This window comes from Astyanax mexicanus, chromosome 4, assembly GCF_023375975.1.
Source record: "Astyanax mexicanus isolate ESR-SI-001 chromosome 4, AstMex3_surface, whole genome shotgun sequence".
NCBI lineage: Eukaryota > Metazoa > Chordata > Actinopteri > Characiformes > Acestrorhamphidae > Astyanax > Astyanax mexicanus.
Window position 1 is genome coordinate 29,360,283 of NC_064411.1, and position 129,475 is coordinate 29,489,757.

Here is a 129,475-nt window from a genome sequence, read left to right on the forward strand (position 1 = left end):
TCTGCTGGTGTTGATCCACTGTGTTTTATTATCAAGTCCAAAGTCAGTGCAGTGTTTTCCCACAAAATCTTACAGCACTTCATGCAGATTTCATTTTCCAGCAGGACTTGGCACACTGCCCACACTCTGCCAAAAGTACCAATTGGTCTTATATAATATTTTAATCATTTTCTGAGACACTGATTTTTTTTTTTTTTTTTTATTGGCTGTTATCCATAACTATCCATAAATATATGAGTACTGAAATGAAGTAACTTTTCAATTGATTTCGATATTTTTGAGATGGACTAGTATATATATATATATATATATATATATATATATATATATATATATATATATATATATATATATATATATTGACACTGATACAGCTTTACACAAGCTCTCACAAGTAGCTTTGTTTCTGAGCCACATGGTCTGCTTTTTCTAACTCTACTAATTATTTCTTTTATATATATATGTCTAAAATAAGAATATATGTTGTGGCCAAAGTTGACAGGTAATGTGCTGTAAGCATATCAGATCTCAGTGCATCCATATGTTTGAGCTCTACTAACTGTTTAATAACAGATTTTACACTTTACAGGCTTGTTAACATGCGCAGTTAAAGGAGAAATCCAGTGTGAAATATGCTTGGGTTTTATTGAAACATGATAATGAATACTAACTTTTGTTGAATAGCCCACCTCCTTTCACCCCCAGCATTCTGAAATACAGCACTTTTAGCCGATGCTCCCAATTAACAGGCTTACAGTGTTAGTGATAGGGGCATAGAGTTTCCATGCAAAAAAAAAATACTTATAATAATTTTACACTATTTACAGACTCAAAGTATGAATAAATATGTAGGGTAGGGGAACAATAGGGGACTGCAAAATTGCACCAACCAATGTAGTTTCGTTTATGCTTTTAAAATGCTGGTGCTTGGAGAACCAGCTGAAGGTACTGTGTGTAAAAACAGTGTTTTTAATAAACTACCTGTAAACTTTTACAGCTCTCAGTGCCTTGTTTTAAATATCAGGGCCCATAAAATTCTACCAATGAAGTGTGAAGCTACTTTAAGCTTGTTAATGGTGTAAAAATAGTGATTGCTCTGATGGGTGACTCTATGCCCCAATCACTAGCACTGTCGGTAGTCTGTTGGGAGAATCTTGTAAAAGTGCTGTAATTGAGAATGCTGGGAGCGAACAGGGGTGGGCTATTCAACAAAGGATTGTACTTGTTATCATGTTTCACTACAACCCAAGTCCATTTCACACTGAATTTCTCCTTTAACGCCACTGACTTACATATAAGTAAGTAATTATTGTGCTGATTTGGGATCAGTCATGGAATAAAAGTACCAAAAGGACTTAAGACTACCTTAAATCAGGCTTCAAGCTGGCTTGCTGGCTTCAGCATTTCCTGATCTAGTGCTCAATGGCTCACATTTTGCTGTGTTCCAGCTTCTAGTAGGGTTCCTGATCCATTGGTTCAAGCGTGTGCCACTGCTGTAAGCTGCTTTAAACGTGTGCAGCACCATCATCCATGTACACTTACCTTTACCAAAAGTCAAATTTATCTGTAATAATGACCATAAATGCACAGTGTATTAAAAAAATAAAAGAAAATACAATGTAAAAGCTGTTCTCTCAAATGTGTCTTATTTATTAAAGGTCTCCTTCCGCTAAAATCTATTTTTTCTTGTTCTTTTTGAAATACTATAGGTCTCTCTGAGTTGTATATGATGCTGCATATGAAACTGTTCTTCAACCCCAACTGACTGTAGTAGCTAGTAAAAGAAAAGTCTCCGAAATACGAGTCGATCAGGAAAGACGCTGGTGTCTACATTAACTCATGGGTTCATGGCCACAGACAGAGCTGAAGCCAGGCTGGAGCCGAGCCGACACTGTCAGCTAACTAAGGAGGAGCTTACAGCTTCTGTTTACACAGCTAGTTAGCATTAGCTATCTTGTGTAAGTAACTATAGGTTTAAATTGGATCTCCGGTTGATTCTGCGTTTTACCAAGACCTTAATTATACACTAGGGAAGCACAGTTTGACAAGGCAGCACAACTCGACAGAACACCGGTCAAAGCGGGCGCCGTTCACGTCGGATTTTAAGATATAAAGCGAACTCTGGGGCTTCAACATGGTGAAACTGCCCAAACACAGAATCACCAGGTCTGAGGTAAGAGTTTAGTAGTGTTAGTTTTTCATTCATACTAGAACTACAAATACACATTTTAAAATGAATGAAAAAACAATGGAATGAGACTCTTAAGGTAGAATATAACTTTTCTTTACCTTTATCACCTTTATTCTTGTTTCAAAAATCAATATTTAATTTTTTGCTCTACTTCACAAATTCTTGTTGTTCCAAGCTGGTAAATGAAATGCACTTTTGGCAGATATGTCAATGATTACAGATGTGGTTTGATTAGACACACTTAACCACAAAAAGACGTGAAAAAATGCTTTCCCTGCTGCCCTATAAAAAAGGCTCTTTTAGGTAAGGTACTTCCTAGTGAGAGATCATTGCCTGCTAACGTGTGGTCCCCTATTTTTGGCCAGATCCACCTATTGCACAGTTTCCGTCCCTTTCTGCTAATTGCGTTGAGGAAATTCAAAACAAATCAGCTCCCACTTTTCATAAACAATTAAACTTTATTCTTACAAACAAAATCCTGTCATAAAACATTTTTTAGTATTGCTAACAATATTGTAAAAAAAATGCGTAAAAAAAAAGTGAGGAGCGTGCACCGCCATTCCGTAGAGGAACAGCTATTTTCCTTGATATTTTTTATGTTGTACACTACTTAGGGAGCCTAATTCTAAGTGAACAAGTGTGTCACCATGTTTTCCTCACATTATCAAAGTACGGTTTCTCACACAGGACAAATGCAAGGTCATTATACACCACTGGGAGCCGCTGGATCCCATAGGCACAGTGCAGAAATGTCAATAGGTCTCCAATACGCAGGCAAAGACGCGCTCCATACAAATAAGCCCAGTGATTCAAAAATATGTATTATTAAACACGTAATTAGCCACCAATATCAGGATAAAAATTGTTATTATTAAAATAAAAGCTTGTGTATATATTTTCCAGTTAATATAGGCTATTTTAAGCTGAATATAAGGTGGCCGAAAATAGGGGACCCTTGCAATTCCGCTGGTCTTGTCGCTAGTGGGCACCAAAGTAACCAAAACTTTAATAAAAAAAAAAAAAAAAAAACAGCGCTGGATATTAATCTACACAGATTTTTCTCCTGAAAATTGTTTAATTGGGTGATTAAAGTGCTTTCGTTTATTTACAATAAGCTTAGATTTCCAATATTGTGACTGAAATGGCCGAAAATAGAGGCCACCACCCTCATGGCAGAGCTCATGGCTTCCAACTGGCATTTTTCAGCAGGATAATGCTCACCCACATCACATCAAAGGTGACAGATTCAGTAGTTATTGGAACAGCTGGGAAATCAGCTTCAACCTAGGAGTGTGCAGGATCTACAGGCACACACAGGTCAATTAATTACTTGCTTTATGAACTTTTCTTGATGCTTTCTTCTGTAAATTTTGGCACCCTCTCATTCCAAACCGTGAACCAACCATGCTGAGCTGGTGAGCAAAACATACTGTCAATGCCAACCAATTTCAATTAGTCTCTAAATATTTTCTCTAACAAAAGACACATCCTCACTTAACATTCATTATTATAATGAGCAAGAAAAAGAGACATTGCTTATATAAAAAACTTAAATAAAGACACCAAAAGCCTTATGCATTTTCTTTGCATAATGAATTTATTTAATTAACACAATTTCTGGAAAAAATAACTTTTTCTTTCTCTCAAAAACTGCTGGATTGTGTTCAAGATAAGGCTGCACAATAGATCATTTCAACAGCATCTCAGCAGTTATCTCAGGGTGTTCAAAATGTCTTGCTTGTTTAAAACCAAAAGAAACATGTACACTGCTTTCATTTCCTGGGACACATTTTACTTCAGTATTGAGTAAAGCTGAGTACATTATTAATATTGAGAAGTGTCGGATCATTGACCTGGTTAAAATCTCGGTATTTTTCAATATCGCAATACAGATCACAGAAAAAAAAATAGTGTAAATGTAATGTACTTTTTTTTCAGTATTATGCAGCACTAGTTCAACCAGAGTGAACACATTCACACTTTGTCAAAATGACTTTTTACTACAACACTCTGTGTTCAGGTAAATAAAATGCTTCTTAAACTAGATACTTTGTTCAGCTTGGATTTGCCTCTCTGGACATCACAAATGCCTCTGCAGGAACTGCTGTAGTTGGTGAGGGTAGCGTCAAGCGTCAGTATCCCAACTTTGGCGGCACACTTTTTGGACCCCACACACTTCTGCCATTCTGGATTTGATGAGATTGTTGTTTGTCCCAGACACATTGAAATCAACTTGTCTGTTCACACTATGAAATATCTAAACATGGCAAAAATAGGATTTTTAGGATTGTAGTCTGATGAACATAGCCAAAAAATCTGATCTGAAGAAACATTTAATCATTTAAACTGCTTCCAAGACTAAGATCAAGAAGGTAGCTTAGGTAGCTTTATCAGTGTCAGTGTTTTGGTGAACACCCTTTAAACCTTATCCATTACAGATTATGTGCTGTTGTGCGTTTAAAGTTACCTGACAATAAAAAAAACTTATAAATACTATATAAGTTTAGCTTTGACTGCTATATAACACTGAATTTGAGAGGTATTTATTTTGAACTTCATACTAGAAAAAAAAAAAAACATGCAGGGTTAAGTTTTCAGAAAATGGATGAAGGAATGTTTTCTGTAACTCAAAACAACATATAAAAACCTTCTGAATCTGAACTACATCTGAAGTATATCAGTCAATCACCGCCAGCCGTTACTGCAGTGCATCATGTGTGAAACTGATGTAAACTTAATGGCCTGTAAAACTGAAATGCCACTGGATCACTTATGGAATAATATATTGTGACAAAGATTCTTCATGGAGTTACAGGACTTCCAACAACAATGAGATCCAGGGTTTTAAAGTCCATTTCTTCTATTCACATGAACCACTTTGTGCGTGTTGCCAAAAAAAAAAAAGTAACGGAAAAAGTAAACAAGAGAAAACGGACTGATAAAGAATGTTTTAAATCTATTTGATAAGAATTCAGGAGTCATTTGATGATCCGGTAAGAAAACTATTCTCTATTTAACAACCCAAGATGGATCTTTCTTTATATTTTCATTTTTGGGACCCAGAACTGCCACTCCTCGCGTCCTCTGTCCAATACCAAGATACCTGCAGACGAAAAACAGGAAAAAAGTAAAAAAAGATTCATTTAAAGGACCATTAAAGATTATATTTTCTATAGTATATTTTCTATAGCAGAGCTTCAGCCAGTATTTTCTTATTTGAACTGTGTTTCTCGTCATGGAGATCCGTGTGGGTCACCATTCTCCCAGTCATATTTCCCTACTCAGGGTTGGCAGGTATAGAAAACAACATGAAAACAGAGTGCTGCAGCCATGAAAACAAGCAAGCTGTATATATTTCTGCTGAACAGGTAATCAGTGAGCTTCAGGAAGGTTGCTGGACAGATATTTTGAAATGTTTATATTCACTGATCAGTAAGAGTAGTCACTGCTTGCCATTGTGTGTAAATCTGGCAACCCGTGATGGATTAGTGTCTATGACAGAAAACTCATTCTCACTCACTCATTCTCATTTATTACTTACACTTTCAGATCCACAAATCAAATCAACAGTGCACTTCATCACCCTACAAGCTTAGAACTATAGCAAAAACCAAAATAAAAATTAAATATATAAATTAAGCCATATAAATACTGCATATTTATTGAAATAACTTATTTTTAATACACAAAATGCAAATACTTGTCAGCTTTTAAGCTTCATAAAGAAAATCACATAAAAAATAATAAAACCAAATAAATAACAGGCACATTTTGTATACATTATTATTATTGTGTTTTTTTAATATAAAATGTACTTACCGGCCAGCCACGTCTATAAGGTTTTTGTGCGTTACAGCAAATAGTCTCTCTCTGTGAGCCTGTTTGATCTCATCACTGACCCCGTTTAAAAACAGCCCCAAACCTGCAGCATGAGAAAGACGTGGAGATCTTAGCAAACAAAAACAATAATAGCACTTACTTTACAGATTTGACACAAAAAATAATCAAAATGTGTCACATTTAAAGAATATCATAGATTATATATATTGTATTTTTGCACTATAAGGCACATTTAAAAATCTTTAATTTTCCCAAAAATCAGCCTTATAATCCGGTGAAGTACAGCGTTATATAGGAGTTTAAGTTTAGTTCTCCAGCAGTATTAGCATTACCTGCTAACCTCGCTAAGCGCTAGCTCTTTGGCCGTTCTTTGGTGAGTATTATCAGCCTGAACCCTGCTGCTAATCCCTGCTAGCACTGCTGGAGAAGCATTGGCATTAGTCACTAACCGCACTAAGAGCTAGCTCTTTCGCTATTCAAAGGTGAGTATATCGGACTGTAGTCTGCTTGTTTACCATGTTAAAATAAGCTATGTGGGACTAACCGCTAGCTAATATCACCCTGGCTTACAGGAACACTCAGGGTTCTCTGTCAGGCGGCATCTATATCCTGCTAGCACTGCTGTTAGCAGCTAATGCTAATGCTGCTGCACCCAGCCTTAGTGGAAATCTGGAAAACTAAGCTTACTGTAAATAAACTGAAGCGCTTTACTCACCCAAATAAACAGTTTTCAGAAGTAAAATCTGTGTAGATTAACATTCAATGCTTGTTTGAACAATTACAGTTTTGTTTACTTAGATGCCCCCAGTGACAAGACCTGCTGAATTAGAAGGAAAACATGGCGACACCCGTTCCTTACTAGTGTCTCATAACGCGCCTTATAATCCAATGCACCTTATGTATTAAAATAGACCAGAAAATAGATGTTTATTGATAGTGCTCAAAAAATACGTTAATATTTACATTTTAAGCAAAACAGGCAAAAAAATCTATAAAGATACTAATATATATATATATATATATATATATATATATATATATATATATATATATATATACACACACAAGACCTTTGTCTGAGGGGGCAATGGGAGCATCCACAGCGGAGAAGATAGACAGCTTAGCCTCGTCCACGTCCTGCTGCATAAACTTTCCGTCTCTGGCCCAGTCCACACCACTTCTGAATGCCCCCAGAGTCTGAGAGCAGTTAGGATCTCTGTGGAATTGTGGTAAAAAAAATTATTCAATTACAGTGCTCACCAATTTATCATCAACACATCACAACATTGTTTATTGCAATCATTTCTAGGAATATATTGTCTACAAAAAATCTTACCTACAATAAATTTACCTACAGTAAATACAAAGAAACGAAGGAGTGAAGTTTCTGACTGAGTGTGCTCTCTCTCTGACTGAACATAACCTGGAATCAGATTCATTCACTCTGAAAGGAGACCGCTTCACACCCGCCCAGTTTACAATTAATCTTCTGCATGCGCGGTGCAATTACCCATTCTCACCAGAGAGGGCACTATAAATCCCCTAAATCTCAAAACTTATTCACTTCAGCTTTAATATTGATCTACAAATATGAATTAAATTATGAAATAAATAAAAACCCAAACTTTTGAATGGTACTGTAATATATTAATAATATACAGTGTTTGTGCAAAACTCATTTTTTCATTATATGAAAGTTTTTTTCTATTATACAACTTTTTTCATTATGTGATCTTAGGAATTTGAGAATTAAAGAATTAATTTGTACATACTTTTGATCTTTTTAAATATTTACTCAGCGGTGAAAAAATGTGGGAAAAATGTTTAAAATTTAGTTTCATTTTCCTTGGTTTCGGCCCAAATATTTTTTTTTGCTTATTTACACTATTATTTTACTCAAAATCCTGCTTTTGGTAAACTACTGTTGTAAAACACTTAAAAATAGATTTAAAAAAAAGATAAAAATAAGCTTAAATACTGCGATATCGATTTAGTGCCGTATCACCCACCCCTACACACCTGTACGAGTAAAATGAGAACAGGCCGCCTCCGCCCATTCTTGCTCCACCACCATAAGCTCCACCCTTTTCTCTGATTTCTCCATGCAGGAACTTCGCACTCATCAGCCTTCCTAAAACACACAGACTAAAACAGAAAAAAACAAGTTTAAAACAGTTGAATGTTTTAAGCTGGTAATGTACAGGTAATTGTGATATTGTGAGACAGTGTGCAGTTGTGTTTACCTGGCATAATCCTCGTGTGTGAAGGGGACAGTGCGCACGCACTCACTAACGAAGTTAACGGGATACGGCAGCTCAAAATACGTCTTCATCTGACAGGGCTTAAAATTAACCTCCTAAAAAGCACAAAGTACAAAAAAATATAAATTAAAACAGAAACGCTGAGTAAAGCTTTGTAGGGGAATAAGGTGAAAGTTTGGGCACTCTCGGCTAAATGACACATTTTGGGTTGTTTTTATTAATAAGATTTAAAACGTAAAAATATTTTCAGGAAATCTATAATATTAAGTTATATTTTTCACACTATAAGGACTATACCGTATTATAAGGCATACTATCAATTAACGTCTATTGTCTGGTAAGGTAAGGCTTTTAAAAAAAAAAAAAAAAAGAATGTACTTCAAAGTGAAACGAGCGCCTGATGTTAATCTACACAGATTTCTCTCCTTTTGATTTGGAAATCATTAAAATAACAATGTGCCAAAATCAGAGCACACCTGGCTCTTAAAGGAAATGGCAAGTGACACACTGATTGGGTTAACTCAACCCAAAACACACCCGTGATCAATTATTAGAACAAAAATTAGTACATGCCTAATAGGTGTATTTATCCTGACGTTACGATAGCAAAGACACACAGACATTCCCTAAAACAAGTTGCACAGTGCACAGTTTAGCTTGTAGTTTCTTTTGTGCGAATGTTACAAATTGGCTGTTCAGGGGAACTGTGGAAGTCAAAATGAAATCTGCAAGATCAAGAAAACTTTCAAAGAAAACTTGCATGTATGTATGCTGGCAAGACAGCTAAATTAAAAGCCTATACGACTGCTAAGCACCAATACAACAGTTTCTCTAAAAGTCAAGAGTATATAAAATAAGAATATTTTAACCACAATAAGGCAATATTCCACTTTTGGAACAGCTCTCACAGGCCCTTTTTCTAAAGATCGTGATAGACCTAAAACAGGTTGTATTTTACAAATGTGTCATTTGGCCTATAGTATTACTTTAGTGAAATAATAAATTAGCACATACAGAGATGAGTTTACGACTGGCAGCTGATCCAGAAGGAGCATGAAGATCCAATGGTCTCTGAATAGAAACAAAAACACAAAAAAACATCTTAAATTCAAATGCTGTAAACCTGTCCTGCTAATATTACCACCCACAGTAGACAGTGCAGTGGGTGCTAATGATCGAGACTGGTGAAGTATGTCTAAAGGATTCCTATCCAATCCTTGTATCATTCTTTTATTTGTTTTTCAATTGAGAATCCAAAATTGTAAAATGAAAAAACAATGATACTTACATTTTTCGTTTTTGAATATAATACCGAAAAACAAATAACGGTTTGTATTTTTTGTTTTTTTATTTGATAATACAAACAAAAATGGGAAATAAAAAAAAACAGACCAGAAGCTGAACTTGATTAAGATTTTTCACTAGTGCCTTTTTTGGATTGCAGTTCCACCTTAAATACTAACTGTAGTTACACACAGACAGTCATCTTTCATCAGTAAAAGGTTTATGTCCTTTATTCATGACTGGATTTGACTGCACGGGGGGGCAAAATTGGGTCACAGTATTATCTAACTGTAACACTAGAGCGCATATATAAGCAGCAAGTTATAAATGTAGATAACTGATGGTAATCACAGCAGCCCTGTAAGAGATCATAAGCGAAAAATGCTCCTTTCCCTCCCTCAGTGCTCCATTCGTAAAACCGAGCCCAAGCAGTTAGAACTACATTTCCCTAAAAATACTATGACTCTCGTAATTTTACAACTTTAATCTCTTAATATTTTGACCTTAATTTATAATATTACAACTTTAATCTTGTAACTAGGGCTGTGACGATAATTTTATTACCGCAATACCGCGGTTATGGGACGTCACCGCGGTGATGAGCTCATTACCGTCATTACCGCATTTTTTTATGGCTGTCAAATCTGATTGACTGCGTTTTGAGCGGTAGTAAAATGCTCCATATAGGCACAACTGTGGTGAATTCAGTATTAATATGTCAAGTGTAAGTCCTACACTATAGGGCTGTGCAATATATCAAATATATTTTGATCGCGATAGATATTGGTGTCAAACGATCTCAAAATTCATAATATCGAATATAAAAAATTTTGTCATTTATCTGTGCTGCCGCTGCACTGGCGCGGCGGCGAATGGGTTAAGCAAAACGCGGTGCGTGGTACTCATTGAGGTCAGAACAGCTCTGGAGTCTCCTGCTCACTTCGTCTCCATTGAGGCTGCTGAAGAGAGTGAAGATTAGCAGCACTAATATTGGCTCGGAAATGGAAGCTACAGGGCAGGCTCAGTAAGTTGAGAAAAAAGGAAGAAAAAGACTCAGAACAGAAGAGAATCATCTGCAAGATTTGCCGGAAAGTGGTGTCTGCACCTCTCGCCAACACATCAAACTAATTCACCCACCTCAAGGTAAACCATAGAGCCATGTAAGGTGTTCCGTGGTCACATTTTGAGAAAGTAAAATATATTAATTCATTGTCTGGCTGCTGGCTGTTCTGCGTGAGCACCGCGGAGAACGCGCGGCATTGCGCCTCAGTCTTGGTAAAAATAGTAAGGTTGGTTGAAGTGTAGTTCAAACAGCAAAGCAATGATATAAAACGATAACCACCATCTTTACTGAAATGTTGTTATCTGACCAAGTCTGAGGTAAAATGCGCTGCGCCTTGTCTCTTTCACAGCACGCGGAACTGAGTTCAGAACCGCTACAAATATAACCATATAAAACTCAGTTCAGATAAATAAACTTCAGATGAGTAAGGACACGTAAAGTGAAACAAAAATTGTCAAACATAAAGGACAGGTTTCTATTATTTTAAAATGGAACTAATGTCTTTTTTTTGGTCGGTTGTCTCTTGCGAGCCGATTTCTTAACGTCACGACATTTTAATCAACATATTATATGACGCGGGTCCCGTCAGGATATCTTGCGGCACAGACAGAACTGAATTGTTATTGGCGGGAACAGGAGTTTAATCAATCCAGAGGATGTGGGAGCACATTAATAAATAGTTAAGAAAATTGTAATAATCACGCAGTGATTCTCATGCAAGCAACAAAAAAACCCTAAGCACAAAAAAGGAGCGGAGAATGGACCGACACGCGCACACACACACCGATTTTTTTTTGTAATGTGGTAAGAAACGTGACCGCACTATTCAGCGCGGTTTTAATAAATATTTTTTTTAATTTTAAGCACTAAATGTAATTTATTAAATTTATTTAGGACCGCGGGGCAGGTGCGGCAAAACTGTGTATGTGGCGGGCTGATGCGGGATTAAAAGAAGGTTTTTTTTTGCGGAACGGTAACGGGACAAAAAAGAAATGATGTCTGAATTAATTTCCTCCAATCAAATATAATTTAACATGGTTTAAGAATATAAAATAATTTATAAACAAACGAAATATTTAATATTGAGCTAATAGCCCAAGTGCAAAAATACAAAATCTGTAATACTCTGCACTGCACAATTCAAACGAAATAGCCGTAACGCAGCTGCGCTCCTGCCCTGCGATGCAGCCGAAGCCTGGTGTGAGGCAGCAGAAATTCTGGGGTGAAAACTACATAACTACACAACATAAGGAGACATAATGCACTCCAAATATTCAGGAGGGAAGTGAAATAAATGATACTGTACAGATATAATCTGTATCTAGTAGATATTTAATGAGAAATAAGAAGAGTGTGAATAAAAAAAAAAACAGACGCCTATCACAGACTTCTTGAGCCTTGAGCCCGAACGGCCCGAGGAAAGGGGTGAGAAATATATTTTTTTCGGGGCCGGGGGTCAGTGGAAAATTTTGCTGTGGATTAATTCGTCTTTTTTTTTAAACGAATAGTAGAATATTCGCTACCAATTACTGCCGAATATCCTGAGCTCAAAACCGCTATTCGGGCCAGCCCTAAAATAGATCTATGGATGGAGAAGGGGGAGGCGGACAAGCTCCTCCTTCAAAAAGTCTGCTCGGAAAAAGACAGGTTAGCTGTACAATGACGAATTATACAGGCAGCATATGTTCACTTGTTATGCTGTATTTATGGTTTATGTAGAGGTTGTGTGTAGGCTGTATGGTTTGAAGAATAAAGATCTGTTACCAATAAATTTGTGGTGTTTTTTTTTTTTTTTTGGGGGGGGGGGGGGTGTTTTGGGGTCTCGCGGTTAACCGCAATATCGCGGTGATGCGTCAGTTTTTTACCGCGGTTATAAAAAATCAATACCGCCCCAGCCCTACTTGTAACCTGTGTTCACATTTTGACATGGTGGCATCGATATCGGTAGCCTAGCCTTCGGCTCTCTCGCCGCAAGGCACCTTCCGAGTGGGGAGAGCTTGGGTTACCTTTGCGGGGGTTTCTGCTGCATTTAATTTTGTTTTTTGGTTACCAAAGGATCATAAATACGGTCAATTCCAGTCATGAATAAAGGGAAATAAACCTTTTACTAATGCAGGATGAATGTCTTTATGTTACTGCAGTTAGTATTTAAGGTGAAACTGCAATCCAAATAAGGCACTAGTGAAAAATCTAAATCAAGTTCGGCTTCTGATCTGTTTTTTAAATTTCCAATTTTTGTTTGGATTATCAAATAAAAAACAGAAAATACAAGCCATTATTTGTTTTTAATGTTATGCTCAAAAACGAAAAACAAAGTAATTAATTTTTTTTTTTCATTTTCTGATTTTGGATTCTCCATTGAAAATCAAAAGAACGAATGATACAGAGATTCTATCCCATGACATCCCTATACATGTCAGTGTATCAACCTGTTAAAAAAACAGACTACTTAATGTGACAATGTGTTGTGTATTACCTTAACAATATTTGGTCTGACAGGTTTTCGCTCTTTTCTGTGAGAGGCTATATTACCCATAAACCTCTCCACTTCTACTGCAGCATCCGCTATTTTCTGAGGAGTAGCATTCACTGCACACCTGAAATGGTACATTTTAGATATTAGATTTATTAAAAAAAAAACTGTATTTTACTCATGGTGTGCATGAATACACATAAGAGAACCATATTGTTTGCAATGAAATAAAAGTAAATTTAAATGTAAGAAATTCTGCTTGTTCTTTAACTTGCATTTGGGTTTGTAATTGTATTTTGTGTAGAAAAATACGCAAAAAGAATTACAGTTTGTTTACTACACAGATTTCTCTTCTGAAAACTGTTTAATTGGGTGAGTAAAGCTCTTCAGTTTATTTACAGTAAGCTTAGATTTCCAATATTTTAGCACAGTTAGCAGCAGCGCTAACCATGGTTAGCAGTGCTTAGCACTAGAAAATGCCCCCTGACAGCTCTACACTGAGGAACCCTGGATTTTATTTGTGCCTTAAGCCCTATCTGGATGGGATTAGTTTCTCAGGGGGAGGTCTGTGAAAAATATTTCACACTACAACTCTTGCATCCAGACTGTAATTGAAAAAAACAGGAGTAAAAGTGAGTTTTTAGTCTTTCTCAGTCACATGACATCACATTCAGTAGCTCCTCCATTTCCACACGCTGTTGTTTTCACGTGGATCTCCACGGAAACATGTGCCCAAAGTGTAATTACAGTCCGCAGCAGTGGACAAATGGCTATTTTATTAAACTCGAGGAGAAGAAACTCAGATGTGGATCCGGACAGGAATAAAATTACCGGAGGATCACAGAGTTCAGCGAAAAACAGGAGATAATTCAGCCTGTAGTTTTCTCAGAGGACGTCTGAGAAAAACACATACATGGTCGTTCCGCACAGGAATAAAATCACAGAGGACCCCCACAAAAGAGAACATTTCCCCAGAACCCCCTGAGAAACTAATCACATACAGATAGGGCTTTAAAGTCCAAAAAAAAAGATACATAAACATTTCAGTTATTAGCATGGGTTCCACTGTAAGTCATTGTGTTTAAGAGTAAAGTCAGATTTAAATAGGGGTTTAGGATGTTAATGTAAAAAATGGAAGAAAAATGAACAGAATATAATGAAATTTACCTCATATTATCTGGATTGAAGAGATGTCTCTTTATTCTTGGCAGCTTTCTTAACACAGACGTCAGATCAGACATCTCAGCCATTCGCTTCATAAACTTCACCTAAAAAAAAATGAATGAATGAATGAAGTTACACTTACCTTAACACCTTTCTAGACACCCAAGGACGCTTTACAATAACATTTTACACACAACCAGTTACACTCAGCACTCAACCACATATATATTCAAGAGGAAGATAAAGGATCACAAGCCATCAAACTAAGCTGATACTAACAAACTAAGCTAAACTGCTTAAGCTAAACACACCACACTCAAACTAAACACTAGTTTATTATCTCAGTACTTCATACAAACTTACATACTACTCAGTATAGCTGTAATGCTTACCGTGTGCAATATCTACCTCACTACATGTCACCTTATCTACCTTCACCATCTGTGCAATATGTTTAACGTGCAATATTTCTCTCACCTTTTTATCTACTATTTATTTGATATTTATTTACTGCTACTCTTTGTGCAATAATACTGGTCACACCCTACCATAATTATATCTCTATGCACTAGATGTATATATATATACCGGTATATATATTTCCTTTACTATATATAATTTTTTTAAAGTAGCTTTTATATATTTCCTGTAATTGTTTTTGTATATATAGATTTATCATTATTTGTTTTTATATATCTTTTTTTCCTGGCCTGTTTCTCTGTCCTTTCCTCTGTACTGCTGTAACATTGTAAATTTCCCCATTGCGGGATTAATAAAGGATTATCTTATCTTATCTTATCTTATCTTATCTTATCTTAAACTTTTGCACCAGGACTAAAGACATAACGTTATCCAAAAGCAGTGCGTAAGACTGGTGGAGGAGAACATGATGCCAAGATGCATAAAAACTGTGATTAAAAACCAGGGTTATTTCACCAAATACTGATTTCTGAACTCTTAAAACTTTATAAATATGAACTTGTTTTCTTTGCATTATTTGTTGTCTGAAAGCTCTGCATCTTTTTTTGTTATTTCTGCCATTTCTTATTTTCTGTAAATAAAAACTCTACAACACAGGACAATATTTTTATTTGGAATTTGGGAGAAATGTTGTCTGTAGTTTATAGAATAAAATAACAATGTTCATTTTACTCAAACATATACCTATCAATAGCAAAATCAGAGAAACTGATTCAGAAACTGAAGTGGTCTTCCAGAGCTATATGTATATAATAATTTACTAATTTACCTAGGTGATATCTTGTGAAAATGAATAATATAGAAATGGCATTGTCATTAAAAGCAAGATAAAAATATATTTAGGCTATTTAATTTATTCAGTGGAAGAAAAAGGGGGAAACATTTATGAAAACATGACAAAATGTGTTCGGTATTCGTACTTCAGCCAAATATTTCAATTTGGTTGGTTTTAACCAAAGATTTCGGTGCATCACTATATTTGGTGCATCCCTAACGAAGTGAAAACTAATTCACTCATTTAACAGACAAACATATCTTAGGAGTTCTGACACACAGGGAAAGCACATTAAGTATTAATAATCATGTGATCTTGTGCCTGATAGGACTGATGAGGTAACAACTAACTAACCTGGTCCATTCCACTGAAGGTCTCCTGCAGATCAGCAGAGGGCGTGAGAGTCCTGGCTGCCCGGGTCATCGCGTACAAGTGACCCGAATACGAGATTCCATTAGACAGTTCCTGAGCTGCCATCATCACCAGCACTCTCAGCCTCTCCTCATCATCAAAATGAGGACTGAAATAACAACAAACGAGTGATAACGCTACAATAAAATAAAAATAAAAATCTATTTAAAAATTACATTATTTTTCTGACTATAAGGCGCACTTAAAATCCTTACATTTTCCCACAAAAAAAATCGACAGTGTGCCTCAGAAGCGCTTTACTCACCCACATACACAGTTTTCAGAAAATAAATCTGTGTAGATTAATAATCAGTGCTCATTTGAATTAGAATTTTTTTTTTTTTTTTAAGAACTACAGTTTTGTTTACTTGGCGCATCCCCCAGCTTCCCTACTACAAGGAAAACATGGCGACACCCTTGTTTCTTATTATTGCTACTTAATATGTACCATAAAAGCCAGTAAAATATAATTAATAATAAAAGCTTTTAAACTCCAGTTATAAAACTTTAAATTCTGATAGTAACTTCAGCAACAGCTCCTTAAACAGTCAATCTGTTCACACTTAGACTACAACTGCTTATATTTGCTTTTTAAAAAAAATTAATTCAATCTACTTTCTTAATTTAAAGAATATTATGAAACAGCTTCATTCACTGCAATTCATTTTGGACTTGCAGGATTCTGAACTCTCCCAGTAGGAAATCTGACTGGTTGGAGTGTTCCAGTTGAAGTTTCTTACATGAAACTAGAAAATTCCTACATCTAAGCCCACATATACTAATAAACTTAAACCGTTCCTTCTACATTTACCTGTTAAATAGGTCACTCCAGAGATTAAACATGTCAGGCAAGTTCCTCTCCAAACAGGAAGAGTTGAGAAGAATCCCCTACAGAACACAGACACTTTTAATCTTTAAATAAAAGGACAAACTGCACAAACATAAAAAACTGTAGCCGACAACAACAGCTTGTGTATAATGCAACAATTAAAAAGATACTACATTTAATTCATTTACACTCATCATCAAAAATAGTGGCCCCCAGAATAAAGTGTCAGATCGCAGTGCTATGTAGAATGAAGATAACAGTTACCGAAAGTTACCTAACCAAGTACACATGCATTTCTGGACAAGCTGAAGCATTCGGACTAAAGAGTGATTTTGCCCGAAATATGACTCCGTCTACTGAGTACTGAATTTTGGGTTTTTATTGGCTGTAAGCCATAATCAACAACAATAAAAGAAATAAGTGATTAAAATAGATCACTCTGTAATACATCTATATAATATTTCACATTTTAAACTGAATTACTGAAATAAATTTACTTTTCAATGATATTCTAATTTTTTGAGATTTTTTTGCACTAGTATAATGTCGCTATAAAGCCAGCTCACTGTAGAGTTAGTTAGTTAGAAACTAATTAAAGGCATTGTGATGATGCATACACCCTATAGGTTTTGTTTTATTAATTTATTATATCTTTTTATGGTAGAACACTGAAGATAAGTCAAACAAGTGTCTGTTGGTTTATTTCTTCCAGGCGTAACAATAATGAGCGTATATTTAGCATTAGCATGTCTACCAGAACCGTCAAGCACTTACTTACCTGTTCATACAAGTCAAGTTCTGCCGTGTCTGATAATATCTGTGGCGTTACGGACATTCCTCCGGTCTTTAGCTCCATCTGCTGGGCCTGCTGACGATAATCCATCTCTCCACAGCCCAACCTGAGGTTAAATAGTATTAGATCACTTTCAGAAAAACAAACAAGAATCTTAATCTTGGATTAGTTTAGTCTGATTAATAAAAATCTGGAGGAATTAATTTTTTTTAAAGTGTACAAAAAAAAACTTTGGTTGCTCCAGCTCTAATATGGTATTTTTTGCACTATAAGGTGCATCATGATTATAAGGCGCACTATCAATAAACGTCTATTTTCTGATCTATTTTCATAGATAAAGCGCATTGGATCATAAAGCGCATTAGGCGACACTAGTAAGGAACAGGGGTGTTCCACATTTTCCTTCTAATTCAGCAGGTCTCACTACCAAGCTAAGCTAAGTAAACAAAACTATAATTCTTAAAAAAAAAAAAAAACACAATCTACCCAGATTTCTCTCCTAAAAAACAGTTTATTTGGGTGAGTAAAGAGCTTCAGTTTATTTACAGTAAGCTTAGATTTGCAGGTTTTCACTAAGGCTAGCCACAGTTAGTGGCTAATGCCTCCTGACAGCACTACACTGAGGAACCCTGAGTGTTCTATTAAGCCAGGGTGCTATCAGCTAGTGGTTCATCCCACATAGCTTGTTTTAACACCGTAAATACGCAGACTACAGTACGATAATACTCTCCTCAGAACAGCGAAAGAGCTAGCGCTTAGTGTGGTTAGCGGCTAATGCTAATACTGCTCCGGTCTCGAATCTCCTATACATAGAGCACACTGGATTTTAAGGCACACTCAAGATTTTTGGGAAAATTAAAGGATTTTAAGTATGCCTTATAGTGCAAAAGATACGGTACATGACAACAAATTTCCTATTTTATTTCTATGCCATCTACTCCATCTTCAAGGCCTTTTACTGGCTGGTGTTTAGCCTCACTTGGTGATGACACTGCAGAAGAGGGGCACGTAGATCTTCAGGTCTTCTGGCAGGGTGTTGAGGTTACACATGGCTCTGAAATACACCATGCCGTTAGTGGGCTGCTCACAGTACTGGACAGGAACTCCTCCTGCAGGAAAGAGGGGGGAGGGGGTTGATGGTACAGATAGAGACAGTTCATTAGAAATGCAACCTAACAGTTTGTTATTGCTAGTGCTGGAGGCACTATTTATAAATATTTATTTATAAATCACTTTCTGGCCATTTGTCAGCTTATATCTCTTCAATGATCTTAATAAATAACAGTAATTATCAGACTCACTCCAGTGGCTGGATTACCTGTCAGGTAACAAGAGTTTTTAGTGAACTGGGAAAATCTGCTTTTAGCTACAGTGCAGTCGGATCACTGAATTATTTCAAATTTTTAGTTTCAAGGCACCATCAGAAAGCCTGTGATTGTTTTAAATAAGTTTATCTTTTTCTTATTATTTTAATTTTTAATTAGTTTTTTTAATGATTAAAATTACTTTTGTTTTTATTTAGATTAGTTTATTACTATTCATTTTATCATTTCTTATCATTCTTATAATGTTACTTCACTTTTACTATTATTATCTTTTTCTACATTTTAGATTATATAAATTATTTACTTTTTGTGTGTCAATTTTCCTATATATATATTTTTTAAATATATTTAATTAATCTATATTAAATGTTTGTTTGAATGTTTAAATGTTTTATTTTATTATTATCTTTAAAATATTTAGTTTCATATTGTTTCTAATTTCTTATTAATATTTTCAATCCCTTTTAAACTGTAAATGCTGGGCGGCACTGTAAATGAGGGTCTCCCCCAATGCATTCCTGAGTAAAAAAAAAAAAAAGGTTAATTGATTGATGTCCTTTTTTAATAAAGAAAATTGGCCTTTCTTTATCTTGGCCTCCCTCTACATTTGAGGAGTGAAATTTAAGTTTTAAAAGACATGTTTTACACATGCATTTCTGGACAAGCTGGGGCTGAAAGAAGCATTTTAACATACAAGTGATTTTTGCCCAAATATGACTCACAACAGGGACCTGCCTCACCTGCTTAATCAGTTAATCAGGGTATTAGAGTCTCACAACAAGAAACTTACTGGCATTAACTGGATTAACTAGACATCTAGATGTACATTTCAGTCAAAAAGACAAAAGCTTGGACAGACCTTCAATTTAGTGAAAGAAAAACATATGGAATTATTTTCTAAACAAAAAAAAACAGAATATGTTTTATATTTTAGATTCTTTAAAGTAGCAAAGTTGCGTGCTCTTACTTTTCTAGTTTTGCACATCCTGGCTGGATTTTCTCAGTCGGCTTTATGAGGTAGAGTCTCCTGGAATTCAGGCTTTCAGCTGTGCTGATCTTATCAGAATGTGTTTGAGAGCATCAGTTGTATAGAGTTGATATAAAGGTAGAGTTGGTATAAAGTGAATAGCTCTATTTGAATAATGTTCTAATCCAGATTATGAGAAGCAAGAACTACTTAAGTAAGTAAAGAAAAATAAAAAATGCTTTCAAGAACTTTCAAGAAAGTATCCTCAAAGTGCAGTCACAGCCAAGACCATCAAAAACATTAGGATGGAACTGGCACTCATCAGGACCGCGCCAGGAAAAGAAGAGCAAGAGTTCCCTCTGTTACACAAGATAAACTTATCAGAGTTACCAGCCTCAAAAAACGAATGAAAGGAATAAAGTCCTTCAAAGTCTGAATGACTTCAGTTTTCATTTACTATGTAGGGAAACAAATTAAATGAAAAGGTGTGTCCAAACTTTTGACTGGTATTGTATGAGCTGTGTTTACCTGCTGTACTCATCTGCACAGGTGTGTACGGTATGGTGGGCGTGATGTCAGACACCTTCAGGGCAGGTAAACTGGAGGCATCCTGAGTTTTGCTCTGTTCAGAAAGCAACTGCAAACCTGAGAAAACAAAAGAACCAGGTCACTAATTTTACAATCATCTAAAATAATAAATACTAAATAACAATCTATAATACATGAGCAAAAAATACAACAGATAACACTGGACAACCTATCAGATATGTTAATTACTTCAGAATATAAGTATACTGTTGTAACATGTAAAAATATTAATAAATACATAAATAAATAAAAAGATTTAAAATAAAGAAAAAAAATGAAGAATTTAAATGCAACAAAACTTAAAGGCTATTATTTTAATAAACATTAGCAGTGAATAATTTTAAAACAACAACCAATCTAAAAGAGAAAAACAGTAAAAATATGTAATACATACTTTTTAAATGACTAAAATTTATAAGACTAAAAGTAGACTAAAAAGTTAGTTTTTGTCGACTAAAACTAGAATTGAACTAATAATAAACAAAAGACTAAAATGTGACAAACTACTATACATTTTGGTCAAAAGACTAAGACTAAAACTAAATCAAAATCACTTGTCAAAATGTAATGAATCCAATAATGACTATATATAGGACCTGTGTGGATGTATAACGCCTTTTTAAAATTCTTTTAAAAAGGCTGTCTGACCACCTTGTGCCCACCTGTTCACAAGGCTCTGAGCCTGCTACTGTGCTAGGCCATAACTCTCTTAGCTCTTATTCTGTCACTTATGAGTAAAATAAAAACCTTTAAGTGTAACAAAGTGATTTGATTTATATTGTGATACATATTGATATCGCCTGATATGGAAAGCTATATTGTGATAAGATTTTTTTTCATATCAGAACTTGGGTCTTGCAGCAGGACAATGACCCAAAACACACCAGCAAGTCCACCTCTGAATAGCTGAAGAAAAACAAAATGAAGACTTTGGAGTGACCTAGTCAATGTCCTGATGACTTAAATCCGATTGAGATGCTGTGACGTGACCTTAAAAAGGTGATTCATGCTGGAAAACACTCCAATAAGGTGGAATTACAACAATTCTGCAAAGCAGTGTGGACTAAAATATGAAAAAAAAAGAAATGATGAAGGGGCAAACACTATTTTTTTACACCACTGTACGTGTTTATCTCTTTCAGTGTGTGGTTAGTTAAGTTTGATATGATCTTCAGGTTCTTACCCTTCTCGTAAATGTTTTTACGATCAGCTTCAGTAAGAGCCTGTATTTTCTGCTGGAGTTTCTCCAGCTCTGCTTCATTCTGTTTCTCCACGTACTGCTCATCTGGACTCATAGACAAGATCAGCTGGTGGGTGTTCTCCTGGAACACCAACAACACACAGCCTCTCTGTTATTACGACTGTTTTAAAAAGGTCAGTAAAGTTCAGTCAGTCACTCCTAGTAGTAATACAAGGGACACAAACAGCTTAGCCTTGCTTCTAATGGCAGGGTTTAGAACTGGCATTTTTTCAGCAGTGCTCATCCACACACAGCAAGCACTTTTCCTAATTTATTCCCATTTTCTCCCCAATTTACACGGTCAATTACCCAACCCACTCATTAGGACTCCCCCTATCACTAGTAATGCCCCAACAAACCAAGAGGGTGAACACTAACACATGGTTCCTCTGATACATGCACGCTTGGAGGAAAGCGCAGCGTCTCAGTTCTGATACATCAGCTCACAGATGCCCTGTGCTGCAGACATCACCCTAGGTGTGATGTGGGGAGAGAGCAGGGCCAATTGTGCTCCCTCTGAGCCCCGGCAGCTTGATGGCAAAGCTGCATGAGCTGGGGTTCGAACCTGCGACCTCCCGCTCATAGTGGCAGCGCTTTAGACCGCTGGACCACTCTGCGCCCTAGCAAGCGTTTTTTAGGAACATTTAAAAGTTGTAAGAAATTCCCCAGACTTGCTCACCATCCAGATTGCTCCAGAGTGTTGAGTGTTTTTGTCAGTTGTTTCACTGTCTGATTAAATACCTTAAAGTACTGCCGGACTTTGTCCTGTAGGTATCGAGGGTTCTCCTGCAGACACTGTCTGAATCTGGACACATTCTCACTGATTTTCAGCAAGTGGACCGGGTCTCCATCATGATTCCAACAGGATGCAATGTACTGAAAAAGATAATGAAGTGGGAAAGAAAAGTGATAAATTAAGGTTAGGGTGAAGTCAACTAAGTCCAGATTATCTTCATGTAGACGTTCTATGTAATATACAGCTCTGGAAAAAAAAAAAAAAGCAAGCACTTAAAAATTATGAGTTTCTTTGATTTTCCCACATTGAAAACCTCTGGAATATAATCAAACCACAAACCATCAAACCAAACTGAACTGAATTTTTGCACCAGGAGTAAAGCAGCATAAAGTTATCCAAAAGCAGTGTGTAAGACTGGTGGAGGAGAACATGATGCCAGACCTCAAATAATGCAAAGAAAACAAGTTTATATTCATAAAGTTGTAAGATTTCAGAAATCAATATTTGGTGGAATATCCCTGGTTTTTAATCACAGTTTTCATCTGTCTTCGCATGTTCTCCTTCACCAGTCTTACACACTGCTTTTGGATAACTTTATGCCTTTACCCATGGTGCAAATATTCAAGCAGTTCAGTTTGGTTTGATGGCTTGTGATCATCCACCTTCCTCTTGATTATATTCCAGAGGTTTTCAATTTGGTAAAATCGAAAAAAAAAAACTCAATATTTTTATATACTCTCTTATTATTATTTTTTTTTTACAGAGCTGTAGATGTGTTTCACTCACAGATGCGAGAGCCAGGCCAAAGCTGGTGGACTGGTGCTTCATCTGGATCTCAATTTTGTGCAGTAAAGCTTCAATTCTCTCCTCCTCAAACCCAGTCCTGCAAAGACAATCATTTATACATGCATGATTCCATATTATTTCGCTTTAAAGCAGCAGTCCCTAAGATTATAACAATACTATGATTGGTATCTGTGTCCTGGCACAACCCTCCCTGCAACGACTTATATATTGATTATAGCTAAACTAAAACCTGTGTGGTCTGATAGATTTATTAGATGTGATTGCACTCTACAGTTTAACACCATTTCATAAATTAAGAAATGCACAAAATAATGTCCTCAAAACACAGAATTTCACATAGTAATTTATTTACTTTATTGCACATTAAAAGTACTCTTCCACATGCTAAGTGCAATTACAAATTCTCACCAGAGAGGTCTCCAAATCCTACATTTGTTCAGTCAATATCCAATTAAATAAATAATAGCCAACATGTTGCCAACAAATCCCAACATGTTGCAAGCAAGCGAGCACTTACTCAATGATGTCATCGATGGTTTGGTTGATGATGCGTTTGACTGTCTCTATGTCTTCCTCCGCCATGCCCTGCAGACCAACACTGAACGATGCCTGCTTTGTACTGCCATCATACCTAAATAAAAACATTTTAGTTACACATTTAAATACTGTATAACAAATATGATAGTTACAGTATTTGTCACACTATAAGGCGCATCTGATTATATGGCGCATTTAGCGACACTAGCAAGGAACAGGGGTATCTCCATGTTTTCTTTCTAATTCAGCAGATGTCTGGGTGGTGAGACCTGTAAAGCTAAGCTAAGTAAACAAAACTGTAATTCTTAAAAAAGATATATATTTTAAAGTCAAGCGAGTGCTGGATATTAATCTACACAGATTTCTCTCCTGAAAACTGTTTATTTGGGTGAGTAAAGCACTTCCGTTTAATAACTGATTTTGTATTAGCATTAGCATTGAAGCGTTAGCGGTTACTGGCTAATGCCGCCTGATAGAGCTACTCTAAGTATACACTCTGAGTGTTCCGGACAGCCAGGATGATATTAGCTAGCAGTTCTTCCGTCATAGCTTGTTTTAACACGGTAAACACGCAGACTACAGTCCGATATACTCATGTCTGAACGGCTAAAGAGCTAGCGCTTAGCGCAGTCAGCGATTAATGCTAATGCTGCTCCAGCAGTGTTAGCCAGGGTTAGTAGCAGGCTACTGTAATGTAATACTCACCTCTGATCTCTAAAAGAGCTAGTGCTTTGTGTGGAAAACAGATAATGCTAATACCAGTCTTCTCCAGCCTTAGTGCAGGAGAAACTTCACTAAAACTCTTATATACTCTTTATAACTCTGTTCTTTAGCGGAGTGCTTCTTACAGCTACTGCTTCTTACAACCTGACTGGTAAAATTCATACATAAGGCGCACTGGATTAAAAGGCCCACTGTCAATTTTGGGGAAAATGAAATGATTGAGTGCGCCATATAGTGCAAAAAATATGATAATTGCTCTAATAATACCGTATTTTTCGGGCTATAAGGCGCACTTAAAATACTTATTTTTTCCCAAAAATCGTCATTGCGCCTTATAATGCAGTGCGCCTTGTGTATGGATTTTGCTTGTGTTTACTGACCTCGATTTTTATGTGGTGCACGGCGCTCTGTTGTGCAGAATTCCTCACCCACGCCAGAAAAAGATCCCCCTCTTGGGCTAGCGCGCGGTTACCTTTGACTGCCGTACTGCCTCTCGGCTGTGGCTCAGGGTAGCTAGTTTCCACTGTAGCTCCGTGGCCAGAACAAGGTGCCGGTAAACTTTCCTTTCCACCCGTTCTGGGGTAATAGCACAAACTGTTTCTTTTTAGCGCCCACTTCTAAGTAAAGTTAACCTCTTAACACGCGCTGGCCCACCGGCGGGCCAGAAATATTTAATATTTCATAACTGGCTGTGTTTCTGAATAGTTATGAACAGTTACAGGTTCAATATAGACATCCAATATACCATTTTAAAGCTTAGAATCTCTGCTTTTGAGCTATTTAGCCTATTTAGCGGAATATCCTTTCAGAAAATAAACATTTAGGGCGAAATATGCCTTGGTTATGATTTTAATAATTCATAACTCTCATATTTGCGTTTATCGTTCGTCCATATTTCATCGAATGCGGTCATGTCATACACCATTCGAACCGTCTGGCTCTCCGGATTCCAGAACTGTGCTTTTACTGTAGGATGTATGTTTCATGAATTAGAGCTGCGTCAGAGCGCATGTTTCCAGTAATAAAAGGCTCTCCTTTTGTCCTGGGGTAACCTCCGGTCACTGCCGCCACCCCCCGAACACACACCCGCGCTCAGCCACAGGTCCTACCTTCAAAACGCGTCCAGACTAAAGAGAATCCATCAATCCAGTCTCCTGTAATCCACAGTTATATCCAAACAGCGCTGGAAATCACTTCATCCAGAAATGAAACTTATCCAGCCTTTATCTCTGTTTTAAAACCGTTTTATTCACCGAATTCGGCACAACACGCTATTATAGTCAGAAGCCTCGCGGAGTAATGCGGTACTTGCTGTGCTTCAACATAATATTATGGTCTGTCGGAGCGTTGCGGCTACCGTTGTCAGGAGCCTCGCGGAGTAATACGTACTTGCTGTGCTTGTTGATTTATTGCTCAGAGATGTTGTTATTTTTCACAGATATTGTGAAGGATTTATTGCTCAGAGTTATTGTTACTGATATAAATAAAGTTTCATTTAGTGCGCCTTATAATCCAGTGCGCCTTGTGTATGGACTAACACTAAAAATAGACCGTTCACTCATCGTGCGCCTTATAATACGGTGCGCCTTATAGTCCGAAAAATACGGTACATATAAACTGGGTCCGTAGAATGTATGGCTCAGTCTGGATGTGTATAAGTGTAAATTTGTACCCTACTACAGAGGAGAAGTCAGAGCCTATCTTGGGTTCTATCAGCGCTTTGTAGAATGGAGAGTTAGGGCCAGAGATCATCAGAGACGACAGCAGATTCAGAGTGAAGGCCTCAAACGTGTCTGTGATGCTGCAGAAAAAACACCCAAAAAACAATATTGTTACAATATGGTAACAGAACATGAAGGCGTGTACACAGGAGTCTACTCAGAACTATAAATATGCGTGAATTAGAGTAATTTATGTGAATTAGATAAATATAACTTGTATAACAGAGGAAACTCTTGCTCTATTTTCCTGGGGCGGTCCTGATGAGAGCCAGTTTAATCACTGATCAAAGTTTTTGATGGTCTTTGCGACCGAACTTGAGGATACTTTCTTGAAAGTTCCTGAAAAGTTTTTTAATTGACTGACCTTCATTTCTTAAAGAATTTTTTTTCTTTACTTAGTTGAGTTGAGTACATTACTCAAATAGAGCTATTTACTGTTCAGATCAGCTGTTAACTGAACGCCATTCCAGGTGACTATCTTACAAGAGGAGCTACTCTGGTTTATTTACAGCTCTAGAAAAAAAATAAGAGAGCACTTAAAAATGATTGATGAGTTTCTTTAATTTTACCAAATTGAAAACCTCTGGAATATAATCAAGAGGAAGATGGATGATCACAATCCATCAAACCAAACTGAACTGCTTGAATTTTTGCACCAGGAGTAAAGGCATAAAGTTATCCAAAAGCAGTGTGTAAGACTGGTGGGGGAGAACATGCCAAGATGCATAAAAACTGTTTAAGAACCAGGGTTATTGCACCAAATATTGATTATTGATAATGTATTATTGATCTTTTTTATATTTTATAGTTTTTCAATGCAGAACATTTTTAAATCATGGAAAAACATTGAATTTAAAGTTGTCCACCTTTTGACTTGTACTGTATATGCTCATATCATCACTCAGCTTGATAACAAATTCATTAATCTGACCCAAAATAGCTTATGATCATTTCCTTAGCAAAGGTCAATGCATTCTGTTTAAAGCGTTTGAGTGTGTGTGTGTGTATGTGTGTGTACTCACTCTCCCAGCAGATAGCTCACACACAGTGTGTTCTGTTTAGTTGGGTCCGGGGCCATTGAGTCAGGACTGCAGGTCACATGATCTTCCCTCTAAATAAAACACAAATACAGTAAAGAATGTCAACCATTTTTACATCTGTTTAAGTTATGTACACAGTTCACGTATGAATATTATAACCTAATTGTTTATTTGTCCTTCTGTTTCCTGCATACATTATTATTAACCCTCATTCACCCTGTTCTTCAGGGTCCTGTAATCACTGATGAAGATGACTAGACTGAAGGATGAGCAACACTGTAAACTGTGCAGCAACAGATTCAGAGCTTCTGTCTCTGATTTTATTTTATCTACAGGGTGGATCAGCTGTAGGTAGGAGAGTGTAATAGAGTGGAGGACAGTGAGAGATTAAACACAGTGTTTAAAACCTCCAGCAGCACTGCTGTATCTGATTCACTCACTGTACCAGCACAGCACACACTAACACCACATAGACCACCACCATGTTAATCACTGCTAATCACTGCAGTGCTGATAATCAATCACCCACCACCCAAATAATAATAATAGCTGCTCTGTGGTGGTTTTCTGCCCTGTGGAGTTCTGAGTACTGAAGTATAGACATGCCCACTTTAACCTGAGGGCTCACCAAGACCTGAATCGTTTTATCCCAGATTAACAAAATGTTTAACCAAAACTGCACTTTTATTTACTTATTTAGGCAGTTTAGATGCTCTTTTTTCCCTAAATCACACTGTATTTTATCTGTCCCTTGTATTTACAATCTGCTAGAACTACTAGGCTACGTGTAGCTTTGTCTCAGAAGTATCTTTTTGTTTTTACCTTACTGAATGAAAAAATATTAAAGATATATATTATGCATCTTTATACAGCTACAAAATACCAATATATTATTTTTTCTGTCCATATTGCCCAGCCCTAGGTTGACATCTTTTCAAATATCATTTGGTCAGGGGTGCCAAAATCAAGACTCTCATATGTTTTGTCTTACCGGTTTGTGCCAGTGAATCTGAGCTGGTACTGCAGTGTTGGGATAAGTTCTCTGAAACTTGCACAGCGCCTCCTCCTGTATTTGCTTCAAATGCTGCTCCAAAGGTAAGTCTCCATACGTAAAAAACCTAAAAACAACAAAGATCTGTTCATTTCTTTACAGGTTGTTGGGTGAACCTTGCAAGGAACATTACATATCTTGTATGCAGTATTATACAATGTAAAGTAGTCAGTGTATAGCTACAGTATAACAGTATAAATTTAATGTTCCCTCAAAATAACTCAACACACTGCCATTGATGCCTAAACCACTGGCAACAAAATTGAGAGTTTATTCATCAGAACTGCCTTAACTCTCTCGAGCATGAAGTTCACTAGAGCTTTAAAGGTTGCCACTACCACTTCCACTCCTCCATGACGACATGTTCGAGACCTTTCACTTTTCCTCCACCATTGGTTTAAGGATGCCCCAAAGATGCTCAGTAGGGTTTAGGTCTGGAGACATGCTTAGCCAGATCCTCAGAGAGTTCTTTGCCATGAGGGGCCATATTAATCTTCCAGTGACCAGTTTGAGTTTGAGAGTGATACCACCAAATTTACCAAACCTGCTTCCCATAAAACTTTGCAACATTGCAATGAGGAGAGAAAATAGCCAATAGGGCACAATTTAGTCATTTTCACTTTTGTCAGATACTGTATACAATCAAGGAGACTGTATACAGTATCTGACAATAGTGAAATGGCTAAATGACTTTCTTCTTCTTCTTCTTTAAAAGTATTGGAACAGTAAAGCCAATGCAATTATTTCTGCTGTAGACTGAAAACATTTGGGGTTGACATTAAAAGATGAATATGAGACAAAAGATCAACATTTCAGTTCACACTGGTAAAGGTCAATCTTTGTCTCATCAGGCTTTTCTCTGTACCTCTTGGGAAATTCCAGCCTGGTCTTCACTCCTGCTCTCTGGAGGTTGTTGCTGATGTTACTAACAGTTATTTTAGGGTTTTTATGTACAGAACTCAATGTTTCTGTTTCATCAACTGCTGTGTTTTTTCTTTGTCTACCTGTTCATCATCTGTTATTTAGTACACCAGTGATGACTTTCTTCTTTAGGGCATTCCAAACTGTTGTTCTGGCTATGAACAATATTTCTCATCTTCTCTCAGCTTCACAGCTGCTTGTTTGTCACTCATAGACTCTCAGCTCTCTGTTTTTTATGTTGGTTACTCAACTAATTATAAATGCTCAGTCTGCACCCACATCTGAAACTGAGCTTTCAGACATTCAGTGCTGCTTATTGTTTGAATAATTAATGTTAACCGGACACACCTGGACAACAAAACACACCTGAGAGTCACATGTTCCAATACTTTTGCTTATAAGAAAAATGGGTGGGTTCAGACAGAATGTGCTATGTTCTGTATCAGATCCAGATGTAAATACCTGTAAATAAAAGCTGAAATGTTGATATTCTGTCTCATTTTAATCTTTTGATATCAAATTCAAATGTTTTCAGTCTACACTAGAAATAATGGGGTAGACCTCAGTAGTTCCAATGCATACTATCACACTGCATTAGTAGAATGTAAATGCATTTTTGGTATAATCCAAATGTGTGTATTTCATGTTGTTACAGCAGTAAAGCATACCTGGGTGCGTGCATATGTGTGTGTGTGTGTGTGTGACTGTATACCTTGCATTGCTGGGATGATAGTGTGTAGCATGGAAGTGTTTAAGCTGTTCCCAGGTCAGGTCAGTTATGGCCAGCGGTTCTCCTCCAGACACCACTGAGTATGTGTGATCAGGCAACAGCTTATTCTGCAAGTGCTGCGCATACACTCTTTCATTGTCTGACTGTCTCCAAAACACACACACACACACACACTTATATATTATATCATTCTTATATTATAGGTATAAATCAGAGAGCTTAAATTACTTCTCGCAAGAGATAACTCACAAAAACTCCTTTCATCTCATTGAAGACCACCCCTTTAAACACCAGTGAAGATGAGGGGTCTGTAGGGTTTTCATTCTCCAAACGCCAGCCTTCCTGCCTGCAACATAGGAACATTTATTTTTAGCATTTCTCTTGGTAAAGGTTTTATTAAATTAAGTCTATAACACCTTTAGAGGGATCAGCAGTAGGGTCTGGAGGGTGCTTATAGCAGGCTAAGCACTTTTGTTTACCAGGAAAAATACACATACCAGAAGTCCAGTTCACGAAGGCAAGGAAAGAACACAGCATCCAGGTAGACAGAGAGAAGATTCTGGAAATCTTTGGCATTTTGAGTGGAAAATGGATACATGGTGTAGTCACTGGCTGAAAAGAAAGGTAAAAATCAGTCTCATAGACACACACATGCAAACGGAAACAAAAAATTTATCTTTTTAATTTGTAAACTAAAAAAACGAAAGTATCTACTGTACATAGGGCTGGGTATCGAAATTTTATATGAAAAGGGTACCAACTGAAATGTCTCGGTACTTCAGAGTACCAAAAGGTTTAAAAAAAAAAAAAAAAAACGGGGTTGCCATGTTTCCCTTATACGTAAAACAAAACTGTAATGCTTAAAAAAATCTTCTAAAGTCAAATGAGTGCTGGATGTCTCTCCTGAAAACTGTCTATTTGGGTGAGCAAAGTGCTTCCTTTTATCTACAGTAAGCTTTGATTTCCAGCATTTGAGTGCTAGCCGCAGTTAGCAATAGCACTAGCCATGGTTAGCAGTGCTTAGCAAATGCCTCCTGACAGAGCTACACTGAGGAACCCTGAGTGTTACGGTAAGCCATGGTGCTATCAGCTAGTGGTTTGTCCCACATAGCTTGTTTTACCGTGGTAAACACACAGGCTACAGTCTGATAATCATTGATGGTAGTAACGGCGTTAAAATAAACGGCGTTACTAACGCTGTTACTTTTTTCAGTAACGAGTAATCTAACTAATTACTCTGACTGTAACTATAATGCCGTTACCATTTCCCACACCCCGTTACTGCACGTTACTTTAGCTGCTCAATGAACTTTTTTTTTTAACTTTGCGCATAGAGACAAAGGCGCAAGTGTGCGTGTGATTCACAAGGAACATGCTCTAATCAATTCAGTGATTGGCGTGGTAGTGTTGTGCCGGGCTCAGGGTCTGCTATTTTCTGTATATTGTAATGAAGTCTATTTTTTTTACATTATTATTTCATTACAGTTTATTTACAATTCAGCATAAGCAAAAATTAACATTTGAGTTATAAGTAAAGTTATTACAAAAGTTCACAGTGTTTTCAGTATTATGAGAACATTCTTGTTCCAATAATCCTGTAGTATTAGGAGTCTAATCCCCAGCGTACTGAGAAAAGTACCTGTGAAGGCATTCATGAAGGTAGAGAGAGAGCGATTCAGCATTTTGAAGAAGGGATCTCTGCAGGGGAAGCGCTGAGATCCACACAGAACGGTGTGCTCCAGAATGTGGGGAACGCCTGTGCTGTCCATGGGTGTGGTCCGGAACTGCACACTGCACACACAAATACAGTAAAAACTAATGGGAACTAATGGGATGTGTGTTTACTCAAATAAAACTTGAAAATTAAGTGTAAAGTGGTGCTTGAAAGTTTGTGAATCCTTTGGAATTTAGAATTTTGTCTATTTTTGCATTAATTTGCTCTAAACCTTCATTAGTAATTGATTGGAAGATGGATGGAGCCAAATACAGGACCATTCTGGAAGAAAACCTGTTGGTATCTGCAAAAGACCTGAGACTGGGACGGAGATCAATCTTCCAACAAGACAATGACCCAAAACATGAAGCAAAATCTACAATGGAATGAATCACAAATAAACGTATCCAGGTGTTTGAATGGCCAAGTCAAAGTCCAGACCTGAATCCAATGGAGAATCTGTGGAAAGAGCTAAAAAACCAACAAACCACAAACCAACGCTCTCCATCCAACCTCACTGAGCTCCAGCTGTTTTGTAAGGAAGAATGGGCAAAAATTTCAGTCTCTCGATGTGCAAAACTGATAGAGACAAACCCCAAGCGACTTGCAGGTGGCGCTACAAAGTATTAACACAAGGGGGGTGAACAATATTGCATGCCCCACTTTTCAGTTTTTTATTTCTAAAAAAAAGTTTAAAATATGTATTGTATGTAAACTCCACCACATGATGGGAAATAATCTCAGAAAGAATCTAACAGTTAGTTGCAGTCTTGCTAATAGTGATTCTGCAACATTCCTAGTCTTTGTAAAATCTTAGCCTGTGACTAAAAAGTCTGTCTTGTCTTTAAATATGAGAGGGTGCCAAACTTTAATTTAGTCTGTTTAAAGTCTTTTCAGTGCAAAAACTATGGTAATACTTTTATGGTAGACTAAAAGTCTAGGGAAGTTTTAAGATTAATGCAGTAATAAAGAAAAAATCTTAAGGCATCACAAGCCTTTAAGTACTTCTGAACACAGCACACGCAAACATACCTGAACAGGTTGTTGGAATCATCTCTGGCTGCATGCAGGTACTGAGCTCCTGTAACATCATGATCCAGTTTAACTGCTGTCAGGAACAGATCAGGCACCGGCGTGACCTATAAAACCAAACAGTTCACTGAAAAACAGATGTACAGAAGGAACACCTAAAATCATCACATATCACATCAAATCTTTACTGATATTAATTTTGTGATGTAACAATTGTCAATGTAAACGAAAACGCTGGCTTTGTATCACACCCAATATTAGGGGTGTCCCTCCCCAAAGGGTTCAAGGGTACTGTGATTTAGGCATAATTTAATAGAGCGGATATTAACTATTTTCTGATTGCAGCTCCAAGACCCTGGGCTCCATGTTACACCCTGCACAAGATGGATTGTGATGCTCATTGCTATCTTACACCCCACAAACAGTCTATTTTCACGCCTGCCACCTGTGGAGTTTACAAATATACAGGTATCCCAGAAATATTTAATAATTTAAAAGTTACTTTATTTCAGTAACTCAGATGAAAATGTGAAGCTCATATACTATATAATTGTATTAAACACAGAGCGATCTATTTTAAGCGTTTATTTCTTTTATTGTTGATAATTATGGCTTACAGTCAATAAAACCCAAAAATCTATGTCTCAGAACCAATTATTACTTTTGTCAGTGTGGGCAGTGTGCCAAGTCCTGCTGGAAAATGAAATCTGCATCTCCATAAAAGTTGTCAGCAGCAGAGGGAAGCATGAAGTGCTGTAAGATTTTGTGGGAAAACAAAACTGCACTGACTTTAGACTTGATAATAAAACACAGTGGATCAACACCAGCAGATGACATGTCTCTCTAAACCATCACTGATCATCAGTAAATTTTACATTTCTTTTGTAAATGAAGGGAGCAGAGTCTGGAGGAAGAGTGGAGAGACACAGTCCAAACTGCTTAAGATCTAGTGTGAAGTTTCCACCAATCAGTGATGGTTTGGAGAGACATGTCATCTGCTGGTGTTGATCCACTTTGCCAATCAGAAGTGTGAGTGTGCTACAAAGATTTTCATCCTCAGTGTGTGATGGTGCTGAAGAGAGTACCTCTCGAACAGTGAATCCATGGATCTTCTGACCGACCGCATACTGAAGAGCTCGCTCAGGGGCTGAGATGCTCTTCGGCCTCCGCAAAACACTTAAAAAGTAATAAAACACACATTTATGTAGTTAATATACACCTTGGTTCAATAGACCACCTGCTACATTTTGACAACATAGTGACAATAGGGCTGCAGCTAATGATCATTTTGGAAATCGACTAATTCGATGATTATTTTTTCCAGTTGGTCGATTACTTAGCAAGCAATTACTCATTACTCAAAAATGTCATTTAGAGCATTTATTAGCAGAAAATGAGAAATGGCTAAAATAACAAAAAAGATGCAGAGCTTTCAGACCTCAAATAATGCAAAGAAAAGAAATTCATATTCATATACAAGTTTTTAAGAGCTCAGAAATCAATATTTGGAGGAATAACCCTGTTTTTTAATCATAGTTTTCATGCATCTTGGCATGTTCTCCTCCACCAGTCTTACACACTGCTTTTGCATAACTTTATACCACTCCTGGTGCAAAAAGTTAAGCAGTTCAGTTTGGTTTGATGGCTTGTGATCATACATCTTCCTCTTAATTATTTTCCAGAGGTTTTCAATTTGGTAAAATCAAAGAAACTCATCATTTTTAAGTGGTCTTTTATTTTTTCCCAGAGCTGTATATTCACTGAATCGATTTTTGTCTGCTGGTTAAATAAAAATCCAGTATCAGTATGTACTGCTCTACCCCCCATCCCAATCCTGCCCACAGCACACACACTCTCATCATCCTGACCCCACATCCTCCCACCAACACAGTACTGAAACTCTGCACTAGAACACACACAGTACTGTAACTTTTGTAAAAGGACCTGCACTACACACCCAATACCTGCACTACTGTTACGCTGCACTGTCATACACACTTTAATTCCCCAAGAACTGGGAACTTTAAGAACTTTACCAGCCTTAAGCTAGATACAACATTGCACTACTGTTATACGGGTTCTATTTATATTGTCACTTGATCTTAATCACCATTAATATTGCACTATTATCTTCTGTCTCACAAATGTCTATTGTGTTTTTGTTGTATTGTACATATAGTGTCTCCCACTCATTTAGATTTAGATTTTATATTTATTTCTTTTTATTTCTATTTATATATCTATTTCACCCCCACCACTACTGCACCTTGTTCTGTCTCATGTATGTCTGTGTCCCTGCTGCTGTATTGTACACATAGTGTCTCCCCTTTTTCTTTATTTTTCTTTTTTTTTCCATTATCTGTACTTGCTGTAAAATTGGGAAGGAGAGTAACGTAATTTCAATTCTATGTATGTCCTGTACATATGCAGTATTGACAATAAAACTACTTGACTTGACTTGACTACTGCTTTAGTCGCTGTTAAATTGTACACTATTGCAGTATTACTTTTGATACAAACAAGTTTAATAAATACACATTTCGCAAGAATAGTGTTCTTTATTGCATTAATTCTATCTAAAACAACAGCAAATGTTAAGCAGTGAAACTATATATTTGCTATACAAGGATGTAGCATACAAATGGGGGGAAAAGCGTATAGACAGAGTTGAACACAAAATGTATTTTATTTAAAAAAAAAAAAAAAAACGTTGATAGGGACAAAAGTTGCGAGCCTCTAATAAATCACAGTATTTATATACACATTATTTGTCATTTAATATATAATATGTATTGTATGTAGACTCCACCAGAAGCATGATGGGAAATAATCTAACAGTTAGTTGAAGTCTTGCTAATAGTGACTCTGCAATATTCCTAGTCTTTGTAAAAATCTTAGCCTGTGAGTAAAAAGTCTGTGAGTAAAAAGTCTGTGTCTTGTCTTTAGATGTGAGAGGGTGTCAGACTTTAATTTAGTCTGTTTAAATTCTTGTAGAGTCTTTTCAGAGTGGTGTAGTGTATAAACAGCATTCACCCTGACTGTAACAGTGTAAGAGTGACTCACCTCAGGTGTCTGAGTTTAGACAGCAGCGCTGTACTCTGCCGAAACATTATGACCAGTCTGTAAACCCGCAGCAGATCAGATTAATCCTGAATAATCATTCCGATCAGACGCTGATCAGTGAATCAGTCAGACAGGCTGTTATAATAACAGTCTCCGCTCCAATGACAACACTCCCGACCTCACATGCTCAACACTGTCACGCTGGCGCATGCGCACTCACCGCGCAGCCAGCCCCAGAACAACGCGGCCCAGGATTGGTTGGTTTGGTAAGAAGATCGCTGATGGTTGGTCCCCATAATAAACAGCTCCGAAAAAAAAATAAGAGACCGCTTCAAATGAGTTTTATGAGTTTCTTTAATTTTACTATTTATAGGTATATATTTGAGTAAAATTAACATTATTGTTTTATTTTATAAATTACGAACAACATTTCTCCCAAATTCCAAATAAAAATATTGTCATTTAGAGCATTTATTTACAGAAAATGAGATGAGATGAAATGGTTAAATTAATGAAAAGGATGCAGAGCTTTTAGACCTCAAATAATGCAAAGAAAACACGTTTATATTCATTTAGAAACAACAATGCTAATGTTTTAAGAGTTCAGAAATCCATATTTGGTGGAATTACCCTGATTTTTAGGGTCACTAAATTAAGACAGTGTTATGGCCAGCGCAATTTCCAGACCTGAATCCGATTAAAAATCTCTGGAATGTAACCAAGAGGAAGATGGATGTTCACAAGCCATCACCAGGATTTTTTGCACCAGGAGTGAGTAGCATAGAGTGATCCAAAAGCAGTGTGTAAGACTGGTGGAGGAGAACATGATGCCAAGATGCATGAAAACTGTTATTCCACCAAATATTGATTTCTGAACTCTTAAAACTTTATGAATATGAACTTGTTTTCTTTGCGTTATTTGAGGTTTGAAAGCTCCCCAGATAGCCACCGAGTGCTGGCCCAGTACTGGGCCTTAGCTGGTTTCTGACTGTCCTCAAAGGTGGCCCAGAACCGGCCACCGGACTCGGCCCAGTGTATTTTTGAACGTAGGACCAAGTCTGGGCCTTATTCGGTTTCTGACTCCTCGAAGCTGGCTGAGAGTCGGTCACCGGACTCGGTCCAGTGTCTTTTTGAACGCAGGACCAAGTCTGGGCCTTATTCGGTTTCTGACTCCTCGAAGCTGGCTGAGAGTCGGTCACCGGACTCGGTCCAGTGTCTTTTTGAACGTAGGACCAAGTCTGGGCCTTATTCGGTTTCTGACTCCTCAAAGCTGGCTGAGATTCGGTCACCGGACTCGGCCCAGTGTCTTTTTGAACGTGGGACCAGGACTGGGCCTACACTGGTTTCTGACTGTTCTTGAAGCTGGCTGAGATCCTGCCACAGAACTTGGTCCAGTGCCCAACACAAGTTAAGCAAAACTTTTGTAACTGAAGGTACTTTGTCTTTTACTGTTGGTGAATTTGTTTTCTAAGAACTAGGAGGTTCAGGAACCTACAATGTTATTCCTACTACTACAAGCTACAAGCTATTTGTACATAAAATTTATGTAAATAACCACTTTGTACATCAGTACATCAATATGATTATTATATATTATTATAGGAAACACTAATAAGGAATTTACCATTGGTTTAAATAGAGTATTCTGTTTACTCAATTAGTGTTAATGAGAGAAAAACTTTGTCTGGAAGCTCAAAGAAAGACATAAAACAAAGATTTATATTCAATTTAGGTTTAATTCATAAAGTTTACATATTTAAAAAATAAAGGGAAAAAAAGAAAACAGAAACAGATTACAATTTGCAAATTCTTTTTAACTCATTCAATTGAATACACTACAAAGACAAGAAATTTAATGTTGCAAATATTCACTCATTTTGAATTTGATGCCTGTAACATGTTCCAAAAGTTAAGACAGGGGTAACAACATTATGCATGCATTATGAAGACCAAATACGAGAACGGAGACCCCGGACTGTTTCTTTAACTAGCTGAGCTCCGCGGTACAGTTAAAAAGCTCCCCACGACAGTGCTCTTACTGCCTCTCCCTATTAGGCTACAGAGGGGCATGTAGTGTTGTGTTACAGTGTTTGTTGTTGCGCCGCTAAAGTATGGAGGATGAAGAAAAAGAAATCCAACTGATTTGAAAGAATCAGGAAAAAATTTAATTGTGACCCCAAGAATCAATTTTGAATCGAATTTTGGGATTCCCAAAGATTCACAGCCCTACTTTGTACTATGAAAAACATTGGTTTAATAGGTTCGCCCAAACAAAGGTTTGGCACCTGTGGACTTCTTGTTACTTTTTACCGTATTTATTTTTATTTGTATCTGTTTTAATACGTGGTACCTTTGCCAAGTAAAACTCAATATTAACTGAACTTAATATTGAGATGATTGGTTTTAAGAAATTTGCATCGGCCTAAAACATTTTCACAGTACTGTACATATACACACATTATGTATAGGTTTTTGTGTGTGTGTGTTTGAGCTGTACTATGGAGGACCAAAAATGACATAAGTATAAATAAATAAATGCAAATATAAATGTAGAAATAATAAATATATACATGAATAAATGAATAAATAAATAAATGTTGAAATAAATAAATAAATATATAAATAAATGCACATATAAATGAATGAATGAATGAATATTTGCATAGGTAAATAAATAAATTAATACATTTCTTATTTATTTATATATTTATTTATATATTTACTTATATGTGCATTTATTTATTTATTCATTCATTTATTTATTTCAACATTTATTCATTTATTTATTTCAACACTTATTTATTCATTCATTTATTTATTTCAACATTTCTACATTTATTTATTTATTTATTTCCACATTTCTTCATTTATTTATTTATCTCCACCGTCCTGTACTTCCGGTATCAGTGAGACAGAACAAAAGGGACGGCACAGCAACATCGCGGCTATAACCCCTACTGCAGTAACAACTGCTGAAAATGAATGAGGGTCAACAGCTTAAAAATGTCGCCGCTGCAGGCCAAGGCAGGAGCAGTGTCACTCCCCGATCTGTACCCCCTGCCCGATTTGTTCCGCGCATGCGCACGCATTGAAAACTGAGCAGGGGCACAGATCAGGTAGCCACGGCTGTTACACCAGCCATTGTGCGCATGCGTCAACAGTTTTCGGCTCTGTGAGGTCGCTGCTCAAGCTTAACTTCCGTTTTCTGAATTATAGATAGACTGATAGGTGTTTAAACTAAATATATTTCGAAAATCAAACAAAATAATCTATTAAAATGTATGTATGTGGTGTTTTTTTTTTACATATGCCAAGTCTGTAAACTACTTCACATTTTATTACCGGTAACTTAATTACACCTTTAGCGATAAGATTAACATCTACATGCTCAAGTATCAATTTATAATGCTTACCATGAATTAATGAATGAATAAATTCATAAATAAATAGAGCCAGAACACAATAATTCGCATAGGCTAACTAGCAGTTTATCTTTCTGTAATCTAGATAGACTGGGAGATATAAATAAGTAAAATACAAACATCAACTAGAAAATAATGTTCTTTGTTCTTGAGCAGTTGATATATAAACTGTGCATTTTATGCTTTGTCAAATTTAGTATTACAGGGTGTATGAGGCATTTAAAAAATTTTATTTGTTTACCATTATAACAAACCTGTTTGGGTTATATCCATTATATGGGGTGGTGGTGTGGTCTTTGACCATTTGTAGTATTCCTCAAGCTAACAAAGAGTTTATTAATAAAAAACATTTATTTTTGCTTAAAATACACAGCAGAATGTTTAGAAATGGGAACCAAATACCATGTCTCTAAATGTGGTCCTGTATCAATATGCTACTAACCATTAAAAATAAGGTACAACACATTTATCAAAATACCAGTTTATTTTCTTCTCAGAGAAAGCATGAGAGCAAAAAGCAAAACAAAAGAAAAACATCCCTCTCAACACACAACCACCCAGCCACTCCCACCCTACCTCACCCCACCTCACCCCGCCCCACTCCCACCTCACCCCGCCCCACTCCCACCTCACCTCACCCCAACACACCCCACCCCACCTCAACACACCCCACCTCACCCCAACACACCCAACCCCCCCGACACAAACACCCACCACAACACAAAAACCCACCCTCCCCAACTCAAAGTACCCCGACACAAACACGCAACCACCCACCCAATTAAAATGGTAGTCACAATAAATAAACATTCATACAGATATTTCAAACACAGGTAACTGTTTTTACCTTCTGCTGTAGTTAGGACCTGAAAGAAACAACTCTTCAGCCTCTTGTATAGTTATTCCCTGTAGTGTAGACATGGCTTGGGTGATGCACTAACAAAAGGGTTAAAAAAATTAAATATAAATTATAAAACTGCATTATAAAGATTCAGCACTGCAGTGCAGTGATTTGAAGTGATTAGCAATGGTGGTGGTGTATGAGGTGTTAGTGCATGTTGTGCTGGTACAGTGAGTGGATCAGATATATCAGTGCTGCTGGAGTTTTTAAACACTGTGTCCATTTATTGTCTCTCATTCTATTAGACACTCCTACCTATCTGCACCACAGTGTATATGTAAAGTCAGATAGAAGCTCTGAGTCTGTTGCTGCATAGTTGGTGCTGTCAATACTCTAGTCCTTCATCAATGCTCACTGGATGTCCACCGCCGGTGGACTATTCAGGTCAAGCAAGTGAAACTGAGGTGTTTAAAAACTCCAGCATTAGCGTTAGTGTCACTGCTGAAAATGACCCAATAACTGTCTGAGAAAATGTATTGTGGTTATCATGGTCTCACAGTACTACTCTATTGGATTTTAAAAAAAGATACATTTGATTAAAATTTTTATGTAACTTAAGTCACAACAGGCTATTTAACATTGTTAATAGATATTTACTGCATACCTAGTAACCTTACCTCTGGGAACAAAACATCCAAAATGAACTGCTCTTGATCCTCAATGTGGAATTCTACTGGTGCAGATTTCAGGACATCCTGAAGATAGAAAAATAGGGAGTCCTGTTCTTCCTCCGAGTCCAGGTACACTGGCACCCGTAGAGATGATCCCTTCTGGATTCTGCTGAGCCACTTCGAAGGCTCTTTTCCACAGAGTACACCCTTAGGTCAAAAGGCAAAGTGCCAAAAGCACTTCATCAAAACATGAGCAAACATTTAACATTTCTAGTTGAATGTCAAAAGTAGTTTATGTTAAAAGTTTTGGACTGTAAATCCACATTAAAAAAAAAAAAAAAAGTCCCCCAACACATGGTGACAACAAGCATGAATTATAAGGCCTTTTGCTTATTTGCTTATAACACTGTAATGGTAAAACAATGTGCAAATTGTAAATAACAAACATTGTTAATGTGTGACAAACATACCAACAAATGTTGCCGGACTCCATGGTCTTGTACAGCAAAGTCTACCAGCTTCTTTTCTTGGGCTGTGCGGTTCACCATGGTTTGCACATGAGGTGGAATGTCTGAAGTGATTGACCTAGATACCCTAAAAAGTGGCTGAAGGGTCCCTTGCAATAGCCTGCTAGCCTTGTCAGTCCAGAAAGCAAACCTCTGGCCATGTCTGTTGAATCAAAAAACTTAATCAGCAGGTAATCAAATGAAATAAAATGCAGAAAAGGCATGAATACTTTAGCAGAGTGGCCTTACCCTTCAATCTGAAATCTTTCCATCAGTAGGATGCACCACCACTGGCGGATTAATGGCACATCATTCTAAAACATATATAACAATGATCAGACAATTGGGGTGGGGTTTGAAATATTTTTTCTATATTAATAGATGCAACTTACCTCTGTGAAGATAAATGGGGTATTGGTGCAGATACAGAGGGCATACTGTAAAAAAATAAATCTCTCCATTATACCCAATAACTCAAAATGCTGCTTATCACAACTTAAAAGGATGCTTACAATGAGTATAAGGATGCCACAGTAGTTCCCAGAAGTTTGTTGAGGGAAGTGCTGGAAACAAAATATTAAATATTACTGTTAAGTAAAGGTGTTGAACCAATAGAAACAGATGTAGACAAGTGCTTCACTAAAGTAAGCTTAGGTTCCCCCTTACTGAGTTACTGCCAAAAGCCATTAATACATGAAGTAGATGTGCTGAAGATAGAGATTGTTTCAAATTGTGTAAAATAGACAGAAAGTCCCTAGGTCTGGACAAGAAAGAATGTATGGTGGAAAGAAGACGAATGAATATAGCAAAAAGTATCAACTGGTGGGCTAGTCATGGCTCAGTTTCCCAAAATCACAGTAGAAAATTCTCTTCAAAAGAAAATATCTATAGTCTTACATTACATTTAAGCCAACTGATGTCCAGAGTTTTATATAACCCAGTAAGAAAATAAAGAAAAGGCTTTACATCAAAACTTCTGCCGGTCTTCTCTGTCCAGGGTCTTGGGTCAATCTGGCCTGCAATATGTCTGCACATAAAATGGGAAAAAAAATTAATTATGGACACACACTTACTGAAACCTATAGTCATACAATTGTTCTCCATGGTCTAGTTTCATAAAATGAGACCTAATCCTACAGCCATCGAACAAGGCTTCTGCGTAAACATAAAACAAAAGAACAAAGCTATAAATAAGCAGCCATAGAACAAGGCTTTTTGTAAATCATCAGCCATAGAACAAGGCTTTTTGTTAATTTTCAGCCATAGAACAAGGCTTTTTGTAAATCATCAGCCATAGAACAAGGCTTTTTGTTAATTTTCAGCCATAGAACAAGGCTTTTTATAAATCATCAGCCATAGAACAAGGCTTTTTGTTAATTTTCAGCCACAGAACATGGCTCTTGCGTAAAATATTATTGGTAAAAGCCACTGAACAAGGGCAACTTTTTCCTCTCTCTTAACCTAAATATCGTTTTGTACGAGTCATCTCCAAAACCACCAGGGAGTACAGAATCTAGAAAAATGATCTCTCTCTCCACAACCAGTAAAACCTGCAATGGACATATTTCAAAATGATAAGCTAATCAACAAACTTCATTCTAAAAATCTGAATATCTATTTTTTGAAACTGTAACTCAACACATAGCAAATAGTGATCCAGTTGATTCTGTTGCATACTCCATGCAGGGAACAAAATCGCATCCTTGGAACACAGATTGTTCTGGTGTAGAGAAAGAAAATGCAACCATTCAACTACTGTGCATTGTACAGAAATCATTGCATTAATTTGCAACTGTCTGTCTGTGTGTGTGTTTAACTTCACTTTACCGGTAAACTTGAGAGTGGGTCCACATTCATCGTTTTCCATGTGGGAACCACATACATGTCAGCAATGTAAACATCTTTCCCCTATTTACAACACAACAAGATTAGCAAATGTATACAAGTACCCATGAAGAAGTATACAAAATAACAATGTTTGAGCTTCTGTAATTAATTACATGTTTTTGAGCAGCTTCTCTGATGATCTTAAAACATGCATTCCCAATCTAGACATAATAATACAAAATAAAGGCATAAATTACACACAAAAAAAAAACTATTTCTGTGCCTTTGAGCAAGCATGCTGCAACATGAATATACTTACAGTAGACTCCATGCACTGATTTAACCCAAGACTCCACAAGTCCTCACGTGTAAGACAGATATTGTCATCTTTAACAATCAATTCTGCTGCTGGAAGGCTTTTGTCCAGGACATATTTCAACTGCAATTAAAAGAGTTAGCAAGGGAGGGGGGGTGAGAATGGTGTGAGAGTGTAAGTATGTGAGAGATGGTCTGAATATACGATTGCAAAAAATGATTGGTAGTGTCTAACAGTGTGTGAAGGAGAGTGAAATTTGGAATGGGCTAGGTGGAATCATCCCCTACCAGTTTTTCCTGGAGAGGACCCAAGTCTTTTTCCCATTTCTCTCCAGAAAAAGCATAAGGATGGTCTGTTGCTTCATCAGGTGTACCATACTCATGGTCCTGAAGTGACACACATGGAACTGCCCCATGATCTGAAGAGACAATAAAAAAAATTAAGTCTAATATTAATAAAATAAACTTTACAATATACACCTTACATGTCAACCATTACAAAAAAAACACTACTTAGCTCTTACTTTCCAACCTGTAGAAAGGCCTTAGCCGTGAGACATTGATGCAACATCGAGTCCCATTATCTTTCACCACTGATGCCACACCCTTTTTAGAGATACTATCCACAGTGAAAGGACCTTTGTGGCGGTCAGCAAGGGTGTCTTTTCTCTGTTTTATATTGAAATCTTGAGAAATCAAGACCTCATCGCCAGGACTGATTGTGCTCATTAGCTTTCTCTTACGGTTCCTGTAAGACTTTTGTTGTCTTTTCTGCGCATTTTCAATGTTGCTAAGCACCTGAAGAAAAACAAAATTACACTTTACTACATGCCATTGAATTAAAAAAAACTTCTGTGGTCAGACTACATGAATTTGGACCTAACCTTCTCATTTAAAATTTTCATTTCATTTACTCGGGTGTCAAGATCATCTTCTGGGTCAGCAATTTTAAAGTCTTCTCCCATGGGACAGGCGTTCATAACCTCTGGCAAATGAGGGTGCCGATGGAAGAATAAGAAATACGGGGTGTGCCTGGTTGAAGACTGGTTAAAAACAAATTAAGTTATCAGAAATAAAACATTATATATCGATTACATTATATATCGACCATAATGAATGTATAATGAATACCCACTTGCTTAGCGGTGTTAATACCATACACAACTGCAGGTAAATGGATGTCCCAATCATTATGGCTTTCATTTACATACTTCCGCAATACACGTTTGACATTTTGATTTGTTCGCTCATCCTATATATATATAAAAAACAACAACAATTAAAACATTTCCTAATTTTTTTTAACATTACAGGGAAATGTCAAATAAAATTATGTTGAAAATTACCTGCCCATTTGTCTGAGGGTGGTAGGCACTTGAGACAGCATGTTTGATTTTCAGAGTTGCAAAGATGTTTTCATTCAGCTGTGTGCAAATCATCAAAAAGGAAATACAGTGTGCATAGCAGAATGTCAGAAAAACATGTGTGCTAATTAAGATAAATATCAATGTTAAGAATTCACATTATACTAGACTTTTACCTCATTAACGAACTCTCTCCCTTGGTCAGTAATAATTTTCTTGACCATGCCGAACAAGTAGAGTGTCTTTATGATGGCTGCTGACACTTCAGTTGCAGTCTTATTTTGCAGTGGCTCAGCAACAACCCACTTTGTATATAAATCAGTCATGGTCAACACATACTTGTTTTTTTGACCAGTTTCTCACAGTGGGCCAATTAAATCCAGGCCAATCACCTCCCATGCAGCCTTCACCTAAACACATATTTTCCATTACCTTTCAAAACATTTATTTTCTCTATTAAACAAAACAGAATTTGGAATACCTTAATAGAATGTAACACTGGTGTCCCCGTCTTCATGGGGTCATTTAGTTGGCAGCGGCGACAACACTTCACCTAAAAAAAAACAAAAAAAAGAAGAATTAAGTTGGGACAGTGTCTAAACATGTACAAAAAGTAAAATAAAATGCATATCATAAATACATATTAGAACAAGGGGTGTGCTATATAATTTCGTGCACAATAATATTTGTCGTTACATTACTTTGTTTTTGTTACACTATTTTTATACAAAATCAGAATCTTGGTAACTATCTATGAAAGATTTCTTTTGTTTCTACTGAATAAATAATATGAGGCTGAAGTTGGTTTGATATTCGCAGCTGCCGCTTCACTGAACCACCGTGAACTAAAGGGAGCGTTCACAAACTGTTCCGCATATTATATTTAACACCTCACATATCAACACTGAAGGAGCTATAATGAAGAAAAGCAGTACAGCTGTTTATTAACTATGTAAATATACATTATGTTATAAAATGCAATTTTATATACACGACCTTCCACTTATTTTCTGTTCTAGTGTAATTCATTCATTTCCTAAGTAGAAAACATCTTAAATAGAGAATTAGCCTCCTACCTTAAGGGAAAACCTGGCATTAGCCTGGCCAGAGCTAACTGTTAACTGTAAAATATTTATTTTAATTACTGAATATAAAATTAATAAATTTTATATATAATTTAAAAAATACAATAATATTTTAAAAGCCGTTGCGCTCAAAAAAAAAATCCAGTGTGATTTTAAGAATTTTTTCATCTTGGGCCAGACCAAATACTGATACTGATAAATGATTCTAGTCTCCTATTTTAAGGAAAACCTAGAATTAGCCTGGCCCGAGCTGATTTTATACTGTAAAATGAATTAGCAACATAGCATACACAGCCATAATGCAGCAAAAATTTAATATAAGCTGATGGTCCAGTACGATTTTGAAGGATATTTAATCTTGGGCCATGCCAAATACACATGATATAATGAGTTTTAGTCTTCTACTTTAAGAAGAACCTGAAATACTTTATACTTTAAAACGAACTGGCAACATGGCATACAAGCTATAATGCACAAAAATGAATGAATATAAAGCCAGTGATTCCAGTGCGATTTTGTGAATACTAGAACTCTTCATCTCATGTTTATTTGTTCTGGTCCAAAATGAAAAAGTCCTTCAAAATCATACTGGAACGTCAGCTTAATATTCAATTTTTGGTGTATTATGGCTCGTATGTCATGTTGCTAATTCATTTTACAGTATAAAATCAGCTCGGGCCAGGCTAATTCTAGGTTTTCCTTAACATAGGAGACTTCAATTTCATATCATGTGTATTTGGTCAGGCCCAAGATGAAAAAATTATTTGAAATCACATTGGAACATTAGCTTTTTATTCATTTTTTGTGCAGTATGGCTCACAAAGGTTTTTAAAATATAATTTTATTAAATATTTTTTTCATTATATATTAAATTGTTAATTATATATTCAATAATTAAAATAAATATTATACAGTATACAATTAGCTCTGGCCAGGCTAATGCCCGGTTTTCTCTTAAAGTATGAGGCTAATTCTCTAGTTAAGATATTTTCTACTTAGTAAATGAATGAATTACACTAGAACAGCACGTTAAAGTAAAACTGGAGAAAGTAAGTGATGGAAGGTAGTGTACATACAACCAAACGAATCAGGAGCTGCGAATATCAAACCAACTTCAGCCTTGTATGAATAATACTGTAATATTTATACTAAATAAAACATTTATATGTACTGTGTTGCAGTTTTACGCTCTGGAAATAAATAAGAAATTGTGTTATAACTTCACAACATACCCACTCAGTTACATCTTTCATTAGGGTAGGCCAGAAGTATCCAGCAATCACCCTGTCTCTCGTGCCTCGTACACCGTTGTGGTTGCCGGTGCCGGAGTTGTTATGGCACTCCATCAAAACAGACCTTTTTTCCTCCTCAGTACAAACAACTAGTCTCATATACGTTTTATTTGGTCCAGTGTAAAACAATCGGTTGTCTGCCGAAAAAAAAAACACGTTTCATATTTAATTACTTATTGATATAATAAAATACTCCGAGCTAAATTAGCTAGCATAGTTAACCTAGCTATACTAACTAGTTCACATAACGGGACACTTCGCTTCCTCAGCTAACGCAAACCTTTCTAAAATATGATATGATTTTAACTTACCTTTTGCTATGAAGTTTTCAGACACACGCCGCATTTCCTTGCACATTTTTTTGTTGCATGGTGGAGTAAATGTTCCACTTAAAATGTACTCTTTCAGAGCTCTGTAAAAACGTAAGTCCTTCATTTTGAAACCGCTTTTTACAAGCTGTTTGCGACAGTGTGAGCGGAACCACAACTTGGCATTGGGTAGTGACAAGCAGTAGAACCAAAACTTTTGCAGCTCAAAAACCAATCCTGCTTTAGAGCGAGGATAGGACCGCCTACCTAACTATCATACAAATGCAGAAATACAGAAATAAATAAATTAATAAATGTGGCAATAAATCAATAAATAAATGTAGAAATGTTGAAATAAATGAATGAATAAATAAATGAAAAAATAAATAAATGCACATATAAATGAATAAATAAAAATAAATATAAAAAATTAGAAATGTATTTATTAATTTATTTATTTACCTATACAATTATTCATGCGTGTATTTATTTTTTATATATTTATTTATTTATTCATTTCTATGTGTATTTATATATGTATTTATTTATTTCAACATTTATTTATTTATTCATTTATTTATTTCAACATTTATTTATTTCTACATTTATATGTGCATTTATTTATTTATTTATTTATACGTATGTCATTTTTGGTCCTCCATACTGTAATACTTAAATATATAAATACATCTACATTAATTATAAGGAAAATATGTTGATTATAAAGATTAAAATAATATAAAGACAATTAAAATAAAGATAATTTAATAATTCATTGATGTCTCCTCCTCAGTAAATTTATATCTTACTCCCTGAGAGCATTACACACCCACCAGTATAGTTTTTCTTATTTATATTTTCTGAGTAGGCTCTAAAAGCAAGTTATACCTTCTCTACACATATTTAATTGTACGCTTGTTTCTATAGATACAACTATCAACTAATAGAATCAAAGTACAGTAATAGTTTAATGTTAAATATGTTTATTGCAGTCATATTTGCAAATATAATGCTGTTATATTTTTTCTTTTGTATGACATGACCATTTTAAATTCAGCATCACATTCTTGAAATAAGTACTTGGAAAATTGGGCACCAGCAGAAGCGAAAGTAGGGGCAGCAACATTAAAACATATTAATTTACTGACAATAATAAAATGTATCTATGATTTTCCTATTTCCTTTTTTTGCCAATATAAAACATGAATAATTTAATTGCTCTGAAAAGCTCCACTATTTTACTTAATGTTGTTAAATTCTCCTGTTGTGTCTAACAGGATAACTGTGTGTGTGTAATTTAATTTTAAACTTTTTCAAGTAAAACATTTTTGTCTCTAGTATACTAATATACTGCATACACAAACAACTTCTAGTGTGATTTTACAAATTAGAGAAATGTTGACTAAAGCTTATTTGGTAGTAGTGAGTGTGTTTATATAAAAATGTGCTAGCTAAGTTAATAACATACACTTTTAACGAAGTAGCAGAGTGTGCAGGGACGTATTACTGAACTCTGGAATAAACAATACAAATAAAGATTTTTTTATATTAACTCACAGACACAGCACCATTTTATTTAACTAAAAAGCTAGCTAAAACAAACATTACACAGTGACTTGTAGAGACACACAACCACTAAGTTAACCTAGCTGACTAGCTAGCTAATGTACAACATCTAAACAAAAGTTCTGTGGAAGCATTTAGGTTAGCTAGTAAAGACCAATTCGCTAGCTAACTACCAAATTGGTTAACTAGCAAGCCTAAATGCTTTTACAGTATGTATGTTTGTAAAAGCAATTAAGCTAACGCTATCAAACTGGCTGGTTTCTATCCTAGCTAGCTAACTGTTTATAGCTTAGCTAACGTAAATACCGAAACAGTACTTCTGTTCTGGCCTTGTACACTAGTTAACAATTTGAATTTCAAGTAAAAACATACTTTTTGGTTGTCTGTTAGTAACTGTTATAGCAACATTAACATTTACATTAACATGAAATGTGTTTAATGCTACATTCTGAGATAATTTAGCTTCAGATAATATCACCTTGATATGCTGCTAAGTTAGCTAGCTTAGCTAACTGAAGAGGCAACACAGATAGGGTTATAAATCATATTTGACGGCCAAAATATTTATTAAGTCAAAATAAATTATATTTCAAAAAAGGTACGTAATACTTAGTTAGGTTTGCTACCTACCTACAAACTTCAAAGGTTTCAGGATAGCTGACAGTTGAGGAACGTTGTAATGTTTGAGGAATCCGCGAGAAGGGTCTGTCTGCAGAGCCGCAGAGCCACGGATATACGCCAGCAGATTCACGCCAGCAGATTCAAGCCGGTGGCATTCTGAGCATGCGCAGTAGGACAACGCGATTCTGCTGGGATTGAAATGCATGTTTCAATCCGAAAAGGCAATTCCGTGCCAAAATATGAGCAATGTGGCACATGTTGCCAAAAATATCACTGCCCGTTGTGCTCCATACAGCATTATAAGCCAACATCGGCCACAAAACTTAGGAGTCACCTAAAACTCCATTTTAACCGAGCAGTCCAACATGAAGGTAAGTCAGTGAATACAATAAGTATTTTACACAATCGTTATATTATTATATTAATATCAGACTATAGACTATATAGAGTATATATGTATGTATATATACGTATATAATGTATGTATGTGTGTGTGTGTGTGTGTGTGTGTGTGTGTGTATACTTCACAATATACAAAATATACTTTAAAAAATAGGCTACTTCAAAATCATGATCAGTTTGTCTGATTTTACTATGTATGACCATGTATTTGCAGAAAGTAAATTAAAAAAAATATATATATAAAAAGATTCAATGCTTTCAGACCTCAAATAATGCAAAAAAAAACAAGTTAATATTCATATAGAAACATTAATTCTAATTCTAAAATGAACTTTCTTTGCATTATTTGCAGTATTTGATTTTTTTTTTGTTTATTTTTCATTTACATTTTATTTGTAATTTGGGAGAAACAGTGTCAGTAATTTATAAAATAGAACAACAGCGTTTATTTTACTCAAGTATATACCTATAAATAGTAAAATCAGAGAAACTGATCATTTTGAAGTGGTCTCTTATGTGTATGCCATATGATATTGTATAACTGATGTTGTGGCAAAAGACTGTTGTTGTTGTTGTTACTAAGTCTTTTATATTTTTATGGCCCCACGCTTTATAAAATTTCTTTTCTCATGTTTCAGGATACACTATTCACCGATGTGGCTTAGGGTGCAGGGTACAACTCCATTATCACTGCATGTACTGTCAGTCAACTGTGCTGCGTAAGGAAGACTTTGAAAACCATTTGATTGTGTGCAAGACTAAACAATCAACCACAACACCTCTGTCTAAGCAATGTTCTTCAAGTCCCAAGCTGTGCCCACCAAGTGCTGAGCCATGCACACCTAGTATTGAGCCATGCCCCCACAGTGTAAAGCTGCAAGTACCCAGTTTACAGCTGGAAGCAACACGTGCAAAGCCATGTCCACCCAGTGTAGAGCTAGAAGCAACAAGTGCAAAGCCATGTCCACCCAGTGTACAGGAAGCAACACGTGCAAAGCCATGTCCACCCAGTGTACAGGAAGCAACACGTGCAAAGCCATGTCCACCCAGTGTACAGGAAGCAACATGTGCAAAGCCATGTCCATCTAGTGTACAGCTAGAAGCAACAAGTGCAAAGCCATGTCCACCCAGTGTACAGCTGGAAGCAACAAGTGCAAAGCCATGTCCATCTAGTGTACAGCTGGAAGAACCCAGTGCAAAGGTGCCTGCACCTGGTACCAAGCAGTTCCTACCCAGTGTAGAGCCGTCTCTTTCCAGTGCCAAGCCATGTATGTCCAGTGCAGAGACATGTCCACATAGGGCAGAAGAAGCTGACCTGGAAATTCATGCACTCAAAAGAGTTCGTGTGAGGCCTGTTGTCCGTGAAAAATGTCCTATGTGCAAAGTTCTTATGAACAAACGCAACATCAGAAAGCATATAGACCGTAAGCATACAAACCAGGAGCTTTTTGATGTAACTTCTAAATACCACCTTAGGAGTGAGTGTATTGATGAGGTTAATGGTATCTTTTCTGTCCAAAAGACTTTCCATGGCCACAGTGTCCCTCTTCATGTCCAGAATAAAACATGGGGTGAAAATCATCATGTGTTTTGTGAGTCACAGAACTGTCAAGTTAACATGGATTTAGCATGGAGGAGTGGCCTAAAATCATATAAATGTGTACATCTTAGGTCAATCACTTACTGTACAGGTTCATGTAAGTCTAGCACACTGCTAGAAGGTTCTTTAACAAAGATGGTGCAAACTAAATGGTTCAGTGAAGAGACAAAAAAGAATTGCCTTGCACGACAGAGACTGGCCAGAGAGAATAATGTTCCTCTCTCTGTTTGCCTAAATATAGGATTTCCTCAAGCAAAGAAAGTTGTGTCTGTATTTGAGCCCACTGTCTCATATTACAGTCGCCTTGGACGAGTTATGGTGGTGTACAACAGCAGATTAAACTCGTGGCATTGTCCGTGTTCTAAAACAAGACGGTCCTGTGCACATATTTATGTGGCCAAGTGGCATCTTTTCCAAGAACAGTCTGATTTGTTCAGGACAGTTCGAAGCACAGAAGAGATGGATCCAATTGCTGGCACAATCGAGCATGAACGTCTTGGGGACACAGACGAGAAGGGAGTGACAAGTCCTACATACCCACCAAAAGGTGATGGCCTGAACAGTATGGTGAAATACATACTCAGAAAGAAGAAGGTACCTGCTGTGTTACCAGAACATTTACGCCTACCATCAAAAGAATTGCAGTACCCAAGATATATAATTCCAGAGGAAATGATGTGCCAGATCTGTCCAGGGAATGTGCCTCTCAGTGAACCGATCCTCATCACTGACAAAGCAAGGATCCTTACCAGCTTTGGCATTGTTCAAAGTAAGTTACATTTCTATACACCAGTTTATATTATCAAGCTCTGAGAAAAATATGCCTAAACTATAAAACTGTTGCTCTGTTGTCATTAATGTTGAATCTTCTGTTGAATAATCCAATCACTAGATGTTTCCACCTACTGCAAACGTTGCCCAGACTGTGAGGTCTATTACCGATATCAAGAGTGGAAGGATGGGGTTCATAATTTCAGTGACCACATATTACTTGACCTACCCCTGTGTATCAAACTGAGAAACCTACTACAGGTAATGTATATAGATACCACTAGACTAATATCTAATCTCTTATGTAATTCCTTTTTTCTGGAAAACATTGGCATTGTATTATTTTTCAACCAAGGTCCATACAGCAGTCAGCAGAGCAGTTGATTATATCCAGCTTAACACAGGAGTAAGGTTCCCCTCAAAAGACACAGTGCTCCATGGATATCTGCATTTTGAAGCCCTCACAGACCATGAATACAAGTATTCATGTGTCACCTGTGGTGATCATCCTGCTGTGGTCATAATGGATTTGCATAAGAAGGCTGCTTTTCATTTGTCAAGTAAGACATTTTGCAGAATATAATGATGCAACTGTTCCCTGCCTTTTGTAAATTATTGAAATTATTTAAGAATTTCATAATACTTTACGTTTTCCTTCTTCACCACTTAAGTAACTGACCTGGGAGGACCACCACATAATTATACTGGCGAAGTGGATATAGAGAAGTTTTGGGATGCTCTGACCATGGAGATGATTGGTCGTGGATTTGTAAAAAGTAATTAAACCTTCAGAAAATATGCTTTTTGTCAGAATTTCACAATTCTGGTCTTGGAGTACCCTTGCCTTGGACATTTGTATGGGTGCAGTTCTAACAGACCCACTTTAACTCAGGAAAGGCTTGTGTTTTTGCTGATTAGTTCAATCAGCAAAAAACAATATCTTATATAGTAAAAAGTAAAAAACAGAAAGATATCTAGTCAGGTATATTCCAGGACCAGGATTTGAAAAACACAGTCTTGTGTTACTGATGTTGTATGCATAACAGACCAAGATGCATTAACGTAACTCTTTTTGACATCTTCTTGAGGTTCAAAACACAATCCATTTGCAGTCCCACCGACCTATCACTTTTGGGCTCCATGGATTGGTCCATGTACAAGGAAGGCTGACATTGTGCTCAATACTGAGTTTGCAAAGATGCATGCTCCAAAATCCACTGCTGAAGTAGAAGAGCTAACCGTCACTGAGGAACGTCTGACAGATGAGCTTTCTAAACAAAAGGTAAATATGACTATATTAAAACTAAACTAACTAAACTGTTTTAAACTTGTGGTTTAATGAGGTACACATACACTGACTAAATCTAAACAAATCTTATCATATATTTTCATAGAATTACTTTAACTAGACATTTTTTTTGTACTAGGTGGGAGTCATACGAAATTTATGTAGAGAGTGTGGTTTAGACTCCAGAGGATCACGCAGTGATCTCCTTCTCAGACTTTCCAGTGAGATGAAAACAAGACAGGCTTATGATAAAGTGTTTGAGAAAATTTGGGCAGCCTCAGGTAATCCTATTTTTCACTAAAACACATGTCTTGAATGGTGCATATTATGCTATTATAATTATAATGTATAAAGGATATATATTAATTGAAATGCAAAATGCAAAAATGAATGTTTATTGTGATGTGCAATGGCTATCTTACGTATTCTTCTAACTCTGACATTGTTGTGGTCTCATTTACACATTTTCTCTCAGGAGGATGGGCCGTGGTCATGTGCCCCTGTGGCATTGTGTACAGTATCAAGCACAACATTCGTGCTGAGAGTCCACGTGACTTTGCAGATATTCTTCTCTCATGGAGGCACATGCCGAATGTTGTCATATATGATTTTGCACGTGGGCTAGCCACCCATACTAACTTGAGAGAACCCGAAAGGGTGCCCTTTAAACCCTTTGAAGGTCGATTAAGGGCACCTTCTAAGGAAACAATAGCCCTTGCAAAACAAGGAAAGGTTAAGGTATCCCTACATTGGCTAGACAGTCCCAAAGTAGTCCCAGACAAGGGGGGTCACCCAGTTACTGGCTCAGCACAGCATTATTGCCTATATGACAAGTTTCATGAGGCAAATACAAAAGACGACAGGGACCTACTTCGGAAAATTTCCCTGGTCCCACAGCTGGCTGGCAAAATAAATAGTCAAGTGGCAGAGCAACTATTTGGCAAACTTAGAAAAAACAACTACTTCCTGAACATGAGCCAGCCCTCTACTCATGTATTCTTGATGAGGAACATTGTTCATCACATGAATGTACAAAAAAACAAAGCCAGGTTGGAGACAATCCAAAGGACCTTTGGAGTTGAAGTGTCAATGAACATCCACAGTCAAGCTGTGATTGGTGAGCAACAGGAATATAATATTTATTTCATATTCATATTTTTCTCTAAAAACATTGTCACCAACTACATAAAATACAGCTTATTTATTTGTTTATTGATTGTGTGTCCAATATGTGAGAACCCCCTGGTAAATGTGAATCTAAAGTCTAGATTTGCCGTTTATTCCTTTGCTAATATGATCGCATATCACAATGCACATGTGAAATATCTTGAATAGATTTATACAACACTTCATAGGTTCAGCCAGTATATGGCAGACTGACAGATGGCAAACTGTTTTATGTCTAACAGTGAAATGTCAGGTTCTTATTGCAATTTCTTCAAAAATGTATATGTTCATTACCAACAGACGTACATTAATTGCATTGGTCAGCACTGTAATCATTACAATAGTAGTGTTTTGTATCATGGTGTGTGTTGTTTCAGGATCTGCAGTTTCCTCTGAGATCACTGCTGACACAGTACCTGACACAGTACCTGACACAGTACCTGACACAGTACCTGACACAGTACCTGACACAGTACCTGACACACAAGTGGTGGTTTCAACTGGTGAGTGATGCATTGTGAGTGATGTTTGTCTGGGATGTTCTTGATCATGTGCTTACTCTGCTCTTTTGTATAGTTGAAGCAGTACAGGTATGTGGAGATGAATGTCGACATCTGACATCGCTGGACAACATTCATGCCACAAGAGCTGCCTGGAACTTCACTTTACATCCTGGTCAGATGGCACTGGTATGATTCTTTAAAAATATAGAAAACATGATAATTTACTAAATTAATTAATAATTTAATTGCTTATCTAAATACCTGGATATTGTTCCAAGCTTGATTATGTTCTGGACACAATGAGGACTCCAGATGAGCCAGTAGTTGACGTTGGCACAACCACACTAAAGCGCTCTGACTTCATATCATTGGGTTTATGTGAAGAAGTAGAGGCAACAGTAAGTCTGTTTTACTGCCACATATATATTACTATACATTAATTGGAAAACCCCGCTTAATTCTGTTTCTGTATTCCTGATGCAATATTATAGATTGTCAATTGCTGTTTTAAAGTGATAAGCGACATCGGAATACATCTGGTATGTTTGTACAGTTCATTGCATTCTGTGATTGCTTTTGAAATATTGAAAATAAGCAACTGGCAGTTATAACAACTATATATTTTAATATTTTTTAGGGAAAGGATGTGCATGCCATTGATTCATACGTTATAGCAAGTTGGATGCCCCCTCTAGATGCAGATCCAATTCAGTCTGTTCCTGTAAGTGATCACTTTCTTTCGGATTTTCCTTCATGCTGTTCTAGAAAGGCACAATTGTGTTCTGAACCCATTAATTCTTATGGACTATTCATTGTTTTGTCTACCTATTAACTATCTGTTTGTATTCTATTTTAAATCGGATCTCTAAGGTGGATGCAGCATCTAAGGACATGATTCTTCTTCCTGTGTGGAAACCAGGACACTGGGTTTTGTGTGTACGTATGCATTTTTACTGAACCGTACAATACTTGGAATAATTCCCAACCAACTTATCAGAGAGATATTTTACATTGCGGCAAAGGAAATGTCATGCAGAGGAATGTTGCAAGCCTGTAGACTCTATATTTTACAGGTCTTGAAGCCAAAAGTCAGAGTGATGCACTTTCTTGACTCCCTAAACCCCCATGTCTACGGCGATGTGTCATTATTCAGGTTTTACATACCAATTAAAAATTTGGCCCAAGTTCGATGTTGGCCATGCAGGTTCCCTCTTACACTGTTCAAAGATTTTTTGTTTGTTTGTTGGCTTATTTGATGCTATGCTCCATTTGCTTTTGCTTGCTGTTCAAGTTATTTGCATGTGTTCTTTGCATGTGTTCAGTTGGATTCAAACCAAGTTGGTAAATTGTCTTCACCACAAACTGTTCTGGAGTGCTGTAAGACAAATCAATTGTATTTATATATCCAAATCAGTTTTAAAAAATAATGATAATAGGATTAAAAGATACACATTATCATTTAATATTGTTTATTATCAAACAGATTAAATGTGTGATACAGTTACATAATGACAAAGTTTAATATACATACTTTCATTTTGCAGCAAACTAGCTATGACAATATCACCAGGCCACTGGATCCTGATGAAAAACAAGGTAAGGGTAAATTCTGTGGGACCACAATCATGTGGTACTTTGGATTTCCTTTTTCATGCTTTTCTTTTTTTTGGTTTGTCATTTCAGGATATCCCCCAGCAACATGATGTGACATCCTGTGGAGTCTTCATGATTATGGTAAGTCTTTGGACCTTTTAGTTTTTATTTAATCTGTAGTATTAAAAAATAACGTATTGCAAAATAAATATGTTTCAGTATGCATTGCACATCGTCTTGAATGAGCCATTCAGTTTCACTTCTGTAAGTCTTATTCTGGAACATTACATTTAAATTATTGTCACATTTCTCGTTTTAAGTTTTAGTATTTATTGAAGTATTGCTTGTTTCTCAGCATGACATTCCAGTCATCAGACGGTGGTGGTGCTTACTCCTCATGGAGAATTTTCCCCTTGGAGGGTAGGTGCCAAACTTTCATGCTGCATAACTTCTTATTCTCTCTCTCTCTCTCATATCTATCTATATATATATATGTTTTTTATTCATAGACATGGAAGGCGATTTGCACACTGGGCTGCAGAGGCCATGGAACTTGGGCCTTATCCCACTAAAAGTGAGGTAATTAATTTATTGAGTTATTATTTATTATTATATAATTATAATTTGGCATGGGAATATGTCAAAACTAGGGTATAGATCATGACAATTGTGTTTTGATTTATGTGATGTGGGCCAATACATATACTTGAATTCTGAAGTATGTGATTTAATAAAGTAAATTTACTGTAGATTGTCATATCAGAATATTTGGCCACCTACTTGTATCCATCTTCACTGTCCATGTTATCAGCTCCACATATCATATAGGAGCAGTTTGTAGTTGTACACTTACAGACTGTAGTACCTCTATTTCTTTGTATACTTTATTGCCCTGTTCTTAAATAGTCCAATAGTTCAATAGTCAGGACCCCCACAGGACCACCATTGAGCAGGTATTACATGTAGGTGGATCATTCTCACAACTGCAGTGACACTGATGTGGTGGTGGTGTGTTAGTGTGTGTGTGTCGATCAGATAAAGCAGTGCTGATGGACACCTCAGTGTCACTGCTGGACTGACAATAGTCTACCAGCCAACAGTGTCCGCAGATGAGCTTTCGTCTCCGACATTACACCTACAAGGTGGATCAGCAACACCAGCACACACATTTTAATGCACCACCACCACATCAGTGTCACTGCAGTGCTGAAAATAATAACACCACCCACATAGTACCTGCTCTGTGGGGGTCCTGAACATTGAAGAACAGGGTAATAAAGTATACAGCACATGTACTACACTCTGTAAGTGTAGAACTGCTCCTATATGGTATGTGGAGCTGATCACATGGACAGTGGGTGTAGAAACAAAAAGGTCAGGTGTACATATGATTGTGCTTGTGATTTCTGCTTGATTTTAGTAAGTAGTGCACGTGCAAAGCATGTAACAATGTGTTAATGATTGTGGTTCTGAGAGAAAAAATAATACAGCATATCACATACCTATTCTACAGTCAAAGAATAGAACAGAAGAAATGGAACCTGAGAGTGGAGCACGAGAGGAGGTCACTACACCTCTTGAAGTATGTACAATAAATATTTGCATTACTGTACAGATTTTTAAAGTGTTTAGCAATTCTCTATTTTTTTATTTTTATAATGTTCACTTCAAATTGTAAAAATGTTGACAACTGTTTTTTTTATGTTTCCCACAAAGAACAAAGGTGTAATCAGACATATAAAAGCAGGTGTTGAATGGCTGAAGAATAGTCAGCATCTGCTGAAGGACAAATGCCTGACACCACAAATCCTTTCCATGGAGGAGGAAGATGCGCGGAATGCCCTTGCTCATCTGGAGGCTCACTGTACAGCATCTGTGTATGAGGATGATATGGATGAGGATGAAATAAGGGCCCCATTTTATTTTACCTTTAAAAGCATGAAAGACATGGGCTTGTTCTTGTCAGAGGTTAGGGATAAAAGAAAGATTATGGTATCCTCTTTTTACAACCCTGATATTTAAGGTGTTTCCTACACCTATACCAACATCAGAAACATCAGTAGCCTATTCACAGAAAATTCACTGAAGTATTCCGTTGATTACTTTTTTTCTGCTGCTTATGTTGATTTGTGTTGATTGCCGTTAAGTACAGTTTTTTGTTTGTTTCAGTTGCTTATTATTAACCTACTATTTTATTGTCTTAATACAGTTATTATGCTCATTTTATGTCTCTTTATGTTGTTTTATTATTGCACATGGAATTGTACACATAAAGACCATGTATTATTAAAGCCATTGCTCAACTTTGAGCTTGAATTAAGCAGATGAGTGATATTTTGTCCTTCTAATTATTATAGCTAATTAAGGTATTTAATTCCTAGGCATATTCATGTCCAATTTTAGGGTGCTTACATAAATCATTAGCTAGGTTATACAATCATGTGTGCAATATTTACCATGTAAATGTCTATATGTATTTGTTTTAGCCCAGTGTTTAACATTATGCTCAGTTTAATTCCTGCACATGTGGTAAGATAAATCAATGGTTTGTTCATCACAGATTTGGGACACTTTTAACTCACAGCTCAGAACAAAAGAATGTAAATGTAAGTGTCCAAAAAAAAAGACAATCAGTATAAAAAATGAGAGAACTTCATTTTTATTGGCATGGAAACCATAAATCTAAATATAAAACATTGCACCAAAGTTATATTATGATATACATCACGTATTGTATATTTGATGTGAATAGTTAATTCTGGCATATACATGTTATGAGTAAATGTAAAAGTAAATCCCATGTAAGCCAACTATCAACTATCAATGTTGAGGTTAAATTGAAGGGTAATTGAACAATATGTCTACATAGACCATTAGTCTATCGAGGCACATAAGACTAATATGTGTCAGAATATGATATGAATACCTCCTAAAACTTTTTAACTAACCCTAGCTAAGTCAAACCAGTTATTTAACGCTAAGAAAACCGAAGAAGGTATCAACGCATGCTGACGCATGCGCAGAATGCCACTGGCTTGAAACTGCTGGCGTGAATCTGCTGGCGTATATCCGTGGCTCTGCGGCTCTGCAGACAGATACTATTGGAATCCGCGCGCCAAGTGCTACGAGAAACCGCACGGGTTGAACTGGGCTGATGCGCAGGGGCACCAAGGTAAATATCATCTAGATTCATTTACACTCTAAACGTGATCACACGTTTGGGGTGTGCGCGACGGTTGGTTTTGGGGTCTAGGGATGCTGATCGTGTGTGTGCGTGTGTGTGCGTGTAGCAGTACTATAACAGGCTCTGTGTGTGTGTGTGTGTGTGTGTGTGTGTGTGTGTGTGTACTATAACAGGCTGTGTGTGTGTGTGTGTGTGTTTGTGTGTGTGTACTATAACAGGCTCTGTGTGTGTGTGTGTGTGTGTGTGTACTTTAACAGGCTGTGTGTGTGTGTGTGTGTGTGTGTGTGTGTGTGTGCGTGTAGCAGTACTATAACAGGCTCTGTGTGTGTGTGTGTGTGTGTGTGTGTACTATAACAGGCTCTGTGTGTGTGTGTGTGTGTGTGTTTGTGTGTGTGAGGAGCAGCATAACAGCGGGAGTAAGTATTCTTACTGACAGGAGTCATCTATAACTGTAAATAAAAAGAAAATATACAAGTCAGCTTTGGTAGAAAAGTGCTAACAGTAGGGAACAGTCAGTTTTCTACTTTGTTAGTGCAGTGCTGGTACAGGGTCGTCTGCCGTATTTGAGCCAGTTCACACCTGTGTTCAGAGAATCAACAGGTCAGGTGCGACAGTCGTTCACCAGCACCAAAACGACTGCTCAGTGACACTGATGTAGAACACTCAGAAAGTGACACTGGGCCAGCTGTGGGCCAGAAGTATTTTTCTGCTTGCGACTCTAAACCAGCAGTGCCGACTTAGAAACGACTCCGGGCCAAAGTCGCTGGCTATCTGGGTCTGCATCTTTTTGTTATCTTGGTCATTTCCTATTTTCTTCAAATAAATGCTCAAAATTACAATATTTTTATTTGGAATTTGGGAGGAATTTCGTCAGTAGTTATAGAATCAAACAACGTTTATTGTACTCAAACATATACCTAGAAATAGCAAAATCAGAGAAATTATTTTGAAGTGGTCTCCAGTGGTTTTCCAGAGCTGTATAAAATTTAAATGAGTAATAAATGCTGTAAAGACTGTAAATAAATGTACAGTCTTTTATCCCAGTGGCAGTGAAAAGATTCAGTCTTGGAGGGATTTCTGAGAGCTGACTCAGCGCTGCCACCTAGTGTTCAGATTTATTAACTACACTGCCTTTACCTCTGACTTTGTTATTGGTAATGGAAAAACAACCAATATATATATATATATATATATATATATATATATATATATATATATATATATATATTTATATATTTATATATTTATATATATATGCATTTTTGAGGTTAATTATTTTGCCAATGAAAAATAGTTTTCATTACTGTAAATACTTATCTTTGAATGAGCTTTTGTGTTTTTACAGCACAAATAAAAATATATATATTTATATTATGTTTCACATTTATTCCTATAAAGTATTGAGTAGTAAAAGATTTAAAAAAAAAAAAATTATGAATTGCAATGATATAGTTGTTGTGTGTGTAGCATCCCCTGGTACACCGCCACCACAGCGTTAAAAGTTTGGAAAAAGAATGATCTCAAACAAACCAGCTCATCTGTGAAACACGGTGGAGGTAGTGTCATGATTTAAGCTTGCATGTCTTGTTCTGGGATGGGCTCATTAATCTTCATTGATGTAAAGTGAACTAAGAATTTTACAGAAACATTATTATCTGTAAAATTAAAGAAATATAAAACTAAACTGATCAGGAGATTTTTCATCATGCAGCAAGATAATGATCCCAAACACACTGCAGCCTGAAAAACATCACAGTAGAAGAATGCAGAAGGTTAGTGATGTCAGTGGGTCACAGACATGATGCAGCTACTGCAAACGAAGGAGTTTCAACTAAATATTACTGGTAAGTCTTATTCGCTTTAATTCACTTTAAGTAAAACCTGTTTCAGTATTTTGCTCATAAGAAAAAAGGGTGGGTTCAGACTGAAGGTGCTGAATCTTCTGAACTGTGTATCAGATCATAGAAATAAACATAGAAATAAAAGCTGAGATTTTGATCTTTTGTCTCATATTCATCTTTTAATATCTAACCCAAATGTTGTCATTCTACAGCAGAAATAATGTAGCACACAGTAAAATACAGTAGCATTTTACAATCTACTCCTAATTACACATGTATAGATGACATGTAAATAATGTTACATTATAGATAACAGAGATATGCACTCTTTCCTTTTGCAAACTGCTTAGTGAACATTTAGGACGTTTAAAAAGATTAAGTTTGAGTGGAATTATCAATAACCAGTGGTGTAACTTCACAGCTTTCTGGAAGCTTTACAGCGGTCTCGTTCTTCTCAGCAGTGAAGACTTGTCCGTTACTCTCTCTCCAGCTCAGATTGGAATAATTGTTTCCTTGAGCTCTCAGATTGTCACCAATCTAAAAAAAAAACATGCAATCAGGGTTTAGTCCTTCAGCTTTGTAAAAACACATCAAACAAATCCAAAAAAAATTCTTCAATTTGAACCATAACTTTCAAGCCATCCACATAATATTGTGTAGTAGGTCTTACTTGTGCCTCTAAATAAGCTCTGCCCCATCAAGGCATGGACTCACAAGACCTCTAAAGATATAGGGCCATATTGTTCACCCTGCACAACACTTGTTGTGATGTTCATTGCTATCTTATACCCACCAGCAATCTATTTTCATTCTTTGAGCCTGCGTTGTTTAAAAAGCAACGGTGCTTGTGTGACAATATCTACACTGATGGTTGTGGGGTTCTGGAAGTGAGGTGTGTTCAGGTAAATTTCTGGCGTATTGCTATCTTGGCAACAGAAAACACAGGTGCACCACTGACTAAAAACAATTAGGATACAGTCAACTGTATACTACATACTATTCACTATCGTGATATTATATGCTTTTCTTCATGCGGACAATTAAAAACTTTTAACTTTTAACTGGTACTTAATTAAAAAATATTATTATTAAGAAAATATAGGAGCATACTATTATAACAGAATATACCCAGACGTATATATCACAGGTCTAGACTCATGAAAAAAAAACACATTTATAATTAACTTTAAAATTACTAATTAAAAGTAATTATGTGTAATCAAATGCTTCTATACTCATTTACCATCTTCAGGATGTTTTCCTTCATCATATTCAGATCACCATCTGAGGTGACTTTAAATTCCACCACTTGTCTCTTTGTAGATTCAGCAACTGTAAAGGCGAAGATTGAAAAACACTGTAAACAAAAAAAATGCTATAAATGAAATAAAATCAAATCAAATTTATTTGTTTAGCACTTTATACACCTTATGTTGTCTAATCCACTACAATCACATTACCAGTCTGAAGTGACTTAAATCTGATTTTTTGCTCAATGTGGTTCAGATCTTATTTTTTCATGGCTGTGTGAACGTGCCAAATCCAATTTTGTCAAATCAGATTTGTGTCACTTTCATATGCGGTCCTAAATCGGATACATCAGAATTCATGCGTCTTTTTGTTTTTACACATTAGCATTAGCGCTACGTGCTTCTCTCTCTCGTACCCACACATCTCTTGGTGCAGCTGTGCAGCTATAGCTGCAAAAACAGCAAAAGCAAGACGCCTGTCCTTTTATCACCTCCTTGACCTGAGCAGGTACTTCAGACCAGCTGTTTACTCTCCACTCCAGCAAAAGATGCTCCACATATGAGCTGCTAACTCATCCATTTCCCTTTATAAATCTACAAGTCGTCTCTCAAATATGAGAATTTTTGTTGTTGGTGAAAAAGGTGTTGTTTGCACATGTATTAATGTACGCATGTGAGATAGCGTTTCAGGGACAGATTTGTTAACATTACACACAGATAGAGGTTACTTACATTTGTGAATTTGAACCGTCAAAATAGACAAATCTGATCTGAGCAAAAAATCTCTCTCTCTCTCTCTAGTCATATTCTTAGTAAAAAAAATATGTGTAGTTTAATCAGTTAAAGTAATGCTGTTGTTTTTGTTCTTAATAAAGTGCCACAATCAGGCTCATTGTTTTTGTTCCAACAAGATCTAAAAGATGGTTTCAATAATTTATTAAAAATTCCATCCCAAAAAACTAAACATGATTATAATGAAGATTCATTGTTGTTATGAAGTTAATAAAGGTGAGTCTATACAGAATGCCCAGCCTCTTTTTTATCCACCAACCGTACCAAAAATGTACTGAAAACGTACCGAACCGTGCGTAATCTCGAATTTCCTGTACCGTTACACCCCTAACCGTGTGTGTTAGTTAAAGTTAAAGAATATGTACTGTAACACAAACCCTATATATGTATCAGTCTTTTATTTTATTTCATTTTATTATAAATATGACCTGTGAGCATGTGGTTGGGGGCTAAAAAGCTCTGGTGTGTATGAGGAGTCTTTAAGGGATCTGAGATGTGAGTTTTTGTATTTTATTATTTTTAAATTTGTTAATTAAGTTGTAAGGATGTAACGGATCTATTTAATTCTATGTTTGCTTATTTCTATTTCCACCTATGTATGTTATATACATACAGTCATATAAAAAAGTTTGGGCACCCCTATTAATCTTAACCATTTATAGTTCTAAATATTTGGGTGTTTCCAACAGCCATTTCAGTTTGATATATTTAATAACTGATGGACACAGTAATATTTCAGGATTGAAATGAGGTTTATTGTACTAACAGAAAATGTGCAATATGCATTAAACCAAAATTTGACCGGTGCAAAAGTATGGGCACCCTTATCATTTTATTGATTTGAATACTCCTAACTATTTTTACTGACTTACTGAAGCACAAAATTGGTTTGGTAACCTCATTAAGCTTTGAACTTCATAGCCAGGTGTATCCAATCATGAGAAAAGGTGTTTAAGGCGGCCAATTGCAAGTTGTTCTCCTATTTGAATCTCCTCTGAAGAGTGGCATCATGGGCTCATCAAAACAACTCTCAAATGATCTAAAAACAAAGATTGTTCAACATAGTTGTTCAGGGGAAGGATACAAAAAGTTGTCTCAGAGATTTAACCTGTCAGTTTCCACTGTGAGGAACATAGTAAGGAAATGGAAGACCACAGGGACAGTTCTTGTTAAGCCCAGAAGTGGCAGGCCAAGAAAAATATCAGAAAGGCAGAGAAGAAGAATGGTGAGAACAGTCAAGGACAATCCACAGACCACCTCCAAAGAGCTGCAGCATCATCTTGCTGCAGATGGAGTCACTGTGCATCGGTCAACAATACATATATATATATATATATATATGTATACATATATAATATATATTTTTTTGTCATTCACCCACTGTAGTATGTTTGTGGTGTAAAGTTTATTTTTATTTTATTTTATTTTTTAATATGCTCAGTTCTAAAGAAATCGGACAATTTACTCATTACAACCAAAAGTAGCTTGCAAATAAAAGACCCCCTCTTTTCACTCAAGTTTCAAAATAAGTGAAGAAACTGTAACTGAAACACGAAACACTGACCTTTGTAACACATGAACGGCAGCTTGTTGTTACAGTTATAATTGGTCCACAAACCAAATTCACTCATGTCCATAGCGACACAGTTGGAGTAGTTGAGGTTAAGGTCCAGTGGTCTTCCTGATCCCCAGTAGCGGAAAGTCGTAGAGCTCTGGTCAGACCAGCTCCAGGTGTCGCCAAACAGCCCGATCCACATGTAATCTGTAGTGTCCACGAACTTGAACACTCGACTCTGTTCACTGGGGTTACGGATGCTGGCCAAGTCCGTGCGGAAATTTCTGCAGTACGTCTGAGCTTCACTCCAACTTAGAGTCACAACTGGTTGGTAGAACATGCCATCTGACTCTGTATGCACACACAAACACACACACACACACACACACACACACACACACACACACACACACACACATTTACAGTTGTGTAAAAAGGTTTTTTTTTTCCATTAAAGATTATCAAACTATTATCAAAACTTTAATATCAGACAAATGTAACCTAATTAAAAACAAAAATCACTTTTTAGATCATGATTTCATTTATTAAGGCAAAAATCTTTCTGATTAATTACATATATTTACTTTGATTAATTACACTTTTTAGAAAGCTGAGTTCACTGAGTTTCACTACTAAACACAACGAGGCCTGATTGCTATCAGACCTGTAGAATCAAGAAATCACTTAAATAGAACCTGTCTGACAACATGAAGCAGATAAAAGATCTCAAAAACAACACATATTACCCAGATCTAAAGACATTTAAAAAGTTGTTGATCATCTATCAGTCTGTAAAATGTTACAAAGTCATTTCTAAAGCTTTGTAACTCCAGAGAACCACAGTGAGAGCTGTTATTCACTAATGGAGAAAACATAGAACACTGGTGAACCTTCCCAGGAGTGGCCGGCCGACTGAAATTACTCCAAAAGGGCATGAACAACTCATCCAGGAGATCACAAAATAACCCAGAACAACATTTAAAGAACTGCAGGTCTAACTTACAGCCTCAGTTAAGGTCAGTTAATGTTAATGATTCAGTAATAAGAAAGAGATTGGGTGAAAATGGTCTCCATGGGAGAATTCCCAAGATAAAAAAAACACATTTACCGACAAACATCTTGAAGGTCTCCAGAACTTTGGGTAAATATTCTTTGGACAGACATAATAAGTGCACATAATGTCAGAAAAAGAACATCATACTAAACATAAAACATGGTGGTGGTAATGTGATGGTCTGTGGCTGCATTGCTGCATCAGGGCCCGGACAACTCAGGTTATTTTTGTCTGATATAAAAGTTTGTTTGATAATCGGAAAAATATCAGAATAAAAATTTTGATAAATGCCCCTCATACATGAACTCCTACATGTATAAAAATATTAACATATTTTTTAAACATAAAAATATAAACTATTGATGGTCTGTTGTGATTGACTCTGCCGAAAGTTGGAGGCTAGACCTTCTGACAGGAACAATTCTGTAGTCAAACAACAGGTGGGACAGGTGGAACCAGTGGGTAAAACAGACCAATGGGCTTGGTCCTGGGGTCCTTACATTGAGCATGCACATCAGCTTCCATTCCGGGCCACCGAAAACGCAGCTGTAGGAGCTCAAGCAAAGTACAGTACAGTACAATGACCAAAGGATTGAATAATGGTGCTGACAACCAGAGAATAATTCTAATAATAGTGAAGAATACAGTTTTACTGCTGCTCTAGTCTTTCACACAGTTTAATCAAGCTGTAAACTGACAATTGCAACTTCTGTGCATTATAACATCATTAAAATCATTCAGAGCATCTGAAAAAGATTCCTGTGCACAAGGAAAAAGGCGGACAATTAGTATTGGATGCTGGTGATCTTCAGGGCCTTGTTAAATGTGCTGCCGGAATCAAGCTCTAAATGTGTTACTGTTTTTCATAAAACTGTACAATTTCTCACTTTAAACATCTGATATGTGTTTTATTGTAAATAAAATCCATATAATATGCACAAAAATATTTCTATAAGATTTGTAAGTCAGTGTATATATTTACACCTATTTTCATTATTTCCATAACACAGCTTCTCTTTTTTTGGAACTGGCATTGGAATTGAATAAATTTAATGTACAGAAACATTATAGTTATTTATTATTTAGTTCTAAAACTCATGAATTTTGAACAAACTTTATACTTCACAAAATGTAAGAATGTTGTAAGAATGTAATAACATAAAACTAATTAAATGTGTGTCAGATATTTTTTTTAATGTTGTTGATAGTTAATATTTAGTTAATTAAGGAGTTACATGTATGCTATTCCTTATTTTTAAGGATAAATTACTGTATTTAGCCTGTGAAACTCACCATCATAGCATGCGAAGTTCAAGATTTCTAAGCAGCTGACTGAAGACCAGTATCCGTTTATTTGGGAAATTGCTCCACAGTGTCCTTCCAAAAACGAATTGTCTGGTTGTTCTTTGTTCCAGTTGTTGTAGTCTGAGAGAGTGTTCTCTCCCATAGACCAGCCCCAGTGGATGTAGCCCACCTTAGTCAGACCAATCCACACACTACCAATGTACAGAAAATCCACGTTCCCTTTAGCCCTAGTCTTCTCATTCATGCTGTCTATGGTTGCCAGGTCAGTGTAGGTGGTTCTGCAGTACAGCTGAGCATCTTTCCAGGTCTTGCCGTCACGCACATAGAAGAATTCTCGAGAGAGAGAAGAGATACCCAGAAAACCTGTAGTGATAAAGATAGATGTGAGATGCTTAATTAAGGGTGTTTAATATCGTATCGTATGTAATAATATCGCCAGCATTTTTGAATATGGTGAACAATATCATACCCTGAATTATACCACAGTTAGTTCTGAACCTGTAGTGTGATTGGCTGAGAGGCGTTTTATGAGTGATATTATCAGCTGGTAATGCACTGTAACCGAAGCTTTCCATGTATTACTCCACCACATACAGGTAAATCCCAATTTATACTTCTGCATCAAACCTACGGCGTAGCCTACGCAGAGTGTGCTACGCAGCGGAGCGCATTTATACTTCTGCGCAGGGGCTCTGCGTCACTCTGCAGTTTAAACATCAAGCAACGGCATAGGGACGTGTAGGTTATGGCGTAGATTGGACGCAGAAGTATAAATTGGGCTTAACCTAACAACGATGCAGCTCTTACAAACCAAATACAAACCAAATGTGATGTCATTAAACTCCACTGGGAGCCGCTGGATTCCATAGAGGCACAACGCAGAACGCCATGTCTCCAATAGGCGGCGCATACAAAGACGTCATCCACACAAATAAATAAGCCCAGAGATTCGAATTCACGCCTTAATAAACACATTATGTGTGACTTGTTATTATTAAAATAAAAGCTTAATTGTATATATTTACCAGTTATTACAGGGTATTTTAACCTGAATGTAAGGTGGACTCTTGTAATTCCGCAGGTCTTGCCACTGGTGGGCGCCAAGGTAAACAAAACTTTAATTCTTAAAAAAAAAAAATCATTTTCTTTTCAGTCATCAGAGCTCTGGACTTTAATCTACACAGAGTTCTCTCCTAAAAAAACATTTATTTGGGTTAGTAAAGCTCCTTCGTTTATTTACAGTAAGCTTAAATTGTTAAAATTCTGACTGAAATGGCCGATAATGCAGAGCTTACAGTGCAGCTAAAGCAGAGCAGCTATGGGACTATTTTAACATGCAGAGTTTTTATAACCAAACCGATTGCAATTTCTTGTCTTCTGTACCTCAAAATATTTTAATAAACAGCAGAAATGGAACTGTAGTATAATCACAATAATATACTCGGCTATCAGCCTCTTGCCTACGACCACGTCACAGCAGTGCCAATATGACACGTTATAGCACAAACCTTAAGTATATTATTGCTTATTTATTGTCCCATATCACTATCGCATCACAGTACTACATTTTTGCTAAAAATAAAAAAAGAAAATTCACACTGTTCTCATTTTCCATTATATATCTACTAGATACAGATTATATCTGTCCAGTATCATTTATCTTACTTTAATCCTGGATACATGGAGATATTTGCAGTGCATTAATAGTATCATGACATTCTGGATCATTGATTGTGTTACAAACCTGATTAAAAAAAAATTATATCTCAGGAGTGTGCCATATCATATCATATGCAATAATAAAGTAAAATTTATAATTTGTCGCAGTAGTGTATTTTTGATTTTTTTTAATTATTAATTTTTTTCATCGTGAAAAATATTTTTTTACCAAAATGTGATGATATTATTTTTGGGCCCTACGCTTGAAGTTAGTTTGGATTCTTCTTTACATGCCTTTGAGATGCTTCTCCTTTAATTAAGAGCTGTTTAATCAAGAGCTAAAATACTGTGATGAAATGTAATAAATAACAGTACTTTTAAAACAAGTGACGACGTTCTTTGACAAAAATAATCTATAGATAATTAAATAAAAAAATTAATACATTTTGTGTATTGATGTCAATAATGTTTCCATACGTAAACTTTTATTGTTTAATCCACTGTGTAAATATGTACACCCACTTTGTAATTGGTAATGTAATTGAACTGTAATTTATTGATAATGTCATATTTTACACATCTTTTTAATACTATTTGAACCTTAATGACATGGTTTCTCACCCCTAAATGGAAAATTGACCCAAATGCAATCAAACTGCTGTACATACCTGAGAAAAGCAGCAGTGAAAACACTCTCACCTCCATCTCTTCACTCTTCTGAAGTTCACTAGGTTCTATCTCTTCTTAGATTCAGTGACCAGGGCTAAAATTTAGCCACATGTGGGTCACATGATATATCAGCCTAGTTTTGACTGTGATTCTTTTTCACACTCAATTAGTGCAGATTTGTAAGTGAAAGTGTTGTACTTTTGCTGTAATTGGATTTAAATAGAGCAGCAAATGAAAAAAAGGTCAGTAGCTCTTTATATATATATAAAAATATAAAAGCTGAATAGTTAATTGCATTTCTGATTGTCTGATAAGCAAATAAAACACAAATTAATAAATAGAGCTATTAACTTTAACATAGTCATGAATTAAATACACTGTGCGGTCATTATGTTTAATAATGCTGTATGATAATCGTAGGCAGAGAGTTTGCCTTATTAATAATCAAAATTTGATTTCCAGCATCTATTTTAATGAACCAAACTGTCTTTGTACTAATGTTACAATTGTATAAGGAACACACAACCAACCAATATTAAAAATACTTAGTATACATGAAGAATTAACTTGACTTGACTGTGATTCTCAACCACTTCCACACAACATTAGATTCAGAAAAGAGCTTTAAGGGGTGCCGAGTGGTCCAGCGGTCTAAAGCGCTGCCACTATGAGCGGGAGGTCGCAGGTTCGAACCCCTGCTCATGCAGCTTTACCATCAAGCTGCCGGCGCTCAGAGGGAGCAAAATTGGCTCTCCCTCCGGGTGGGTAGATGGTGCTCTCTCCCCACATCACCCCTACAGTGCTTCTGTGAGCTGATGTATTAGAACCGAGTCACTGCCCTTTCCTCCAAGCGCACTGTGATGCTGCTTGGCATCAGCAGCAGCTCCAAAAGAAGCAGTGGCTGACTTCACATGTATCAGAGGAGGCATGTGTTAGTCTTCACCATCCTGTTGGGGCATTACTAGTGATAGGTTGGGTAATCGGCCGTGTAAATTGGGAAAATAGGAAAAATTAGAAATAAAATAAAAAAAATAAAAACAAAGAAAAGAGCTTTAAAAAGGGTTTAAATTTATGATAAAAAATGTTTGGCTTGATTTATTTTACTCTGAATGAAACTGCTGCCGCATTTAAGGTGGAACGGAAAACTGGCTAAAGATGAGTGAGATATAAATTTATATGGTGTCACATTACTATCAAAAGTCGGAGGAGCAAAAATACCAGGTAAAGAAAATTAACCAGCGTGTTTTAACATTTTGCTTGTGTGTGAATTACCTACTCGCAAGCGCAAATGTAAAACTCGCCAGCCAAAAAAAAGGTTATTGTGTGCACGCTGAACAGAATATTCCTCTCAAGCTTTTTTTTCTCTTCTCGTGTGTTTTTTTCATCTCGAATTCACAGCTCTCCTCGCACGACATGCAAATTACCTGCGGCTGCTGTTTTTGCTCGAGTGAGTTAATTGGGCTGGACTTTTGAAAGGGGTGGTTTTGACAGTTTGGGGGCGGGGTCAGGGTCGCTCCAGCCGCTAAACCCGGGCAAGCAGTGCTGGAGAGGGGCTTGTTTGGTTTTTACAATTCCAATTTTATTAGGAACAGTCCTCCTCCGGCTGTTGTTAGTAGGTGGTCCGTCACAAACCCTGAAGACATCAGCCAATAGCATTCGCTAAGGGGGGCGATCATGACCCCGCCCCAAAACTGTCAAAACCAGTGTGTTACAAATTTACATTATTTTTTTTTAATTAGTAATAGTAATTTAATTTACTTTCTAAAAAGTAAGTGAATTACTGTAACTTTTGTTTTTACACACACTTAGCTAAAAATGTACAAATGTATATTTGTACAAAAGTATTTAAGAAGTATATTGAATTACATTAAACTAAAAGTGTACTTCATAGTAGTCTATTGTTTAAATACACTAAATTGTACTTTTTTAAAAAGTATGATTAAAGTTTACTTTCAAATATTTGATGAAAGCATATAGAATATTATTGTACTTTTATTATTGTACTTGTATATATTTTTAAGTGAGTACATAAATCTGTTAATATATGTACAGCATACTTAGACATTTCTCAATTTGTTTTAAGTACAATTTAGTATATATATATATTTTTTTTCTCCAGGGTGTGATAAATGTACTTTGTAATATTATTTTTATTATATATTTTTAAATGCTGATAATTTGTCTGTGCAATCTTTATATAATAGTATGTGTGAGTCTGTGCTCTAAAGTGTGAGGGTGTATTGCGTTGTTATTTGCTTAGTTGTTTATGTGCCATTGAAGTAGTTTTGAATGCATTTGTTTAATGCATTTGCCTAATTTATGGCAGCAGACACTGGGATGAGTTGTTAAGGCTAGGATTAGTTCTGGGTGCTGCGTTTCTGGTACTTTTACACTCAGCTGAGAGTTCAGTTGCATTTAATCAATACTTTTCTGATTATAGGTTATTCTAATCTGTGACACTCCAATAAAAAAATCCTATATACGATTTTAGTCTTATTATACAATTGTATATGTATCCTATATATCGTATCCTTTTTTTTTCTCTGTTAAAATTCTATTAGATTTTTACAATTGAATAAACATATAGATTTTATAAACCATTTGGAAATGGTTTACGTTTATACTTCTCATCTAAACTCAATCAAAAATCTGGATTATAAAGAGATTTGTGTGGGTAGGGTTTTTTTTTTTTTTTTGATTGATTGATGACGAGCCAGAATGAAAACAAGCTGACATAAAACAGTAACAAGTAATTTTTTTTAAATGTAAGAAGTATAAAGTACTACTCTTTAGTTTCAGAGACATTTTAGATAATTTTCTCCCATATTTTCTCCTCTAGGAAATCAATACAGCTATTTTTCTTACCTAGGCTGATTGTCCCACCCATTCAGCTTCTACTCAGCTGTATATCCCCCATCCATAGTGATGCCACAACACAAGGAGGGAAAGACACATGCCTCCTCCGATACATGTAAAGTCAGCCACAACCTCTTTTTAAACTGTTTTGCCGAGTAGCATCACAGCGCACTCGGAGGAAAGCGCAGCGACTCTGTTCTGATACATCAGCTCACAGACGCCCTGTGCTGATCGACATCACCCTAGAAGTAATGAGGTGAGAGAGTCTGATCTACCCACCCAGAGAGAGCAAGGACAATTGCAAGCTGCATGACCGGGATTCAAAACAGCCATTTCCCGATCATAGACCGATTAGACCGCTGGACCACTCTGCACCAAGAAAAAGGAACTCTTAATCATGCAGAATAGCAAGACCATTCTATGCTTACAAATTTGCATAAAACAGTTGCACATAAACAGTTTTGGCACAGCCGCTTCCTGTTTCAATGTGACTGCAAACCAGTTCACAAAGCAAGCTCCATAAATACATGGATGAGCGAGTTTGGTGTAGAGTCCTGACTTTAACTAAATATTTGTTGATTATAATTAAATATCATTAAACTAATATTAAGTAAACTATGAAATTTAATATTAAGAGACATCACTGTGATAATTAATCAATTTAATGTGATAATAAATCATTTTTTACTTTTAAGCCAATCTTCATACAGCTGCTTTTAAATATTTGTCTAAATATTAATTTAACTAATTCATTTTTTAAACAGTGATACTTGAGAAATAAAAAAAAAGTTTATAGGATTTACAGGAAGTGTGCAATAATTCTTTAAACAAAATTAGGCAAGTTTAAAGAATTATTGCACACTTTATGTAAATACTATAAACTTTATTTCACTTTTCAAATATTACTGTGTTTATCTGCTATATGTTATATATTTAACTGAAATTGCTGATCCCAACAACCAATGATTTATAAAGGAAAATCCTGAACAATTTCAGTTTGAGGTGCTCAAACTTTTTCATACAACTGTAGTGCCTTTAAATGCACTAGAATTGCTAACATGTATGGTTATGTAAAGAATCGTGCACTAGTTGTTTAGGTTCTATAGGGATACAAATAATAATAGCAAATAATCATTTGCACACTGTTTTATTAAATAGTATTAATTTACTAAAACATATCTCCTATTGGATGTTAATTCAGTTACTCTCTATTTTTTTTCTTACCACACTGAGTACAAGATTAATTAAAAAAAGTATTTATCTAAATATTGGTGACCGATGTACAAGTAAAGGTGAGAAAAAAAAACTGTTTTAGTCATCCAACTTACTGTATTTTGCGCACTATAAGGCACATTTAAAATCCTTTAATTTTCCCAAAAATCATCAGTGTGTCTTATAATCCAGTGCGCCTTATATATGAGTTTTACCAGTCAGGTTGTAAGCAGCAGTAAAGCCAATGCACTGAAGTAGCGCAATATACAGGAGTTTCAATATATACATTAGCATTAGCCACTAACCTTTAATTCCCTGTTCAGAGGTGCGTATTATCGGCCTGTAGCCTGCTGCTAACCCTGGCTAACACTGCTGGAGCAGTATTAGCATTACCCGCTTACCTTGCTAGCACTTTCGCAGTTCAGAGGTGAGTATATGGACTGTAACCTGCATGTTTACCGTGTTAAAACAAGCTACGTGGGACGAACCGCTAGCTGATATCACCCTGGCTTACTGTAACACTCAGGGTTAGCATTTAAGTAAAGCTAGAGCATTAAATGCTAATGCTAACTGTAAATAAACAGAAGCACTTTACTCAACCAAATAAACAGTTTTCAGTAGAGAAATCTGTGTAGATTAACATCCAGCACTAGTTTGACTTTAAGAGAAAGTGTTTTTTGTCACAGTTTTATTTACTTATCTTAGCTTTTCCTAACTTAGTTAGCTTAGTTAGTTTTAGTTAAATTTCTGTATTGTATCAAGTTGTGGAACTGCATTTTGGCTCTAGAGTCGTGCTTGTTATGTCTTTTAGTTTTTTTTAATTATATCACATGGATTTAGATTTACATGTATTTATTGTAATAATACATACCCTCTATTCAAACAGGCAGTTAAAAAAAGTTTCAAATCATCAGCTTTGCATTAAAAGTTCTGCTTGTTGATTAATTTAAAATCCACCTGCTGTTGCAGTCCCTCACCTCAATGTGGCATCCTTGTAGTGTTTCAAAAATTGGGATGATTCATATCTAGTTAATAGGCACAGTAGTGCATTTGTGGTAAAAAAAAAAAAAAAAAGATAATGTAGGTTTTAATAAAATAAAATTCATAATGAAGGTTTTAATAACAGGACATTGATTGGAAATTAAAACATGAATTATTTAATTTGTTTCATACAACCTTTCAAAAACCAGTGCGGTTTTCTATGCTTACCCTCTGTTTCTGTTTTGTTTTTTTCTATTTCTGTATTTAAAGGAGAACTCAGAACTAAACTGAAACTGCTGTAAAACTCTGTATTTAGTGGAGTGTCTTTACTGCTACTTAATACCTGACTGGTAGAAGTCATACATAAGGAGAACCAGATTATAATTATAATTATTAGGAAAATTTTTAGTGCACCTTGGTGCAAAAAATATGGTTGTTTGTAATGTAATGTTTAAAATATAGTGGATTTAACCTAAAAACAGATGTATTTTACCATAATAAATGAAAGGTCCACATTGTTAAAATGTTACACTGTTCTACAGAAACGTAGTTGTCTTACTGGTGTATATTTCTTGATTGGACCTGGTTAAATTATGTTTAATATGTTTTGTGAAGTTGTAACACGATTTAGACACAAACTCCCACTTTTACACAGATTCATCTTTTTCATAGCAGAAATGATACTTTTGTATTTCTTATATCTATTAACATGCTTTACATGTTACGCTAGCCATTTTGGTGCTCTAAGCAAAATTGCTTTGTGATGCCCCCAAACCTCCTTTTTCCAATCCTCCTAAATTTGACTTCCCGTTACTCCAAAATGCTACAGTAGTATCACTTGATAGTTATGGCATTAATAGTACAGAAGTGCCACTTCAGGTATTTAATGGTACCATTTATTTATTATTATTCATCATCAGTAAATAGTTTCAAAAAGCAGCTTAAGACATATTTCTTTAAACTTTGTTTTAATAATTAATCCATTTGTTTTATGTTTTAATTGTTTTATTTCACAGTCACAATCTTTTGTAATTCTTATTTTATTATTATTATTGTCCTTTTACAGTTTTATAATTTTTATTTTATATTATTTTGTTTTCTATTACATCTTATTTGAATGTTCCTTTTTATCTTTAATTTTACAGTTTTTTCCTTTTCCATTTTTCCTTTTTTATTAGTGTTTTGATTGCCTTTTTCTATGCACAGCACTTTGAGCTGCATTTTAATGTATGCAAGGTGCTATATAAATAAAGTTTATTATTATTATTATTATTATTTGATAAAAAGTTTGATTTGCTGGTTTTACAGAACTCCAAATTCTGGTTTATAAAAAAAACAAACAGACGTTTTTCCTTGGTTTGAATTCCTATTACTCCAAAAAGCTACAGTAATATGACTTGAAATATATAACTTGAATATGTGAGAATGAGATCATTATGAATGTAGTGGTGTGATATAATAACTCTTTGGTTTTCATGTCTATATACAACCAAATTATCCAATTATCCTACATATGCCATCCCATTACTTCAAATTCCTACAGTAATATCATTTGAAATTTAAAAGTGATTAATACTATGCAAAGTGTTTCTCAAGACATTAGTGGTTTTATTCGATAGCACTTTGATTTTCTTCTTTAATAAGACCTTAAATTGGTCCTATTTTAATATAGTATATTTAACCTAAAAATGGATGCATAGTCTGCATTTCCAAAACTGTACACTGTTCTACAGTTAGGTAATAGTCTGTCTTATGTAGATTTGATTTAGATTTGATTAGATCTAATAAAATGATGTTTATTGAGCTGTAAAACTCTCAACTTTTTTTCCCATTTTCAGTTTCTGCATGAGAAGTGCGAGCTGTGCATGTTTTTTTTTCTCTAGAAAATATGTATTGTTTATATCTATTAACATGCTTTCGGTATTTTTTACCTTATATTTCAAATATGTAGTTTCTATGGTTTTTATTGTTATGATGATTTTTAATGAATCTCCTGGGTACTTGGTGCCCTACGAGCATTGCCGTACGATCCATATGGGTGGACAAACACTGTACAGACTGTTAAGAATGGTGGTGGTAGCATCATGATCTGGAGCTGTTTTGCTGCCGGTGGAACTCGATCCTTGAATAAAATGGATTCTTTAGCATTGTCTTAAACTATTAGCGTGTTGACACATTCCCCACCCAAGATGGCGGCGCGTTAACACGCAGCGGCCGCTCCGGGTCCGTTAAATGGTGCTTTTGTGTTACTATTTGTCGTTTTTTCCGTTTATTTCCTGCAAATATGTGCATCGGAACACCCGTGCACATGTTCTACCACCGCTAGACCCTGCTACAGTGGAGAAATCAGCCAGAAAACACGCTACCGGACGAGGTTCTACAGACGCTACTTGAGCTTAGCCTGCTAAGAGACCCAGGCCGGCAGCCCGCGGTGTTTCCTGACGCCGGAGCCCAGCGGAAGTGCCATCGCAAGCGGTGCGAGCGTAAGCGGAAGCGCGGAAAGAGAGCCGGGATCCGCGCGAGGTTAAAGGCTAGTCCTAGCCGGCCGGCTATACCATCGCTCTTTCTGGCAAAAGTCTGTTCCCTTGACAATAAACTGGACTACATCCGACTCCAGCGAACAACCCAGCGTGAGTTCAGAGACTGCTGTGTTTTGGTTTTTGTGGAATCGTGGCTGAACGACAACATTCCGGACAGCGCCATTCAGCTAGCCGGGCTAACCGCGTTCAGAGCGGATAGGAGCGCGGCTCTATCCGGAAGGACCCGCGGTGGAGGCGTGTGGGTTTACATCAACACAGAATGGTGTAACAATGCTGTGACTGTCGCCAAACACTGCTCTCCGCTGGTGGAGTTCCTGATAGTCAAGTGCAGACCTTTTTATTTAGTACGGGAGTTCTCCGCCGTGCTAATAGCTGCTGTCTACATCCCACCCAGCGCTAGCATTGGTGCTAATGCTAAAGAGGCTCTGTGTGAACTCTATCGGACTATCAGCGATCTGCAGAACAAACACCCAGACGGACTGTTTATTATCGCCGGAGATTTCAATCACGCAAATCTCAAGTCAGTGCTCCCTAAATTCCATCAACATGTGGACTTTGCAACGAGAGGAGCGAGCGCGCTGGATCTTGTTTACACAAACATCCCCAGCGCGTACTGTGCGGAGCCCCGCCCCCACCTCGCGTTCTCGGACCACATGTGTGTTTGGCTGACTCCAACATACACACCACTCATCAGACGCTCCAGACCAGTTCAGAAGCAGGTGAAAACCTGGCCGGCAGGCTCCATCTCTGCCCTTCAGGACTGTTTTGAGTGCACTGCATGGGACATGTTTAGGGAGGCTGCTACTGAAGGCGATTCTGTTGATTTGGAGGAGTATGCAGCATCAGTCACTGGCTACATCAGCAAGTGTATTGATGATGTCACTGTCTCCAAGACCATCACTACACGCCCAAACCGGAAGCCTTGGATGACTGCTGAGGTACGTTCGCTGCTGAGGACCCGTGACTCCGCCTTCAGAGTGGGTGACAAGGTGGCCCTGAGGAAAGCGAGAGCCGACCTGTCAAGAGCCATCAGAGAGGCAAAGCGCGCACACGCCCAGAGAATCCACAGCCACTTCAAGGACACAGGTGACGCGCGGCGTATGTGGCAGGGCATCCAGGCAATCACCAACTACAGGACAATGCCACCGTCCTGTGAACGTGATGCCTCCCTCCCTGATGCCCTGAACAACTTTTATGCACGGTTTGAGGCACAAAACAACACGATGGCGAGAAAGACCATGCCCAATTCGGACGAGCAGGTGTTGTGCCTGACTGCAGTGGATGTGAGGAACACTCTGCGCAGAGTCAACCCACGAAAAGCTGCAGGACCAGACAACATCCCCGGCAGAGTGCTCAGGGAGTGCGCAGACCAGCTGACAGATGTCCGTGAGAACATCTGTCAGCTGGTCTCTGTCCCAACGTGCCTCAAGTCCACCACCATCGTCCCCGTGCCGAAGAAGTCCACAGTGTCCTGCCTCAATGACTACTGTCCCATTGCACCCATCATCATGAAGTGCTTCGAGAGGCTAGTCATGAGGAACATCAAGACACAACTGCCCTCTTCACTGGACCCCCTGCAGTTTGCGTATCGTCCCAATCGCTCCACGGACGATGCCATCACCACCACCCTTCATCTCTCCCTCACCCACCTGGAGAAGAAGGACACTTACGTCAGAATGCTGTTTATAGACTTCAGTTCAGCATTCAACACCATCATCCCACAGAACCTCATCAGGAAGCTAAGCTCGCTCGGCCTCAACACCCCCCTCTGCAACTGGATCCTGGACTTTCTGACGGGGAGACCCCAGTCAGTCCGGTTCGGGGGCAGCACCTCCAGCACCATCACACTGAACACTGGGGCCCCCCAGGGCAGTGTCCTGAGTCCTCTGCTGTTCACCCTGCTGACTCATGACTGTGCTGCAAAACACAGTTCTAACAGCTTTATCAAGTTCGCCGATGATACAACCGTGCTGGGTCTCATCACCAAAGGCGACGAGTCAGCATACAGAGAAGACAAAGGAAATGGTTGTTGACTTCAGGAGAGCACAACACACCCACTCTCCACTCAACATCGATGGGTCCTCTGTGGAGATTGTTAAGAGCACCAAGTTCCTTGGTGTCCACTTAGCAGATAACCTCACCTGGATCCTGAACACCAGCTCTACAGCCAAGAAAGCCCAGCAGCGTCTCTACTTCCACCAGAAGCTGAGAAAGGCCCGTCTCCCTCCACCCATCCTCACACTCTTCTATAGAGGGACCATTGAGAGCATCCTGAGCAGCTGCATCACAACGCAAGACCCTCCAGCGTATTGTGAGGACAGCTGAGAGGATCATTGGCGTCTCTCTCCCCTCCATCACGGACATCTACACCACCCGCAGCATCCGCAAAGCAACCAGCATTGTGAATGACCCCACCCAACCCTCACACGAACTGTTCTCCCTCCTGCCTTCGGGAAGAAGGTACCGCAGCATCCGGTCCAGCACGACCAGATTCTGCAACAGCTTCTACCCCCAAGCCATCAGACTCCTTAACTGCAGAGACTGAACTGATGGTTTTTCTGTACATGCACGCACACTCTTACCCCACTTGCCCCAGAAAATGGAAAGCACTAAAAACCCTAAAATTTCACATTTTTAATATGCAAGCATGAATATGACCGCTTTAAAAAGTAATTGTAGATGATGTAAATGTGAATGTATTTTTCTTCTTGGGTCTGTAACTGTGCAATATATGTTTTTCTATATTTACCAATATATAGACATATATGGCCCGTGCATATATTGCCCTATATTAAACAATATATGTACTTTTTTTCCATATATGAAAATGTATTTTTTAATATATCGCACTATATTTTCCAATATATTGCCACATATTATTGTTTTGTAAGGGATTGGTATCATTGTTACTAATGTAACAACTGAATGGCTTTAATATAAGAAATTCCTAAGAATTGCCACCGCCACCCTGTGAGAGACTTAAGACACAATCCTTCGTTTTACTTGTAAACACATGTACAAATGAGCTATGGTGGCACTGCGTCCTATTCAAAACAGCCGTCTTGTGTCATGAGATGTGTCAACTGAGTGAATACATTATGAACAGTTTAACTAAGCTCAGGAAGAGTGAGGAGTCCCCTGGATTAAGCACAAAATGAATAGGATTATTTCTCAACTGCTTTTGATATCAGGTGTGGTAGTGATCTACTTGTTCACTATTTATCTGCACAATAAATTCATTGTGCTTAATTTCTCTGTATCTGAACGTTTGCATAAAGCTATAACTGTGTCTGTGTTTGCGTCTGCAGGTCTGTTGGGGTATTCCTTCTCTCAGCTTCGGCAGTACCACTATGTGGGTAAGAGTATGAATTGGTTTGATGCTCAGAGCTACTGCAGGAGGTGGTTCACTGACCTGGCTACTTTAAACAGCATAAACGAGGTGAGCAGGGTGTTGAAAGTGATAGATCCTGCATACACTGGCTCTTTCTGGATTGGACTAAAGAGGGGAACATACAGCAAGTGGGGCTGGTCTGCAGGAAATAACACTCTGGCCCAGTACACCAACTGGGATAAATCAGAGCCTACAGAAATTCCCTGTGGGATGCTAAGCTTGTATGCTACTGGATGGACTACTCATGACTGCACACATTACCACTATTTATTATGTTTTAATGGTGAGTAACTGCTGGTAAGTTACACTTCTACAAATAAAATGCCATCCATCTTTCATTAAACAATTATTTAAGGAAGTTTAGCATCACTATATAAATTTTTACTTCTCCTGAGCCAATGCCAAAAAGGCCTTTAGTTGCTTTAGTTAGAAGATACCTTAGGTTCACTTGTGATTTCGCAGACTATTACATGGCATGCATTTGGCGGAGTGATCTTTGTTGGTAGATTTCTTGAATTTCCTCCTTTTTTTACATCTGTCTGGTGGATTCCATACTTTCTTGTCCAGAGATAAGGTAGGTTCCTCGCACCTTTTTTTCTAAATTATACCATATAATTATTTGCAATTTATAAAGGTTGACACACTTTTACCACTCACAGAAATGTAATATTGGATCACGAGCTTTTCTGTCACATTTGTTTGAGTTGGTTCTCCTTATCTATTTTTAGGGATAACGATTCAAATTTGTGCAGAAATATAGATAATTTTAAAAGATTCATAAACTTTTAAGCACCACTGTAAAGGTTAAAGTGTTAAATTGACTCTTAAGCTCTTAATCAGGATGGGATGAGTTTCTTAGGGGGACGTCTGTGCAAAATATTTCACACTTCTACTCAGTGATAAAACTCCTGCATCCGGACTGCAACTGAAAAAACAGGAGGACCAGTAAATTGTTTGGCTTTTTTTCGGTCACATGACATCACGTTCAGTAGCTCCTCTATTTCCACTCTCCGGTGTGTTTTTATGTGGATCTCCGAGGAAACGTGCACCCAAAGTGTAATGGACAATGGGCAGTGGACAAATTGCTATTTTATTAAACGTGAGGAGACGAAACTCAGAGATGTGCGTCCGGACGGGACTAAAATTACCGGAGGACCACGGAGTTCAGAGAAAACAGTAGATAATTCAGCCAGTAATTTTCTCAGAGGACGTCTGAAGAAAATATGTACATGGTGGTTCCGGACGAGAATAAAATCAAGGACCCCCCATAAAAGAGAAAATTACCCCAGGACTCCCTGAGAAACTAATCCCATCCAGATAGGGCTTTAATTAAATTTAAGTGAATTGAATTTAAGGGAATGACAATTCAATTTAAAATTTAACACTGTATTGGATGACATTTGGTCCCACTCACTACAGTATGAAAAATCTCTAAAACAGGAGTTTTCATTTTAGAGTTCTTCCGTGAAGGGACGCCCGATTGACTTATGAAGAAACTACTATTCAAAGAGGCCTGTTAAATTTAGTGTTTTGGGTACAATTCTCTAATAATACTGCCCACTGGATATTCAACATGAAAATAGATGGCAAAAACTGTCTGAGGATGTGAAAAACAGAATTATTGCTCTCCACAAAGATGGCCTAGGCCATAAGAAGTTCATTGACACAGGCAAGATCATACAGTGGTTTCCAGGATGGGTTCCACTCAGAACAGGCCTCCATACCCAGGCTCGACCAAAGAAGTTGAGTCCACATGTTCAGCATAATATCCAGAAGTTGGCTTAAAAACACAGAATTGCCGTGCTGCCAGGTCATTTTGCAGTGCTCAGACCATATGATATGCCACACACTGCATCAACTCTGTCTACACGGCACTGTACTACAAGGTAGCCTCTTCTAAAGCTGATGCACAAAAAAGCCTGCACACAGTTTGCTTATGACAAGCAGTCCAAGAGCATGGATTAATGACTAGATGACTAGATCAGGATGAACTTGCTTGGTCCAGGTGTCCAGCATGTGTGGTGGCATTCTGGTGAGGCAGCTGTTCCTCGATTACAGTCAAGAATGGTGGTGGTATAGCATCATGGCCTGCGACTGTATGAGCGCTGCCAGCACTGGGGAGCTGAATTCCAACATGTACTGCGACATTCTGAAATAGTGCATGATCCCTTTTCCTCATGGTTGGTTTACAACATTGGCTGAGCATGTCTCCTGAACTAAACCCAATTACAAAATACAAAAAGTTTACAGTTTAGGCACAGTTTGGTCATTTGCACTTAGATATGTCCCAACCAAGTATTTTTTTTCCTAGCATCATGGTTTGGGGCTACTTTTGTAGTTTTGCTCAGCAACAACCGAAAAATGAATTCCCAAGTTTATCAAGACATTTTGCAGGAAAACTTTAGACCATCTGTCTACCAACTGAAGCTCAATAGAGGATAAATGATGCAACAGGACAAAGACCCAAAACATAGAATTTATTTTAACAACTGAATGAATGGCTTCAACAGAAGAAAATACACTTTCTGGAGAGTCCTGACCTCAACCTATTTGAGATGCTGTAGCATTATGACCTCAAGAGAGCGATTCACACCAGATATCCCAAAAATATAATAGCTGAACTGAAACAGTTTAGTGAAGAGGAATGCTCCAAAATTCCTCCTGACTGTTGTGCAGGTCTGATCTGCAACTACAGGAAACGTTTGGTTGAGATTATTGCTGCCAAAGGAGGGTCAGCAAGTTATTAAATACAAAGGTTAACATGTTGTAACATACAAACATATACATTTTTGTGTGGTATTAGTTTAAGCAGACTGTGTTTGTCTATTGTTGTGACTTAGATGAAGATCAGAACACATTTATTGACAGATTTATGCAAAAATCCAAGTAATCGCAAAGGGTTCACATACTTTTTTCTTGCAACTGTAATTCCTTGTTAACCCTGATGGTGACAATGTTTTTTCATGTCATTCCATAACAGCCTTGGCCACCGATTCAAGCAGATGGATCCTTTTACAAACAGAACTAACATGGAAAGAAGCTCAGACCCTGTGCAGAAAGAACTACACCGACCTGGCCAGCATCCGCAACGCACAGGATGAACTGCAGATCGCTCCAATTGTGCAAAATATGTATTATGTTTGGATTGGCCTGTTTAGTGATGACTGGGAATGGTCTGACCTGAGTAAAGCAACGTTCCGTTACTGGGCAGATTCAGAACCAGGCAGCACTGACAAGTGCGCAGCTGTGGCTGTCAGTGACCTTGGGAGATGGTACGATCAAGACTGCTACTTGACACAGAGTTTTGTCTGCTATGGAGGCGAGTCTTTACTTTTTTGGCTGTAAAAATTGATGCATTAAAGTAAAGTTAAGTTTGCGTTAGAATTTCTGGTAAGATCTAATGTTTTGGATTGTATTGTATACAAAGTAAAGTAAGTAGTTTTACTATAAACTATGCTAACCCAACATTCCAACAGGCTATTTAAACTTATTTACAGGTATTTAACATACCATTTGATTGGATTGGATTGGATTGGAATATTTTTAGGAAAACCACATAAAGTTACCTCCAAACGTATTGGAACAGTGAGGTCAATGCATTTGTTTCTGCTGTAGACTGAAAACATTTGAATTTGAGATATTTTGAGCACTTTTTATCTGAATCCACCCATTTTTCTTGTTAGCAAAAGCATTGAAACATGTGACTGTCAGATGTGTTTGTTGCTCAGGTATGTCCTGATACATTAATTATTCAAACAATAAACAACACTTAGCTTCAGATTGGATTTGGTTATTATCTGTGTAGACTGAGCATTTAGGGTTAGTGGAGTAACCAACATGAAAACCAGTGAGCTAAGAGTCCATGGCAGAAAAACAAGCAACTGTGAAGCTGAGAGTAGATGGAAAATCCATTAGAGCACAGATATTATCCAATAGCCAGAACAACAGTTTGAAACCTCCTGAAGAAGAAAATCGTCACTGGTGTACTAAATGACAGATGAGGAACAGGTAGACCAAGTCTACAGCAGAAATAAAGGGATTGGCCTTACTGTTACTGGAGGAGACTGTAGCTAGTTAGCTAACATATGCAGTATATGAGTATATCCACTGCCTTTCAAAGAAGAGGAGCTGCGTCTGTGGTTGAAGTAGCTAAATTAAGAGTGAAAATATATACCCAAACATCCATAAACCTGCTCCTAGCGTTCTGTTGAGAGGAAACTCTGTTATAAAGCTAAAAAAAAAACACAAGATCCGTTGGGTGTTGTAAAGCTGTTGACAGACCAAGTTAAGTAAAGCTTAGCTAAGTAAACAAATCATCAAAAAGTCATTAAAAAGCACTGAATATTAGTCTACACAGATTTATTTCCTAGAAACAGAAAAAAGCTTTATTTGGGTGAGTAAAGCATTTCAGTTTATTTACAGTAAGCATAGATTCCTGAATTTCTCGAGCACTAAAGCTGGAGCATTAGCGGCTACCCACTAGCAGTTAGTGGGTAGCTGCTACAACACTAGCGGCAACACTACATAGAGGAACCCTAAGTGCTGTGGTAAACTAGGGCGATATTAGCTAGTGGTTCATCCCACACAGTAAACGTGCAGATTACAGTCCAATATACTCCCCATTGGACAGCGTGAAAAGAGCTAGTGCAGTTATCAGCTAATGCTAATGCTACTCCAGCAGTGCTAGCCGGGGTTAAGAGCAGGCTACAGGCTGAAAACTCCCCTCTGAACTGGTAAATGCTAATGCTACTCCAACCCCGGTGCTGGAGAACGAAACTGAAACTCCTGGATTTTAAGGCGTACTGGATTATTATGCCGATTTTAAGTGCACCTTATAGTGCAATAAATACGTTAATTTCTCTGGGTTAAGATGTTCTTGGTGCTGTTTTTTTCTCTCTAAAATGTAAAATCAGTCGTATGGAAGTTTGAGTTGCTTTAACCTCTTAACACGCCCTAAAATATGATATTTAATATCTGGCTGTGTTTATGAATAGTTATAGGTTCAATATAGACACCCAATATACCATTTTAAAGCTTAGAATATCTGCTTTTCAGTTATCTAGCCTATTTAGCTGTATCTCCTTTCAGAAAATAAACATTTAGGGCGAAATATGCCTTGGTTATGAAAATATTAAATCATAATTTTCATATTTCCGTTTATCGTACGTCCATATTTGATCGAATGACTCAAGAAAATCCATCAATCCAGTCTCCTATAATCCACAGTTATATCCCCCCGCGCGAGGAATAATGTGAGACGGAATCTAAACTTTAATTCCTAATTAAAAGCATTTTTTCGACGCTGCACCGATTCTGGCCCACAGCCAGACAGGGCGGAGCCTACTGGACATGACGGTATGCAAATGAGGTCTGTCAGCCAATGGGGTGGCGAGCTCGGCCAGCTGAAAGGCAAAGGAAGGAAGCTGCTTGGCCACAGACCCTGAGTCTAATAGACTTTTCACTCTGCAGAACAACCGCTCTTACAAAGACACTGCGGATTTCTGTTTGTATATGAGTAGACCACACAAAAACCCAGAGTTTACTGCAAAATGAGTTATAAAAGTGGTAGTTTTAAAAGTTTCCAGTTCTTTGGAGAAAGAAAAGACCATTACTGGTTCAAATCACTATAATTCCTAGCCAGTAATAGTTAGCAGTTTAAAATTTTATATGATGATTATAAACACATTATAGCAAAATATAGAGCTGTCAAAACCCTTGTTCCATATAAATAGTTCAATAGCGCCTAAAAAATTCCCTGGTTTTTACCATATTTTGGCCATTACATGTTCAATTGAATAATTAAAATGCCTTAAATGAATTGTGTAAAGGCTTCTAAGTAATATTAATTCATAGAATTGACTAATTGACGAATTGATGTAATTTCAGGCGGAAAATGGTAAAAATAGGCTTGGAGCTTAAGAGGTTAAATCTAGCGCCTTAAAAGATGCAGCTCCTCTTTTTTGAAATAAAGAAATTTAAAGTTAGATGTGCTTCTTCCACACTCCAATCTTTTGCCATTGAAGAACAGTTCTTCTCTTCTTCTTCTTCTTGGGACAAGACATGTTTGCTTCTTTAGCTATTTTAGAACTGTAGCTGTAAAGCTAATGTACACTGTTAGCTGAACACTAGGAAATCCATTTTAGCTCCAGTGAAGTTGGGCTGTAGTATAAAACATAGAAAAAAAACAGAATACAATGATTTCCAAATCCTTATTTAACCCATATTTAATTGAATATACTACAAAGTCAAGATATATAGGGCCATACCATACATCCTGCTTAAGGCGTGTTGCGATGCTCTTTGCTATCTTACACCCCATCAACAGTCTTACAAACACAGTCATCAACAGCGTGAATGTGCAGGATGCACAAAGCAGTGCGCTGTTAAAATACAGACGCGCCAAAGTCAAAGCTCACCTGCCTCTTAAAGGGAATGACTGGCACACTGATTGGTTTATTTCACATTACGCCCAAAACAGTACATGCTTTTGCGTGTTTCGAGCCGCGCAAGGCATTTTTTTGCGATCTCATGATACCAAAGACAAACCCTAAGACACACCCTAAATCCAGCTGTGCCATAGACTGTGTATAGCTGGACAGAGCATCTTCTCTCAAAAGTGAAGTCACCACAGGTCGGGCGCCCCCTGCTGTTCGGTTTCAGAAAGCTGTGTAACCCCACCCATCCCTATAGGTTTCAATGGCAAAACAGGCAACTTTTAATTAAGTTTTTTTCCAATAAACTGCAGTTCTACCTCCATTATTTAAATGCAACAGCTAGTGTAACCTCTGCTTATATTGGCCATTTTTATATCCCCACAGAACCTGTTTTTAAAAACGTTATTCAGCTCTATTTAAAAAGGTGTGGTTATTGTAAAAGGGCGGTCACAGGCTCCACTCTGCAGCCTGTGACCTCGAGGCAGCCCTCAGGGGCGGGGTTATTTAAATGAGTAGGCTGTCTCTCCACAGTCTTTCTCCCTCCTCTGGTCTCTACTGCGCAGACTTGGGTATCAGGATCGCCAGCATGGCGGAAGATTTTGGCTTCATTTTCATTGGATGAATGGGAACGGCGACACGGCGTCCATCTTTTTTACAGTCTCAGAACTGCGCAATCTGCAATTGACCAGTGCACTATAGATTGCTAAAATAGGGCCCTTAATGTTCCAACTTCTTTGGAACGTGTTGCAGGATACTGACCTGCGCATTCAAGTTTGAAAAATGTTGACAATATATTTAAAAACAATGACTTTTGATCTTAGTGTTTGTAAGTGTAACGCCAGACAGAGCGGGGCGACGCTTGCCGAGTAAAATAAACAGACTGGTTTATGTACAGGCTGATAACCAGATATTACAGATAAAGTAGCCAAGCAAACAATAATCTCACCAAATACAGAAGCCGTAGTCATGTAAACAGTCCGTGTTCGAGACCAAAAGACAGTCCAACCAAACATCAAATCCAAAAGGGGCAAAACAAGAGACATAAACCGATAAACCAGAAAATAGGGTCGTAACGAGAAGGCACTACAAGAACACATGAGAAACGCTTAGTATGCAACCAGTCGACAATACCTTGTGAAGATAGAATACATAATGCAGACTTAAATACAAAATACATGATGAGCATAACCCGGAACTTCCTCAGAACACAGGTGAATCTGAGCGTCGGAGCGTAACGTGATTGGGCGAAGGAGAGCGACTGACGGTGACGTCATAAACCATGGGATTCTGGGAAATAGAGTCCGGAGGTGTGACAGTAAGTAGCATTAGCCTCATAAAAATTGTAATTTGTGATTTGTCTCTGTAGATATGAAGACTGTAAAACATCAGCTGCTCAGACTGAAAGTGAGTTTTGCTGGAAATACAGAAGACCCTCTAGTTTTGCTGGATGCCTTACTGAAGCAGGTCAGGATCATCTCAACTGGGTTAAAACCAGCTCTTTTTTATTTTATTTACTTGATTTTTTTTTTATTTAGTATTTAAATTTTTATTTGAAACAGCTATACATTGAAATGCATTTGACATGTAATATCAACTGTCATAGATCTTGACATAGTAAAATAATTGACATAATTTCTTAGAAAAACATAATTCCTTTGAAAAAATCTGATAAAATAACTGCTGCATTGTTAAGTTTTAGAATTCTGCGTTTGCACAATCTTAAACAGATTACAAATTACAAATGACTTCAGTGGAAATGCATGAATTCCAGCTGTTGCTGATAATACCTCTATAATATTCATGCATTTCCGCATAGTTAATTGTGCAATCTGTTCCTCTATCCTACCTATTTTTTCGTACTCATTAGTTGACTTAATTGCAAGGTAATTTCAAGATGGCAGAACCTGGACTACTACCTGAAGGTACTGTGTTTAAACAGTGTTTTTAATAAACTACCTGTGCACTTTCAAAACTTTTAGTGCCTTGTTTTAAATTCCAGGGCCCTCTGAATTCTACCAATAAAATGTGGAGCTACTTTGAGCTTGATAATAGTGTAAAAATAGTGATTTCTTTGCATAAGCAACACTATGCCCCAATCACTAGCATTATAAGCCTGTTGGGAGCATCGGCTAAAAGCTCTGTATTTCAGAACGCAGGGGGTGAATGGAGGTGGGCTATTCTACAAAATGATATACTGGTTATCATGTCTCACTACAACCCAAGCCCATTTCACATCAGAGTTCTCCTTTACTATGATATTTACTAGGGATGCAACGGTACAGTGTGGCCACGGTTCGTATCACGGTTCTTGGGTTCTCCAGCAGTTTTACAGCGGGCGGTGCCGATTTTGCTCATGAAGCGGAGCCGAATTCTGCAGGGAGTCAGATTTGGCACAGCAGCGGTCCGTGGCGTTAGTTCTTGTTTATAACGCTCGCGCTAACCGCAAAAATAACAACAGAAAACCCTGAGGAAGCTGCAGAATGGGATTAGAATATGAGCACGAGGGAGATAAACGCAGTGGTACAGGAGATACAGTACCTGTTGTGAAGGGTGACCAAACGTCCGTATTTCCCGGGACATGTCCGTATTTCACGTCCTGTCCCGGGCGTCCCGGGTTTTTTTCAAAAAGTGAGAAAATGTCCTGTTTTTTTTAATTACCTTCATTGGACCATTACATTTACAGGCACTAGGGCACTGCGCACGGCACTGCGTGTGACATAATCCCTGAGTCGTGTCAGTGAGAGCAGCCCTGTTCTTAATCAGAATGTAGACAGTGTGACTGTCAGTCAGTGCTGCCAATTTAGCGACTTTGTCGCTTTATTTAACGACTTTTCAGCCCCTTTAGCGACTTTTTTTGTAAAAACACAAGTGAGCTCCACCAGTGCAGTCTTTCAGTCAGAGCTTACACACCGCTCCACCAACACCGTGCCCACACCCACCACTGACTGACCCCGCCCCGTATTTACAGATCAGGATGTAAATATAACTGTCTTCAGTGTGACACGAAAAAAATATTGAATTTAATTCACACAGTCTCAGTCAGTCACTCACCTCATTCACCACACAGCCTGTCACTCACCTCCTCCACAGTGTCTCCCTCTTTATAAAAAGCTAAATATCTATTGAACCATTGAACAATTTGTCTATGATAGCTTTAAAAATAAAGAAAACGTAAAAAAATAATAAAATAAAACAAACAAAAACCCTAAAAAAAAAATGTAAATTAACAGTTCTGACTAACTCCTGCTCTTATAATAACATTTAAGAACACAGCCAAAAAAAACTCATTCATGTAATTCACGTAAAAATGAAGTTACTGTAAAAAAGTGACGGCTTATTTAAAAAGCAACAGATGTTGTTCATTTGTAACATTTCTAACATATTTAGGATATTTTTTACACACTTTTTTCACTCCCACAACCTTAATCCTTTACAGCTTCAAAAACATGTATTATGCAAATTAGGCGTTGACGTGATTTAGTGACTACCCCCCCTTTAGTTTGTTTATGTGTTTCTCAGATTGATCTCTCTGATGTGATGTGTAAAAACTAATAAAACCGAGCAAACTCACTCTAAAAACCAATGAAAACTAACTGAAGGGGACGAAAAAAGATGAAAACAAAATACAATCAAACTAAAATGAAACATTCAAAACTATTATAACCTTAAGTTATAAATTCACCAGTTAGAATGTTATAATCAGGCAGCTCTGGGAGCTTCTCCACTTGTCCGCGTTTGACGTGCAGAGCTGTGTTTAACTGTTCTTACACATTTTTATTAAATAACAGGTCTGCGCCCAAAAACAGCCAGTTTAAGGTGGTGTGGAGAAGGAGGAGCCTTCACTGCAACCACCAATCGCCCCCCATTCACCCCCCTACACCCACACAGCACACGCTTAGCAGCCCCTCCCCCTGGCCATTTAGTAGTAGTAACTTTTTAATTTAACATGAATGCAAACTTTACCTAATCTGAGAGTCACAAACATTGAAAATCAGGTCAAATTGTTCTTTAAACAAGTAAACTATGGAGGACCAAAAATTACATAAGTATAAATAAATACACATATAAATGTATAAATATATAAATACATAAATGAATAAATAAATGTTGAAATTAATATATATATATATATATATATATATATATATATATATATATATATATATATATATATAAATGCACATATAAATGTATAAATACATAAATATATATATAAATTAATAAATACGTGCACAAATAATTGTATAGGTAAATAAATTAATTAATAAATACATTTCTTTTTTATATTTATTTATTCATTTATATGTGCATTTATTTATGTCAACATCTATTTATTTATTCATTTATTTATTTCAACATTTATTTATTTATACTTATGTCATTTTTGGTCCTCCATAGTAAACACGTGTGCTTTCGTTTTTCACACTGCTAACCTGCCATGCAGTTACAGTGTCCGCTCACAACTTCTCCCTCCTTCTTATCTATAAACCATGCAGAGTACGTGTTGGACAGCGTTTGACTTGCTCCAACCTCACCATACACTACAGTGATGCCTTCTCTTTTTTTTTCTTTTTTTTTTATTAACAAACGACAATATTCAAAAACTAACATCAACATGTACAAAAAATATATCTTTCAATAACATCTTACCTCCCCAAACATCATACATCAATATGTCACATTAATATTGGCATGTTAAACAACTTGGAATTAAATCAAAACAGTTCCATGTATGTTCAATAATATATATATAAAAAAAATAATAATAATAAAATAAAACTAAATGAATAAATAAATAAAAATAAATAAATAAGGAGAGAGAGCTAATGTTCCCAACTTTTCCACTGAGAAAGTAATTATATGCGTCCAAACTGCGGTGCGCTTTCACTGCCTCCGTTTCAACAAGATAGTGATCACATCTGGGTAGGTCACCTCTGGCAAGCGTTTTAAATCAGAGAAAAAAACTCCCTCTTAAATCCTTATTAAAAGGATCAGTAAAAGAGGTTTGATCACTTTTTACTCATTTTTGACCACATGTTTGCTCTGTTTTCGGGAGATTTGTGAAATATGCGCTCTCATTTTGATAGCTGTATAGTTGAAAATAGCGCCACTGGAAGCATCAAAGGAACAGACATGCGCAGTAGCTTTGTTATCGTTTTCCTTATTGAAACGGTCTATATAGTAAAATGGTCATTTTAATGTGTTTAAATGTAAATAAAATGAGATAAATATGATTTAATAATTTAAATCTGTTCTTGTGATATTGTAGATGATGGTAACGCACAGGATCGGCAGTGACACTGCACTGGTGTGGAGAAAAAGAAATGGATCTGTGTTTCGTCTAGTAAAGACAATGATGACTCGGGAGAAATGCCAATAATATGGGACACGCAAGCCCACAATAGCAATAGTTAAATATATCTCATCATGTAGATTATGTGCTTTCTTTGTGTGTTAATGTGTTTTCTACCCCTCTGTAGAATATCCATAAAGTTTCCTTTGCTAGAAGTGCTGTATTTTTGGTTTAGTGATATTAGCTATTTTTTTTTCTTCCAATATGTATGTTTTTTTAAATGAATTCCAGTTTGTGTATATACATTGTATATATTTACTTACTTAACATGTAGTAAGTAGTAATTAACTGAACATTTATATAATTTTACTATTTATGTGAAAACCATAAACTGCAAAAAACAAAAACAACTGTAATGAAATGCTTTATAAAGACATAAACAACACAGCCCTAATACAAATTAAACATATTATTCTCATATAGGTTTTATTCTATATGCATATAAAGTGGTGTAAAAAAGTGTTTGGCCCTTCTTGATCTTCTCCCGTTTTTTTTTTTTTTTTACATGTTTGTGACTCTATATTAAACAGTACCGTTTGTTGCTACTTAAGAAATTATACTTTCAGCTGGTGAAATCAGGTGACTTATGTATTCTACTTGTAAAATGACGTGACACATTTTAATAAACTGTGCATCCTTGTCATTAAATATGATTATCCACAGAAAGTAATATTGTAAAAATGCATGACTTTGATTTAATAAAACTATGACTGTTCAGGGTGAAGATTTCTGTAAAACTGTTTTGTAACAACAAATGTAAAAATCACTTTACAAATATTTAGCATTTGGATGCATTTTTGCATTTACCTGTACCTCTCAAGGTGGTCCATTGTGGATTCTGTGGTGTGTTTAGGAGGTCATTCTGTAGAGGTCATTTTATTTAGAGGTCATCTTCAGCTTTTCCACAGACAGAGAATTACCAGAATTTGCTGGTAAATATGAGCCTTTCTTCCATTTGATAATAAAATGTTCCCAATGTAACTGTTTGCAATGCAGTCTAAAACCAATATAAATTGATAAGTGAGAATATGTTAATATACTAATATACTGTATAGTAATGCATTTTTTAAAAGGTATTTATACTACTTTCACCTTTACATGCATGCATTGCTATAGCCAGGCCTGTTGCAACAGGACAGGCAAACCAAACAATTGCCTGGGGCCTCAAGCTGGCCTGGGACCCCCAGACAATGACTGGTTATGAATTGAACTACACTTGATCCGACATAATTTCTTTTAATATTATACATTTTTTGACCAAGACTGAGGCACAATGCTGCGTGCTTCGCCTTTATAGATCTGTGTAATTTCACTGCTGGTTTCACTGGGAGTTGTATTGAAGCACTGACGGGCAGAGCAGCCGGAGAAGAGGGGTGAGAGTGTGGTGGCAATGTGCTTTGATGTTTTCCAAATAGAAAAATTTAAAAGCTAATTTCAGTTAAATAATAGAAAAGTTAAATGAAAAAGATTTTTTTTGTTCAAAGTGCTTATCCCTTTCGTTTTTATTTCCAAAACTGCATAATGTAATAGAGATTTTATTTTAATTTTAAGCTACAAGTAAGAAGTCTGTGTATGAAACATAAATATAAACTATAGTAACTATTCGTTTTTTGTGCACATTGTTAAATATATTTGATTGTATAGTTACTACACATTTTGCACTTTCTTTATATGTTGCTTATTATGATATGGTGGTGTTAGTAAAATGAAATTTACTATAATATACTGTATCTATAAGTACTGTGATGCTAAGAAGGCAGATAGTCTTGCCACATTGGTGGAGAATGCGGGATGGATTCATTTTGTTCTTTTTTTGGCCTCTCAAAACGTTCCATCACCCTTGACATCTTTCTACCAGGATGCCTTGCACTTTTACCTCTACTGTCTGGTAAGTTCCCCAAATGCAGTTCCTGTAGGACACCAGCCTGAGCAACGGCCTGTAGGCAGCACCTCCTGTTGCCCGAGAGTTTACCCCTGTACCAGTGGCCACTCGGCCCCTCCCCTACTCCTGCCTGAAGGTGGCCAGTAACTAGGAGGCAGACTCAAACAGGTAAGATCCTGTGGGTAGCATCCTGTGGGTAGCATTCCATGGGTACCATCCTGTGGGTAGCATCCTGTGGGTAGCATCCCGTGGGTACCCTCCTGTGGGTAGCATTCCACGGGTACCATCCTCTGGGTACCATCCCGTGGGTACCATCCTGTGGGTAGCGTCCCGTGGGTACCATCTTGTGGGTAGCATCTCATGGGTACCATCCTGTGGGTAGCATCTCATGGGTGCCATCCTGTGAGCAGCATCCTGTGGGTAGCATCTCATGGGTACCATCCTGTGGATAGTGTCCTGTGAGTAGCATTCCATGGGTACCATCCTCTGGGTACCATCCTGTGGGTAGCATCTCATGGGTACCATCCTGTGAGCAGCATCCTGTGGGCAATCTTGCAGCTGTTAATTGACCTCCACACAGCCCCTCCCCTCCTCCGTTCCTGAAGGTAGCCTTGCTCCTTACGCTGAGGGTCTTGCTACACTAGTCATAATGTTTCACAAATCAACAGCCTTTTTTTTAAATCGTAACATCCATCCACTAGTAAAATTATAGGACCAGCCAGATGATCTTCTGTGCTGTAAAGGATTTCCTTTCACTTGCAAAGATGTTGTAATTAGCTGTGAAGAATGGCTGTATTCAAAAACAAATGGGAGGGTGTTAAGGTCTGTCCTCTAAGCTTTGGTGCATTTCATGCTACACTAAATCATGGGTCACAGTGTGTTTCTACAACTACTTTTTTTATGTGGGTTTGAATTTATTCATACAATATTGTGCTGTTTTTAGTTAATGTAAGCTTTAAACTTTTCCACTATTTAAATCTGCATTACCACAGGTCTGTTTGGCGTCTCCTCCCCGGCCCCTCGGCGGTACCACTACGTGAGTGAGAGCAGGACGTGGCTGGCGGCTCAGAGCTACTGCAGAACCCTGTACTCTGACCTGGCTACTATAAACAGCATGGAGGATATGAACAGTTTAACAAATGAAGTGGATCCTCTCTACATCGGTGCGGTATGGATCGGACTTAAAAGGGGCACACAGAAGCGCTGGGGTTGGTCTATGGGCGGCGACACTCTCTCCCAGTACAGTAACTGGGAAGCAGACCCAAATGTTTACGATACAGAAGAAGGATGTGCCACAAAGTACCGAAATGGAGGATGGTTTCCAACAAACTGCAACTCTACATTTCAGTTCGTCTGCTACAGTGGTAAGTTTTACAGAGTATGTGAATAATCCACATGTGCGATTTGTTTTGATTAGCATTTAAAAATTAAGGTTCTTTGCTTAGATGTACTGAAAATTTTACAAGCATATAACCTTCATGTCGTCTGTCTGTTCGTTTAAGGCACTCTGATACAGTAACACTGGTATGGTGGTGGTGTATGAGGTGTTAGAGTGTGTTGTGCTGGTACAGTGAGTGGATCAAATACAGCAGTGCTCATCGTCACTGCTGGAATGATAGTAGTCTACCAACAGTGTCCTGTGGGCAGCATCCTGTAAGCAGCATCCTATGGGTAGCATCATGTGAGCAGCGTCCTTTAGACAGCAATCAGTAGGTAGTGTCCTGTGGGGGGGAGTGTCCTGTAGGTAGCATCCTGGGGGTAGCATCCTCTGGGCAGCATCCTTTTGGTTGCATCTTGTGGGTAGCTTCCTGTGGGTAGCTTCCTGTTGGTATTGTCCTGTGGATAGTATCCTGTAGGCAGCATTTTGCAGGCAGCATTCTGTAGGTAGTTTCTTGTGGAAGGCGTCCTGTGGCTAGCATCCTGGATAGTATCTCATGGGTGGCATTCTGTGGGCAGCATTTTGCGGGGAGCATTATGTGAGTAGTGTCCAGTGGGTAGCATTCTGTGGGATGTGTCTTGTGGGTAGCATCAGGTGGGCAGCAGCGTCTTGGGGGTAGTGTCCTGTGGACAGCATCCTGAGGGCAGTATTCAGTGAAAACTGATGAAGGACTAGAGGTGAAGCAACACAAACTGTTTATCCGTTTAACCAAAAAGAAAAAAAGGCTACTCTACTAAATACTTGCTAAATCCACAAGGATCAGATCAAAAGAGGGAGAATTTAGACAGCACCTGCATACCATTTAATATATCATTAAAACTAAGACTCAGAGATAAAATGTAATAAACATGTTGTCATATATGTAATTCCTAAATCGTTAATTTGCTGTATTTGTTAAACTCCTTGGATTAAAACTTTAAAATAACAATTTCCAAACACTTGGATAGAGCTATGGTTAGCAACCTTACTGAAGCTCAGTGATTACCTGTTCAGCAAAAAAAAAACAGCCAGCTTGTTTGTTTTTATGGCTGTGCTGTTTTCCATACCTGGCAACCTGAGTTGTGTGGCACTAGGGGAATGGCGGTGGGCAGATTCAGAAGTCACAACCCACACAGATTTATGTAACATACCGCACAGTTCAAATAAAAAAAATACTGTCTAAAGCTCTGCTGACAAGACCGGTCAGCTTAATTTGGTAATATCTGATGATGCATTCTGATTATGATTACTACAGAAAATATAAACCTTAACTGTATTTGAGATTACCCACACAACTGACCAAATATTAATTTGCTGCTGTGCGATATCTCTTCCGTTTTATCCGTTCATCCAGCCAATTGAATACTAATAAAATAAAAATGATTGGATTCACAGCATTTATTTATTTGTTACCACACAAAGCAATATTTAAATGAAAAGTTAAAAGGAAGAATCCCTTTTTATGGTGTACGATTTCACTTCTTATCCTCTGTACAGTTCTCTTTATTAAATATTAATTTAGTTGAAACACTGCAAACTTTTATACAATGGGGAAAAGAGAAAAAGAAAGATTTTAAGCCAGATTTCTACTCGTTTGGGAAAAAAAAATTAACAAAAGTCTGAAGAGTAATAATACGTTTTCAGTTTTGGAAACTATGATTTATGTTGTTGATCAAGATAAAGATTTTAATTCTGCTTCATTTTTTGTGTCTTAATGTATGTCTCCATGAATAGATAAACAAGGCTCATTCATTCTCGTGAGTATTTATATAACCTGGAGAGAAGCTCTGCTTTACTGTAGAACGAAATATACTGACCTCGCCAGCATTCGCAACTCAACTGAGCACCAGCAGGTGTCTGATCTCATCAAATTTGTACGCTACGTCTGGATCGGGCTCTTTTTTGACGCCTGGGAATGGTCTGACCAAGGGACTTCCTCGTTCCGATACTGGGGAATAACACAGCCGCAGAATCTGTTCCAGGCAGACTGTGTGGCCATGATAAAGGGCCTCTCTGGAAAATGGGAGAACACCATCTGCGGCCGGAAATTACCTTTCCTGTGTTACAAAGGTCAGATTTAAACACTTTCTTTTGTCGGTTTAGGAGGTAATCTCATATACAGTGGGGAAAATTAGTATTTAAGACAATGCAGATTTTGCAAGTTGTCTCATCAACAAAGAATGGAGAACTCTGTTATTTTTATTGTAGGTAAAAAATATCCAGAAAATCACATTGTATGATTAAAAAACTAAATAAATTAAAGCTATGCTACATAAACAAAACTCTAATGAAGTCAAACAAACGCTGGATGTAAATGTACACAGATTTCTCTCCTGAAAACTGTTTATTTGGGTGAGTAAAGTCTGTTTGTTTATTTACAGTAAGTAAATAATCAAAATAAAAGTAAAGCTGGAGCATTAGCATTAGCAGTTAACCCCTCCAGCAGTGCTAGCTGGGGTTAGGAGCAGGCTACAGTCCAATAATACTTCCCTCTGAAAGGGGAAATAGCGATCGCGGTTAGCAGGTAATGCTAATGCTACTATAGCAGTGGTAGCCAGGGTTAGCAGCAGGCTACAGGACTATGATACTCCCCTCCAAATGGGTAAATAGTTGTTAGCGGCTAATGCTAATGCTACTCAACTAAACTGAAACTCCTGTATAACACTGCACTTGAGCAGAGTGGCTTTACCGCTCCTTACAACCTGACTGGTAAAATTCGAACATAAGACACTCATTAAAAGGCGCACTTTTGATTTTTGAGAAAATTAAAGGATTTTAAGTGTGCCCAATAGTGCAAAAAATACGGTACTTTACTAACCCAGACAGCTCTTTAACTAATTTGGACCAAAGAAATGACCAACCCTTAGAAACAATCCTTGAAGTGACCTTGAAGTGAAATGGCCAGTTCTTTAATTTTTCAATTTTGTAAGCAATGAAAGTGAGAAAAATTCAGTAAAGATGAATCTTTGATCAGTGGGCACCCATCTTTATGGGTGAGAGGGCTGAGAGGGGTGGTAAGAGATCATTGTCATAGATCACATCAATGCAAAGTGAACGAATTTGGATATGGTAACAGCATGGAATTTCAAGGAGAGAGAGTGAGAGAATGACCAGGTGGAGTTAATAAGCAAATCTGCCCCCACCATTTTGTTGATTGTCTTAAAAGCTCTGTTTCTCACCCTGACAGTGTATCCAAGAAAAACAATAAAAAACAGCAAAGGCTGAAGCTTTGCAAAACTGTTTAGGACCCTAAGAGCATCTTAAATTTGAAAAACTTGAAGGAAATTTGATTAATTTGGTTTGTTTTCACAGAAGAAAAAAAACAAGCACACAGAAATATGCCACAAGAAATCACATGAGCATGTTCTCTCTGCTTATTGGTCAGAGCTGTCTGGGGCAAGATCAGGAAAGTAAATACAGGAAGAAGATCCTGTGTTCTGTATAGTCTATGGCTGTGACCAAAAATGGCTCCCTATTTACTAGTTAGGGCACTAATGAGTATGTTGGCCGTTTTTCTTTGAGTGTCTGAATTATAAGGTGGAATTTAAATGTGATTATAAAATCCCATAATGCATCACGGTTTATAGTAAACATCACTGCGTACTACGTGAGCTAAATGTGTCCCAGAATGCATTGCAAGTCTCACTACTAAGCAACACACAGCAGACAGCTAGTCATCAGCGTTGCCATATTGTTACAGTGGAATTCAGTTAAACCCAATTCACTGGTAAAACATATTAATGGTATTACAGGTATTACATTTTATTTCAACATGATATTAAATTAAATACCTTAAATATCTTAAATATTACCAATTACATATACATACAGTGGGAGTAGGGAGCCAATTTTAGGCACAGCCAATATCTGTACAGTTTAACATGGATTAGCAGTAAAGATGGCATTAGTCAATAACTGTAGTAATTATTTGAGTAATAAATCTGACAAACTGCACCTGAACAACTGTTTAGCCCAAACGTATGTAGTACACCTAACAGTTGGTTTGCATTAAGGTTGGATCACATTCTAACTACAAAGGAGCCACCCCAGAGTTCATTTAGGACTGAAACAAGACCACCTCCTCTTGTGGGTCTCAGTGCGGGTGTTTTAGTCCACATCCAAGTGGGATTATTGTTTTCACTCCAGCAGATTTCTCTGTTTTCTAGCAACCCTTAATCACAAAGAGAATACACTCTAATCATAAACATTGAATTAACTATTGTTTGCAATGAGACCACTTTGGTGTCAAACATTCTATAAATCTAATTATGTAATCTAATATAAATCTGTTTATTATGTGAATCATTTAGTTGTGTGTATTTTTTCTTCTGTTTTTGTGTTTTCATAGAAGGAAAACAACAGATTGTGAGAGTGAAAGTGAGCTCAGATGGAAACATTAATCTGAATCTCCAGACAGTGAGATCAGACATTTTGAAACAGGTTAGTTTTACTATTTCCTACTTACACACACACATATACAGCTCTGGATTAAAAAAATAAGAAATCACATAAAAATGATGAGTTTCTTTGATGTTACCAAATTGAAATATATTTACCAAATTGGAATATAATCAAGAGGAAGATGGATGATCAAGCCATCAAACCACTAAGCTGAACTGCTTGAATTTTTGCACCAGGAGTAAAGGCATAAAGTTATCCAAAAGCAGTGTGTAAGACTGGTGGAGGAGCATGTGACAAAATGCATGAAAACTGTGATTAAAAACCAGGGTTATTCCACCAAATATTGATTTCTGAACTCTTAAAATTTTATGAATATGAACTTGTTTTCTTTGCATTATTTGAGCTTAAAGGATGTTTTTGTGATATTTTTGTTTTAGATTCAGCAGAATCTGAGGAATCAAGGCATGAACCTGTATGTAAAGCTAAACTGGAGACGAAATGCTGGAATCATTTTTCAACCAGAGGAGAATAAAGTGGAAAACAGCACGAAGAGGTTATGTGATGAAATGTAGACTTTTCTAATAATTGAAAATATATATATATTTTAGCAAAAACTGGAAAAGATATTGTCATATAGGATATTAAAATATTGTAATTGTAACATTTTGTGTAATGGAGACCATATATTAAATTTTCTTATGCTATAAAAAAGTTTGTATTTTATTTCACTGTGAATTAAAGAAGCTTTTTTTTTTTTTTTTAATGTTTTACTTATTTAAAAAGAGAAACTGACAGATAAATCCAACACTGTTAACTTGGGAAATTCAAGAAAGAACACTGTAAATAAATTGTGACCATTAGTGACAAGACAGTGAAAACACTCAAACATTTCACTATCCACCTGGAAAGCTGGAAACACTCTGTGGTGTTTTAAGTCAGCAAAGATTTGCATGTATGCAATGCTCTGGTTCTTTACAGACAGTCATTTGTATTGGAAATCCAATCTGGAAGGGCAACACCTACAAGTGTGCAACCAGTATACAGGTGCATCTCAAAAAAATAGAATATCATTGAAAAGTTACTTTATTTCAGTAATTCAGTTAAAAAATGTTTATAGCTTACAGCCAATGAAAACCCAAAAATGAGTGTTTTGGAAAACTAGAATATTATATAACACCAATTTGTACATTTGGCAGTGTGGGCAGTGTGCCAAGTCCTGCTGGAAAATGAAATCTGCATCTTTGACTTAAAATCTTGGAATTGATAGAACACAGTGGACCAACACCAGTGTTTTCCTGAGAAATCTTACAGCACTTCACGCTTCCCTCTGCTGACAACTTTTATGGAGATGCAGATTTCATTTTCCAGCAGGACTTGGCACACTAAGTTATATAAACAATCCAAGCGCAAAAACAATCCATCCATCCTTTTTCTTTTAATCAGTTGCTTCTATGACAAGTTTGGGTGGCTTCTTTCTTCTGACATCACAATAAGGAAATTAGCATACAACCACTCTGGCACCACCCCTCACTCGTTAACCCCCACCAGAGTCCTACACACTAGACCAGTTGAAGAAACGGCATTTCTCTCATTTTGGTTTTGAACCTCATCAGACAGTACACAGCAGGATTAGCCAATAGACTTTGTCTGAGGGAGGGATCTGTACCTTTAAAATTGGGTTTTGTGTTTCTATCGCAGTTAAGCAGGAACTAGCTTCTTTGTGCTTTGCCAGACACAAGCACAACTAGCACTAAAATGTGGTAAATGCTCAGCATGCACATGGGGCGTGTCCAGCAACAGCTTACTTGCATTAAAAATGACAGAGCCCCTAAACGGCTAATTCTGAAAGGGATTGAAACTGCAAAGAATAGAGCATATTGTATAAACCTATTCTAACATATTTTTTAAAAAAGATGTATAATAAATAATGATATGTCCCCTTTAATACTATATACTTGTTTTCACATGCAAAAAAATAATATGAACACTTTACACAAATAAATATAATCTGAAAGAGTTTATTTCTCTAAGATCTTATGCAATACATTGTATTAAATTGTCACACCTTTGTTTAACCTTTCACTTTCTACTAAATATTGAGGATCTTCTTCTTGTGCTGGTTTCTATTTATGCCACTAGAGGTCAGTATTTTAAAACTAATCAATAATAAAGCTGTAGGGTCTACTTTTGCTCTTTTATCATATTATGAATGGAAAGAGAGGCTAATTGAAGTAAATACCAGTGTGTAGAAGAAACATAATCTTTAAGCTCTATTCCTGGTATATGAACTCTCACTTATGCCACTCTAATAATGACTTTACTGTCATAATTAACATTATTTTCATAGACTTCAATTTAGGACCCTGTGGGAAGAAATGATAAACCAAACAGTTGCATTATATTACATTACATTACATTTAAAGAAGTGAGCCAATGTAGTGTTAGGAGTCTTGCCCATGGACTCTTATTGTGGAATTGAACCCCAGTCTCCCATTTGGTAGCTCATTGGCAGGCGGTGGTGTTATCCACTGCACCACACCAAACAAACAGCCACCAGTTGCAAAATTATTAACAATGGTTTCTAAATAAAGATGAATAAGTAAATAACAAACTTAGAGTTTAAGGACTTAACAGTCATGAATAACGTTATAAACATAATATATACATGAATAAACATTATTTGCCCCTACCACTTAGACCTACCCCCGCCCCCCCTGCGCTGTGTGTTTTTTATTTGCCTTTTTTTTTTTTGCAGTTTTTGAAGCATGAGGTAAAATTTTAATCATATCTCCCCATAACTCAGTTTCAAGGGGTGCTTGAAACTTTGTATCCCTTGTCAAACATCATCAGATGTTTCATCGGATTTTCACATGTAAAAAAGGAGATAAAGAACAAGTTAAACAAATGAGACAAAAATATTATACGTGGTCTCTTATTTATTTATTCAATTACAAGTGGCAAAATTACATGAACCTCTAGGATTAGCCTTTAGTTTGAAGGTAAAATTTGAGGTGTTTTGATCAATGGGTAGCCTATCAGCTGTGAGTGGGCGGAGCCTGTTTTATTTAAGGAACAGGGATCTATTAAAGTCTGCTCTTCACAACACAATTGTTGATGTATTCCATGACACGAACAAAGGAGATTTCTGAGGACCTCAGGAAAAAAAAGTTGTTGATGCTCGTCAAGCTAGAAAGGGTCACAAAACCATCTCTAAAGAGTTTGGATTCCACCAATCAAAGATCACTCCAAGAGCAAGGCGTGTAACAGTCGGTAAAGTCTCAAAAGAACCCAGGGATCTTCTAAGCAATTGAAGGCCTCTCCCAGATTGGCTTTTGTTAATGTTCATGATGAGTCCACCATCAGGAGAACACTGAACAACAATGGTGTACATGGCAGATTCGCAAGAAGAAAGCCACTGCTCTCCTTATACAAGGTTTACATGGAACCCATTGGCCAAACCTTCTGGTTCCCAGTTAGGTACACATACAGGCACATAATGGACTTGTTATCTGGGTTCAGACAGTAGAGGGCACTCTCTCCCAAAAGAGTCCAAAATGAATAAGTTCACCATGAATGAATGAAAACACCTGAGATTTCAGTTTCCAGATAACATGCCCATGTGGGGCCTGTATGGTAGCCCTACCGGGACCCAGAAAGTTGTCCACAGGTTCCATGTTAGGTTCTGGCTCCTACAGACCAGTTAGAAGTTCCTAAGGATGTCAGGGACAAGATCATAGACCTGCATGAGGCTGGAATGGGCTACCATAAAACCACAAGTAAGATGCTGGGTGAGAAGGAGACAACTGTTGGTGTAATAGTAAGAAAATGGAAGAAATACAAATTGACTGTCAATCGACATCAATCGACAGCTGAAGCTCTGAGTTGCCAAGCGACAGCCTGAAAATCCTGAGGCTTAATGTTTTAAAGATGATGTGCAAAGAGGAGTGGACCAAATTTCCTCATAACATCAACTACAAAAAAACATCTGACTGCTGTGCTTGCCAACAAGGGTTTTGACACCAAGTATTAAGTCTTATTTGTCAAAGAAATCAAATACTTGTTTCTCTCTGCAAAATGCAAATAAATGTATTTTAATTTATACAATGTGATTTTCTGGATTTTATTTGTAATATTCTCATCTCTAATTTATTATGTAAATGTTGAAAAATTAGGCATTAAAACTACTCTATGTCACAATGTCAGCATTGATTCATCTTTTAAATGACAAAACATAATTCAGTGTTACTTCAACCTTGATTATACCACAGTTAGTTCCGACCCTGCAAAGTGACTGGCTGAGAGGCGTTTTATAAGTGACATTAACCGTATTAACCGAAGCTCTCCATGTATTACTCCGCTACATACAGGTAACCTAGCAACGATTCAACGCTTACAAGCCAAATACAAACCACATGCAGTAAACAAATTCAAGTAAACGAAGTAAAGAATTTCAAAAACTTTAATTCTTTAAACGAGTGCTTTAATCTACACAGATTTCTCTCCTGAAAACTGTTTATTTGGGTGAGTAAAGCGCTTCCATTTATTTACAGTACGCTTAGATTTCCACAATTTTGACTGAAATGCAGCTACAAGCAGAGTAGCTAAATAGAAATAGAACTGTGGTATAATCACAATAATATACGGTGCTGATCTACAGTACTCGGACTAAGGCCATGTGCCTACGACCGCAGCACAGCAGTGTTAAAATGCCGAGGTGAAAGCCTAGGAAGTTATAAATTGTTGTAGTAAATGAAAACGACCAAAAAGAAAAGATGCTGCTCAATGGAGAAGCAGTGCAAATTATTGTGTTTGGACATTTTTGATCAGCTTACCAATTTCGCCAAGAAATTCTCATTGTGAAACACTCCCATATGTTTCATGCGCCATTGGAGGCTTCATGAATAAGCTGTGTTTATTACAGGAATCTGCACATCATTCATAACCTTGCATGATTGAGACAGACTGTACAGATCCCACGCCAACCACATGAGACAGTCCTTTCAGCAAGTCCCGGTGTCCATGGAAACGAAGGCCACGGTGACAGCAAACGCCTTTTGTGGAGAGCGTGGAGATGCGCGCAGACGGCTAAAAAAGAGATAGGGTGAAAAAGCAGACTCATAGAGAATGATGCAGTTCAGACTTCCAAAGAAAGGCAGAAAAAGCGGGAGTATGAAGCGAGAGTCCTCAACAATGACTTGTGCCGGTGCATTCATCCGGCCTTCACTCTCTCCGAGTCGTGCCGTCTAAAGGATGTTCTCATCATTGATAGCCTTGCTATAGAGTTAGGATGCAGAGAATGGAATATTCTATGGGACTGAAAGACAGGATATCAAGATATCTCAGCATATAGAAGTATAGAGGCAGCAGCTTTGGTTAGGACTTCCAAATAAATACCTTAAGACCTTGTCCATCATACATTTATTGTCTAAAATGTTTGCTAATTTATTTCCGCAGATGGAACTCTTTGAGGTTTATGCTTGTTATTACAATTATTACTGGTCATTAAAAAGATTGTTGCACCTTCTGTAGAAGCAATCAATCAAGTTGCTACTATGCCACTATGATTCTGAGATTGCTGGTTTGAATCCCAGTCATGTAGCTTGCCATCAGCTGCCGGAGCCCCGAGAGAGCACAATTGGGTTTGTTCTGTCTGGGTGGGTACTCAGCAAAAAGGCAAGTGTTAAATTAACTCCCACAGAGTTAATTTTTAAACTCTTTTTCAGAGTTTATATAGCTCCACACTCTTTGGAGTTAAATCAACACTTTCAAAATAGTTAAACATTTAACACCTTGCTAGAGTTCCCTTTTAACTCACATTTGTATTTCTTTAACTTCATAAATTGTTAGATTAACAATGAAAAGAGTTTAAAAAAATTATAAATGAGAAGAAGATTAGTCAATTGATATGAATTGTTATTATTTAATTATTATTCAGGACAGGTTAGCGTGTTATTTCCCATTGTATTTCTTAGTGCATTACCAACACTTCATCACTATTTACTGTACAAAGGATGGTAACTTGCTCTTATAACCTACAATATATTGGCTAGACAAACAACCATTAAACAAAATATAACACAATACCCAACTGAAGGTAGCCCTGGTGGGCAATATTTCACACTGATGGTAAGTTAGGATCTGGGGGACACACCCATTATGCAAATAACGTGTTTAACTGGGTGGAGTTTAATTAAATCTCTTTGGAGTTGGCCAGTATTTATTGGGTTTAGTGGGATTAACACTGTAATATTCAACTCTGTCAAATAACTTCAACACTGAACACCATTTAACGCTAAATGAGTTAAAATTACACTTTGAGAGTGAAAATCAACTGTCAGCTGTTTAACTCCTGTTTTTGCTGTGCACAGAGACTGTAAAAAAAGTAGAGTAGAGACCAGAGGAGGGAGAAAGACTGTGGAGAGACCGCCTACTCATTTAAATAACACCGCCCCTGAGGGCTGCCTCGAGGTCACAGGCTGCAGAGCGGGGCGGAGCAAAGCTGACGGTCTGTTACTGGTCCCGCCCATAACCAGCCCTTTTACAATAACCACACCTGTTTTGAATAGAGCTGAATAACCTTCTAAAAAACGAATTCTGTGGGGATATAAAAATGTGACGATATAAGCTGAGGTTACACTAGCTGTTGCATTTAAATAATGGAGGTAGAATTACAGTATATTGGAAAAAAACGTGATTGAAAGTTGTCTGTTTTGGCATTGAAACCTATGGTAATGGGTGGAGTTACACATCTTTCTGAAACCGAACAGCAGGGGGCGCCCGACCTGTGGTGGCTTCACTTTTGAGAGACGATGCTCTGTCCAGCTATATACAGTCTATGGCTGTGCAGATGGCGCTCTTTCCCCTCATCACTCCTAGGGTGATGTTGATCAGCATAAGGCGTCTGTGCGCTGATGTATTAGAACCGAGTCGCTGGGCTTTCCTCCAAGTGCACTGTGATGCTACTCAGCAATGCTGCACCAGCAGCAGTTTAAAAAGAGGTGGTGGCTGACTTCACATGTATCAGAGGAGGCATGTGCTAGTCTTTAGCCTCCTTGTGCTGTGGCAACATCACTAATAATGGCGGAAATATACAGCTGACTAGCAGCTGAATGGGTGGAACAATTGGCCTAGCTAAATTGTGAGAAAATTACCCCTTTCCTTAGCATTCTCGATGACTATACTTATTTGAAAGATTAATGTTTGAATCAATAAAGAGCTATACTGATTACCATTGGGCCATCCTCAACAACAACAACAAATGAATGGGAAATCTCTCAATATAGCTAGAAAACCTTTTAGGGACATATTCCAGAATGTCAGGGGATGTTGAAATGTCAGTTTGGGCATTGACAAATGACAATAAAGAGATGGAGTAATTCTCTCCAATGATGTTACTACATCCTGTGACATTTCAGCTTTTAGAGAGCTGAATGAGAATAATGTAGGAAACACATTCTTTTATGAATGACTGAAACAATTGAACATGACTGGTCCTAGACCAATATGTGTCATAATAGCCTTAGTATTGATTCATTGAAATTTTTCATGAATCACTCCCAGCTGCTACAATCATTGACAAAAACAACACACACAAGGAAGGAGCTGTTAGAAATGAATGAAACTTTATGTGTGTGAATGTAATGATGATACACATTGTAAGGTGGAATGGTAAATTAGGAGCATTTAAGGAGGAATGGTAAATTAGCATCGTTTATAGTGGAATGATTAATTGGAACAATCAAACACTCACTTTATGTGTAATATGTGTGATATGTCTATCTATCTATCTATCTATCTATCTATCTATCTATCTATCTATCTATCTATCTATCTATCTATCTATCTACTTGTCTGTCTGTATTAATATATTAATATATTATTAATATTAAATTACATGTTATCAGTATTACAGTTCAGAGATGTGGATTTTGTTGACAGTGAGACATTGAGGTGTCACTCTTCTCATTCTTCTTGCGAATACTCACACACACACACACACACACACACACACACACACCCTCACTAACCCACAGATACTGGAGTTTTACTGTCTGAGACGATCACTGATGAGCCTAAAGTAAAATTCATATATCCAGACCAATTACAGCCTGGGTTATATAATTATACCTAATAGATGGTCTGAACCAGAGAGGCCAAGGAACTGGTCTAGAGATGATTGTGTGTGGTGAAGCTGGGGAGCGTGTGTGTGTGTTTGCGCGGCTGGGGAGATTGATACGTCTGGTAGATGAATCATCAGTGTGAGGTATTTATAGTCCCTCCTCAGAGAGGGAGGGGGCACAGGGGCAAGAGCGCTGAGAGTGAGCCAAACAACGTCATCGCATAGCCTCCCTCCATCACACACTGCCTCCGTTATTAAAGGAAGAAGAAGTAGAGATGGAGAGATGGAGGGATGGAAGGAGACAGAAGGTAGAGGAATGAAGAGACGATAATCTCCAGACCTTTTTCACCAGCATGTTCTTCATAAACATCAACATGTGTAGTAGCATGAGGAAAAGTAGTTGTTTCAGCAAATTGCCGTGGCGATGCTGTGAAGAAGAAACCTGTGTTACTACAGTCTAGAACTGTATCATCTTTAGCAATAAACCAAGGTTGTGTTTAGGATTTAGCGAAGGCTGGGTTTGAGAATGGATGCCTCATGGTGAAAGCTTCAATCCTGCATTTGCTGTGGACTGACTCCTAAACTCCTACATTAGTCAGTAAAGCCTTTCAGTGACACTTGATGAGAGCCAGTTTCATCATAACATTTTTGATGGTCTTTCCTGTGACTGCGCTTGAGGATAATTTCAAAGTTCTTGAAGTTCTTTAGATTGACTGATCCTCATTTCTGTAAGACAGTTGAGGAGTTCTTGCTTCTCATAATGTGGATTAGAACCTTACTCAAATAGAGCTATTCACTGTATACCAAGTAAATACAACTGATGCTCTCAAACACATTAAGAGACAAAAAATTCAAGTAATTAACTCTTGACGAGTTCAGCACAGCTGTTAACTGAAAGCCATTCATAAAGCTGACGGAGAAAGCTGACTGTTGAGGCAAGTTCATTTGGGATTTAAAGCTCTATTTGACACAGATTTTTGACAAGTTTTATACTGATGGAACAGGCACTAATTTGTAAAAGCCATGTACAGTTTTCATTTCTATTCATGACAAACAGAACCAGAAAACTGTGTTAAACATGTACAGTACATTGCATCCTGTGTAATTTAAAATGTGAATTGTCTATCTACTGCCATGATGTAAATGCAGCATAACAGCTGACTGCATAGCATGGGGCATGAAGGCTAATTAGCCAGAGGTCACCTTTTACAGCAAGAAAAGTAGGTCTTTCAGCATGAAAGACTGAAAGATATTCTTGTCTTTTTTCCAGCACTTTCTATGCAAAAAAAGTGAATGCATATTTACAGCATTACAAGGATGGCAAGCTCAATATTCAGACGTCTGGAGTCTACCAGAAGTTGCGTGAGTCTACCGCATATCAATAACGGCTCCCTGATGCCCTGTAATCAGATAAAGTCTCCCAAAATCTAAAATGAGTGAACCAAGTGTGAACAAAAATGTGCACACAGGCAACACAAAGTTTTTCTCCAATCGCTTGTGGGAAAGAAAAGGAGAGAGAGAGAGAAAGGCTCTCCCCTCGTGTGCATATTCATGAAGTGCATGCAAAACAGAGAGGGTTCTGATTGGCCTGTTCTCGTCAAAGAGTCTGTGAGTCACCCAACCAGTTTTTAATGTGGGTGGGCAGTGGGGTTTTTCCCCTCCTGGATGGGATGCGTTCAGGAGCATCATGGCTCCCATCAAAACTCATTTCACCTCAGACTAACTCTAAAGTATAACCATTTCCATATCAAATCAACGTGTTGTCTACAGTGTAGCCTGTGTGAATGCCCTATGCAGCTGCCCACATGTATACTTATATTCTTTCTACTAATAGGCACTTCTTACGATGGCGTTCTTTTATTAAAAGCATGTAACTTTACGTTAAATAGAGATTTTTGGCAGTAGTTACTATAAACCTTGGATAACCCAAACCCTCCCATTCTGTTAGCAGAACCAGACATTATCAAAAAGTTGTTTTTTTTATTGCAGTATATTGTTATTGTTGTAATTCATTGCTCTCATTACTGACCTTGTGTGTAAAGGTGGTGTTGTGTCGAATTCAGCACCCCGCCAAGAAAAGCACCCCATCTCGGGAGCGCACATACACATCTACTTGGCTTTAAATTTTATTAGAAAATAGACATACCCAAGATACTGTTCTAAACTACGTTGACTCGTAAGAAAAGAAACTGTCTGGAAAAAGAAACGTCACCTGCAGCCTGTCGTGAGAGGGGGTGCTTTTACTGGCGGGGCTGCTGAATTTGGTGGCATAGTCGTGCCTAAATCTGCAACCCCGTCATAAAAAAGCATCCCCTCTCGGCAGCTTGTACGCACCGCCTCCATAACAAAAGCGGAGATAATTGCTTTAGCTAACTTTTATTAGAAACGCACTCCTGAGAGGGGGTGCTTTTCATGGCGGGGGTGCTTTTAAAATAAAAGTGTATTTAAAATCAATTTCTGCAGGGACAAATCCACCTATTTCTCATTCCCACGCCAATGATTACACACTTACTGTGGAGTTCACTGCTTACTGTACATTACAGACTTGTTGTTTAGTTATCCCTCTAAGATCAGATTTATTCTAATTAAAATCAAGGTGAAAAAAGAACCACATTTGACTTGCTAAGTGTGATTTAGTAGTGTAAAGAAGCTTTCAAAACTTTAAATAAACACCAGATTGACTAATGTGAAATGTAAACATTTCTACAGCAATTAAAAGCTGTTTATATCTATGGAGCTACAGTTAATTGCTCCTCCAAGCCAAGAGCCTTTTAGAGAGATTCATTATGGCGAATGGTCTGTTTTCGCTTGTGCACGCTTCTGCTGAAGTGTTAAAAAAGAACTTTTTCTCCACTTTTCTGCAGTAATCTTTGTTGGTGGCGACACGCTCTGAGACGGGGAGGTTAATTTTAATGAAGAGAAAATCTCCCTCTGTGCAGGGCTAGGATCGCAAAGGTCTTTTTCTCTAACACTTCGCCAGAACTTACTGTGATTCATTAGAAGGTGTTAAAGCCTACCGGATTAAAACAATGCCGCGCACAAGCACTCGTGTATCTGCGGGGATCGCTGTTGGCTGTACTGTCTTGTCACCGTCGGTCTGTTATGATATAAATGTATCTGCATGGGTTGTGCAGTGGTGGGAGGGTAATGGCTGTGGAACGTCAGCTCTGGGTGGAAGAATAACGATGATGCTGTACATCTGAGTAGGAGTCAGCCTACTCAAACCTGGCCAAACAAGTCTCACTTCCAGGCAACAAGTAATCACCCTTCTTTTCAGGGTTAATAGGAATTCAGGAAACACAAAGCAGCTGTGGTCAGAGGATTACATGTTTACACTCATCATGGGCATAAACACCACAGCAATTTTATTTTGAGCTTTAAATGATCGATACAATTAAAAATAAATTAGTATTTGATACACAAGAGATCTGACTGCTGTGCTCGCCAACAAGGGTTTTGCCACTAAGTATTAAGTCTTGTTTGCCAGAGGAATCAAATAATTATTCTCTCTCTGCAAAATGCCAACAAAGGTATATAATTTATACAATGTGATTTAACTGTTAAGATTAACCCTTAAAATTAAAAACTGTTCATGTCTTGGTCAGTGGGCAAACTTACAAAATCAGCAAGGGATCAAATAATTATTTCCTTTACTGATAACTGGCAACGAGTCTTTCACATCTCTGTGGAGGAATTTTGGTCCACTCTTCTTTACAGAATTGTTTTAATTCAGACACATTGGAGGATTTTCCAGGATGCAACAACATATCAATCGGACGTTGACTAGGTCACTCCAAAACCTTCATTTTGTTTTGTTTTTATTTTAGCCATTCAGAGGTGAACTTGTTGATGTGTTTCAGACCATTATCTTGCTGCAGAACCCAAGTACACCTGAGCTTAATATCACAAACTGATGGCCGGACATTCTCCTTCAGGATTTCCTGCTTTCTTATTTTCCTATTTTCCTGGGCATCATCAAGATTGGTAAATGTGAGATGGGCCTTTGTGTTCTTTTTGATTAGCAGTGTTTTTTTGCCTCGGAACACTCCAATGGGGACCATTTTTAACCAGTCTCTTTCTTAGTTAAATATAATTAACTGAGACGAGTGAGACCTGCAGTTCTTTAAATGTTGTTATAAGTTGGATGAGTTGTTCATGCCCTTTTGGAGTAACTGTGGTAGACCAGTCACTCCTGGGAAGGTTCACCAGTGTTCTATGTTTTCTCCATTTGTGAATAATAGTTCTACTATTACGACTCCGAAAGAAATGTTGTCAGTTGCACAATTTAATGTTTTAACAAAACAAAGATACATATATAAAGAGGTTATATTGAAACAGTCTTCTAGTAGAGTCTTTGGCGTAGGCCCCGTCATCGGCCCAGGACTTGATACATCTGGGCTCTGCAGATCCTGTCGTACATTGGAGACAGGGGCGGAGCCAACCCCCGGGCAACCAAACGGGACCAACCTGGAGGCGGTGGGAAGGAGGAGGGTAAGAACGACCATCAGCGTCTGAAAGGCAGCAAAGGTACTGAATGAGTGATCTTATTTAAAGGCAGAGGGAACAGCTGATTGGATAGGTAATTACGTGACGTAGCATTGGAGTCTTTAGTAGAACTTTCGCTGCGCTTTCATTTCTCACTATGGTTCACTGGAGCCCCAAAGCTTTAAAAATGACTTTTCTAACCTTCCAAAAATATTTTTTATCCTTCTTCATGTTGCAGTAATCAGGCCTGGTTTTGACTAGTAAAAGTGAGATTAATCCCAGCTAATTTATTGAGGGAGGTGATTACTTTTTTACATTGGATCAGGTTGTTTTGGATTGCTTTTTTTCCCTTAATAAATAAGGTTATCATTTGAAAAATGCATTTTGTGGTAATTCAGGTTAACAAAAAAAGGGGAGCAAATACTCTATTCTGGAATGCCTCAGATAAATGTAGAACAGAGCAGATGGTACCGAGCATGCTCATTGACTCCAGTCTGAGTAATTGAGGTGTTGAATGCAATATATTTCAGAGAATAAAAACACGGTTTAATCAGCAGATCCTGTAATGACATTTCTCTTTTATATTCTGCCAGATGCACTATTATGATTAAATAATGCAATAACTTAATAAAGACCCATTTTAGAGAGGGGGGGGGGGGGTTCAGAGTGCCTTGTCACTGAACACCATTGCTCCTAATTATAGAGGTGGGAAAAATGTTACTAGAGATGAATGACTGAGTGCTTCTCCCCCACAAACCCCCCCCCCTCCCCCCGCACACGTACGTATGGGAATGCGTCACAGAGACCATGAGTCAGAGGCAGAGGCAAGGTAAGGAATAGATAGAGAGAAAGAGAGAGAGAGAGAGAGAGAGAGAATTTTAGATTGCTGGAAAAATGAAAGCGAGGGAAAAGAGCTGTAAAAAAATACAACACAACAAGAAGTTCATTAATGGAATAGAAGGAATCTTTATATGCGTTCATTTGATAAGACTACGGGCCTTATTTTAATGGTCTATATAGAAAACCATCAATCGTGCACCATGTAGCTTGATTTAGGGCGTGCCAGTGTGTCTTTGCTATCATAACGACGGGAAAAGTACACCTTGCGCAGTTTTAAATAGAATGTTAGGAAAATGCTAGAAAAATGAAAACGAGGGAAAGAGCTGTAAATAAACTCAACACAACAAGAAGTTCGTTAACGGAATAGAAAGAATCTTTATATGCACCTATTTGATAAGACTATGGGCCTTATTTTAATGATCTATACAGAAAAGCCATCTATCTTGCACCATGTAGCTTGATTTAGGGTGTTTCAGTGTGTCTTTGCTATCATAACGACGGGAAAAGTACACTTTGCGCAGTTTAAAATAGAATGTTAGGAAAATGCTAGAAAAATGAAAGCGAGGGAAAGAGCTTTAAATAAATTCAACACAACAAGAATTTCATTAATGGAATAGAAGGAATCTTTATATGCGTTCATTTGATAAGACTACGGGCATTATTTTAATGATCTATATAGAAAAGCCATCAAACTTGCACCATGTAGCTTGATTTAGGGCGTGTCAGTGTGTCTTTACTATCATAACGACGGGAAAAGTACACCTTGCGCAGTTTAAAATCGAAGGTTAGGAAAATGCTAGAAAAATGAAAGAAATGAAAGCGAGGGAAAGGAGCTGTAAATAAATACAACACAACAAGAAGTTCATTAACGGAATAGAAGGAATCTTTATATGCACCTATTTGATAAGACTACGGGCCTTAGTTTAACGATCTATATAGAAAAGCCATCAATCGTGCACCATGTAGCTTGATTTAGGGCTTGTCAGTGTGTCTTTGCTATCATAACGACGGGAAAAGTACACCTTGCCCGGCTCGAAAAAGAAAGCTAGAAAAAATTAATTGATGTAATGGAATGAATCTTTATATGTGTAAATGTAATGATGGTATACAGTGCCCCCTCTCAAAGTCTGTCTACTTTTAATGAAATGTCTTTGAGCACATAACAGATTCATGTCTAGCAGTCATGTGTAGTCTCTCGCCAAGAGGTACGCTACCCAAAAAAAAACTCAAAGAGTAGCCTTTTTATAGAGCAGTTTGGGAAAGCTCTTTTTTTTACGCCCTTTTTGATGAAACTAAGGGTCTTATTTGAATGATCTACAGGCGAGCCATCAATTGCACACCATGCAGCTTGATTTAGGGCGTGTCAGTGTTTCTTTGCTATCATAACGACAGGAAAAGTACTCATAAGAGAATGTTAGAAAAATGCTAGAAAAAAAATAAAGCAAAGAAAAGGAGCTGCAAATAAATACAACACAACAAGAAGTTCTTTAATGGAATAGAATTGATCTTTATCTGTGTGAATGTAATGATGGTATACAGTGGCTTGCAAAAGTATTCATACCCCTTGAACTTCATATTTACATTTTGTCACCTTAGAAGCACCAAATTAAATGTATTTTGTATTGAAACTTTAAGTGATAAACCAACACAAAGCAGCACATAAGTGTGAAGTGGAATGAAAATGATACATTATCAAAATTTGAATCAAATAAAAATCTGAAAAATGTGACGAGCAAAAGTATTCATCCCCCTTTACTCTGAAACCTCTAAACAAATCCAGTGTTTTAATGGTCTATATAGAAAAGCCATCAACTGTGCACAATGTAGCTTGATTTAGGGCGTGTCAGTGTGTCTTTGCTATCATAACAACAGGAAAAGTATGCCTTGCATGGCTCAAAATCTGCAAAGGGTGTGTACTACTTCTCTTAATTAATCATGGGTGTGTTTGGGCATAACACATGTTTCTTGCAATTCCATTTAATAGTCAGGTGCTCTCTGACTTTGGCAGATTGGTATTTCAACGGCGCAGCGCTTCTGTGCTTCTCAGCAAGGAAAACTGACCTGCATCTTAACACTGTGAATGTGCGTAAGCAGGTCATTCAAAAGAAAATAAATGTTATTTTATTTTGAGTTCTGTTCATTGTTGAGGTAAATGTTTGGTTTGTGCACTGCTGTGTGTTCATGTTTTTGTAACGAGCAAAAGTAAAAGTGTGTTGATTATGCATGGCGCACCTGTGTTGCCAAGATAGCAAAGAATGTCTGATAGTTGACTATTGTCTAGGATTTTTTAAGTCAGTGGCACACCCTTGTTTTCCGTTGACAAAATAGCAATATGCCAGAAATTTACCTGAACACAACTCAGTTCCAGACTGCCACACCCATCAGCGTAGATATATTTACAAGTTCTGTTGCTATTTAAATGATTGTTTATGGGGTGTAGGATAGCAATGAGTATTGGTATTGAACCTTGTGCAGTGTGGAAGAAAGCTACGTTCACATTACCAGGCTGAAGTGAATCAAATGATTTATTGCTCAATTTGGCTCAGATCAGATTTTTTTTTAATGGCTGTGTGAATGTGCCAAATCAGATTTTTTCAAATCTTTCATAAGTTGTCCTAAATCAGATACATATCAATCTCAAACCCAGCCTTCGTTAGATCGTAAACAGAACCTTTCAGGTTCCACATCGGTGGAAAAGCACTATCTGAGTCTTTGAGTTCATCGTAGGCTACGTTTACATTACCAGGCTGAAGTGACTCGGATCTGATTTTTTGCTCAATGCGGCTCAGATCTGACTTTTTCATGGATGTGTGAACATGCCAAATCTGATTTTTTTTTTAATCAGATTTGAGTCACTGTCATATTTGGTCATGGACATGCGACATGAATATGAACGGTCAAATCAGAATTCATGTGTTTTTTTGCTTTTACGCATTAGCGCTATGTGCTTCTCTCTCGTACCCACACAGACCACACCTGTAATCATTTATGTTTCTGCTATTTGAGACGTACTGTAACAGCATGCTGAGTTTTGCAGCAATGTGAGGTGCGTTATCTGTTTTTTCCATGAGAGAATAAAGATAAAAATGCATTACCAAAAATATGTCACCAAAAATAGCAGCTAGGAAATGTTTTCCTCCCAGCCACAACAACAACATCCTAATAAAGGAGCATCTCTGTGACAAAAGAACAGCTTTAGCAACCAACCAAACTGCAGACATCTGCTATCATCCTTAATGAGGAATCACCTGGAACTCAACTCAACTATCTATTATTATTCTCTCTCTCTCTCTCTCTGTGACACACACCCAGTCGCCTTTCTCTCTGCATAATGAGGAGTGATGGCGTAGTGGGACTTCTGAGGTGTACTGCAGGGGGGAGGGGAGAGAGTGAGAGAGAGGGAAAGAGAGGAAAGGAGGGGGGGTGCTGGTGAAGCAAGAAAGGAAATAGTATAGGAGAGAAAGGAAGCGAGAAAAAGAGATGGAGGGATGTTGAGGAGGAAAAATTTGAGAAAGAGAGAGAGAGAGAGACAGCAAGAAATAAAGTGAGTGAGAGGTGAGCGAGAAAAAGAGATGGAGAGATTGAAAAGAAAAAAATTGAGAGAGAGAAAGAGAGAGAAAAAGAGAGAAGAGGGATGGTGGAGAAGGGAAAGAAATAGTATAGGAGAAGGAGAGAGAGGGAGTGAGAAAAATAGATGGAGAGATATTGTGGAGGAAAATTTAAGAGAGATACAGAGAGAGAGAGAGAGGTGTGTGCTGGTGGAGAAGGTAAAAGAGGGAGCGAGAAAAAGAGATGGAGAGATATTGAGGAAGAAAAATCGAGAGGGAGACAGAGAGAGAGAGAGAGAGAGAGAGAGAGAGAGGGGTTCGTTGGAGAAAGGAAAGAAATAGTGTAGGAGAAGGAAAAAGAGCAAGAAAAGGAGATGGAGAGATATTGAGGAGAAATTTAAAAGAGAGAAGAGGGCTAGTGGAGAAAAGAGAGAAATAGTTTAGGAGAAGAAAAGAAAGAGAGGAAAGAGAGGGATAAAGAGATGGAGAGATAGGCCTAGTGGTGAGAGAGAGAAAGAGAGAGAGAGAGAGAAAGAGAGGCTTGGTGATTAGGGTTTAGTGTGATCTATGTTTAGTATTGTATTAAGGAGAGTGAAAGAAAGAAAAGGAAGACTGAACATTGGGCTTGAAAAAGTGGAATGGTAGTTTCGATGAGTTTCCCAATATTTAGGCTGTCTGTCAAAAGAAGACTGCTAAAAGATTGGCTTTATATTGGCTTTTTATAATCTTTATAGAGTTATTTAGGTTCTGTCTGGTATCCCTCTAAGGTTGGGTTTAAGTATGGAAGTCTTACATTGAGTGACACACTGCCTCAACCGCTGGTGTAAAGACCTGGGGAGCCTTCACATACAACAATCAGTCGCCCCTAGTAATGATACGAGGGACACATATTGATTTAATGGCGAGACCTACGACTGGCATTTTTCAGCAGGATAATGCTCGCCGACACAAAGCAAGGATTTCCCAGCAGTGTCTCCCTCCACCAGATTGCAACACTTCCTTGGTTTGTCTGATCACCAGATTTATTTCCAATCACGCATTTACAGTATAGGACCAGCTGGGATGATAGCTTCAGCATTCTACGAGTGTAGAGCAGGATCTACAGGCCCAGCTGCAACACCTGTGGGTAAATGTGCTGCAGGATGCCGTACAGGACCTGTACACCTCCATACCTAACCATATCTCCCGACTAGAGGACCCCGAAAGGGTACTAGAACGAGTACTGTTTTCTCCCAATACACTTCCATCCATCCATCCATCCATCCATCCATCTATCCACTCTAATGTTGATAATATTGTAATCATGCATATATCATCATTACAGTTTCATACCATTACAACAACTGGTGTGTTATGTCTTTAAGCAGTCATTGTTTGTGTGTGTGTGTGTGTGTGTGTGTGTACACATTTCCGTTCTGTGTTTTGTTGAATGGAGGGCAATTCTTTCTCTCTCAGTGTGTATCCATATCACCTTAACAAGTGCTTACACACACACACACACACACACACACAGTAAACCCTCTCCTCCAGCTATGCTTTTCCATCCCCATAGCCATGAGTCATCCCCTCTAAATGCTATATTTTGAATACCATCTCTCTCTCTCTCTCTCTCTCTCTCTCTCTCTCTCTCTCTCATTTATCCCTTTTTATTCGCTTCCTGTCCTCTCTCTTTCTCTGTTTTTTCCTATCAGTCCTGTTCTGTATATTTTTAGCTGTTTTCTTTCCTTTGGCAAATCTTACAAGTTGTGGCTAGGTTGATTTGAATAGACCATTTCCCGTAATACATGAAATCATACTTTTAAAAATGTTTTTTTTTTTTTAATATTTACTTAAGTTATATTTGTCCGATATTATAATGTGTTTGTTAATCTGAAAAATTTAAGTATGATACAAAAGCAAAAATAAAATAAATTTGTAAATGGGCAAATGTGTTTGTTAATCTGAGGAATGTAAGTATAATAAAAAAGACAAAAATAAAAGAAATCTGTAAAGGGGCAAATATTTTTTTTTTACAATACAGTAAATATCGGAGTAACCAACCAAACCAAAATATTGCCAACCAAAATATTGTACAGTGAGGAGGAATTCTGTTTGACTTATAGCCACTGACTTAAAAATGGCAGCAATAGTAAACAACATATTTCTCAGTGAGAAAGAGAGAAAGGCAAAAAAGGGTCATGCATGGTTAATCCAGCAGGAAAAAGGGCAAGGCAAAAGGAGAGTCAAAATAAAAAAAGAGATCGGCAATGTTAATTAAGGCAAGATAGCAGTCATAAAACTTTGCATAAAACGGGTCTGTAACAAAGGAAAACAATCAAAACAAATGCTTTGTAAAAGAGCTAGCAAACTAGATTCAAAACTTGGCCAAGAGCTAACGAAACAAAGGGGTATTTATACTAAAAAAACAGGTGTGAGCAATCAGAAGCCGGGAGAGCGTGAACAATGTAGAGTCAGGAGGGTCCGGTGTGAGTGCAGGCTGGGAAATGAAGTCTTTGTTGTGAGAATTTTAAATACAATGTGAGCATAAATCTCTGAAAATGAAGTGAAATTCTGGAAATTCTAGCATAAAGAAGGAAGTGGGTATGTTGGAATGAGGTAGATACTGTGGGTTCATAATGAATAGAGAGGTCATAATTTGCTACGATTGTGTTGATGAATTTGCTGTTTAATTTAAAGCATCTAAACATTTTAAGTCTCCCTCGCTCTTCGTTTCTCTGTTTCTCCTCCCTGTCTTCCCTCTCTCTTTCAGGCACGTACTGTATTCTCGGCCTTGAGATGAAGCGCGTCAGAGCCGGTGGGATGTTTCTGTGGCATTTGTTGGCTTATGCATTGCGGCTCTCGATTGACATTCTGGGAAGTGCACCACAGAGCCTCCCGTTCAGAGGTTTGATTTCAGATCAGAGAGGAAATGAACAGCGGAGAGCAGGAACAGAGACAGAGTCTCAAAAAATAAAAAGACAAAAACATGATCTTTCACAGCATCGGACGAGAGGAAGTTTGAACAGCTGAAGCGAAGAGAATGACTCATGAAACAGATTACAGACTAAATATAGATCAACACATACACAAGCTATAGGGAAGACTGGGGAGGGGTGTTACAGAAGGTAAATATGTACATCTCTAGCTTGACCAATCAGAAATAAGCTAGAAGGATGACATCACTGCTGTACGTGCTGACCACCTATCTGAGGAGAAATGATTTTAATGGTGGGGTTATGTTTCAACTTCATAAAGGAATGACTTTAAATTTAATTACTTTCTTAAAGTCATAAACAAAAAGGTTCACATACTTTTTCCACTAGCATTATAACAATTTTTTGGTTATCTTCAATGAAGATGATCATTTGTTTTGCACATCTGTCAATAACCTTGTCTTGAATGAAGATTAGATCACATTTTAAGACAGATTTATACACAAAAGCTTGATTTAGGGCGTGTCAGTACTCTTAGCGTGGCTCTAAATGTGCAAAAAGGGCATTTACTAATACCCTTTTAATTAATATGGGTGAGTTTTGGGTGTATAAACATGCAGTAAACCAATCAGCATGTCACATACCCTTCCTTTTAAGAGGCAGGTGCGCTGTGGCTTTGGCAGATTGTATTTTTTATTGCTGGTATAAAAGTTGACATCTGCCTGGGTTCCTTTGAGTCAGTGGTGCACCTGTGTTTTCAGTTGCCAAGATAGCAATACAGCAGAAATGTACCTGAACACACCTCTTTTTAAGAACAACTAAGCACCATTGCTCTTTATACTATACAGGTGTAAGGCATAAAAAAATAAACCTCTGGCAGGGTGTAAGATAGCAATGTGCATTGCAAGGAACCTTGGGCAGGGTGTAAGATAAGGCTCATTATGTTTGAGCTAAATGCCTTTTCAGGTGCAGTTTAACCTTATTTATTACCCAGATTAGTGTATTACTACAGCTATTAAAATATGCCATCACTATTGCTGCTCGAGGCTCAACCACTTTGTAATACATGTTATAACAGAACACAGAAACAGAGACATCATGCTCATCTGTTTTGTTGTGATCACATTGGCCCATTAGATCATTCAAAAAATCATTTTTAGGCTGGAAGGGCTTTGTATTGGACGTTTTTGGCCAATGGCTTCCAGGTTGAAAATCCCAGAGCTAGTTTATAAATCTGTTGGTTGATTTCAATCTTCCACATTTTTATGCTTTGGAAAAAATAAGAGACAACTTGTCAAAAATGATGAGTATTTTTGATTTTACCAAACTAAAAACCTCTGGAATATAATCAAGAGGAAGATGGACGATCACAAGCCATCAAACCAAACTGAACTGCTTGAATTTTCGCACCAGAAGTAAAGGCATAAAGTTATCCAAAAGCAGTGTGTAAGACTGGTGGAGGAGTACATGTCAAGATGCATGAAACTGTGATTAAAAGCCAGGGTTATTCCACCAAATATTGATTTCTGAACTCTTAAAACTTTATGAATATGAACTTGTTTTCTTTGCATTCCGTCTGACAGCTTTAAGTTATTTCAGCCACTTCTCATTTTCTGCAAATAAATGCTCTAAATGACAATATTTTTTACTTGGAATTTGGGAGAAATGTCCATAGTTTATAGAATAAAACAACAATGTTCATTTTACTCAAACATAAACCAATAAGTAGCAAAATCAGAGAAACTAATTCAGGAACTGAAGTGGTCTCCTAATTTATTCCAGAGCTGTATTTTACAAAATACTTGTTCTAAAATGGCACAGTTACTGTAATCGGCTTGATTTGTGTTTATTTCAGTGCTCCTCTTCCTCTCTTTTCCTTCTCTTCCCTCAAACTGTCATGTCTGACAGCTGATCTGGGCACACTGAACACACTCGTGGGTAAGTGATGTTCTCACTGAGCTGCATGAAATCAGTAGGCCTGCACTCATGATCAGACCAAGCATATAATCTCAACTCCCAGAGCTGTCAAACACACAACAGAAAGAAAATGAGCTGCGACAGCATGGAGGACGGGATGGGTTCTGGAGAAAGCAGTTCCACAGCTTCACATCCCACTACTGCTGGAGGGGAGTTGAGCCATATATCTGATGCTTGGCATTGGGCATGGTGTTCTTTGGACACAAGGTTTATGTTCTTCCACTCCAGACAGTCCTATTTTAATGGCTATACTTTCAGTGGTAGTTATACTTAGATGCTGTTTACCTGCAATGGAGAACCCTAAAAGTATCTGAATACATTACATTACATTTGGCAGACGCTTTTGTCCAAAGCGACTTACAATACACTAGTGAATGGTTAGGATAATAGACCCATCAAAGGTTCTGCAATGTTTCGTTAGAATAACCCAAATTCCAAAACTGTTGGGATGCTGTGTACAATGTAAAATAAATGTAAATATATTATAAAACTTATTCACAATAGAAATAGAACCCGTATTAAATGTTAAGAGGGAGTAATTCTACCAGTCCTTTAAAAAAATTTAAACTAGTTTAGAACTTGATGGAAACGCATCTCAAAAATGTTGGAACAGGTCAACAATAAGCTGGAAAAGTAGGTGACTAATAAAAAATACATGTGCAACTTTCTTACATGACTAGATATTAAAAGACACTCTTAGATATTCAACCATCTACAGTGCATACAGCTCTGCAAAAAGTAAGAGCCCATCTAAAATGATGAGTATTTTTGGTTTTACCAAATTGAAAACCTCTGGAATATAATCAAGAGGAACATGGATGATCACAAGCCATCAAACCAAACTGAACTGCTTAATTTTTGCAGCAGGAGTAAAGGCATAAAGTTATCCGAAAGCAGTGTGTAAGACTGGTGGAGGAAAACATGCCAAGATGCATTTAAACTAAGGTTATTCCACCAAATATTGATTTCTAAACTCTTAAATCTTTCTGAAACGTATCAAACATATACCTATAAATAGCAAAACCAATTCGTGTGCTAGTTGTCATTCCCTTTAAGAGGCAGGTGAGCTCTGACTTTGGCGCGTTCATATCTTACAGCATGGCGCGTTTACTCATCTCAACAGAGGAAACTGACCTGTGCATGTTCATGCTGTGAAGGAGTGCCAGCAGCTCATTTAAGGGAACAGTAATGTTATTCTATTCTTTATTCTGTTTATTATTGAGTTAAAAGTCGTGTTTGTGCTCTGCAGTATGTTCCTGTCTGTGTGCGTTTAATGAGCGGGCATGTATAAACGCTGGGCGCACCTATAGAAATGGACTCTGACTGTTGTCAGGGTTTTAATCAGCCAGTGGAGCCCCTGTGTTTTCTGCTGTAAAAATAGAAACATGCCAGAAAATAACCTGAACACACCTCACTTCCAGACCACCACACCCATCAGTGTAGATTTATTCCTAAACTCTAACACTATTTTATAGGTTTTTATTTATATTTATAAAAAAAAGAAACTTCATTGGAATTGGGGTTGGAAATGTAATGGTTCTATAAGTAACTACAACAACTCTAAAGCTGTATTTGTAAATGTTTCAATTGGTTTATTGCCTGAGTAAATGGATTTAGACAATACTAGAAAGCATTTGCATACACATGGTTATATAAAGAGGCTTTTAAATAGTTTTTACAGCACTAAAAGTAACCATTTTAATTACTGCTAAAAACTTTTTTGCATTGAAAATAAAGCAGCTAAAGAAATGTGAGAAAGGAAGCCGGTCTGGTGTAAGAATGCGTCTGGTGAAACAGGAACAGCCGAGAGAGGCTCGCTTGCTTGTTTACAAGTGACACAGAGTGTGAGTAATGCAGTAAGGCTGCTCTGCTCGCCAGGAAATTTGCACTGATTCACAGCATATCTGATATTTTTAGGCACATTAGCATTGTGCGGGCTAAAAACTGTTCGAATCCCGGTCTTGCAGTTTGCCATCAGCTGCCGGAGCCCCGAAAGAGCACAATTGTATTTGCTCTCTCTGGGTGGGTAGATGGAGCTCTTTCCCCTCATCACTCCAAAGGGTGATGTTGATCAGCACAAGGCTGCGTCTGTGAGCTGATGTATCAGAACTGAGTCGCTGCGCTTTCCTCCGAGTGCGCTGTGATGCTACTCAGCAATGTTGCATCAGGAGCAGCTCACCGAACCAAGTGATTGTCATCTCCACAATAAGTATGCTAAGCACTTTAGGTGCTGACATTGCTGTTTCTCCATCAGCCATCAGCAGCCGGAGTCTGAGACAGCACAGTGAACCATGCTCTCTCTGGGTGGCTCCCATTGTGATGTGGTAATGGCATCAGAGCTGAGGATCCACTGCTTTCCTCCGAGTATGTCAGCTACCTAGTGGTGCTGCATTAGTGGTAGGTTGAAGGGAGGCGGTGGCTATATTTACCTGTATCAGAGGAGGCATTTGTCCTAGTCTCTCCTACTTTGATTTAAAGTGATCTGAAGTGAAAGTCTTTGATTTGAATTGAAAGTCTTTGTTTTTAGGTAAGTATTTTATTTGAAGTGAAATTCTTTGTTTTGGAGTGAAATGCATTTATTGGAATTAAAAATTATTGATTTAAAGTTATTTAAAGTTGCAGTCTTTAAAGTGAAAGTCTTTGATTTGAAATAAAAGTCTTTTATTTTAGGTAAAAGTCTTGATTTTAAGTAAAAACCTTTGTTTTGGAGTTAAAGTCTTTGATTTGACATGAAAGTCTTTTGATTTGAAGTAAATGTATTTGATTTGAAGTAAAAGTGTTTTGATTTAAATTAAAATTATTTTATTTGAAGTGAAAGTATTTGATTTGAAGTGAAGCCTTGGTTTACAATAAAAGTCTTTGTTTTAAAGTAAAAGTCTTTGATTTGAAGTAAAAGCCTTGGTTTTAAGATAAAAGTCTTTGATTTAAAGTGAAAGTCTTTGATTTGAAGTAAAAGCCTTGGTTTTAAGATAAAAGTCTTTGTTTTAAAGTGAAACCCTTGGTTTTAAGGGAAATGTAAGTATGTAGACAGTAATGGGCAATGGCAGAGCCAACCTTCAGCCAATTGGATGGGACCAATTGTGGTGGTGGTGGGGAGGGTGGAGGGGAAATATGAATTGTAGGCATGTGAAAGCAGGAAAATAGATGTGATTAGTTTTTTTAAAGACAGATAGAAACTGGTGATGTGTTGAGGTATGGATAACATGGATAACATAGAACTTGTGCTGGATGTGGTATACAGAGACGTTAAACACTTTAGACACCTGAATTCAGTCAGTTGTCTTCTTCAAAACACTTTGAATGCATTTTTCTTGGCTGCCTTAACCATGTAATTGTAAAGACATTTTAAAATCAGTGCAATTTTCCACCCATTTCACTCAGTTGTCATTTCTTAAGTGTCATAATTTTCCTTTTACAGTTTTAAATAAACGATTTTCTTTCACCCTTTTCCTCATTTTAGAGAGTTAGTGCAGATTTTCTGGGCTGTTTTGTTAAGAGAATCCCCGGTAGGTTCGCCCACACACTTCTTTGCCTATCAGTCCAGAGGCATCTAGCATAACACCACCCCCCACCCAGCCCCCACCTCCACCCTCTCTGAGTCTACTCCTCCACAGCAGCTATTTATAACCGTCTCTAACAGGAACACTTTCCCTACTCTTTCTGCGCCTTATGGCTGTTTTCCCGCTCTTTTGGTGCCTGGAGCTGAAGATTCAGTCTGGAAATGAGCTGAAATGATGACAGGAAGTGGTTTTTCATCGTCGCCTGGGCAGAACGGCCAGGATTATGCAGCCTATAAAAGAAAAATAACACCAAAAGAAAGGTGCAAGGCTCTGTTCATACACATCACAGTTTGGTTCGTGTTTACATGAGTCAGGGCTGCTGAACACTCGAGCACATAAGTATCGCACTAGGACTTAACGAATGCTTCACCCGTCAGATCCGTAACAGCCCCCCTGAGCTGGTGGGAGACGACTGACTGAGTCCTGGGTTTTTCTCAGTTACCATCAGGACTGAATGCGGTGGGCGTACGCTGCCAGTTTTCTCATTCACAGCTTTGGCCAGCACTGAATCATCTCTGCTGGCCAGCCGATTGAGTAAATAAATTTCCCGCCATGTACTCAAGAGACTGTCCAAAGAGCCATTCAATCCAGTATGGAGTTTAAAAGCTGACATAAGTGATTAAATCACCATTTCGTTACACTTGAAATCAATTTACTGGACTTGGCATAATGGCATAATTCATGCATATTAATTTGTGTTTGAACTTATGAGGTGGTAAAATCTGCTGTTGACTGACTGTCTGGTTCAAAAGTCAGAAACATCTGCATTTTGTGTATTAAAATCACATTTATATGACTAAATAAATGTGAATATTTAATGGGGTGATTATGAATTCGAACTTTAGCATTTCCTTTTTGGTGTCGATTGCTGCAGATTAGCTTTGCTCTCTCTAGGTGGGTAGATGGTGCTCTTTCCCCTCATCACCCTTAGGGTGATGTTGATCAGCACAAGACGTCTGTGAGCTGATGTATCAGAACCAAGTCGCTGCGCTTTCCTCTGAAAGCATTGGCTGCTCGGCAATGCTGCATCATCAGCAGTTCAAAAAGAGACGGTGGCTAGTCTTCACCCCTATTTGTTGTGATATTTAGCTATAGCAGCTGCATAAGTGGGACAATAGGCCAAAATGAATTTGGGAGAAAATTGGAAAAAAAAATCACTTTCCCACAAGGTTCTTAGCATTAACAGTAATCTTAAATGGTCAAGCACTTTCTTTTAATGTTTAGATGTTCTTAATCCTAAAGTTATTTTGGGAAACTGTGCCCAGATGTATAAATTCAAATCTCTTTCACACAAGTTTAGGCCAATGATGGAAGATCCAGTAGATAACATTCTTTGGTAGAACAACTTGTGTACTTAGGGTCGTTATCTTGCTGCATGACCCATGTTCTCTTGAGTTTCAGCTCACAGACAGATGTCCTGAAATTTTCCTTCAGAATTTGCTGGTTTAATTTAGACTTCATTATTCCATCAATGATAGCAAACCATTTAAGAGGTCCAGATTCAGCAAAACTGGCCCAAACCATGATACTACCTCCACCATGGTTCAAAGAGCGTTCTGGCTTGTCGACGTTTTAGCGGAGAGCAGTGGCTTTCTCCTTGTAACACTGTCATGCACATTATTGTTATTCAGTGTTATTCAGTATTATTCAGTATTATTCAGTGTTGTCCTGATTACCATTAGTCAGTGAGAAAGGCCTTCAGTTGCTTAGAAGTTACCTTGGGTTTCTTTGTGACCTCGCACAAGACTGTTACCTGCTCTTGAATTTCTTCCATTTGTACACAATCTGTCTGACTGTGGATTGGTGGAGTCCAAACTCCTTCTGGAACCTTTTCCAGCCTAATGAGAGTCAAAAGCTCTTTTTATTAGCCATGAAACACTTTCACAAACATGTGCTATAAAGTTCTGACTTTGATAAATCCCAGCCCCAAACCATGATGCCCCCTCCACCATGTTTCACAGTCGGGATGATGTTTTGATGATGGTGTGCTGTGCCATCATATTGTACCAGCATTTTTTCTCCACACATAGCGTTGTGCGTTCCTTCTGTCCACAGTATATTTAGCCAGGGGTTCGTGGTGCCCTCCCATGAACCCCATTCTTGTTTAATGTTTTCCTTATTGTAGATTTGTCAACAAAAATGTTAGCATAGCAAGTGCCAGAGATTTCTGTAAGTCTTCAGCTGACACTCTATGTTTCTTCCTCACCTCATTGATCATTCTGCGCTGTGCTCTTGCAGTCATCTTTACAGCACTTTACCATGCCTAGGGAGAGTAGCAACAGTACTGAACTTTCTCCATTTGTAGACCGTCTGTCTTACTGTGGACTCATGAACATCATGGCTTTTAGAGATACTTTTACAAGTCAAATTCTTGAATGTAGGTCTTTTGAGAGCTCTTCTTTTGTGCGAAGCATGATTCACATCAAGCAGTGCTTCTTAAGGACAGCAAACTCAAAACTGTGGGCCTTATACTGCTTATATCGAGATATGCCTCTGTTTATTCTGCACTGAAAAGAGAGAGAGTGATAAAGCTGGCGGTAAAATGTCCTCAGTGCTTAGCGCAGGCAGGTCATGACCGTTTTGTCACCCTTCCGTCTCTCCTCAGGGTGAGTCCATCTCACGCTGTGTCTGAAATGAGCCTCTGCAGTCAGAACCACACACTGTAAACAAACACCAGCACATCGCTCATAATGAAACACATATCTCAGTGATCTCAGTGCTTTATTAATGCTGCTAAAATCTCATAACAAACATAATATAAAACTATATTAAATACCCTCTTCTGTTCTAGAGCTACACATTAACTGGGATAAACAGCCATAGCAGTAGAGCTGGATACCTTTATTACATGAAATATTACACTCACATCCACCAGCAATTCAGCACGACCAGTTCACATACCATATGTTATTATGGGATGTGGGAGAACACCCACACAAACATGGAGAGAACATCATGAGCCCTCACACACACACAGAGACCAGAGTGAAGATCAAATACTCACATCCTCTCATCCCCAATATTATTAATTATATTCTTTATTATAGAGCAAACTTTGCAGGCAGCTGTTTAAAATGCTTTATATAAATGATATTGAAAAATGTATTTCAATCTATCATAGAATGGATAATAAACAATTCATAGTGGTTATTAAAACATTCACAGTATTTTCTGAATGATTCACAATAGATACTGAATAATTCATAGCGGTTATTGTAATATTACTACTAACTACTGAATGTTTCGCAATAGATACTGAATAATTCATAGCGGTTATTGTAATATTACTACTAACTACTGAATGTTTCGCAATAGATACAGAATTTATAGTGGTTATTTAAAAATTTGTAGAAATTC

At 37.5% G+C, this 129,475-nt stretch overlaps 5 protein-coding genes across 5 annotated transcripts; 3 read left to right on the top strand and 2 right to left on the bottom strand.

The window, feature by feature from the left end:
- Nucleotides 1–3,762: 3,762 nt before the first annotated feature.
- On the bottom strand, nt 3,763–35,976 carry pitrm1 (pitrilysin metallopeptidase 1). Its single transcript, XM_022679238.2, has 27 exons — nt 35,760–35,976; nt 33,782–33,872; nt 32,697–32,803; nt 31,590–31,741; nt 30,448–30,562; nt 30,200–30,296; nt 29,933–30,093; nt 28,240–28,366; nt 27,231–27,319; nt 26,160–26,288; nt 23,745–23,858; nt 23,207–23,303; nt 22,426–22,560; nt 21,628–21,766; nt 20,385–20,501; nt 18,544–18,673; nt 17,550–17,670; nt 16,754–16,830; nt 15,886–16,051; nt 14,280–14,380; nt 13,116–13,236; nt 9,307–9,363; nt 8,275–8,387; nt 8,051–8,176; nt 7,102–7,247; nt 6,011–6,113; nt 3,763–5,294 (listed from the first exon to the last, which is right to left on the bottom strand). Exons 1-27 carry the CDS (start codon nt 35,804–35,806, stop codon nt 5,201–5,203), a joined length of 3,072 nt encoding a protein of 1,023 aa, XP_022534959.2. The 5' UTR covers nt 35,807–35,976; the 3' UTR covers nt 3,763–5,200.
- A 13,679-nt stretch (nt 35,977–49,655) lies between these two features.
- LOC111192582 (uncharacterized) lies at nt 49,656–59,186 on the top strand. The gene is made up of 21 exons (XM_049476817.1): nt 49,656–49,948; nt 50,618–52,348; nt 52,472–52,611; nt 52,706–52,910; nt 53,022–53,126; nt 53,439–53,632; nt 53,778–53,919; nt 54,114–54,755; nt 55,183–55,308; nt 55,382–55,494; nt 55,587–55,706; nt 55,800–55,847; nt 55,946–56,029; nt 56,179–56,244; nt 56,853–56,904; nt 56,992–57,042; nt 57,121–57,165; nt 57,257–57,321; nt 57,411–57,480; nt 58,415–58,483; nt 58,618–59,186. The coding sequence occupies exons 1-16, from the start codon at nt 49,777–49,779 to the stop codon at nt 57,009–57,011; spliced, it is 3,960 nt and encodes a 1,319-aa protein (XP_049332774.1). The 5' UTR covers nt 49,656–49,776; the 3' UTR covers nt 57,012–57,042; nt 57,121–57,165; nt 57,257–57,321; nt 57,411–57,480; nt 58,415–58,483; nt 58,618–59,186.
- A 2,911-nt stretch (nt 59,187–62,097) lies between these two features.
- LOC111194587 (lymphocyte antigen 75) lies at nt 62,098–74,892 on the bottom strand. The gene is made up of 5 exons (XM_049476818.1): nt 74,680–74,892; nt 67,871–68,245; nt 65,533–65,874; nt 63,170–63,258; nt 62,098–62,463 (listed from the first exon to the last, which is right to left on the bottom strand). The coding sequence occupies exons 2-5, from the start codon at nt 68,124–68,126 to the stop codon at nt 62,302–62,304; spliced, it is 849 nt and encodes a 282-aa protein (XP_049332775.1). The 5' UTR covers nt 68,127–68,245; nt 74,680–74,892; the 3' UTR covers nt 62,098–62,301.
- LOC111194588 (C-type lectin 1-like) lies at nt 74,413–84,562 on the top strand. The gene is made up of 3 exons (XM_022679237.2): nt 74,413–74,705; nt 81,108–81,473; nt 84,171–84,562. The coding sequence occupies exons 2-3, from the start codon at nt 81,164–81,166 to the stop codon at nt 84,533–84,535; spliced, it is 675 nt and encodes a 224-aa protein (XP_022534958.2). The 5' UTR covers nt 74,413–74,705; nt 81,108–81,163; the 3' UTR covers nt 84,536–84,562.
- An 11,162-nt stretch (nt 84,563–95,724) lies between these two features.
- On the top strand, nt 95,725–101,289 carry LOC111194632 (macrophage mannose receptor 1-like). The gene is made up of 5 exons (XM_022679395.2): nt 95,725–95,734; nt 95,852–96,223; nt 98,011–98,346; nt 100,625–100,716; nt 101,115–101,289. The coding sequence occupies exons 1-5, from the start codon at nt 95,725–95,727 to the stop codon at nt 101,247–101,249; spliced, it is 945 nt and encodes a 314-aa protein (XP_022535116.2). The 3' UTR covers nt 101,250–101,289.
- The last annotated feature ends 28,186 nt before the right edge of the window (nt 101,290–129,475 follow it).

Bases quoted from the DNA above. Each gene is read 5' to 3' on its own strand.
- LOC111194587 (XM_049476818.1), bottom strand. From the start codon at position 68,126: ATGAATGAGAAGACTAGGGCTAAAGGGAACGTGGATTTTCTGTACATT. The intron at 65,875-67,870 runs GTGAGTTTCACA...GTGTGCATACAG, and splicing joins GAACTTCGCATGCTATGATG to AGTCAGATGGCATGTTCTAC. The intron at 63,259-65,532 runs GTCAGTGTTTCG...TCGCCTTTACAG, and splicing joins GCCGTTCATGTGTTACAAAG to TTGCTGAATCTACAAAGAGA.
- pitrm1 (XM_022679238.2), bottom strand. From the start codon at position 35,806: ATGTTTCGGCAGAGTACAGCGCTGCTGTCTAAACTCAGACACCTGAG. The intron at 23,859-26,159 runs GTACAAATTTAC...GTTTTTATTTAG, and splicing joins GACTTCTCCTCTGTAGTAGG to GTATGATGGCAGTACAAAGC. The intron at 5,295-6,010 runs GTAAGTACATTT...TTTCGTCTGCAG, and splicing joins CTTATAGACGTGGCTGGCCG to GTATCTTGGTATTGGACAGA.
- LOC111194588 (XM_022679237.2), top strand. From the start codon at position 81,164: ATGAATTGGTTTGATGCTCAGAGCTACTGCAGGAGGTGGTTCACTGAC. The intron at 81,474-84,170 runs GTGAGTAACTGC...ATTCCATAACAG, and splicing joins CTATTTATTATGTTTTAATG to CCTTGGCCACCGATTCAAGC.
- LOC111192582 (XM_049476817.1), top strand. From the start codon at position 49,777: ATGCATGTTTCAATCCGAAAAGGCAATTCCGTGCCAAAATATGAGCAA. The intron at 55,848-55,945 runs GTATGTTTGTAC...AATATTTTTTAG, and splicing joins GCGACATCGGAATACATCTG to GGAAAGGATGTGCATGCCAT. The intron at 56,245-56,852 runs GTACGTATGCAT...TTCATTTTGCAG, and splicing joins CAGGACACTGGGTTTTGTGT to CAAACTAGCTATGACAATAT.
- LOC111194632 (XM_022679395.2), top strand. The intron at 96,224-98,010 runs GTAAGTTTTACA...CTCCATGAATAG, and splicing joins TCAGTTCGTCTGCTACAGTG to ATAAACAAGGCTCATTCATT. The intron at 98,347-100,624 runs GTCAGATTTAAA...GTGTTTTCATAG, and splicing joins ACCTTTCCTGTGTTACAAAG to AAGGAAAACAACAGATTGTG.